This window comes from Phalacrocorax aristotelis, unplaced genomic scaffold (assembly GCF_949628215.1).
Source record: "Phalacrocorax aristotelis unplaced genomic scaffold, bGulAri2.1 scaffold_102, whole genome shotgun sequence".
Classification (NCBI taxonomy): domain Eukaryota; kingdom Metazoa; phylum Chordata; class Aves; order Suliformes; family Phalacrocoracidae; genus Phalacrocorax; species Phalacrocorax aristotelis.
Genome location: NW_027441239.1, coordinates 67,972 through 212,150, shown reverse-complemented (window position 1 = coordinate 212,150; position 144,179 = coordinate 67,972). Strand labels below are relative to the sequence as shown.

At 53.8% G+C, this 144,179-nt stretch overlaps 1 long non-coding RNA gene across 1 annotated transcript; it reads right to left on the bottom strand.

The window, feature by feature from the left end:
• Positions 1–45,822: 45,822 nt before the first annotated feature.
• On the bottom strand, positions 45,823–128,716 carry LOC142051161 (uncharacterized). Its single transcript, XR_012658324.1, has 4 exons — positions 128,420–128,716; positions 127,020–127,211; positions 116,417–116,526; positions 45,823–46,418 (listed from the first exon to the last, which is right to left on the bottom strand). It is a non-coding gene; the product is annotated as an uncharacterized LOC142051161 (long non-coding RNA).
• Between the last annotated feature and the right edge of the window lie 15,463 nt (positions 128,717–144,179).

Genomic DNA, 144,179 nt, shown 5'->3' with positions numbered 1-144,179 from the left:
ACATAACACTTCCCTCCCAGTACATACCAGTACATCCCAGTGTCCTCACGGTACGTCCCAGTTCCCTCCCAGTACATCCCAGTTCCCTACCAGTACATCCCAGTTACCTCCCTGTTCCTTCCCAGTACATAACAGTTACCTCCCAGTACATCCCAGTAGATCCTGGTACATCCCAAATCCCTGCCAGTTCCACCCGGTACAACCCAGTACAAGCCTGTACATCCTAGTTCCTCCACAGTACATTCCAGGGCATCCCCGCACATTGTAGTGCCTCCCAGTACATCCCAGTTCCCTCCCAGTATGTCCCACTACATCCCAGTTCCCTCCCAGTCCATCCCAGTTCCCTCCCACTAAATCCCAATTCCCAACACTTTCCACCCAGTACATCCCAGTTCCCTCCCAGTACATCCCAGTTCCCTCTAAGTACATCCCAGTACATCCCAGTTCCCTCCCAGTATATCCCAGTTCCCTCTAAGTACATCCCAGTACTTCACAGTTCCCTCCCAGTTCACTCCCAGTTCCCTCCCAGTACATCCCAGTTCCCTCTAAGTACGTCCCAATACTTCATAGTTCCCTCCCAGCACGTCCCAGTACGTCCCAGTTCCCCTCAGTACATAACACTTCCCTCCCAGTACATACCAGTACATCCCAGTGTCCTCACAGTACATCCCAGTTCCCTCCCAGTACATCCCAGTTCCCTCCCAGTTCACTCCCAGTACACAACAGTTACCTCCCAGTACATCCCAGTACATCCTAGTAGATCCTAGGACATTTCAAATCCCTGCCAGTTCCACCCGGTACAACCCAGTACAAGCCTGTACATCCTAGTTCCTCCACAGTACATCCCAGGGCATCCCCGCACATTGTAGTGCCTCCCAGAACATCCCAGTTCCCTCCCAGTACTGGGAGGGACCTGGGACGTACTGGGAGGGAACTGGGACGTACTGGGAGGGAACTGGGATGTACTGGGATGTAATGGGACGGAACTGGGATGTATTGGGAGGCACTGGGAAAGAAGTGGTAGTGAACCGGGAGGGAAATGGGATGTACGGGGATGAACTGGTAGGAAACTGGGATGTACTGGCATGGAACGGGGATGTATTGGGATGTACAGGAACGGAACTGGAATGTACGGCGATGTATTGGGATGTACTGGGAGCGAACTGGGATTTACTGGGATGTACTGGGAGGAAACTGGGATATACTGGGAGGAAACTGGGATATACTGGGAGGCATTGGGAGGGAAGTGGGTGTCAACTGGGACATTCCAGTTTCCTCCCAGTACATCCCAGTTCCCTACCAGTGCAGCCCAGTACATCCCAGTTCCCTCCCAGTCCGTCCCAATCCCCTCCCAGTACATCCCAGTTCCCTCCCAGTACATCCCAGTTCCCTCTCACTACATCCCAGTACATCCCAGTTCCCTCCCAGTACATACCAGTTCCCTCCCAGTACATCCCAGTTCCCACCCAGTACATCCTACTACATACCAGTTCCCTCCTAGTTCACTCCCAGTACATCCCAGTACTTCACAGTTCCATCCCAGTACATCCCAGTACGTCCCAGTTCCCCTCAGTACATAACACTTCCCTCCCAGTACATACCAGTACATCCCAGTTCCCTCCCAGTACATCCCAGTTCCCTCCCTGTTCCTTCCCAGTACATAACAGTTACCTCCCAGTACATCCCAGTAGATCCTGGTACATCCCAAATCCCTGCCAGTTCCACCCGGTACAACCCAGTACAAGCCTGTACATCCTAGTTCCTCCACAGTACATCCCAGGGCATCCCCGCACATTGTAGTGCCTCCCAGTACATCCCAGTTCCCTCCCAGTACTGGGAGGGACCTGGGATGTACTGGGAGGGAACTGGGACGTACTGGGAGGGAACTGGGATGTACTGGGATGTAATGGGACGGAACTGGGATGTATTGGGAGGCACTGGGAAAGAAGTGGTAGTGAACCGGGAGGGAATTGGGATGTACGGGGATGAACTGGTAGGGAACTGGGATGTACTGGCATGGAACGGGGATGTATTGGGATGTACAGGCACGGAACTGGAATGTACTGCGATGTACTGGGATGTACTGGGAGCAAACTGGGATTTACTGGGATGTACTGGGAGGAAACTGGGATATACTGGGAGGCACTGGGAGGGAAGTGGGTGTCAACTGGGACATTCCAGTTTCCTCCCAGTACATCCCAGTTCCCTACCAGTGCAGCCCAGTACATCCCAGATCCCTCCCAGTACATCCCAGATCCCTCCCAGTCTGTCCCAGTACATCCCAGTTCCCTCACAGTACATCCCAGTTCACACACAGTTCACACACAGTTCACTCCCAGTTCCATTCCAGTACAGCCCAGTACAAGCCACTTTCCTCCAAGTAAATCCCAGTTCTCTCCCACTACATCCAAGTTCCCTCCCACTTCCCGATAACTACATCCCAGTACTTCACAGTTCACTCCCAGTACATACCAGTTCCCCCTCGGTACATAACAATTCCCTCCCAGTACACCCCGGTACATCCCAGTTCCCACCCAGTACATCCTACTACATCCCAGTTCCCTCCCAGTACCTCCCAGTTCCCTCTAAGTACATCCCAGTACATCCCAGTTCCCTCCCAGTACATCCCAGTTCCCTCTAAGTACATCCCAGTACTTCACAGTTCCCTCCCAGTTCACTCCCAGTTCCCTCCCAGTACATCCCAGTTCCCTCTAAGTACATCCCAATACTTCATAGTTCCCTCCCAGCACGTCCCAGTACGTCCCAGTTCCCCTCAGTACATAACACTTCCCTCCCAGTACATACCAGTACATCCCAGTGTCCTCACAGTACATCCCAGTTCCCTCCCAGTACATCCCAGTTCCCTCCCAGTTCACTCCCAGTACACAACAGTTCCCTCCCAGTACACCCCAGTACATCCTAGTAGATCCTAGGACATTTCAAATCCCTGCCAGTTCCACCCGGTACAACCCAGTACAAGCCTGTACATCCTAGTTCCTCCACGGTACATCCCAGGGCATCCCCGCACATTTTAGTGCCTCCCAGTACGTCCCAGGTCCCTCCCAGTACTGGGAGGGAACTGGGACGTACTGGGAGGGAACTGGGACGTACTGGGAGGGAACTGGGATGTACTGGGATGTAATGGGACGGAACTGGGATGTATTGGGAGGCACTGGGAAAGAAGTGGTAGTGAACCGGGAGGGAATTGGGATGTACGGGGATGAACTGGTAGGAAACTGGGATGTACTGGCATGGAACGGGGATGTATTGGGATGTACAGGAACGGAACTGGAATGTACAGCGATGTATTGGCATGTACTGGCAGCGAGCTGGGATTTACTGGGATGTACTGGGAGGAAACTGGGATATACTGGGAGGCACTGGGAGGGAAGTGGGTGTCAACTGGGACATTCCAGTTTCCTCCCAGTACATCCCAGTTCCCTACCAGTGCAGCCCAGTACATCCCAGTTCCCTCCCAGTCCGTCCCAATCCCCTCCCAGTACATCCCAGTTCCCTGCCAGTATGTCCCAGTACATCCCAGTTCCCTCCCAGTACATCCCAGTTCCATCCCACTACATCCCAGTTCCCTCCCAGTTCCCTCCCACTACATACCAGTTCCCTCCCAGTACATCCCAGTACATCCTGGTACATCCCAGTTCCCACCCAGTACATCCTACTACATACCAGTTCCCTCCCAGTTCACTCCCAGCACATCCCCGTACTTCACAGTTCCATCCCAGTACATCCCAGTACGCACCAGTTCCCCTCAGTACATAACACTTCCCTCCCAGTACATAACAGTACATCCCAGTGTCCTCACAGTACGTCCCAGTTCCCTCCCAGTTCCCTCCCACTACATCCCAGTACATCCCAGTTCCCTCCCAGTACATCCCAGTTCCCTCTAAGTACATCCCAGTTCCCTCCCACTACATCCCAGTACATCCCAGTTCCCTCCCAGTTCACTCCCAGTACATCCCAGTACTTCACAGTTCCCTCCCAGTACATCCCAGTACGTCCCAGTTCCCCTCAGTACATAACACTTCCCTCCCAGTACATACCAGTACATCCCAGTGTCCTCACAGTACGTCCCAGTTCCCTCCCAGTACATCCCAGTTCCCTCCCTGTTCCTTCCCAGTACATAACAGTTACCTCCCAGTACATCCCAGTAGATCCTGGTACATCCCAAATCCCTGCTAGTTCCACCCGGTACAACCCAGTACAAGCCTGTACATCCTAGTTCCTCCACAGTACATCCCAGGGCATCCCCGCACATTGTAGTGCCTCCCAGTACATCCCAGTTCCCTCCCAGTACTGGGAGGGAACTGGGATGTACTGGGAGGGTCCTGGGATGTACTGGGAGGGAACTGGGATGTACTGGGATGTAATGGGACGGAACTGGGATGTATTGGGAGGCACTGGGAAAGAAGTGGTAGTGAACCGGGAGGGAATTGGGATGTACGGGGATGAACTGGTAGGGAACTGGGATGTACTGGCATGGAACGGGGATGTATTGGGATGTACAGGCACGGAACTGGAATGTACTGCGATGTACTGGGATGTACTGGGAGCAAACTGGGATTTACTGGGATGTACTGGGAGGAAACTGGGATATACTGGGAGGCACTGGGAGGGAAGTGGGTGTCAACTGGGACATTCCAGTTTCCTCCCAGTACATCCCAGTTCCCTACCAGTGCAGCCCAGTACATCCCAGATCCCTCCCAGTACATCCCAGATCCCTCCCAGTCTGTCCCAGTACATCCCAGTTCCCTCACAGTACATCCCAGTTCACACACAGTTCACACACAGTTCACTCCCAGTTCCATTCCAGTACAGCCCAGTACATGCCACTTTCCTCCAAGTAAATCCCAGTTCTCTCCCACTACATCCAAGTTCCCTCCCACTTCCCGATAAGTACATCCCAGTACTTCACAGTTCACTCCCAGTACATCCCAGTTCCCCCTCGGTACATAACAGTTCCCTCCCAGTACACCCCAGTACATCCCAGTTCCCTCCCAGTATGTCCCACTACATCCCAGTTCCCTCCCAGTACCTCCCAGTTCCCTCTAAGTACATCCCAGTACATCCCAGTTCCCTCCCAGTACATCCCAGTTCCCTCTAAGTACATCCCAGTACTTCACAGTTCCCTCCCAGTTCACTCCCAGTTCCCTCCCAGTACATCCCAGTTCCCTCTAAGTACGTCCCAATACTTCATAGTTCCCTCCCAGCACGTCCCAGTACGTCCCAGTTCCCCTCAGTACATAACACTTCCCTCCCAGTACATACCAGTACATCCCAGTGTCCTCACGGTACGTCCCAGTTCCCTCCCAATTCACTCCCAGTACATAACAGTTACCTCCCAGTACATCCTAGTAGATCCTAGGACATTTCAAATCCCTGCCAGTTCCACCCGGTACAACCCAGTACAAGCCTGTACATCCTAGTTCCTCCACGGTACATCCCAGGGCATCCCCGCACATTGTAGTGCCTCCCAGTACATCCCAGTTCCCTCCCAGTACTGGGAGGGACCTGGGATGTACTGGGAGGGAACTGGGACGTACTGGGAGGGAACTGGGATGTACTGGGATGTAATGGGACGGAACTGGGATGTATTGGGAGGCACTGGGAAAGAAGTGGTAGTGAACCGGGAGGGAATTGGGATGTACGGGGATGAACTGGTAGGAAACTGGGATGTACTGGCATGGAACGGGGATGTATTGGGATGTACAGGAACAGAACTGGAATGTACAGCGATGTATTGGCATGTACTGGCAGCGAGCTGGGATTTACTGGGATGTACTGGGAGGAAACTGGGATATACTGGGAGGAAACTGGGATATACTGGGAGGAAACTGGGATATACTGGGAGGCATTGGGAGGGAAGTGGGTGTCAACTGGGACATTCCAGTTTCCTCCCAGTACATCCCAGTTCCCTACCAGTGCAGCCCAGTACATCCCAGTTCCCTCCCAGTCCGTCCCAATCCCCTCCCAGTACATCCCAGTTCCCTGCCAGTATGTCCCAGTACATCCCAGTTCCCTCCCAGTACATACCAGTTCCCTCCCAGTACATCCCAGTTTCCTCCCAGTTCCCTCCCACTACATCCCAGTACATCCCAGTTCCCTCCCAGTACATCCCAGTTCCCTACCAGTACATCCCTGTTCCCACCCAGTACATCCTACTACATACCAGTTCCCTCCCAGTTCACTCCCAGTACATCCCAGTACTTCACAGTTCCCTCCCAGTACATCCCAGTACGTCCCAGTTCCCCTCAGTACATAACACTTCCCTCCCAGTACATAACAGTACATCCCAGTGTCCTCACAGTACGTCCCAGTTCCCTCGCAGTACTGGGAGGGAACTGGGATGTACTGGGAGGGAACTGGGATGTACTGGGATGTAATGGGACGGAACTGGGATGTATTGGGAGGCACTGGGAAAGAAGTGGTAGTGAACCGGGAGGGAATCGGGATGTACGGGGATGAACTGGTAGGAAACTGGGATGTACTGGCATGGAACGGGGATGTATTGGGATGGACAGGAACGGAACTGGAATGTACGGCGATGTATTGGGATGTACTGGGAGCGAACTGGGATTTATTGGGATGTACTGGGAGGAAACTGGGATATACTGGGAGGAAACTGGGATATACTGGGAGGAAACTGGGAGGGAAGTGGGTGTCAACTGGGACATTCCAGTTTCCTCCCAGTACATCCCAGTTCCCTACCAGTGCAGCCCAGTACATCCCAGATCCCTCCCAGTCCCTCCCAGTACATCCCAGTACATCCCAGTTCCCTCCCAGTACATCCCAGTTCCCTCCCAGTTCACACACAGTTCACTCCCAGTTCCATTCCAGTATATCCCAGTACATGCCAGTTGCCTCCCAGTTTCCTCTAAGTACATCCCAGTACTTTAAAGTTCCCTCCCAGTACATCCCAGTTCCCTCACAGTACATCCCAGTACTTCACAGTTCACTCCCACTACATCCCAGTACGTCCCAGTTCCCCCTTGGTACATAACACTTCCCTCCCAATACATCCAAGTTCCCTCCCAGTACATCCCAATCCCCTCCCAGTACATCCCAGTTCCCTGCCAGTATGTCCCAGTACATCCCAGTTCCCTCCCAGTACATACCAGTTCCCTCCCACTACATCCCAGTTCCCTCCCACTACATCCCAGTTCCCTCCCAGTACATACCAGTTCCCTCCCAGTACATCCCAGTACATCCTGGTACATCCCAGTTCCCACCCAGTACATCCTACTACATACCAGTTCCCTCCCAGTTCACTCCCAGTACATCCCAGTACTTCACAGTTCCATCCCAGTACATCCCAGTACGCACCAGTTCCCCTCAGTACATAACACTTCCCTCCCAGTACATAACAGTACATCCCAGTGTCCTCACAGTACGTCCCAGTTCCCTCACAGTACATCCCAGTTCCCTACCAGTACGTCCCAGTTCCCTCCCAGTTCACTCCCAGTACGTAACAGTTACCTCCCAGTACATCCCAGTAGATCCTGGTACATCCCAAATCCCTGCTAGTTCCACCCGGTACAACCCAGTACAAGCCTGTACATCCTAGTTCCTCCACAGTACATCCCAGGGCATCCCCGCACATTGTAGTGCCTCCCAGTACATCCCAGTTCCCTCCCAGTACTGGGAGGGACCTGGGATGTACTGGGAGGGAACTGGGACGTACTGGGAGGGAACTGGGATGTACTGGGATGTAATGGGACGGAACTGGGATGTATTGGGAGGCACTGGGAAAGAAGTGGTAGTGAACCGGGAGGGAATTGGGATGTACGGGGATGAACTGGTAGGAAACTGGGATGTACTGGCATGGAACGGGGATGTATTGGGATGTACAGGAACGGAACTGGAATGTACTGCGATGTACTGGGATGTACTGGGAGCGAACTGGGATTTACTGGGATGTACTGGGAGGAAACTGGGATATACTGGGAGGAAACTGGGATATACTGGGAGGCATTGGGAGGGAAGTGGGTGTCAACTGGGACATTCCAGTTTCCTCCCAGTACATCCCAGTTCCCTACCAGTGCAGCCCAGTACATCCCAGTTCCCTCCAGTCCGTCCCAATCCCCTCCCAGTACATCCCAGTTCCCTGCCAGTATGTCCCAGTACATCCCAGTTCCCTCCCAGTACATACCAGTTCCCTCCCACTACATCCCAGTACATCCTGGTACATCCCAGTTCCCACCCAGTACATCCTACTACATACCAGTTCCCTCCCAGTTCACTCCCAGTACATCCCAGTACTTCACAGTTCCCACCCAGTACATCCCAGTACGTCCCAGTTCCCCTCAGTACATAACACTTCCCTCCCAGTACATACCAGTACATCCCAGTGTCCTCACGGTACGTCCCAGTTCCCTCCCAGTACATCCCAGTTCCCTCCCAGTACATCCCAGTTCCCTCCCTGTTCCTTCCCAGTACATAACAGTTACCTCCCAGTACATCCCAGTAGATCCTGGTACATCCCAAATCCCTGCTAGTTCCACCCGGTACAACCGAGTACAAGCCTGTACATCCTAGTTCCTCCACAGTACATCCCAGGGCATCCCCGCACATTGTAGTGCCTCCCAGTACATCCCAGTTCCCTCCCAGTACTGGGAGGGAACTGGGATGTACTGGGAGGGACCTGGGATGTACTGGGAGGGAACTGGGATGTACTGGGATGTAATGGGACGGAACTGGGATGTATTGGGAGGCACTGGGAAAGAAGTGGTAGTGAACCGGGAGGGAATTGGGATGTACGGGGATGAACTGGTAGGGAACTGGGATGTACTGGCATGGAACGGGGATGTATTGGGATGTACAGGAACGGAACTGGAATGTACTGCGATGTACTGGGATGTATGGGAGCAAACTGGGATTTACTGGGATGTACTGGGAGGCACTGGGAGGGAAGTGGGTGTCAACTGGGACATTCCAGTTTCCTCCCAGTACATCCCAGTTCCCTACCAGTGCAGCCCAGTACATCCCAGATCCCTCCCAGTACATCCCAGATCCCTCCCAGTCTGTCCCAGTACATCCCAGTTCCCTCACAGTACATCCCAGTTCACACACAGTTCACACACAGTTCACTCCCAGTTCCATTCCAGTACAGCCCAGTACATGCCACTTTCCTCCAAGTAAATCCCAGTTCTCTCCCACTACATCCAAGTTCCCTCCCACTTCCCGATAAGTACATCCCAGTACTTCACAGTTCACTCCCAGTACATCCCAGTTCCCCCTCGGTACATAACAATTCCCTCCCAATACACCCCGGTACATCCCAGTTCCCACCCAGTACATCCTACTACATACCAGTTCCCTCCCAGTTCACTCCCAGTACATCCCAGTACTTCACAGTTCCCTCTAAGTACATCCCAGTATGTCCCAGTTCCCCTCAGTACATAACACTTCTCTCCCAGTACATACCAGTACATCCCAGTGTCCTCACAGTACGTCCCAGTTCCCTCACAGTACATCCCAGTTCCCTCCCTGTTCCTTCCCAGTACATAATAGTTACCTCCCAGTACATCCCAGTAGATCCTGGTACATCCCAAATCCCTGCTAGTTCCACCCGGTACAACCGAGTACAAGCCTGTACATCCTAGTTCCTCCACAGTACATCCCAGGGCATCCCCGCACATTGTAGTGCCTCCCAGTACATCCCAGTTCCCTCCCAGTACTGGGAGGGACCTGGGATGTACTGGGAGGGAACTGGGATGTACTGGTAGGGAACTGGGATGTACTGGGAGGCACTGGGAAAGAAGTGGTAGTGAACCGGGAGGGAATTGGGATGTACGGGGATGAACTGGTAGGAAACTGGGATGTACTGGCATGGAACAGGGATGTATTGGGATGTACAGGCACGGAACTGGAATGTACTGCGATGTACTGGGATGTACTGGGAGCAAACTGGGATTTACTGGGATGTACTGGGAGGAAACTGGGATATACTGGGAGGCACTGGGAGGGAAGTGGGTGTCAACTGGGACATTCCAGTTTCCTCCCAGTACATCCCAGTTCCCTACCAGTGCAGCCCAGTACATCCCAGATCCCTCCCAGTACATCCCAGATCCCTCCCAGTCTGTCCCAGTACATCCCAGTTCCCTCACAGTACATCCCAGTTCACACACAGTTCACACACAGTTCACTCCCAGTTCCATTCCAGTACAGCCCAGTACATGCCACTTTCCTCCAAGTAAATCCCAGTTCTCTCCCACTACATCCAAGTTCCCTCCCACTTCCCGATAAGTACATCCCAGTACTTCACAGTTCACTCCCAGTACATCCCAGTTCCCCCTCGGTACATAACAATTCCCTCCCAATACACCCCGGTACATCCCAGTTCCCACCCAGTACATCCTACTACATACCAGTTCCCTCCCAGTTCACTCCCAGTACATCCCAGTACTTCACAGTTCCCTCTAAGTACATCCCAGTATGTCCCAGTTCCCCTCAGTACATAACACTTCTCTCCCAGTACATACCAGTACATCCCAGTGTCCTCACAGTACGTCCCAGTTCCCTCACAGTACATCCCAGTTCCCTCCCTGTTCCTTCCCAGTACATAATAGTTACCTCCCAGTACATCCCAGTAGATCCTGGTACATCCCAAATCCCTGCCAGTTCCACCCGGTACAACCCAGTACAAGCCTGTACATCCTAGTTCCTCCACAGTACATCCCAGGGCATCCCCGCACATTGTAGTGCCTCCCAGTACATCCCAGTTCCCTCCCAGTACTGGGAGGGCACTGGGATGTACTGGGATGTAATGGGACGGAACTGGGATGTATTGGGAGGCACTGGGAAAGAAGTGGTAGTGAACCGGGAGGGAATTGGGATGTACGGGGATGAACTGGTAGGAAACTGGGATGTACTGGCATGGAACGGGGATGTATTGGGATGTACATGAACGGAACCGGAATGTACTGCGATGTACTGGGATGTACTGGGAGCGAACTGGGATTTACTGGGATGTACTGGGAGGAAACTGGGATATACTGGGAGGAAACTGGGATATACTGGGAGGCATTGGGAGGGAAGTGGGTGTCAACTGGGACATTCCAGTTTCCTCCCAGTACATCCCAGTTCCCTACCAGTGCAGCCCAGTACATCCCAGTTCCCTCCCAGTCCGTCCCAATCCCCTCCCAGTACATCCCAGTTCCCTGCCAGTATGTCCCAGTACATCCCAGTTCCCTCCCAGTACATACCAGTTCCCTCCCAGTACATCCCAGTACATCCTGGTACATCCCAGTTCCCACCCAGTACATCCTACTACATACCAGTTCCCTCCCAGTTCACTCCCAGTACATCCCAGTACTTCACAGTTCCCTCCCAGTACATCCCAGTACGTCCCAGTTCCCCTCAGTACATAACACTTCCCTCCCAGTACATACCAGTACATCCCAGTGTCCTCACGGTACGTCCCAGTTCCCTCCCAGTACATCCCAGTTCCCTCCCAGTACATCCCAGTTCCCTCCCTGTTCCTTCCCAGTACATAACAGTTACCTCCCAGTACATCCCAGTACATCCCAGTAGATCCTGGTACATCCCAAATCCCTGCCAGTTCCACCCGGTACAACCCAGTACAAGCCTGTACATCCTAGTTCCTCCAGAGTACATCCCAGGGCATCCCCGCACATTGTAGTGCCTCCCAGTACATCCCAGTTCCCTCCCAGTATGTCCCACTACATCCCAGTTCCCTCCCAGTCCATCCCAGTTCCCTCCCACTAAATCCCAATTCCCAACACTTTCCACCCAGTACATCCCAGTTCCGTCCCAGTACATCCCAGTTCCCTCTAAGTACATCCCAGTACATCCCAGTTCCCTCCCAGTATATCCCAGTTCCCTCTAAGTACATCCCAGTACTTCACAGTTCCCTCCCAGTTCCCTCCCAGTACATCCCAGTTCCCTCTAAGTACATCCCAATACTTCATAGTTCCCTCCCAGCACGTCCCAGTACGTCCCAGTTCCCCTCAGTACATAACACTTCCCTCCCAGTACATACCAGTACATCCCAGTGTCGTCACAGTACATCCCAGTTCCCTCCCAGTACATCCCAGTTCTCTCCCAGTTCACTCCCAGTACACAACAGTTACCTCCCAGTACATCCCAGTACATCCTAGTAGATCCTAGGACATTTCAAATCCCTGCCAGTTCCACCCGGTACAACCCAGTACAAGCCTGTACATCCTAGTTCCTCCACAGTACATCCCAGGGCATCCCCGCACATTGTAGTGCCTCCCAGAACATCCCAGTTCCCTCCCAGTACTGGGAGGGACCTGGGACGTACTGGGAGGGAACTGGGACGTACTGGGAGGGAACTGGGATGTACTGGGATGTAATGGGACGGAACTGGGATGTATTGGGAGGCACTGGGAAAGAAGTGGTAGTGAACCGGGAGGGAATTGGGATGTACGGGGATGAACTGGTAGGAAACTGGGATGTACTGGCATGGAACGGGGATGTATTGGGATGTACAGGAACGGAACTGGAATGTACGGCGATGTATTGGGATGTACTGGGAGCGAACTGGGATTTACTGGGATGTACTGGGAGGAAACTGGGATATACTGGGAGGAAACTGGGATATACTGGGAGGCATTGGGAGGGAAGTGGGTGTCAACTGGGACATTCCAGTGTCCTCCCAGTACATCCCAGTTCCCTACCAGTGCAGCCCAGTACATCCCAGTTCCCTCCCAGTCCGTCCCAATCCCCTCCCAGTACATCCCAGTTCCCTCCCACTAAATCCCAGTTCCCTCCCACTACATCCCAGTACATCCCAGTTCCCTCCCAGTACATACCAGTTCCCTCCCAGTACATCCCAGTTCCCACCCAGTACATCCTACTACATACCAGTTCCCTCCCAGTTCACTCCCAGTACATCCCAGTACTTCACAGTTCCCTCCCAGTACATCCCAGTACGTCCCAGTTCCCCTCAATACATAACACTTCCCTCCCAGTACATACCAGTACATCCCAGTGTCCTCACGGTACGTCCCAGTTCCCTCCCAGTACATCCCAGTTCCCTCCCAGTACATCCCAGTTCCCTCCCTGTTCCTTCCCAGTACATAACAGTTACCTCCCAGTACATCCCAGTAGATCCTGGTACATCCCAAATCCCTGCTAGTTCCACCCGGTACAACCGAGTACAAGCCTGTACATCCTAGTTCCTCCACAGTACATCCCAGGGCATCCCCGCACATTGTAGTGCCTCCCAGTACATCCCAGTTCCCTCCCAGTACTGGGAGGGACCTGGGATGTACTGGGAGGGAACTGGGACGTACTGGGAGGGAACTGGGATGTACTGGGATGTAATGGGACGGAACTGGGATGTATTGGGAGGCACTGGGAAAGAAGTGGTAGTGAACCGGGAGGGAATTGGGATGTACGGGGATGAACTGGTAGGAAACTGGGATGTACTGGCATGGAACGGGGATGTATTGGGATGTACAGGCACGGAACTGGAATGTACTGCGATGTACTGGGATGTACTGGGAGCAAACTGGGATTTACTGGGATGTACTGGGAGGAAACTGGGATATACTGGGAGGCATTGGGAGGGAAGTGGGTGTCAACTGGGACATTCCAGTTTCCTCCCAGTACATCCCAGTTCCCTACCAGTGCAGCCCAGTACATCCCAGATCCCTCCCAGTACATCCCAGATCCCTCCCAGTCTGTCCCAGTACATCCCAGTTCCCTCACAGTACATCCCAGTTCACACACAGTTCACACACAGTTCACTCCCAGTTCCATTCCAGTACAGCCCAGTACATGCCACTTTCCTCCAAGTAAATCCCAGTTCTCTCCCACTACATCCAAGTTCCCTCCCACTTCCCGATAAGTACATCCCAGTACTTCACAGTTCACTCCCAGTACATCCCAGTTCCCCCTCGGTACATAACAATTCCCTCCCAGTACACCCCGGTACATCCCAGTTCCCACCCAGTACATCCTACTACATCCCAGTTCCCTCCCAGTACCTCCCAGTTCCCTCTAAGTACATCCCAGTACATCCCAGTTCCCTCCCAGTACATCCCAGTTCCCTCTAAGTACATCCCAGTACTTCACAGTTCCCTCCCAGTTCACTCCCAGTTCCCTCTAAGTACATCCCAATACTTCATAGTTCCCTCCCAGCACGTCCCAGTACGTCCCAGTTCCCCTCAGTACATAACACTTCCCTCCCAGTACATACCAGTACATCCCAGTGTCCTCACAGTACATCCCAGTTCCCTCCCAGTACATCCCAGTTCCCTCCCAGTACACAACAGTTCCCTCCCAGTACATCCCAGTACATCCTAGTAGATCCTAGGACATTTCAAATCCCTGCCAGTTCCACCCGGTACAACCCAGTACAAGCCTGTACATCCTAGTTCCTCCACGGTACATCCCAGGGCATCCCCGCACATTTTAGTGCCTCCCAGTACGTCCCAGGTCCCTCCCAGTACTGGGAGGGAACTGGGACGTACTGGGAGGGAACTGGGACGTACTGGGAGGGAACTGGGATGTACTGGGATGTAAAGGGACGGAACTGGGATGTATTGGGAGGCACTGGGAAAGAAGTGGTAGTGAACCGGGAGGGAATTGGGATGTACGGGGATGAACTGGTAGGAAACTGGGATGTACTGGCATGGAACGGGGATGTATTGGGATGTACAGGAACGGAACTGGAATGTACAGCGATGTATTGGCATGTACTGGCAGCGAGCTGGGATTTACTGGGATGTACTGGGAGGAAACTGGGATATACTGGGAGGCACTGGGAGGGAAGTGGGTGTCAACTGGGACATTCCAGTTTCCTCCCAGTACATCCCAGTTCCCTACCAGTGCAGCCCAGTACATCCCAGATCCCTCCCAGTACATCCCAGTTCCCTCCCAGTCTGTCCCAGTACATCCCAGTTCACACACAGTTCACACACAGTTCACTCCCAGTTCCATTCCAGTACAGCCCAGTACATGCCACTTTCCTCCAAGTAAATCCCAGTTCTCTCCCACTACATCCAAGTTCCCTCCCACTTCCCGATAAGTACATCCCAGTACTTCACAGTTCACTCCCAGTACATCCCAGTTCCCCCTCGGTACATAACAATTCCCTCCCAGTACACCCCGGTACATCCCAGTTCCCACCCAGTACATCCTACTACATCCCAGTTCCCTCCCAGTACCTCCCAGTTCCCTCTAAGTACATCCCAGTACATCCCAGTTCCCTCCCAGTACATCCCAGTTCCCTCTAAGTACATCCCAGTACTTCACAGTTCCCTCCCAGTTCACTCCCAGTTCCCTCCCAGTACATCCCAGTCCCCTCTAAGTACATCCCAATACTTCATAGTTCCCTCCCAGCACGTCCCAGTTCCCCTCAGTACATAACACTTCCCTCCCAGTACATACCAGTACATCCCAGTGTCCTCACAGTACATCCCAGTTCCCTCCCAGTACATCCCAGTTCCCTCCCAGTTCACTCCCAGTACACAACAGTTCCCTCCCAGTACATCCCAGTACATCCTAGTAGATCCTAGGACATTTCAAATCCCTGCCAGTTCCACCCGGTACAACCCAGTACAAGCCTGTACATCCTAGTTCCTCCACGGTACATCCCAGGGCATCCCCGCACATTTTAGTGCCTCCCAGTACGTCCCAGTTCCCTCCCAGTACTGGGAGGGAACTGGGACGTACTGGGAGGAACTGGGACGTACTCGGAGGGAACTGGGATGTACTGGGATGTAATGGGACGGAACTGGGATGTATTGGGAGGCACTGGGAAAGAAGTGGTAGTGAACCGGGAGGGAATTGGGATGTATGGGGATGAACTGGTAGGAAACTGGGATGTACTGGCATGGAACGGGGATGTATTGGGATGTACAGGAACGGAACTGGAATGTACAGCGATGTATTGGCATGTACTGGCAGCGAGCTGGGATTTACTGGGATGTACTGGGAGGAAACTGGGATATACTGGGAGGCACTGGGAGGGAAGTGGGTGTCAACTGGGACATTCCAGTTTCCTCCCAGTACATCCCAGTTCCCTACCAGTGCAGCCCAGTACATCCCAGTTCCCTCCCAGTCCGTCCCAATCCCCTCCCAGTACATCCCAGTTCCCTGCCAGTATGTCCCAGTACATCCCAGTTCCCTCCCAGTACATCCCAGTTCCATCCCACTACATCCCAATTCCCTCCCACTACATACCAGTTCCCTCCCAGTTCACTCCCAGCACATCCCCGTACTTCACAGTTCCATCCCAGTACATCCCAGTACGCACCAGTTCCCCTCAGTACATAACACTTCCCTCCCAGTACATAACAGTACATCCCAGTGTCCTCACAGTACGTCCCAGTTCCCTCCCAGTTCCCTCCCACTACATCCCAGTACATCCCAGTTCCCTCCCAGTACATCCCAGTTCCCTCGAAGTACATCCCAGTTCCCTCCCACTACATCCCAGTACATCCCAGTTCCCTCCCAGTTCACTCCCAGTACATCCCAGTACTTCACAGTTCCCTCCCAGTACATCCCAGTACGTCCCAGTTCCCCTCAGTACATAACACTTCCCTCCCAGTACATACCAGTACATCCCAGTTTCCTCACAGTACGTCCCAGTTCCCTCCCAGTACATCCCAGTTCCCTACCAGTACATCCCAGTTCCCTACCAGTGCAGCCCAGTACATCCCAGATCCCTCCCAGTACATCCCAGATCCCTCCCAGTCTGTCCCAGTACATCCCAGTTCCCTCACAGTACATCCCAGTTCACACACAGTTCACACACAGTTCACTCCCAGTTCCATTCCAGTACAGCCCAGTACATGCCACCTTCCTCCAAGTAAATCCCAGTTCTCTCCCACTACATCCAAGTTCCCTCCCACTTCCCGATAAGTACATCCCAGTACTTCACAGTTCACTCCCAGTACATCCCAGTTCCCCCTTCGGTACATAACAGTTCCCTCCCAGTACACCCCAGTACATCCCAGTTCCCTCCCAGTATGTCCCACTACATCCCAGTTCCCTCCCAGTACATCCCAGTTCCCTCCCACTAAATCCCAATTCCCAACACTTTCCACCCAGTACATCCCAGTTCCCTCCCAGTACCTCCCAGTTCCCTCTAAGTACATCCCAGTACATCCCAGTTCCCTCCCAGTACATCCCAGTTCCCTCTAAGTACATCCCTGTACTTCACAGTTCCCTCCCAGTTCACTGCCAGTTCCCTCCCAGTACATCCCAGTTCCCTCTAAGTACATCCCAATACTTCATAGTTCCCTCCCAGCACGTCCCAGTACGTCCCAGTTCCCCTCAGTACATAACACTTCCCTCCCAGTACATACCAGTACATCCCAGTGTCCTCACAGTACATCCCAGTTCCCTCCCAGTACATCCCAGTTCCCTCCCAGTACATCCCAGTTCCCTCCCAGTTCACTCCCAGTACACAACAGTTACCTCCCAGTACATCCCAGTACATCCTAGTAGATCCTAGGACATTTCAAATCCCTGCCAGTTCCACCCGGTACAACCCAGTACAAGCCTGTACATCCTAGTTCCTCCACAGTACATCCCAGGGCATCCCCGCACATTGTAGTGCCTCCCAGAACATCCCAGTTCCCTCCCAGTACTGGGAGGGACCTGGGACGTACTGGGAGGGAACTGGGACGTACTGGGAGGGAACTGGGACGTACTGGGAGGGAACTGGGATGTACTGGGATGTAATGGGACGGAACTGGGATGTATTGGGAGGCACTGGGAAAGAAGTGGTAGTGAACCGGGAGGGAATTGGGATGTACGGGGATGAACTGGTAGGAAACTGGGATGTACTGGCATGGAACGGGGATGTATTGGGATGTACAGGAACGGAACTGGAATGTACGGCGATGTATTGGGATGTACTGGGAGCGAACTGGGATTTACTGGGATGTACTGGGTGGAAACTGGGATATACTGGTAGGAAACTGGGATATACTGGGAGGCATTGGGAGGGAAGTGGGTGTCAACTGGGACATTCCAGTTTCCTCCCAGTACATCCCAGTTCCCTCCCAGTCCGTCCCAATCCCCTCCCAGTACATCCCAGTTCCCTGCCAGTATGTCCCAGTACATCCCAGTTCCCTCCCAGTACATCCCAGTTCCCTCCCACTACATACCAGTTCCCTCCCAGTACATACCAGTTCCCTCCCAGTACATACCAGTTCCCACCCAGTACATCCCAGTTCCCACCCAGTACATCCTACTACATACCAGTTCCCTCCCAGTACATCCCAGTACTTCACAGTTCCCTCCCAGTACATCCCAGTACGTCCCAGTTCCCCTCTGTACATAACACTTCCCTCCCAGTACATACCAGTACATCCCAGTGTCCTCACAGTACGTCCCAGTTCCCTCCCAGTACATCCCAGTTCCATACCAGTACATCCCAGTTCCCTCCCAGTTCACTCCCAGTACATAACAGTTACCTCCCAGTACATCCCAGTAGATCCTGGTACATCCCAAATCCCGGCCAGTTCCACCCGGTACAACCCAGGACAAGCCTGTACATCCTAGTTCCTCCACAGTACATCCCAGGGCATCCCCGCACATTGTAGTGCCTCCCAGTACATCCCAGGTCCCTCCCAGTACTGGGAGGGACCTGGGATGTACTGGGAGGGACCTGGGATGTACTGGGATGTAATGGGACGGAACTGGGATGTATTGGGAGGCACTGGGAAAGAAGTGGTAGTGAACCGGGAGGGAATTGGGATGTACGGGGATGAACTGGTAGGGAACTGGGATGTACTGGCATGGAACGGGGATGTATTGGGATGTACAGGCACGGAACTGGAATGTACTGCGATGTACTGGGATGTACTGGGAGCAAACTGGGATTTACTGGGATGTACTGGGAGGAAACTGGGATATACTGGGAGGCACTGGGAGGGAAGTGGGTGTCAACTGGGACATTCCAGTTTCCTCCCAGTACATCCCAGTTCCCTACCAGTGCAGCCCAGTACATCCCAGATCCCTCCCAGTATATCCCAGATCCCTCCCAGTCTGTCCCAGTACGTCCCAGTTCCCTCACAGTACATCCCAGTTCACACACAGTTCACACACAGTTCACTCCCAGTTCCATTCCAGTACAGCCCAGTACATGCCACTTTCCTCCAAGTAAATCCCAGTTCTCTCCCACTACATCCAAGTTCCCTCCCACTTCCCTCTAAGTACATCCCAGTACTTCACAGTTCACTCCCAGTACATCCCAGTTCCCCCTCGGTACATAACAGTTCCCTCCCAGTACACCCCAGTACATCCCAGTTCCCTCCCAGTATGTCCCACTACATCCCAGTTCCCTCCCAGTACCTCCCAGTTCCCTCTAAGTACATCCCAGTACATCCCAGTTCCCTCCCAGTACATCCCAGTTCCCTCTAAGTACATCCCAGTACTTCACAGTTCCCTCCCAGTTCACTCCCAGTTCCCTCCCAGTACATCCCAGTTCCCTCTAAGTACATCCCAATACTTCATAGTTCCCTCCCAGCACGTCCCAGTACGTCCCAGTTCCCCTCAGTACATAACACTTCCCTCCCAGTACATACCAGTACATCCCAGTGTCCTCACAGTACGTCCCAGTTCCCTCCCAGTACATCCCAGTTCCCTCCCAGTTCACTCCCAGTACACAACAGTTACCTCCCAGTACATCCCAGTACATCCTAGTAGATCCTAGGACATTTCAAATCCCTGCCAGTTCCACCCGGTACAACCCAGTACAAGCCTGTACATACTAGTTCCTCCACGGTACATCCCAGGGCATCCCCGCACATTTTAGTGCCTCCCAGTACATCCCAGTTCCCTCCCAGTACTGGGAGGGACCTGGGACGTACTGGGAGGGAACTGGGATGTACTGGGAGGGAACTGGGATGTACTGGGATGTAATGGGACGGAACTGGAATGTACTGCGATGTACTGGGATGTACTGGGAGCAAACTGGGATTTACTGTGATGTACTGGGAGGAAACTGGGATATACTGGGAGGCACTGGGAGGGAAGTGGGTGTCAACTGGGACATTCCAGTTTCCTCCCAGTACATCCCAGTTCCCTACCAGTGCAGCCCAGTACATCCCAGTTCCCTCCCAGTCCGTCCCAATCCCCTCCCAGTACATCCCAGTTCCCTCCCAGTACATCCCAGTTCCCCCTCGGTACATAACAGTTCCCTCCCAGTACACCCCAGTACATCCCAGTTCCCTCCCAGTCCATCCCAGTTCCCTCTAAGTACATCCCAGTACATCCCAGTTCCCTCCCAGTACATCCCAGTTCCCTCTAAGTACATCCCAGTACTTCACAGTTCCCTCCCAGTTCACTCCCAGTTCCCTCCCAGTACATCCCAGTTCCCTCTAAGTACATCCCAATACTTCATAGTTCCCTCCCAGCACGTCCCAGTACGTCCCAGTTCCCCTCCGTACATAACACTTCCCTCCCAGTACATACCAGTACATCCCAGTGTCCTCACAGTACATCCCAGTTCCCTCCCAGTACATCCCAGTTCCCTCCCAGTTCACACACAGTTCACTCCCAGTTCCATTCCAGTACATACCAGTTCCCTCCCAGTTGCCTCCCAGTTCCCTCACAGTACATCCCAGTACTTCACAGTTCACTCCCACTACATCCCAGTACGTCCCAGTTCCCCCTTGGTACATAACACTTCCCTCCCAATACATCCAAGTTCCCTCCCAGTACATCCCAATCCCCTCCCAGTACATCCCAGTTCCCTGCCAGTATGTCCCAGTTCCCTCCCAGTTCCCTCCTAGTACATACCAGTTCCCTCCCAGTACATCCCAGTTCCCTCCCAGTTCCCTTCCACTACATCCCAGTTCCCTCCCAGTACATCCCAGTACATCCTGGTACATCCCAGTTCCCACCCAGTACATCCTACTACATACCAGTTCCCTCCCAGTTCACTCCCAGCACATCCCAGTACTTCACAGTTCCCTCCCAGTACATCCCAGTACGCACCAGTTCCCCTCAGTACATAACACTTCCCTCCCAGTACATAACAGTACATCCCAGTGTCCTCACAGTACGTCCCAGTTCCCTCCCAGTACATCCCAGTTCCCTACCAGTACGTCCCAGTTCCCTCCCAGTTACCTCCCAGTACATCCCAGTAGATCCTGGTACATCCCAAATCCCTGCCAGTTCCACCCGGTACAACCCAGTACAAGCCTGTACATCCTAGTTCCTCCACAGAACATCCCAGGGCATCCCCGCACATTGTAGTGCCTCCCAGTACATCCCAGTTCCCTCCCAGTACTGGGAGGGACCTGGGATGTACTGGGAGGGAACTGGGATGTACTGGGAGGGAACTGGGATGTACTGGGATGTAATGGGACGGAACTGGGATGTATTGGGAGGCACTGGGAAAGAAGTGGTAGTGAACCGGGAGGGAATTGGGATGTACGGGGATGAACTGGTAGGAAACTGGGATGTACTGGCATGGAACGGGGATGTATTGGGATGTACAGGAACAGAACTGGAATGTACAGCAATGTATTGGCATGTACTGGCAGCGAGCTGGGATTTACTGGGATGTACTGGGAGGAAACTGGGATATACTGGAGGAAACTGGGATATACTGGAGGAAACTGGGATATACTGGGAGGCATTGGGAGGGAAGTGGGTGTCAACTGGGACATTCCAGTTTCCTCCCAGTACATCCCAGTTCCCTACCAGTGCAGCCCAGTACATCCCAGTTCCCTCCCAGTCCGTCCCAATCCCCTCCCAGTCCGTCCCAATCCCCTCCCAGTCCGTCCCAGTTCCCTCCCAGTACATCCCAGTTCCCTCCCAGTACATACCAGTTCCCTCCCAGTACATACCAGTTCCCTCCCAGTACATCCTACTACATACCAGTTCCCTCCCAGTTCACTCCCAGTACATCCCAGTACTTCACAGTTCCCTCCCAGTACATCCCAGTACGTCCCAGTTCCCCTCAGTACATAACACTTCCCTCCCAGTACATACCAGTACATCCCAGTGTCCTCACGGTACGTCCCAGTTCCCTCCCAGTACATCCCAGTTCCCTCCCAGTACATCCCAGTTCCCTCCCTGTTCCTTCCCAGTACATAACAGTTACCTCCCAGTACATCCTGGTACATCCCAAATCCCTGCTAGTTCCACCCGGTACAACCCAGTACAAGCCTGTACATCCTAGTTCCTCCACAGTACATCCCAGGGCATCCCCGCACATTGTAGTGCCTCCCAGTACATCCCAGTTCCCTCCCAGTACTGGGGGGGAACTGGGATGTACTGGGAGGGACCTGGGATGTACTGGGAGGGAACTGGGATGTACTGGGATGTAATGGGACGGAACTGGGATGTATTGGGAGGCACTGGGAAAGAAGTGGTAGTGAACCGGGAGGGAATTGGGATGTACGGGGATGAACTGGTAGGAAACTGGGATGTACAGGCACGGAACTGGAATGTACTGCGATGTACTGGGATGTACTGGGAGCAAACTGGGATTTACTGGGATGTACTGGGAGGAAACTGGGATATACTGGGAGGCACTGGGAGGGAAGTGGGTGTCAACTGGGACATTCCAGTTTCCTCCCAGTACATCCCAGTTCCCTACCAGTGCAGCCCAGTACATCCCAGATCCCTCCCAGTACATCCCAGATCCCTCCCAGTCTGTCCCAGTACATCCCAGTTCCCTCACAGTACATCCCAGTTCACACACAGTTCACACACAGTTCACTCCCAGTTCCATTCCAGTACAGCCCAGTACATGCCACTTTCCTCCAAGTAAATCCCAGTTCTCTCCCACTACATCCAAGTTCCCTCCCACTTCCCGATAAGTACATCCCAGTACTTCACAGTTCACTCCCAGTACATCCCAGTTCCCCCTCGGTACATAACAGTTCCCTCCCAGTACACCCCAGTACATCCCAGTTCCCACCCAGTACATCCCAGTTCCCTCTAAGTACATCCCAGTACATCCCAGTTCCCTCCCAGTACATCCCAGTTCCCTCTAAGTACATCCCAGTACTTCACAGTTCCCTCCCAGTTCACTCCCAGTTCCCTCCCAGTACATCCCAGTTCCCTCTAAGTACATCCCAATACTTCATAGTTCCCTCCCAGCACGTCCCAGTACGTCCCAGTTCCTCTCAGTACATAACACTTCCCTCCCAGTACATACCAGTACATCCCAGTGTCCTCACAGTACATCCCAGTTCCCTCCCAGTACACAACAGTTACCTCCCAGTACATCTCAGTACATCCTAGTAGATCCTAGGACATTTCAAATCCCTGCCAGTTCCACCCGGTACAACCCAGTACAAGCCTGTACATCCTAGTTCCTCCACAGTACATCCCAGGGCATCCCCGCACATTGTAGTGCCTCCCAGTACATCCCAGTTCCCTCCCAGTACTGGGAGGGACCTGGGACGTACTGGGAGGGAACTGGGATGTACTGGGATGTAATGGGACGGAACTGGGATGTATTGGGAGGCACTGGGAAAGAAGTGGTAGTGAACCGGGAGGGAATTGGGATGTACGGGGATGAACTGGTAGGAAACTGGGATGTACTGGCATGGAACGGGGATGTATTGGGATGTACAGGAACGGAACTGGAATGTACGGCGATGTATTGGGATGTACTGGGAGCGAACTGGGATTTACTGGGATGTACTGGGAGGAAACTGGGATATACTGGGAGGAAACTGGGATATACTGGGAGGCATTGGGAGGGAAGTGGGTGTCAACTGGGACATTCCAGTTTCCTCCCAGTACATCCCAGTTCCCTACCAGTGCAGCCCAGTACATCCCAGTTCCCTCCCAGTCCGTCCCAATCCCCTCCCAGTACATCCCAGTTCCCTGCCAGTATGTCCCAGTACATCCCAGTTCCCTCCCAGTACATCCCAGTTCCCTCCCAGTACATCCCAGTTCCCTCCCAGTTCCCTCCCACTACATCCCAGTACATCCCAGTTCCCTCCCAGTACATACCAGTTCCCTCCCAGTACATCCTGGTACATCCCACTACATACCAGTTCCCTCCCAGTTCCCTCCCAGTACATCCCAGTACTTCACAGTTCCCTCCCAGTACATCCCAGTACGTCCCAGTTCCCCTCAGTACATAACACTTCCCTCCCAGTACATAACAGTACATCCCAGTGTCCTCACAGTACGTCCCAGTTCCCTCCCAGTACATCCCAGTTCCCTCCCAGTTCACTCCCAGTACATAACAGTTACCTCCCAGTACATCCTAGTAGATCCTGGTACATCCCAAATCCCTGCCAGTTCCACCCGGTACAACCCCGTACAAGCCTGTACATCCTAGTTCCTCCACAGTACATCCCAGGGCATCCCCGCACATTGTAGCGCCTCCCAGTACATCCCAGTTCCCTCCCAGTACAGGGAGGGACCTAGGATTAAGGGGGAGGGACCTGGGATGTACTGGGAGGGACCTGGGATGTACTGGGATGTAATGGGACGGAACTGGGATGTATTGGGAGGCACTGGGAAAGAAGTGGTAGTGAACCGGGAGGGAATTGGGATGTACGGGGATGAACTGGTAGGAAACTGGGATGTACTGGCATGGAACGGGGATGTATTGGGATGTACAGGAACAGAACTGGAATGTACTGCGATGTACTGGGAGCAAACTGGGATTTACTGGGATGTACTGGGAGGAAACTGGGATGTAATGGGACGGAACTGGGAAAGAAGTGGTAGTGAACCGGGAGGGAATTGGGATGTACGGGGATGAACTGGTAGGGAACTGGGATGTAATGGCATGGAACGGGGATGTATTGGGATGTACAGGCACGGAACTGGAATGTACTGCGATGTACTGGGATGTACTGGGAGCAAACTGGGATTTACTGGGATGTACTGGGAGGAAACTGGGATATACTGGGAGGCACTGGGAGGGAAGTGGGTGTCAACTGGGACATTCCAGTTTCCTCCCAGTAGATCCCAGTTCCCAACCAGTGCAGCCCAGTACATCCCAGATCCCTCCCAGTACATCCCAGTTCCCTCCCAGTCCGTCCCAGTACATCCCAGTACATCCCAGTTCCCTCACAGTACATCCCAGTTCCCTCACAGTTCACACACAGTTCACTCCCAGTTCCATTCCAGTACATCCCAGTACATGCCACTTTCCTCCAAGTAAATCCCAGTTCCCTCCCACTACATCCAAGTTCCCTCCCACTTCCCTCTAAGTACATCCCAGTACTTCACAGTTCACTCCCAGTACATCCCAGTTCGCCCTCGGTACATAACAGTTCCCTCCCAGTACACCCCACTACATCCCAGTTCCCTCCCAGTCCATCCCAGTTCCCTCCCAGTAAATCCCAATTCCCAACACTTTCCACCCAGTACATCCCAGTTCCCTCCCAGTACATCCCAGTTCCCTCCCAGTACATCCCAGTACTTCACAGTTCCCTCCCAGTTCACTCCCAGTTCCCTCCCAGTACATCCCAGTTCCCTCCCAGTACATCCCAGTTCCCTCCCTGTTCACTCCCAGTACATAACAGTTACCTCCCAGTACATCCCAGTAGATCCTGGTACATCCCAAATCCCTGCCAGTTCTACCCGGTACAACCGAGTACAAGCCTGTACATCCTAGTTCCTCCACAGTACATCCCAGGGCATCCCCGCACATTGTAGTGCCTCCCAGTACATCCCAGGTCCCTCCCAGTACTGGGAGGGAACTGGGATGTACTGGGAGGGAACTGGGACGTACTGGGAGGGAACTGGGATGTAATGGGATGTAATGGGACGGAACTGGGATGTATTGGGAGGCACTGGGAAAGAAGTGGTAGTGAACCGGGAGGGAATTGGGATGTACGGGGATGAACTGGCAGGAAACTGGGATGTACTGGCATGGAACGGGGATGTATTGGGATGTACAGGAACAGAACTGGAATGTACAGCGATGTATTGGCATGTACTGGCAGCGAGCTGGGATTTACTGGGATGTACTGGGAGGAAACTGGGATATACTGGGAGGCATTGGGAGGGAAGTGGGTGTCAACTGGGACATTCCAGTTTCCTCCCAGTACATCCCAGTTCCCTACCAGTGCAGCCCAGTACATCCCAGTTCCCTCCCAGTCCGTCCCAATCCCCTCCCAGTACATCCCAGTTCCCTGCCAGTATGTCCCAGTACATCCCAGTTCCCTCCCAGTACATCCCAGTTCCCTCCCAGTACATCCCAGTTCCCTCCCAGTACATCCCAGTTCCCTCCCAGTACATCCCAGTTCCCTCCCAGTACATCCTGGTACATCCCAGTTCCCACCCAGTACATCCTACTACATACCAGTTCCCTCCCAGTTCACTCCCAGTACATCCCAGTACTTCACAGTTCCCTCCCAGAACATCCCAGTACGTCCCAGTTCCCCTCAGTACATAACACTTCCCTCCCAGTACGTAACAGTACATCCCAGTGTCCTCACAGTACGTCCCAGTTCCCTCACAGTACACCCCAGTTCCCTACCAGTACATCCCAGTTCCCTCCCTGTTCCTTCCCAGTACATAACAGTTACCTCCCAGTACATCCCAGTAGATCCTGGTACATCCCAAATCCCTGCCAGTTCCACCCGGTACAACCCAGTACAAGCCTGTACATCCTAGTTCCTCCACGGTACATCCCAGGACATCCCCGCACATTGTAGTGCCTCCCAGTACATCCCAGTTCCCTCCCAGTACTGGGAGGGACCTGGGATGTACTGGGAGGGAACTGGGATGTACTGGGATGTAATGGGACGGAACTGGGATGTATTGGGAGGCACTGGGAAAGAAGTGGTAGTGAACCGGGAGGGAATTGGGATGTACGGGGATGAACTGGTAGGAAACTGGGATGTACTGGCATGGAACGGGGATGTATTGGGATGTACAGGAACGGAACTGGAATGTACTGCGATGTACTGGGATGTACTGGGAGCGAGCTGGGATTTACTGGGATGTACTGGGAGGAAACTGGGATATACTGGGAGGAAACTGGGATATACTGGGAGGAAACTGGGATATACTGGGAGGCACTGGGAGGGAAGTGGGTGTCAACTGGGACATTCCCGTTTCCTCCCAGTACATCCCAGTTCCCTACCAGTGCAGCCCAGTACATCCCAGATCCCTCCCAGTACATCCCAGATCCCTCCCAGTCTGTCCCAGTACATCCCAGTACATCCCAGTTCCCTCACAGTTCACACACAGTTCACTCCCAGTTCCATTCCAGTACAGCCCAGTACATGCCACTTTCCTCCAAGTAAATCCCAGTACCCTCCCACTACATTCAAGTTCCCTCCCACTTCCCTCTAAGTACATCCCAGTACTTCACAGTTCACTCCCAGTACGTCCCAGTTCCCCCTCGGTACATAACAATTCCCTCCCAGTACACCCCAGTACATCCCAGTTCCCTCCCAGTATGTCCCACTACATCCCAGTTCCCTCCCAGTCCATCCCAGTTCCCTCCCAGTAAATCCCAATTCCCAACACTTTCCACCCAGTACATCCCAGTTCCCTCCCAGTACATCCCAGTTCCCTCTAAGTACATCCCAGTACTTCACAGTTCCCTCCCAGTTCACTCCCAGTACACAACAGTTACCTCCCAGTACATCCCAGTACATCCTAGTAGATACTAGGACATTTCAAATCCCTGCCAGTTCCACCTGGTACAACCGAGTACAAGCCTGTACATCCTAGTTCCTCCACGGTACATCCCAGGACATCCCCGCACATTGTAGTGCCTCCCAGTACATCCCAGCTCCCTCGCAGTACTGGGAGGGAACTGGGATGTACTGGGAGGGAACTGGGATGTACTGGGATGTAATGGGACGGAACTGGGATGTATTGGGAGGCATTGGGAAAGAAGTGGTAGTGAACCGGGAGGGAATTGGGATGTACGGGGATGTACTGGCATGGAACGGGGATGTATTGGGATGTACTGGGAGCGAACTGGGATTTACTGGGATGTACTGGGAGGAAACTGGGATGTACTGGGAGGAAACTGGGATGTACTGGGAGGAAACTGGGATTTACTGGGAGGAAACTGGGATTTACTGGGAGGAAACTGGGATTTACTGGGAGGAAACTGGGATTTACTGGGAGGAAACTGGGATTTACTGGGAGGAAACTGGGATTTACTGGGAGGAAACTGGGATTTACTGGGAGGAAACTGGGATTTACTGGGAGGAAACTGGGATTTACTGGGAGGAAACTGGGATTTACTGGGAGGAAACTGGGATTTACTGGGAGGAAACTGGGATTTACTGGGAGGAAACTGGGATTTACTGGGAGGAAACTGTGATTTACTGGGAGGAAACTGTGATTTACTGGGAGGAAACTGTGATTTACTGGGAGGAAACTGTGATTTACTGGGAGGAAACTGTGATTTACTGGGAGGAAACTGTGATTTACTGGGAGGAAACTGTGATTTACTGGGAGGAAACTGGGATATACTGGGAGGAAACTGGGAGGGAAGTGGGTGTCAACTGGGACATTCCAGTGTCCTCCCAGTACATCCCAGTTCCCTACCAGTGCAGCCCAGTACATCCCAGATCCCTCCCAGTCCCTCCCAGTACCCTCACAGTACATCCCAGTTCCCTCCCAGTTCACACACAGTTCACTCCCAGTTCCATTCCACTACGTCCCACTACATCCCAGTTGCCTCCCAGTTTCCTCTAAGTACATCCCAGTACTTCAAAGTTCCCTCCCAGTACATCCCAGTTCCCTCACAGTACATCCCAGTACTTCACAGTTCACTCCCACTACATCCCAGTACGTCCCAGTTCCCCCTTGGTACATAACACTTCCCTCCCAATACATCCAAGTTCCCTCCCAGTACATCCCAATCCCCTCCCAGTACAACCCAGTTCCCTGCCAGTATGTCCCCAGTACATCCCAGTTCCCTCCCAGTACATCCCAGTTCCCTCCCAGTACATCCCAGTTCCCTCCCAGTACATACCAGTACATCCTGGTACATCCCAGTTCCCACCCAGTACATCCTACTACATACCAGTTCCCTCCCAGTTGACTCCCAGTACATCCCAGTACTTCACAGTTCCCTCTCAGTACATCCCAGTACATCCCTGTTCCCCTCAGTACATAACACTTCCCTCCCAGTACATAACAGTACATCCCAGTGTCCTCACAGTACGTCCCAGTTCCCTACCAGTACATCCCAGTTCCCTACCAGTACATCCCAGTTCCCTCCCTGTTCCTTCCCAGTACATAACAGTTACCTCCCAGTACATCCCAGTACATCCTGGTACATCCCAAATCCCTGCCAGTTCCACCCGGTACAACCCAGTACAAGCCTGTACATCCTAGTTCCTCCACAGTACATCCCAGGGCATCCCCGCACATTGTAGTGCCTCCCAGTACATCCCAGTTCCCTCCCAGTACTGGGAGGGAACTGGGATGTACTGGGAGGGACCTGGGATGTACTGGGAGGGACCTGGGATATACTGGGATGTAATGGGACGGAACTGGGATGTATTGGGAGGCACTGGGAAAGAAGTGGTAGTGAACCGGGAGGGAATTGGGATGTACGGGGATGAACTGGTAGGGAACTGGGATGTACTGGCATGGAACAGGGATGTATTGGGATGTACAGGCACGGAACTGGAATGTACTGCGATGTACTGGGATGTACTGGGAGCAAACTGGGATTTACTGGGATGTACTGGGAGGAGACTGGGATATACTGGGAGGCACTGGGAGGGAAGTGGGTGTCAACTGGGACATTCCAGATTCCTCCCAGTACATCCCAGTTCCCTACCAGTGCAGCCCAGTACATCCCAGATCCCTCCCAGTCTGTCCCAGTACATCCCAGTACATCCCAGTTCCCTCACAGTACATCCCAGTTCCCTCACAGTTCACACACAGTTCACTCCCAGTTCCATTCCAGTACAGCCCAGTACATGCCACTTTCCTCCAAGTAAATCCCAGTTCTCTCCCACTACATCCAAGTTCCCTCCCACTTCCCTCTAAGTACATCCCAGTACTTCACAGTTCACTCCCAGTACATCCCAGTTCCCCCTTGGTACATAACAGTCCCCTCCCAGTACACCCCAGTACATCCCAGTTCCCTCCCAGTATGTCCCACTACATCCCAGTTCCCTCCCAGTCCATCCCAGTTCCCTCCCAGTAAATCCCAATTCCCAACACTTTCCTCCCAGTACATCCCAGTTCCCTCCCAGTACATCCCAGTTCTTCACAGTTCCCTCCCAGCACATCCCAGTACGTCCCAGTTACCCTCAGTACATAACACTTCCCTCCCAGTACATACCAGTACATCCCAGTTCCCTACCAGTTCCTTCCCAGTACATAACAGTTACCTCCCAGTACATCCCAGTACATCCTGGTACATCCCAAATTCCTGCCAGTTCCACCCGGTACAACCCAGTACAAGGCTGTACATCCTAATTCCTCCACACTACATCCCAGGACATCCCAGGACATTGTAGAGCCTCCCAGTACGTCCCAGTTCCCTCCCAGTACAACCCAGTAGATCCTGGTACGTCCCCGTTCCCCGCACTGTACGTCCCCGTTCCCCGCACTGTACGTCCCCGTTCCCCGCACTGTACTGGGAGGACAACCGAGCCTGCGCAGTGACTGACATAGGGAACGAGCAAGTTTGTACCCATCACTAGACAAGACAATAATGACTATGTATGAGTATGTGAAATTTTCATCTATAAATTGTACGGGAAAGGTGCGTGAGGTACGCACGCCAGGAGGAGCGATCCCCCGTGCATCCGGCGCCGTGAATATAGAATGCCTGCTCTTTAATACTAAATTGGTGTTGAGGAGTCGTTTCCGATTTTAACGCGTTTTTCGGTAACACAGGGAGTCAGATCAAGAGAGCCAGAGAACAACAAAACACCGACAGGCTACAGGACAGAGCAGGAGGAATAAAAAAAAAAAAAAAAACGGAGCCAGAGCCAGGCAGAGAGAGGCGGAGAAAGAAAAAGGAGCCACAGGCTACAGGACAGAGAGAGGGAGGACTGAAAAGACGGGGAGGCAGGGAGCCACTCAGAGCGAGACGGAGAAAGAAGGTGCGAGGGGGGCGCAAAAAAAAATAATTTTGCAGCAGGTAAGGAAAGAGAGGGGGCCGGGGGAGAGACAGGGAGGGCCCAGGACGTACAAGAGAGGCAACGGGGCCCCAGTGGCCCAGGACTCACCGCGACTCTCGCTCTCAGCGCTGCTGGCACAATTTAGCCGTTCAGATGCTTCTTTCCCCTCCTCTCCTCCCTGCCTCTTCTGCAGCTCCAGACTCTAGGCCGACCTCCACCTGAAGAGAATACGTGGGTGTCTTACAGCTCTTACCAGATGAGGCTTCCTAGGCACGTAGCCTAGCTCGCTCGTGCACTACACGCCCGTACCCAACTCCGGGTTACGCGTACAGACCCTACGGTGCACGTTGGTGGCCCGGCCCGCTGCGGGCTATGAAGGGGGATCCTTCCTCCCCCACCTGCATGGACAGGCTCTCTCTTGCCTGCGGCAGGAAGGCAGCTGGCAGCCAGAGCACCTTCAGTTTCTTCTTCTTTACCTTTCGTTGGCGTCTCCAGCTTCAGCCGAGGCAGCTCCTGTCCGCAGCCGGGAAGGGCTTTGTCTATCCCTTTTCGGCCCTGCGCTGCGAGGACGGCGAGGACGGGCAGAGAGAAGCCACGCGAGCCTGAGACGGCCGCAGGCAACGGCATCCCCGGGGGAAGGACAGACAACCACGTCCTCAGCACGGTCTCTGGGAGAGGGAAAGAAGAAACAGCGACCGTCATTACCGTCGATCGACCCTGGCCAAAGCCTCTCCTTCCGCAGGGGCTTCTGGACACACCGCTCCCTCCCCACGCTACTGCTAAGGGCCCCTGCGCCAAGGGGGAATCCAGTGCGCTTGAGGGACGGCTTGCTGCCTTCACGACAGGGCCTGGGGGCGGCCTAAGGCTATGCAGCACGCTTATGGGGAGGTGCCGGAGCTGGGGGCAGGCGCACGGGGCAAGGGGGGCCCGGGGAGGCTGAGCGGGACCTCCGGTGGGCCGGGGACGCGGCCATCATCTGCGCCCTGGGCACGGGGAAAAGGTCATCGTCCTCCTCCTTTCCCTCTTCCCTTCTGTCAGCTCCCGGGGAACTCACCGCTTCTCGGGAAGCGGCCGCACCCGCAAGCCCCCAGTAATCAACACGAATCCAACCCCAAAAATACACCTCGCGTACCGTACGCGCCACGGCCGCCCGGCACCCGAGCGCCGGAAGACCGCGCCTCCCGCCATGCCCGGCGAACCACGTGACAGGGCCGGCAGCCACTGCGCCAGGAATACAGCTCCCGGCATGCTCTGCGGCACAACCCGGCCGCCCGGCGGCAGGTTTGATGCGGAGCCACCCAGCATCCCTGCGAGCACAGCTGCAGGCGCAACAGCAGTTACGCAGCCACAACTAGGCACTAAACAAAGGCTTTCCAACACTGGAGGTCTAGAACAGGTAGACATTAGCACAGAAGCACAAGGGGCTCCGTCACCCTGCACAAATCTCCCCGTGCCTACACACGCACACGTTCAGAAGTTAGTTATCAGAAAACGCCCGACTCAGCCATTTGCCACAGTCACGAGACTCACGACATGATAACACGACATGACACACGAGGTGGGCTCAGAGTTTTAAGGCAAGAAATACCTCCCACGCCCCCCACCCGAGATCTTTCAGGGTCCACACCTGCCATCGCCCCGCACCAAACCTACCCGGCCAAAGGCTTTCAGGTGGCCCGAAACACTGTACACAGAAAATAACCAGGGACAGACCTGCATTGTTCGGAAGCGAACGATGCCCGACCGGGGCTCCTCTGCGGGGCACGGAGCCCCCCGGCCCCGCCCGGAGACACACACCCGCCCCCCGCTGCCCGAACTCACCCACCAGCGCTCTCCGGCCCCCGGACACGGCCGCGCTGCTCTCTCAGGCGGCTGCCGCAGGCGAGGCTCGGGCACCGCCAGGCCTCCAGGCGTCCCGAGGGGCTGCCGGCCACCGCAGGGGATGGCTGCCGGCGGCCGGACCGCCGCGGCGCTCCCCGCCCAGCTCCGAGCAGGCTCCGCCGGCCGCGGGCTTCCCACGCCGGGCCGCAGAGGGGCCCCGGCACCGCACAGGGACGCCTCGCGACCCGGCCGCCACACGCACCGGCCCTTCGGCCTCCACACGCACCGCTCCCGCCCCCGCTCCGACGCGCCGCGCACGCGCCACCGGAAGCCCGAGCCCCGCGGGGCGGCCCTTAAAGGGCGGCCGGAAGGAACGGCCCCCACCGGCCCCGCCACCGCGCCCAGCCGGTGAGCGCCAGCGCCCCCTGCTGGCCGGGCCGCGCTCAGCTCGCGAGGGCGCCGAGGGCCGGGCGGGGCGGGACGCGCCGGCTCGGGGCCAGCGCCTTCTCGGGGCGAGCGGGAAACCCCTGCGGGCCCCGGTCACGGCCGGGCACAGCCGCGCGCCCTCCGAGAGCTGCTGAACGCGGCTGCCGCTCGTGACACATACCGAGCCGTCCGCGACGGGAGCGGGCAGAGGAGGAAGGGGCCGGCGGCCGCGGGGCCCTGGCCCCAGGCGGGGGGGAGGGGCTGGGGCCCGGGGGGCCGCCCCCCTACTCACAGTTCCCTCACAGTTCCCTCACAGTTCCCTCACAGTTCCCTCACAGTTCCCTCACAGTTCCCTCACAGTTCCCTCACAGTTCCCTCACAGTTCCCTCACAGTTCCCTCACAGTTCCCTCACAGTTCCCTCACAGTTCCCTCACAGTTCCCTCACAGTTCCCTCACAGTTCCCTCACAGTTCCCTCACAGTTCCCTCACAGTTCCCTCACAGTTCCCTCACAGTTCCCTCACAGTTCCCTCACAGTTCCCTCACAGTTCCCTCACAGTTCCCTCACAGTTCCCTCACAGTTCCCTCACAGTTCCCTCACAGTTCCCTCACAGTTCCCTCACAGTTCCCTCACAGTTCATCCCATGGACGGAACCGGGACCTACTGTGAGGCACTGGGAAAGAAGTGGGAGGAAGCCGGGACAGACCAATATAGCCCAGTATGGACTAGACCAATATAGCCCAGTATGGACTAGACCAATATAGCCCAGTATGGACTAGACCAATATAGCCCAGTATGGACTGGAGGGAACTGCGAGGGAACCGCGAGAGAACCCCACAGAACAAACCATGGGGCACGAGAAGGCAGAGAATTAAGAATTAGGGACAGGGAGCCAGAAAAAAAAAAAGAAAAAAACCAAAGGGAGACAGAGAGCAAAAGGAATCGCAATGCGTACGGAGAGAAGAGAGAAACAATTCTAGCATAGGGTCACGCGGGAGCCAGGGACAGCAAGATGGAGAAAGGACAGAAGCTACAGGCTACAGGGCAGAGAGGGAAGAATTAATGAATAGACACAGAGAGCTGGGCAGAAAGAGATGGAGAAAGGCTAAAGATCACACGGCCTACAGGGAAGAGAGAAGAGAGGGAGGAATTTTAAAAACAGGGGCAAGAAGCCAGAGAGAGGGAGAGAGAAGCAACAATAAAATGGGGACAAGCCACAGGGCAGCGAGGAGGGAATCAATGAATAAGAACACGAGACCAAAGAGAACACAATGTAGAATGGAAAAAAGGAACAGCGGCCTACAGGGAAGGAGGAATTAAAGATCAGGGACTGGGAGGCAGACAGAGACACATGAAGAAACAAGTGAAAAAAAAGAAAAAAACAAACCAACAGCAATGGGCTACAAAGACAGAGAGGGAGGAAATGAGGAAATAAAACGTCGCAGCAAGGAGCTGGACAGAGAGAGATGAGGACAAACAAATAGCACGGGTCCACGTGACAGAGAACGTGGAATTAGAACACAGAGAGAGGGAGCCGGACAGAGAGAGAGGCCGAGAGAAACATCTAGACAGGCTACAGCGGGCAGAGGCAGGAATTAAAACCTAGGGACAGGGAGCTGGACAGAGAGAGATGGAGGTCACAGGGAACAGCGGTGGCTGCAGGAAGAACAGGAATTCATGAATAGGGAAAGGGAGCTGGACAGAGAAGAACTCAGAAAGGCAAGAACAGTAGCAGGGTACAGAGCAGAGCAGACAAATTAAAAAGCACGGGGGGAGCGTTGAGGCAGACAGAGAGAGATTAAGAAAAAAGTCACGGGCTACGTGGCAAAGCAGGAGGAATTCAGAAACGAGGATGGGAACCAAGGGAGAGTGTGCTGGTGAAGGATAACGGGCATTAAAAGTGAGGGACGGGGAGCTGGGAAAAGCGAGGCAGAGAAAAACAGAATCACAGAGAGAATCACACAAAGCCAAAAAAGAAGAAACTGAACAACAGGAACAGGTGTAACCAAAGCGATGAAATCAACCAACCAGAGACGGTGTTCCATTACGGGAACATGGAGCGTACCAATCAGCGCACCTGTCGATCTGCATTTTAGTGCCTAGGCGATCGTTAATGTCAGCAGAACAACAGACAACATGCTTCTGTCAGAAAAGGATGACAAAACGCGGTTTCGCTTAGCGGACTGAGAAAACTAGCCAAGACTGCCAAGAGTAAGAGCCGAGAAGCTAAAAGGTAATTCCGGCAGGGGGAGATCGCGACCACCGACTCACAGACCACCACCGACCCAAGTAACACCACCTACTCAGAAGAGAACAACGGAAGAGGACAACCGAGCCTGCGCAGTGATTGACATACGGAACGAGCAAGTTTGTACCCATCGCTAGACAAGACAATAACGACTATGTATGAGTATGTAAAATTTTCATCTACAAATTGTACAGGAAAGGTGCGTGAGGTACGCACGCCAGGAGGAGCGATCCCCCGTGCATCCGGCGCCGTGAATATAGAATGCCTGCTCTTTAATACTAAATTGGTGTTGAGGAGTCGTTTCCGATTTTAACGCGTTTTTCGGTAACAGTTTTGGCACCCCAGGTGGGAACCTGCTTTTGAATCTCGACGGATCCGTGGGATCGTGGGACCTGCAGCCGGCCCCGAGGAATTCTCCGGGAGAGCTTCCGATCCCCGGGCCAGAGAATTCTGAGCAAGATCCCCTGGATTGAGGTAAACAAGGCATTCTTTGAAGAAGAAACTTAGGTAGAATAATACGTGGGGTTAGTTTCCCACATAGGATAGGATAGCGGGTTTGAGTCCCACAGGCCTGCCCGTAAGGCGCGGCGAAAGCCACGCAGGGTCGGGGCCAAGAGGTGCCTCGGTTGGTAAGTCTCTGCTAGGCGAAAGCCTGTGGAGCGGGACCCGAGGGTAGGGGAGTCTTCAACAGGGGGTTGAAGTCTCCAGGGATATCTAGCAGGGGGCTACAGATCCCAGTGGCAGATTTCCAGTGAGACCTCTAACGGGGGTTGGAGTCCCTCTGACTAGTATTTGTGATAGTGCACTATCACAACTACTAGTCGACTGGGAGACGGGAGCATTACTGAGTAGGAAACCTATCCCACAGAGAACACCTTTGCGATGTATTTTGAAGCACTGGAAAGACGTCGGGGGCGGTGACCCACTAACTCGGAAACCATTAATTGAATATTGCAATCATTGGTGGCCAACGTATCAATTGGAAGGTGGGCACAAATGGCGAGAACACGAGACATTGCAATATCGTACCATCTTGCAATTAATGTTGTTTTGTAAAAAGGGAAGGCAAACGGGAAGAAGTGGCATATGTTGATTTGTTCTTTACACCGTGGAATCATCCCGAGCAGCAGAAACAGCGTGAGGTATGTCCACAAGATTCTACGGCAATGTTTCTGAAAAGAGGAAAACGTGGTGAGAACTTGAAAGAGTGTTGCTCTACTTGTGATACTGGATACTTCGCTTGATGAAACTGACAAGAAAATAGTATGGAATACAGCCAGAAGGCAGGTGCAGGGAGCACATGCTAACAGGAATTTACAGAGAACAATGAATAAGAATTTTCCATCTACAAATCCCGAGTGGGACCCTAATCAGCCAGGACCCAGGGGAATGTTGACTAGATGTCAGAGAGAGATTTTATTTGGAGTAAGACAAGCAATGCCAAAAGCAATAAATTGGTCAAAATTTATGAAGTGAGACAAGAATTAAGTGAGTCCCCTTCAGCCTTTATGGAAAGACTGAAGGTGACCACCAGAAAATATACTCATTTGAACCCAGAAAAACCAGAAAAAGCAATTCAGCTGGTCTCTATATTCATAAGACAATCAGCCCCAGATGGGGGCGGGGGGAGAGAAAACAACCTTCAGAAACTAGAACAACCTGAATCCAGAGATCTGGGTTAAATGCTTGAAGTAGCTTGGCATGAAGGAGACCAGGGGAATCAACCCTAGCTGAACACCTGGTTACACTGAAGCTACGGAATGAAGAAATAGAATTTTTGGTAGATACGGGAGCCACTTATTTGGTATTGAATACACGTGAAGAGAAATTTGATCATAAATCAGTAGATGTTGCTAGCGCAACAGGGCAAAGAAAAATTAGCCCCTCTCAGAGCCATTAAAGTTTAAATTGGAGAAGCAATGGGCAACTCACCAGTTTCTGCATATGCCTGAATGTCCACTGCCTCTGTTATGACGAGATCTATTAGGTCAATTAGATGCTCAAGTAACTTTTAAAGATGGAGAGATTAAATCACTAATACCAGAATCAAAAGCCACAGAGGCGAGAGCGTTTATGTTACAGGATTCCTCCAGGGAGGAACGGGTTCCCGAGGAAGTGGAAAACGTAGTAATTCCTTTGGTTTGAGCGAGCGGAGCTCCGGAGCGATCTAAGTGGGCAGAGCCGGTAAAAGTAACCTTAAAGCTTGGAGCCAAGCCCGTAAGACAAAAACAATACCCTATTAAGCGAGAGGCTCGAAAAGGATTACAGAAGTTAATTATAAAATTTTTCAGAATATGAGCTTTTAGTGGAATGTGAATCAGAATATAGTACTCCTGTGTCACCAGTAAAGAAATCTAGAGGCAAAGAGTATTAGCTAGTTCACGATTTAAGGGCTATAAATCAGGTGGTCCAAGATATACATCCGGTAGTAGCTAATCCATACGCTTTACTGACCTCTTTTAAAGGAGGAGCATAAACGGTTTACTGTACTAGATTTGAAGGACGCCTTCTTTTGCATACCTCCAGGCATAAAAAGTCAAAGCCTATTTGCTTTGGAATGGGAAAGCCCCACCACAGAATGAAAGACACAGCTACCATGGACCGTACTTCCACAAGGATTTAAAAATAGTCCTACGATACTTGAGACTCAGCTGGCAAAAAAAAATTAGAGATATAGAAAAAACAGAACCCAGGGAGAGGCATCTTGTTACAGAATGCGGATGACATTCTGATAGCGGCACAAAGTAAAGAAAAATGTTTTGAAATTTTTAAATTTTCTGGGCCAAGGAAGATGCGGAGTTTCCAGAAACAAAACCCAAATAGGAAAAGAAGCAGCCATTTATTTAGGATTTGAAATATCTCAAAGACAAAGACAATTAGAAAGTGAAAAGAAAGAAACTATTTGTCAAATTCCCGAACCTAGCAGCCCGAAGGAACTGAGAGCTTTTCTGAAAACAATGAAATAGCATCAGCTCTGGATTCTGAACTATAGACTGTATGTAAAACCATTATTTGAGGCATTGAAAGACTCAAAAGGATAAATATTTAACCTGGACGCCCGGATGCCAAACGGCATTCAAAGAACTGAAAAGAGCCTCGATGATGGCCCCTGCATTAGGCCTACCTGATTTCGCTAAACCTTTTCAGTTGTTTGTCCACGAAAGACAACATTTAGCCCTTGGAGTGCTGACACAGCGACTGGGAACCTGGAAGAGACCTGTGGGCTACTTCTCCAAACAACCTGACCACGCGAGTAAAAGATGGCCTAGGTGTTTACGGGCAGTAGCAACAACAGCGCTGCCGATCCGGGAAGCCCCAAAGTTAACAATGGGACAGAAGATGACAGTATATGTCCCGCACATAGCGGTGACTGTTTTAGAACAAAAGGGGGGTCGTTGGCTATCCCTTAGCAGAATGTTGAAATATCAAGTTGTTCTGTTAGAACAAGACGATGTGGAATCGAAGACTACTGCTATACTGAATCCTGCTATGTTTTTAACAACAGAAAACCTTACGGACAATTTAGAACACGATCGCTTGCTAACTATTGAACAAGTCTATTCCAGCAGACCAGACCTGAGACACAAACCTCTGGGAAAATCCTGATCTGGAGTTGTTTACAGATGGAAGAAGCTCTGGGCGAGAAGAGAAGCGAATGGCCGGATATGCTGTCGTTATCGCCGCCGAGGGAATGGAGTCAGGGGTGCTGCCTGCAAACACCTCAGCACAGAAAGCAGTATTGGTAGCATTGAAGCGAGCTCTGCGAATGGCAGAAGGACAAAGGATAAATATCTAGACTGATTCCAAACGTGCATTTGGTGTGATCCACGATCATGGAGCTATTGGGAAGGAGAAAGGACTGCCATCAGCCCAAGAATCATCAATACAGCATAAAGAAGAAATTCTCCAACTTCCGGAAGACGTGCAGAAACCAAAAGAAGTGGCGGTAAAGCGTTGCAAAGCTCATCAATTTGGCCAGACGGCTGTAAACATAAGCAAACGACTGACCGATAAAGCTGCAAAGAGGACTGCAGAGCAAGGTATCCTTGCACTAGTACCAGTAAAACAGATCAGAATTCCAAAGTTGAAACCGAGATATAATAAATTGGATGAGCAATTAGCAGAACAATTGGAAGCATCACAAAACACAGAGAGATGGTAGGTAACACCAGAAAAACAAGTAATAACAACAACCACCCCACAAGTTATGACAGAACTTGCAAAAGAAAACCATGAGCAAACACATTAGGCTGTAGGCGCTACGGTTTTGAGTTTAAAAACATCTGTAGCGTGTGTAGGCACGACAAGAATAGTTAAACCCATAGTAGCTAAGTGTCCAATCTGTCCTAGAAATAATCCCCTGAACCAAAGGAAACAACCTTTAGGAGTAACAAAACAAAAAATTCTCCCGGAAATTATTAGCAAATTAAGTTCTCTGAGTTACCCAGACAAAATAGATAGAGCAGTATTTGTCAGTGCTGATTGACAAATTTTCTAGATGGCCAGAAGCTTTCTCGTGCTGCACCGACAAAGCTAGAGTAGTAGTTAAAACGTTGCTGAAGGAAATAATACCAAGATTTAGAGTGCCAACGGGAATGCCCTCTGATAGAGCACCACATTTTTTTGCAGAGGTACTTCAACAACTTAATAAAATTTTGGGTAGAAAATGGGACCTGCATACACCCTGGAGACCACAATCAAGTGAAAAATTTCAGAACATGAAGCAAACACTAAACTGACATAGTGGAATATTATTGATCTAGGATGGAAGTATTGAGAAAATTATTATTTCAGAACTTCCAAACAGGGGAAATGTAACCAAAGTGATGAAATCAACCAGAGACGGTGTTCCATTACGGGAACATGGAGCGTACCAATCAGCGCACCTGTCGATCTGCATTTTAGTCCCTAGGCGATCGTTAATGTCAGCAGAACAACAGACAACATGCTTCTGTCAGAAAAGGATGACAAAACGCGGTTTCGCTTAGCGGACTGAGAAAACTAGCCAAGACTGCCAAGAGTAAGAGCCGAGAAGCTAAAAGGTAATTCCGGCAGGGGGAGATCGCGACCACCGACTCACAGACCACCACCGACCCAAGTAACAGAAGAGAACAACGGAAGAGGACAACCGAGCCTGCGCAGCGATTTACATACGGAACGAGCAAGTTTGTACCAATCAGCAGACAGGACAATAATGAATATGTATGAATACGTAAAACATTGATCTACAAATTGTACGGGAAAGGTGCGTGAGGTACGCACGCCAGGAGGAGCGATCCCCCGTGCATCCGGCGCCGCGAATAAAGAATGCCTGCTCTTTAATACTAAATTGGTGTTGAGGAGTCGTTTCCGATTTTAACGCGTTTTTCGGTAACACAGGGAGTCAGATCAAGAGAGCCAGAGAACAACAAAACACCGACAGGCTACAGGACAGAGCAGGAGGAATAAAAAAAAAAAACGGAGCCAGAGCCAGGCAGAGAGAGGCGGAGAAAGAAAAAGGAGCCACAGGCTACAGGACAGAGAGAGGGAGGACTGAAAAGACGGGGAGGCAGGGAGACACTCAGAGCGAGATGGAGAAAGAAGGTGCGGGGGGGGAGGGCGCAAAAAAAAAAAGTAAATTTTGCAGCAGGTAAGGAAAGAGGGGGCCGGGGGAGAGACAGGGAGGGCCCAGGACGCACAAGAGAGGCAACGGGGCCCCAGTGGCCCAGGACTCACCGCGACTCTCGCTCTCAGCGCTGCTGGCACAATTTAGCCGTTCAGATGCTTCTTTCCCCTCCTCTCCTCCCTGCCTCTTCTGCAGCTCCAGACTCTAGGCCGTCCTCCACCTGAAGAGAATACGTGGGTGTCTTACAGCTCTTACCAGATGAGGCTTCCTAGGCACGTAGCCTAGCTCGCTCGTGCACTACACGCCCGTACCCAACTCCGGGTTACGCGTACAGACCCTACGGTGCACGTTGGTGGCCTGGCCCGCTGCGGGCTATGAAGGGGGATCCTTCCTCCCCCACCTGCATGGACAGGCTCTCTCTTGCCTGCGGCAGGAAGGCAGCTGGCAGCCAGAGCACCTTCAGTTTCTTCTTCTTTACCTTTCGTTGGCGTCTCCAGCTTCAGCCGAGGCAGCTCCTGTCCGCAGCCGGGAAGGGCTTTGTCTATCCCTTTTCGGCCCTGCGCTGCGAGGACGGGCAGAGAGAAGCCACGCGAGCCTGAGACGGCCGCAGGCAACGGCATCCCCGGGGGAAGGACAGACAACCACGTCCTCAGCACAGTCTCTGGGAGAGGGAAAGAAGAAACAGCGACCGTCATTACCGTCGATCGACCCTGGCCAAAGCCTCTCCTTCCGCAGGGGCTTCTGGACACACCGCTCCCTCCCCACGCTACTGCTAAGGGCCCCTGCGCCAAGGGGGAATCCAGTGCGCTTGAGGGACGGCTTGCTGCCTTCACGACAGGGCCTGGGGGCGGCCTAAGGCTATGCAGCACGCTTATGGGGAGGTGCCGGAGCTGGGGGCAGGCGCACGGGGCAAGGGGGGCCAGGGGAGGCTGAGCGGGACCTCCGGTGGGCCGGGGACGCGGCCATCATCTGCACCCTGGGCACGGGGAAAAGGTCATCGTCCTCCTCCTTTCCCTCTTCCCTTCTGTCAGCTCCCGGGGAACTCACCGCTTCTCGGGAAGCGGCCGCACCCGCAAGCCCCCAGTAATCAACACGAAGCCAACCCCAAAAATACACCTCGCGTACCGTACGCGCCACGGCCGCCCGGCACCCGAGCGCCGGAAGACCGCGCCTCCCGCCATGCCCGGCGAACCACGTGACAGGGCCGGCAGCCACTGCGCCAGGAATACAGCTCCCGGCATGCTCTGCGGCACAACCCGGCCGCCCGGCAGCCGCAAGGACTACAGCTCCCGGCATGCTCTGCGGCACAACCCGGCCGCCCGGCGGCCGGTTTGATGCGGAGCCACCCAGCATCCCTGCGAGCACAGCTGCAGGCGCAACAGCAGTTACGCAGCCACAACTAGGCACTAAACAAAGGCTTTCCAACACTGGAGGTCTAGAACAGGTAGACATTAGCACAGAAGCACAAGGGGCTCCGTCACCCTGCACAAATCTCCCCGTGCCTACACACGCACACGTTCAGAAGTTAGTTATCAGAAAACGCCCGACTCAGCCATTTGCCACAGTCACGAGACTCACGACATGATAACACGACATGACACACGAGGTGGGCTCAGAGTTTTAAGGCAAGAAATACCTCCCACGCCCCCCACCCGAGATCTTTCAGGGTCCACACCTGCCATCGCCCCGCACCAAACCTACCCGGCCAAAGGCTTTCAGGTGGCCCGAAACACTGTACACAGAAAATAACCAGGGACAGACCTGCATTGTTCGGAAGCGAACGATGCCCGACCGGGGCTCCTCTGCGGGGCACGGAGCCCCCCGGCCCCGCCCGGAGACACACACCCGCCCCCCGCTGCCCGAACTCACCCACCAGCGCTCTCCGGCCCCCGGACACGGCCGCGCTGCTCTCTCAGGCGGCTGCCGCAGGCGAGGCTCGGGCACCGCCAGGCCTCCAGGCGTCCCGAGGGGCTGCCGGCCACCGCAGGGGATGGCTGCCGGCGGCCGGACCGCCGCGGCGCTCCCCGCCCAGCTCCGAGCAGGCTCCGCCGGCCGCGGGCTTCCCACGCCGGGCCGCAGAGGGGCCCCGGCACCGCACAGGGACGCCTCGCGACCCGGCCGCCACACGCACCGCTCCCGCCCCCGCTCCGACGCGCCGCGCACGCGCCACCGGAAGCCCGAGCCCCGCGGGGCGGCCCTTAAAGGGCGGCCGGAAGGAACGGCCCCCACCGGCCCCGCCACCGCGCCCAGCCGGTGAGCGCCAGCGCCCCCTGCTGGCCGGGCCGCGCTCAGCTCGCGAGGGCGCCGAGGGCCGGGCGGGGCGGGGCGGGACGCGCCGGCTCGGGGCCAGCGCCTTCTCGGGGCGAGCGGGAAACCCCTGCGGGCCCCGGTCACGGCCGGGCACAGCCGCGCGCCCTCCGAGAGCTGCTGAACGCGGCTGCCGCTCGTGACACATACCGAGCCGTCTGCGACGGGAGCGGGCAGAGGAGGAAGGGGCCGGCGGCCGCGGGGCCCTGGCCCCAGGCGGGGGGGGGGGCTGGGGCCCGGGGGGCCGCCCTGCTGGGTCACTGCCCTGCGCCGCACCGCGCTGGGGGCTGGGGCCCGACCGGCGCCGGGGGACCGGGGGCCGCCACGAGCAGGGGGCCTGAGCTTAGCCACGGCCTGCAAAACACCCCGAAGCGTGAGACGCTGCAAGGCCAAGGTGGTCCTTGGCAATGGGGGCGCCTGGGCTCGGCCTCCGCCTTACCTGTCCTGGGTCTGCGTGGCGTTCCAGGGGAATGGTGTTTTCCTTGTGCGGAAGGTGGGCTGGCCGTTCGGCCGTGCCCCGGCCGTTACCGATCCTGCCAAAGGCGCTCGCACGCTCTGGCCCATTACTGCTGCGGTACCGCGCCGTAGCAGAAAGGTGTTGTGTTTTCTCACAAAAAGCCTCCTATGGTCAGTTGAAGAAATAACCTCCTTCCGTGGCACTGACTCTTTTCGTACAGTCCATAGCCGGCTTTCGGCTTTTGTCTTTACAGCATTCAGTTTGCTTTCTGCCTAGCTTTCTACCTGCTGTGAAACATTTGGATGGTTTTTTCTTGTTGGTTTTTTTTCCCCCTACTTGCTCCACAACTCCCACACCAACCACCCAGCGTGGCTCGCCTTTCAGCCCCCAGACCGAGGAGCCTTGCCCTGGGACGGCCCTTACATGTCAGCAGAGTTGTTCCAGCTCTCACCCTGTCCCTACCCAGCTGAGGACGTCTGTGTCCGTGGGAGACACCCAGACACTCCCCCTGCAGCGTGGCAGCCCCCTGCCCCGTCAGTGAAAACTGCGGCAATATCGGCTAAGTTTAAAAGCGTCGGCAGGAGGTGCAGAATACGTAAATAAAGCGGCGGTTGGCTGCCGGGTATGGGTGCGATATAAATACATTTTGTTTATAGGCCTTCGTGCCTATTCAGCGTTGAACGGCACCGCAGCCCACCCACCCCGGGGCTCACGGGGCTCGGAGAAGGGTTTCTCCAAGGGCACAACCTAAGGCAGCGCAGGAAGCCCAGCTGCCACGCTCCCAGTCGCTACGGGACGCTTGCTTACAGCTACACCGACGAGGGTACGGATGAGGCTGGAACTAGCAGAAATGCTGACTCTTCTGGCCTTTTATTTGTGGAAGGTACAGCGCGCGAGCCTCGGCGGCTCACAGGAGAAGCGCGCAGTGCTGCCTAACTCTCATTCTCAGCTCACGTACTACTGCCAAAGCTCCTGCCCTGTGCTGTGCCAGATGCCGGCTGGCGTGAGCACCTGGGCTCCTGAGGGACCCCCTTGTCCTGAGAGCCAGAGGTACTCACTTCCCTTTGCATGAGGCCTGTAGGAGATATACCCTGCAATTTAAAAAATCCGTATCAAATGTGGCAGACTCAAAAGAGGGCATTTTTAAAAAGGCAGGTTTGTTTTCTTTGTTAACTTTACGATCTACAGCCTAGCAAAGAGCTCCCTTTCAGTGTCAGTCGCTTGGCTTTCTCCCCTACTGACGAGGTCCCAGCCTCCCGGTGAGATCTCGCTGGAGATATTCTGAGTTTCCCTCGAGTACGTGGCTGCCCTGGCCCGAGGCCAGCGAAGAAGCTGACTTTGCCCGTGCCTGAATCAGCAACACGTCCAGCAGGCGACTTGCAGAGCCCAGGGAACCCTCGTAAAGAGGTTTGGGGGTGGGGCGCGCCACATCTGCGGCATCGGCCGTGGGAAAGGACCGGCGCAGTAAAACAGGTGGGTGAAACCGCGGTCCGCGCCAATACGTGCTGCTGCCTGGGGCATCGCTTTGCTGCGGGTCAAGTCAGATGCTCTCTGTAAGAGTCAGTCAGGGTAAAGGCAGCAGCAGATTTCTTTTCTGCTCATTTTAACAAAGGCTGGACGGAGCCCATAGAGGAAGGCACTACGCGTCTTGCTGGGTTGGTTTCCCTGCCTTCTCGTAAGCTGTCGCAGAAACTTGCACGAGCAAAGCCTGTGCAAGCTGATGACAGCCACACACGGTTGAAGAGGGAGCAGACGGTGAGAGCAGAGGTGTGCGCTCAGGCTGTGCGCTGGAAGCTAATGCTAATGCTGCAAAATAAAGAGTGGATTTTCTTTTTTGGGTTTAGGTGAGCGCTAAACATGACATGTGCGTATGTGCGTGTGTCTCTCGCAGGTTTTTGTCATACACCCCACCCTCCCACCCCAAAAAAACAACCCACACATGCCACGCGTTAAACAGTGGTTTTCCATTGTACTTAGAAGTGCTTACATAGGTGTGTTGGTTTGTTACTTTTTTATTTTTTAATGCAGAAACAGCAATACGATAGATTTAATACAGCTAGCAATTAGATGGGTGTAGCTTTAGAGCGTCGGCTGTTTACAAAGCAACCGCACACCTTCTTTAACTCACAGTTTAAACAAGTAAACTTGCAGTGCATCACACGTGCTTTGTACAGTCACGTTCCACGCGGCAGGCCAGATGCTTCACCCTGCCTTGTCCTTGTTGCCCCGACTCCAACGGGACCGCCGAGGCCATCCTGGGGACAGCGCCGCTTTCTAGCAGCTGGGTTGCTTGCCTGGACGCCCCACAGACAAAGAGTCATTTCCCCACTGAACCTCTTCTCAAATAATTTCCTAGCCCTGCAGGCCCCACGTCCTTTGGTTCATATTTCCTTTTTTCCGGGCTTGATGCACAGGACCGACGATTTCCAGAAATAGAAACAGAGGCTGATTCAGTCCAGGCTCAACATTCTCTGACCTAAACCAAACTGTCTTCGAAGAGATAGCTGTACCGTAGGCACCACCTCGGGAACAGAAGTTGCCCTGTCATAAAAAAAAAAAAAAAAAAAGAAGGAAAACAAGGCATTTCAGGCTGAGGAGGCTGAGCGGTGTGCTGGGGGCGGTGGGGGTTGGAAAGAAACAGTTCAGACGATTAGAGCGAGCTTAGTGTTGCAAAGCGTGCCATTATTTTTAATTTGGCAGTCAGAAGACAATAGATTCTGACACTGATTTCCTGTGTGCTGCGGGAGTTCTCTCCTCAGCATTCCTGTGCACCATTTTACTTTTGTGTCCCGTCCGCTTCGCTTTTGCGCTGTAGCTCTCCGGTTCTAGCTACGCTTCCCACCACCCCCATTACTCTTTGACAAGCCCAGCTCTCACTGTGCTTCCCTTCCCTTCCCTTCCCTTCCCGTATGCGCGTGCAGGGAAAAGCCCGCGCGTCTGCCACTACAGGACACGCTCTGGGAGGCAGGAGAGATGACGACGCTCCCTGACAGAGGACACAGCTGAGGGGCGGTCCGCCGGGGCTGGGGAGATGGCAGCACCTTCCCTCAGCTGCCCCATCCGAGCACAGGTGCAGGTGAGCACTGAGGAGAGACAAGCAGGCAGGAGCCGCAGAGCGAGAGAGAAAATAAAATTCACGGGTGGGTGCTACTTGCGTCTCATTTTTAGCGCAAGGGATGAATTCTCAGCACATTCTTGGAGCTGCCCCTTTGGGACTCACGGAGAAGAGGGAGGTTGGCCACGCGGTGCAGCCCAGCTCTGCTTCCCCTAAATGGTTTTACTGTTCAGGTGTTGCCCTAATCTGGCCGGTACCCCTGCAAAGAGTTTGGGATTTCTGCTGCCTCTCCGGGCCAGCCGCAGACCCTGACTTCATCGCAGCGAATGACCCTGCGCTCGTCAGAGCGGTTGCCGAGTCACATCCCGCTGCCTTCCCTGCAGAACCGGTGACCCTTTTTCAGCCCTTGCCCCCTCTTCTCTCCGCTCGTTGCCCATCCTTTTATCAGTGCCGGCACCGATCCTGCCTCCAGCTCGCCCTGTCTCCACCTGCGAGCACCCAACAGGAGCTAAATGTCTCCTCAAGGACGCACGGAAGAGACGCGCAGGTAACCCAGCACAGACCCCCTGCAAACATCTTCTTTCCATTTTCTTTCCTCTCCTGACACGAAGAGATGACTTAGGAAAAAGCGTACTGCTCACACTTCACCTGCACTGCTTCTACTTTCACTTTCGCTCTCCTTGGCAGTAATTAATAGCGGTGGCTGGGGGGGCTGGGGCATTCCCCCAAAGCGGCTGCAGTTACATCCGGGCGGTTGTGGCACTCCATTAGCTCTGTAGTTTTTAAATCTAAATCTTCTGGAATTGTTAGTTCTGCTCAGGAATCACCCGTACCTGCAAATTTTCTTAATAGCTACGCTTGACCCCAGCCACTGTTTAACAGCTCACCTTTATTTCTCTTCATTTAAGAACCTAAAGCTTCGTTTACTGCTTGGGTTGGAAGCAGGAGCTGTCGCTGCCTCTGAACTTTCTAACAGCCCTGTTACAATTTCAGTACTACCCGCTCCCAATTTAGCTTTCCGGGTCGATTTTCATTCTAGATTCGAAAATTTCCTTATTTTGTTTCTGATCAGGAGTCATTAATGCCTGCAGTTGATTTAGTAACGGCTGTATTTAGATTGAGCTATTAATGACTCGCAACTCTATTTATGGCATAAAAAAGGACTGCCTTTATTTTTTTTAACTACAGATTAGGAATAATGACTGCCTGGTTTGTTCAGTAATAGGTGTGATTAAATTTAGTCACGACTCCTCCCTAAATAATATGTATTTATTTGCACTCTAACAATTTAACCTTCCCTTTACCGGCCAGGGGCACCGACAAGTGCCCGTGCGTACCTCCGCTCCCCCTGCGCCGGCTCCCCAGGGAACAGCCTCTTACCCTGACCAGAGTCTGCAGCGGCCCGTTGTCATCCCAGCTCCTCGCCCTCGAGAAAGCGGCCGCCTGAAGCGGCGGCAGCTCCGCTGCTGCCCAGAGGGGACGGAAATGGCGCGGGGTAAAGCTCTCCGGGCCGCCTGCGTCCCGCGCGGAGGCGGTGACCTCAGCAGCCTGTACGCTGTTGGGGCCGAGCCAACAACCTGAGGAGGAGTCGCAGGGCGTAGCTGTTTCTGCAACAACCACGCTTTCCCGCCTGGCTGGACAAGAAAGCGGGGCCTGCGGGGGCCTGGAGAGGCAGCATCGCTGCAGGTTGTGCCACGGCTGTTGAGAGGCCAAGGCAACACCTGAAACAGTGAACGGCACAACTAGTGAAAACCCCCAAGGTTCCGGGTTCAGTAAAGACAGGAATTGCAGCAGCACAATAAAATGATCTCACGAGGGGAAAAAAAACAGCAAAGCAAAAACCAAACCCCAAACAGAACACCATACCACTAACCCGTCTCACCGCCCCCTCAGCGCCCAAAACAGCATCCTGGGAGAAAAAAAGCAAAGCAGGCCACAAGGGACCTTTCTAGTACAGATGCCGCCAAAGAGTGCCAAGCTCTGGAATCCTTACCTCAGGCAACGCCTCCGCTTCTCTAAACGCCAGAGCACGCCTGCCCGGGGGGCTGAGACAGCCCCAAAGCTGCGACCGCCCGAGGGAACACGGGAGCACCGACGCCAGAGAAGCCCAGGGCCAGAGCCGGGGCTCTTCCACCCCCGGGCCCCGCCCCCGCCCTTCCCACAGCGCCCCGCGAAAGGGGCGGGCCGAGCCCCCCGGGGGGTGAAGGCCCCGGGAGCCGTACGAGAGCCGCCTGGAGTTCCCGGCACGGGAGGGAGGGGGGAGAGAAAACACCCAAACCGAGCCCCCCGAGCGGAGCAAACACAGGCTCGGGCTGTTGCCGGGGGGCGGGGCCTGTCGCTAAGGGGAGAGAGCCGGCACCGCCCCCCGGGCCGTTGCCGGGGGGTGGGGCCTGTCGCTAAGGGGAGAGAGCCGGCACCGCCCCCCGGGCCGTTGCCGGGGGGTGGGGCCTGTCACTAAGGGGGTGTGTCCAAAGGGACGCTGGCAATGCCCCTGGAGCCATCACCAAGGGCAGGGCCTGTTGCTATGGAGGGTGGGGCCAGGCAGCACCAGCAACACCCCCAGGCTGTCACCAGGGGGTGGGACCTCTTGCTAACTGGGGATGCTGGGGAGCACGCGACCACGGCCCCACCCCACCAGGCCCTCGCCAGGGGGCGGGGCCTGTCGCAAAGATGGGTGGGGCCAGAGGGGTCAGACATCAGCCCGCGCGTATAGACCAGTGCGTCCCAGTAATGACCAACATGCCACACAGTATGGATCCCAGTACATCCCAGCTCCCTCCCAGCGACGCCCAGTACATCCCAGTTCCCTCCCAGTACATCCCAGTTCCCTACCAGTGCAGCCCAGTACATCCCAGATCCCTCCCAGTCCGTCCCAGTTCCTTCCCAGTCCGTCCCAGTACATCCCAGTTCCCTCACAGTACATCCCAGTTCCCTCCCAGTTCACACACAGTTCACTCCCAGTTCCATTCCAGTACATCCCAGTACATGCCAGTTGCCTCCCAGTTTCCTCTAAGTACATCCCAGTACTTCAAAGTTCCCTCCCAGTACATCCCAGTTCCCTCACAGTACATCCCAGTACTTCACAGTTCACTCCCACTACATCCCAGTACGTCCCAGTTCCCCCTTGGTACATAACACTTCCCTCCCAATACATCCCAGTTCCCTCCCATTACATCCCGATTCCCTCCCAGTACATCCCAGTTCCCTCCCAGTACATCCTACTACATACCAGTTCCCTCCCAGTTCCATCCCAGTTCCATCCCAGTTCCCTCTAAGTACATCCCAGTACTTCACGTTCCCTCCCAGCACATCCCAGTACGTCCCAGTTCCCCTCAGTACATAACACTTCCCTCCCCGTACATAACAGTACATCCCAGTGTCCTCACACTACGTCCCAGTTCCCTCCCAGTACATCCCAGTTCCCTACCAGTACATCCCAGTTCCCTCCCAGTTCCTTCCCAGTACATAACAGTTACCTCCCAGTACATCCCAGTACATCCCAGTAGATCCTGGTACATCCCAAATCCCTGCCAGTTCCACCCGGTACAACCCAGTACAAGCCTGTACATCCTAGTTCCTCCACAGTACATCCCAGGGCATCCCCGCACATTGTAGTGCCTCCCAGTACATCCCAGTTCCCTCCCAGTACTGGGAGGGACCTGGGATGTACTGGGAGGGACCTGGGATGTACTGGGAGGGAACTGGGATGTACTGGGATGTAATGGGACGGAACTGGGATGTATTGGGAGGCACTGGGAAAGAAGTGGTAGCGAACCGGGAGGGAATTGGGATGTACGGGGATGAACTGGTCGGAAACTGGGATGTACTGGCATGGAACGGGGATGTATTGGGATGTACAGGAACGGAACTGGAATGTACTGCGATGTACTGGGATGTACTGGGAGCAAATTGGAATTTACTGGGATGTACTGGGAGGAAACTGGGATATACTGGGTGGAAACTGGAATATACTGGGAGGCACTGGGAGGGAAGTGGGTGTCAACTGGGACATTCCAGTTTCCTCCCAGTACATCCCAGTTCCCTACCAGTGCAGCCCAGTACATCCCATTTCCCTCCCAGTCCGTCCCAGTTCCCTCCCAGTCCGTCCCAGTTCCCTCCCAGTACATCCCAGTTCCCTCACAGTTCACACACAGTTCACTCCCAGTTCCATTCCAGTACATCCCAGTACATGCCAGTTGCCTCCCAGTTTCCTCTAAGTACATCCCAGTACTTCAAAGTTCCATCCCAGTACATCCCAGTTCCCTCCCACTCCGTCCCAGTACATCCCAGTTCCCTCACAGTACATCCTACTACATACCAGTTCCCTCCCAGTTCACTCCCAGTACACAACAGTTACCTCCCAGTACGTCCCAGTTCCCTCCCAGTACGTCCCAGTACATCCCAGTTCCGTCCCAGTTCCCTACCAGTGCGTCCTAGTTCCCTCCCAGTACGTCCCAGTTCCCTCTTAGTCCATTCCAGTTCCCTCCAGTATATCCCAGTACATCCCAGTTCCCTCCAGTACATCTCAGTTCCCTCACAGTTCACACACAGTTCACTCCCAGTTCCATTCCAGTACATCCCAGTACATGCCAGTTCCCTCCCAGTACATACCAGTTCCCTCACAGTTCACACACAGTTCACTCCCAGTTCCATTCCAGTACATCCCAGTACATCCCAGTTCCCTCCCAGTTCCTGCTAAGTACACCCCAGTACTTCACAGTTCCCTCCCAGTACATCCCAGTACGTCCGAGTTCCCCTCAGTACATAACACTTCCCTCCCAGTACATAACAGTACATCCCAGTGTCCTCACAGTACGTCCCAGTTCCCTCCCAGTACATACCAGTTCCCTCCCAGTACATCCCAGTACATCCTGGTACATCCCAGTTCCCACCCAGTACATCCTACTACATACCAGTTCACTCCCAGTACATCCCAGTTCCATCCCAGTACATCCCAGTTCCCTCCCAGTTCCTTCCCAGTACATAATAGTTACCTCCCAGTACATCCCAGTACATCCCAGTACATCCTGGTACATCCCAAATCCCTGCCTGTTCCACCCGGTACAACCCAGTACAAGCCTGTACATCCTAGTTCCTCCACGGTACATCCCAGGGCATCCCCGCACATTGTAGTGCCTCCCAGTACATGCCAGATCCCTCCCAGTACATCCCAGATCCCTCCCAGTCTGTCCCAGTACGTCCCAGTACATCCCAGTTCCCTCACAGAACATCCCAGTTCCCTCACAGTTCACACACAGTTCACTCCCAGTTCCATTCCAGTACATCCCAGTACATGCCACTTTCCTCCAAGTAAATCCCAGTACATCCCACTACATTCAAGTTCCCTCCCACTTCCCTCTAAGTACATCCCAGTACTTCACAGTTCACTCCCAGTACATCCCAGTTCCCCCTCGGTACATAACAATTCCCTCCCAGTACACCCCAGTACATCCCAGTTCCCTCCCAGTATGTCCCACTACATCCCAGTTCCCTCCCAGTCCATCCCAGTTCCCTCCCGGTACATCCCAGTTCCCACCCAGTACATCCTACTACATACCAGTTCCCTCCCAGTTCACTCCCAGTACACAACAGTTCCCTCCCAGTACGTCCCAGTACATCCCAGTACGTCCCAGTACATCCCAGTTCCGTCCCTGTTTCCGACCAGTGCGTCCTAGTTCCCTCCCAGTACGTCCCAGTTCCCTCTTATTCCATTCCAGTTCCCTCCAGGATATCCCAGTACATCCCAGTTCCCTCCAGTACATCTCAGTTCTCTCCCATTTCCCTCCAAGTACATCCCAGTTCCCTCCCAGTTCAGTCCCAGTACACAACAGTTACCTCCCAGTACATCTCAGTACATCCTAGTAGATCCTGGTACATCCCAAATCCCTGCCAGTTCCACCCGGTACAACCCAGTACAAGCCTGTACATCCTAGTTCCTCCACAGTACATCCCAGGGCATCCCCGCACATTGTAGTGCCTCCCAGTACATCCCAGTTCCCTCCCAGTACTGGGAGGGACCTGGGATGTACTGGGAGGGACCTGGGATGTACTGGGAGGGACCTGGGATATATTGGGATGTAATGGGACGGAACTGGGATGTATTGGGAGGCACTGGGAAAGAAGTGGTAGTGAACCGGGAAGGAATTGGGATGTACGGGGACGAACCGGTAGGAAACTGGGAGGTACTGGCATGGAACGGGGATGTATTGGGATGTACAGGAACAGAACTGGAATGTACAGCGATGTATTGGCATGTACTGGCAGCGAGCTGGGATTTACTGGGATGTACTGGGAGGAAACTGGGATATACTGGGAGGAAACTGGGAGGGAAGTCGGTGTCAACTGGGACATTCCAGTTTCCTCCCAGTACATCCCAGTTCCCTACCAGTGCAGCCCAGTACATCCCAGATCCCTCCCAGTCCCTCCCAGTCCCTCCCAGTACATCCCAGTTCCCTCACAGTACATCCCAGTTCCCTCCCAGTTCACACACAGTTCACTCCCAGTTCCATTCCAGTACATCCCAGTACATGCCTGTTGCCTCCCAGTTTCCTCTAAGTACATCCCAGTACTTCAAAGTTCCCTCCCAGTACATCCCAGTTCCCTCACAGTACATCCCAGTACTTCACAGTTCACTCCCACTACATCACAGTACGTCCCAGTTCCCCCTTGGTACATAACACTTCCCTCCCAATACATCCAAGTTCCCTCCCAGTCCGTCCCAATCCCCTCCCAGTACATCCCAGTTCCCTGCCAGTATGTCCCAGTACATCCCAGTTCCCTCCCAGTACATACCAGTTCCCTCCCAGTACATCCCAGTTCCCTCCCAGTTCCCTCCCAGTACATACCAGTTCCCTCCCAGTACATACCAGTTCCCTCCCAGTACATCCGGGTACAACCTGGTACATCCCAGTTCCCACCCAGTACATCCTACTACATACCAGTTCCCTCCCAGTTCACTCCCAGTACATCCCAGTACTTCACAGTTCCATCCCAGTACATCCCAGTACGTCCCAGTTCCCCTCAGTACATAACACTTCCCTCCCAGTACATACCAGTACATCCCAGTGTCCTCACAGTACGTCCCAGTTCCCTCCCAGTACATCCCAGTTCCCTACCAGTACGTCCCAGTTCCCTCCCAGTTCCTTCCCAGTACACAACAGTTACCTCCCAGTACATCCCAGTACATCCCAGTAGATCCTGGTACATCCCAAATCCCTGCTAGTTCCACCCGGTACAACCCAGTACAAGCCTGTACATCCTAGTTCCTCCACAGTACATCACAGGGCATCCCCGCACATTGTAGTGCCTCCCAGTACATCCCAGGTCCCTCCCAGTACTGGGAGGGACCTGGGATGTACTGGGAGGGAACTGGGACGTACTGGGAGGGAACTGGGATGTACTGGGATGTAATGGGACGGAACTGGGATGTATTGGGAGGCACTGGGAAAGAAGTGGTAGTGAACCGGGAGGGAATTGGGATGTACGGGGATGAACTGGTAGGAAACTGGGATGTACTGGCATGGAACGGGGATGTATTGGGATGTACAGGAACAGAACTGGAATGTACAGCGATGTATTGGCATGTACTGGCAGCGAGCTGGGATTTACTGGGATGTACTGGGAGGAAACTGGGATATACTGGGAGGAAACTGGGATATACTGGGAGGCATTGGGAGGGAAGTGGGTGTCAACTGGGACATTCCAGTTTCCTCCCAGTACATCCCAGTTCCCTACCAGTGCAGCCCAGTACATCCCAGTTCCCTCCCAGTCCGTCCCAATCCCCTCCCAGTACATCCCAGTTCCCTGCCAGTATGTCCCAGTACATCCCAGTTCCCTCCCAGTACATACCAGTTCCCTCCCACTACATCCCAGTTCCCTCCCAGTTCCCTCCCACTACATCCCAGTACATCCCAGTTCCCTCCCAGTACATACCAGTTCCCTCCCAGTACATCCCAGTTCCCTCCCGGTACATCCCAGTTCCCACCCAGTACATCCTACTACATACCAGTTCCCTCCCAGTTCACTCCCAGTACATCCCAGTACTTCACAGTTCCCTCCCAGTACATCCCAGTACGTCCCAGTTCCCCTCAGTACATAACACTTCCCTCCCAGTACATACCAGTACATCCCAGTGTCCTCACAGTACGTCCCAGTTCCCTCCCAGTACGTCCCAGTTCCCTACCAGTACATCCCAGTTACCTCCCTGTTCCTTCCCAGTACATAACAGTTACCTCCTAGTACATCCCAGTAGATCCTGGTACATCCCAAATCCCTGCCAGTTCCACCCGGTACAACCCAGTACAAGCCTGTACATCCTAGTTCCTCCACGGTACATCCCAGGACATCCCCGCACATTGTAGTGCCTCCCAGTACATCCCAGCTCCCTCCCAGTACTGGGAGGGAACTGGGACGTACTGGGAGGGAACTGGGATGTACTGGGATGTAATGGGACGGAACTGGGATGTATTGGGAGGCACTGGGAAAGAAGTGGTAGTGAACCGGGAGGGAATTGGGATGTACTAGGATGAACTGGTAGGAAACTGGGATGTACTGGCATGGAACGGGGATGTATTGGGATGTACAGGAACGGAACTGGAATGTACTGCGATGTACTGGGATGTACTGGGAGCGAACTGGGATTTACTGGGATGTACTGGGAGGAAACTGGGATATACTGGGAGGAAACTGGGATATACTGGGAGGCATTGGGAGGGAAGTGGGTGTCAACTGGGACATTCCAGTTTCCTCCCAGTACATCCCAGTTCCCTACCAGTGCAGCCCAGTACATCCCAGTTCCCTCCCAGTCCGTCCCAATCCCCTCCCAGTACATCCCAGTTCCCTGCCAGTATGTCCCAGTACATCCCACTTCCCTCCCAGTACATACCAGTTCCCTCCCACTACATCCCAGTTCCCTCCCAGTTCCCTCCCACTACATCCCAGTACATCCCAGTTCCCTCCCAGTACATACCAGTTCCCTCCCAGTACATCCCAGTTCCCTCCCGGTACATCCCAGTTCCCACCCAGTACATCCTACTACATACCAGTTCCCTCCCAGTTCACTCCCAGTACATCCCAGTACTTCACAGTTCCCTCCCAGTACATCCCAGTACGTCCCAGTTCCCCTCAGTACATAACACTTCCCTCCCAGTACATACCAGTACATCCCAGTTCCCTCCCAGTACGTCCCAGTTCCCTACCAGTACATCCCAGTTACCTCCCTGTTCCTTCCCAGTACATAACAGTTACCTCCCAGTACATCCCAGTAGATCCTGGTACATCCCAAATCCCTGCCAGTTCCACCCGGTACAACCCAGTACAAGCCTGTACATCCTAGTTCCTCCACGGTACATCCCAGGGCATCCCCGCACATTGTAGTGCCTCCCAGTACATCCCAGGTCCCTCCCAGTACTGGGAGGGACCTGGGATGTACTGGGAGGGACCTGGGATGTACTGGGAGGGACCTGGGATGTACTGGGATGTAATGGGACGGAACTGGGATGTAATGGGACGGAACTGGGAAAGAAGTGGTAGTGAACCGGGAGGGAATTGGGATGTACGGGGATGAACTGGTAGGGAACTGGGATGTACTGGCATGGAACGGGGATGTATTGGGATGTACAGGAACAGAACTGGAATGTACAGCGATGTATTGGCATGTACTGGCAGCGAGCTGGGATTTACTGGGATGTACTGGGAGGAAACTGGGATATACTGGGAGGAAACTGGGATATACTGGGAGGCATTGGGAGGGAAGTGGGTGTCAACTGGGACATTCCAGTTTCCTCCCAGTACATCCCAGTTCCCTACCAGTGCAGCCCAGTACATCCCAGTTCCCTCCCAGTCCGTCCCAATCCCCTCCCAGTACATCCCAGTTCCCTGCCAGTATGTCCCAGTACATCCCAGTTCCCTCCCAGTACATACCAGTTCCCTCCCAGTACATCCCAGTTCCCTGCCAGTATGTCCCAGTACATCCCAGTTCCCTCCCAGTACATACCAGTTCCCTCCCAGTACATCCCAGTTCCCTCCCAGTTCCCTCCCACTACATCCCAGTACATCCCAGTTCCCTCCCAGTACATACCAGTTCCCTCCCAGTACATCCCAGTACATCCTGGTACATCCCAGTTCCCACCCAGTACATCCTACTACATACCAGTTCCCTCCCAGTTCACTCCCAGTACATCCCAGTACTTAACAGTTCCCTCCCAGTACATCCCAGTACGTCCCAGTTCCCCTCAGTACATAACACTTCCCTCCCAGTACATACCAGTACATCCCAGTTCCCTCCCAGTACGTCCCAGTTCCCTACCAGTACATCCCAGTTCCCTCCCAGTTCCCTCCCAGTACATAACAGTTACCTCCCAGTACATCCCAGTACATCCCAGTAGATCCTGGTACATCCCAAATCCCTGCCAGTTCCACCCGGTACAACCCAGTACAAGCCTGTACATCCTAGTTCCTCCACAGTACATCCCAGGGCATCCCCGCACATTGTAGTGCCTCCCAGTACATCCCAGTTCCCTCCCAGTACTGGGAGGGACCTGGGATGTACTGGGAGGGAACTGGGACGTACTGGGAGGGAACTGGGATGTACTGGGATGTAATGGGACGGAACTGGGATGTATTGGGAGGCACTGGGAAAGAAGTGGTAGTGAACCGGGAGGGAATTGGGATGTACGGGGATGAACTGGTAGGAAACTGGGATGTACTGGCATGGAACGGGGATGTATTGGGATGTACAGGAACGGAACTGGAATGTACTGCGATGTACTGGGATGTACTGGGAGCGAACTGGGATTTACTGGGATGTACTGGGAGGAAACTGGGATATACTGGGAGGAAACTGGGATATACTGGGAGGCATTGGGAGGGAAGTGGGTGTCAACTGGGACATTCCAGTTTCCTCCCAGTACATCCCAGTTCCCTACCAGTGCAGCCCAGTACATCCCAGTTCCCTCCCAGTCCGTCCCAATCCCCTCCCAGTACATCCCAGTTCCCTGCCAGTATGTCCCAGTACATCCCAGTTCCCTCCCAGTACATACCAGTTCCCTCCCAGTACATCCCAGTTCCCTCCCGGTACATCCCAGTTCCCACCCAGTACATCCTACTACATACCAGTTCCCTCCCAGTTCACTCCCAGTACATCCCAGTACTTCACAGTTCCCTCCCAGTACATCCCAGTACGTCCCAGTTCCCCTCAGTACATAACACTTCCCTCCCAGTACATACCAGTACATCCCAGTGTCCTCACAGTACGTCCCAGTTCCCTCACAGTACATCCCAGTTCCCTACCAGTACATCCCAGTTACCTCCCTGTTCCTTCCCAGTACATAACAGTTACCTCCCAGTACATCCCAGTAGATCCTGGTACATCCCAAATCCCTGCCAGTTCAACCCGGTACAACCCAGTACAAGCCTGTACATCCTAGTTCCTCCACAGTACATCCCAGGGCATCCCCGCACATTGTAGTGCCTCCCAGTACATCCCAGTTCCCTCCCAGTACTTGGAGGGACCTGGGATGTACTGGGAGGGACCTGGGATGTACTGGGAGGGAACTGGGACGTACTGGGAGGGAACTGGGATGTACTGGGATGTAATGGGACGGAACTGGGATGTAATGGGACGGAACTGGGAAAGAAGTGGTAGTGAACCGGGAGGGAATTGGGATGTACGGGGATGAACTGGTAGGGAACTGGGATGTACTGGCATGGAACGGGGATGTATTGGGATGTACAGGAACAGAACTGGAATGTACAGCGATGTATTGGCATGTACTGGCAGCGAGCTGGGATTTACTGGGATGTACTGGGAGGAAACTGGGATATACTGGGAGGAAACTGGGATATACTGGGAGGCATTGGGAGGGAAGTGGGTGTCAACTGGGACATTCCAGTTTCCTCCCAGTACATCTCAGTTCCCTACCAGTGCAGCCCAGTACATCCCAGTTCCCTCCCAGTCCGTCCCAATCCCCTCCCAGTACATCCCAGTTCCCTGCCAGTATGTCCCAGTACATCCCAGTTCCCTCCCAGTACATACCTGTTCCCTCCCAGTACATCCCAGTTCCCTCCCAGTTCCCTCCCACTACATCCCAGTACATCCCAGTTCCCTCCCAGTACATCCCAGTTCCCTCCCAGTACATCCCAGTTCCCTCCCGGTACATCCCAGTTCCCACCCAGTACATCCTACTACATACCAGTTCCCTCCCAGTTCACTCCCAGTACATCCCAGTACTTCACAGTTCCCTCCCAGTACATCCCAGTACGTCCCAGTTCCCCTCAGTACATAACACTTCCCTCCCAGTACATAACAGTACATCCCAGTGTCCTCACAGTACGTCCCAGTTCCCTCACAGTACATCCCAGTTTCCTCCCAGTACATCCCAGTTCCCTCCCTGTTCCTTCCCAGTACATAACAGTTACCTCCCAGTACATCCCATTACATCCCAGTAGATCCTGGTACATCCCAAATCCCTGCCAGTTCCACCCGGTACAACCCAGTACAAGCCTGTACATCCTAGTTCCTCCACGGTACATCCCAGGGCATCCCCGCACATTGTAGTACCTCCCAGTACATAACAGTTCCCTCCCAGTACTGGGAGGGACCTGGGATGCACTGGGAGGGAACTGGGATGTACTGGGATGTAATGGGACGGAACTGGGATGTATTGGGAGGCACTGGGAAAGAAGTGGTAGTGAACCGGGAGGGAATTGGGATGTACGGGGATGAACTGGTAGGAAACTGGGATGTACTGGCATGGAACGGGGATGTATTGGGATGGACAGGAACGGAACTGGAATGTACGGCGATGTATTGGGATGTACTGGGAGCGAACTGGGATTTACTGGGATGTACTGGGAGGAAACTGGGATATACTGGGAGGAAACTGGGATATACTGGGAGGAACCTGGGAGGGAAGTGGGTGTCAACTGGGACATTCCAGTTTCCTCCCAGTACATCCCAGTTCCCTACCAGTGCAGCCCAGTACATCCCAGATCCCTCCCAGTCCCTCCCAGTACATCCCAGTACATCCCAGTTCCCTCACAGTACATCCCAGTTCCCTCCCAGTTCACACACAGTTCACTCCCAGTTCCATTCCAGTACATCCCAGTACATGCCAGTTGCCTCCCAGTTTCCTCTAAGTACATCCCAGTACTTTAAAGTTCCCTCCCAGTACATCCCAGTTCCCTCACAGTACATCCCAGTACTTCACAGTTCACTCCCACTACATCCCAGTACGTCCCAATTCCAACTTGGTACATAACACTTCCCTCCTAATACATCCAAGTTCCCTCCCAGTACATCCCAATCCCCTCCCAGTACATCCCAGTTCCCTGCCAGTATGTCCCAGTACATCCCAGTTCCCTCCCAGTAAATCCCAGTTCCCTCCCAGTTCCCTCCCACTACATCCCAGTTCCCTCCCAGTACATACCAGTTCCCTCCCAGTACATCCCAGTACATCCTGGTACATCCCAGTTCCCACCCAGTACATCCTACTACATACCAGTTCCCTCCCAGTTCACTCCCACTACATCCCAGTACTTCACAGTTCCATCCCAGTACATCCCAGTACGCACCAGTTCCCCTCAGTACATAACACTTCCCTCCCAGTACATACCAGTACATCCCAGTGTCCTCACAGTACGTCCCAGTTCCCTCACAGTACATCCCAGTTCCCTACCAGTACATCCCAGTTCCCTCCCAGTTCACTCCCAGTACATAACAGTTACCTCCCAGTACATCCCAGTAGATCCTGGTACATCCCAAATCCCTGCCAGTTCCACCCGGTACAACCCAGGACAAGCCTGTACATCCTAGTTCCTCCACAGTACATCCCAGGGCATCCCCGCACATTGTAGTGCCTCCCAGTACATCCCAGGTCCCTCCCAGTACATCCCAGTTCCCTCCCAGTTCCCTCCCACTACATCCCAGTTCCCTCCCAGTACATACCAGTTCCCTCCCAGTACATACCAGTTCCCACCCAGTACATCCTACTACATACCAGTTCCCTCCCAGTTCACTCCCAGTACATCCCAGTACTTCACAGTTCCCTCCCAGTACATCCCAGTATGTCCCAGTTCCCCTCAGTACATAACACTTCCCTCCCAGTACATAACAGTACATCCCAGTGTCCTCACGGTACGTCCCAGTTCCCTCCCAGTACATCCCAGTTCCCTACCAGTACATCCCAGTTACCTCCCTGTTCCTTCCCAGTACATAACAGTTACCTCCCAGTACATCCCAGTAGATCCTGGTACATCCCAAATCCCTGCCAGTTCCACCCGGTACAACCCAGTACAAGCCTGTACATCCTAGTTCCTCCACAGTACATCCCAGGGCATCCCCGCACATTGTAGTGCCTCCCAGTACATCCCAGTTCCCTCCCAGTACTGGGAGGGACCTGGGATGTACTGGGAGGGAACTGGGACGTACTGGGAGGGACCTGGGATGTACTGGGATGTAATGGGACGGAACTGGGATGTAATGGGACGGAACTGGTATGTAATGGGACGGAACTGGGAAAGAAGTGGTAGTGAACCGGGAGGGAATTGGGATGTACGGGGATGAACTGGTAGGGAACTGGGATGTACTGGCATGGAACGGGGATGTATTGGGATGTACAGGAACGGAACTGGAATGTACTGCGATGTACTGGCATGTACTGGGAGCAAACTGGGATTTACTGGGATGTACTGGGAGGAAACTGGGATATACTGGGAGGCACTGGGAGGGAAGTGGGTGTCAACTGGGACATTCCAGTTTCCTCCCAGTACATCCCAGTTCCCTACCAGTGCAGCCCAGTACATCCCAGATCCCTCCCAGTACATCCCAGTTCCCTCCCAGTCCGTCCCAGTACATCCCAGTACATCCCAGTTCCCTCACAGTACATCCCAGTTCCCTCACAGTTCACACACAGTTCACTCCCAGTTCCATTCCAGTACATCCCAGTACATGCCACTTTCCTCCAAGTAAACCCCAGTTCCCTCCCACTACATCCAAGTTCCCTCCCACTTCCCGATAAGTACATCCCAGTACTTCACAGTTCACTCCCAGTACATCCCAGTTCCCCCTCGGTACATAACAGTTCCCTCCCAGTACACCCCAGTACATCCCAGTTCCCTCCCAGTATGTCCCACTACATCCCAGTTCCCTCCCAGTCCATCCCAGTTCCCTCCCAGTAAATCCCAATTCCCAACACTTTCCACCCAGTACATCCCAGTTCCCTCCCAGTACATCCCAGTTCCCTCCCAGTACATCCCAGTACTTCACAGTTCCCTCCCAGTTCACTCCCAGTTCCCTCCCAGTACATCCCAGTTCCCTCTAAGTACATCCCAATACTTCATAGTTCCCTCCCAGCACGTCCCAGTACATCCCAGTTCCCCTCAGTACATAACACTTCCCTCCCAGTACATACCAGTACATCCCAGTGTCCTCACAGTACATCCCAGTTCCCTCCCAGTACATCCCAGTTCTCTCCCAGTTCACTCCCAGTACACAACAGTTACCTCCCAGTACATCCCAGTACATCCCAGTAGATCCTGGTACATCCCAAATCCCTGCCAGTTCCACCCGGTACAACCCAGTACAAGCCTGTACATCCTAGTTCCTCCACAGTACATCCCAGGGCATCCCCGCACATTGTAGTGCCTCCCAGTACATCCCAGTTCCCTCCCAGTACTGGGAGGGACCTGGGATGTACTGGGAGGGAACTGGGACGTACTGGGATGTAATGGGACGGAACTGGGATGTATTGGGAGGCACTGGGAAAGAAGTGGTAGTGAACCGGGAGGGAACTGGGATGTACGGGGATGAACTGGTAGGAAACTGGGATGTACTGGCATGGAACGGGGATGTATTGGGATGTACAGGAACAGAACTGGAATGTACAGCGATGTATTGGCATGTACTGGCAGCGAGCTGGGATTTACTGGGATGTACTGGGAGGAAACTGGGATATACTGGGAGGAAACTGGGATATACTGGGAGGCATTGGGAGGGAAGTGGGTTTCAACTGGGACATTCCAGTTTCCTCCCAGTACATCCCAGTTCCCTACCAGTGCAGCCCAGTACATCCCAGTTCCCTCCCAGTCCGTCCCAATCCCCTCCCAGTACATCCCAGTTCCCTGCCAGTATGTCCCAGTACATCCCAGTTCCCTCCCAGTACATACCAGTTCCCTCCCAGTACATCCCAGTACATCCTGGTACATCCCAGTTCCCACCCAGTACATCCTACTACATACCAGTTCCCTCCCAGTTCACTCCCAGTACATCCCAGTACTTCACAGTTCCCTCCCAGTACATCCCAGTACGTCCCCGTTCCCCTCAGTACATAACACTTCCCTCCCAGTACATACCAGTACATCCCAGTGTCCTCACAGTACGTCCCAGTTCCCTCACAGTACATCCCAGTTCCCTCCCTGTTCCTTCCCAGTACATAACAGTTACCTCCCAGTACATCCCAGTGGATCCTGGTACATCCCAAATCCCTGCCAGTTCCACCCGGTACAACCCAGTACAAGCCTGTACATCCTAGTTCCTCCACAGTACATCCCAGGGCATCCCCGCACATTGTAGTGCCTCCCAGTACATCCCAGGTCCCTCCCAGTACTGGGAGGGAACTGGGATGTACTGGGAGGGACCTGGGATGTACTGGGAGGGAACTGGGATGTACTGGGATGTAATGGGACGGAATTGGGATGTAATGGGACGGAACTGGGAAAGAAGTGGTAGTGAACCGGGAGGGAATTGGGATGTACGGGGATGAACTGGTAGGAAACTGGGATGTACTGGCATGGAACGGGGATGTATTGGGATGTACAGGAACAGAACTGGAATGTACAGCGATGTATTGGCATGTACTGGCAGCGAGCTGGGATTTACTGGGATGTACTGGGAGGAAACTGGGATATACTGGGAGGAAACTGGGATATACTGGGAGGAACCTGGGAGGGAAGTGGGTGTCAACTGGGACATTCCAGTTTCCTCCCAGTACATCCCAGTTCCCTACCAGTGCAGCCCAGTACATCCCAGATCCCTCCCAGTCCCTCCCAGTACATCCCAGTACATCCCAGTTCCCTCACAGTACATCCCAGTTCCCTCCCAGTTCACACACAGTTCACTCCCAGTTCCATTCCAGTACATCCCAGTACATGCCAGTTGCCTCCCAGTTTCCTTTAAGTACATCCCAGTACTTTAAAGTTCCCTCCCAGTACATCCCAGTTCCCTCACAGTACATCCCAGTACTTCACAGTTCACTCCCACTACATCCCAGTACGTCCCAGTTCCCCCTTGGTACATAACACTTCCCTCCCAATACATCCAAGTTCCCTCCCAGTACACCCCAATCCCCTCCCAGTACATCCCAGTTCCTTGCCAGTATGTCCCAGTACATCCCAGTTCCCTCCCAGTACATACCAGTTCCCTCCCAGTACATCCCAGTTCCCTCCCAGTTCCCTCCCACTACATCCCAGTTCCCTCCCAGTACATACCAGTTCCCTCCCAGTACATTCCAGTACATCCTGGTACATCCCAGTTCCCACCCAGTACATCCTACTACATACCAGTTCCCTCCCAGTTCACTCCCAGTACATCCCAGTACTTCACAGTTCCATCCCAGTACATCCCAGTACGCACCAGTTCCCCTCAGTACATAACACTTCCCTCCCAGTACATAACAGTACATCCCAGTGTCCTCACACTACGTCCCAGTTCCCTCCCAGTACATCCCAGTTCCCTACCAGTACATCCCAGTTACCTCCCTGTTCCTTCCCAGTACATAACAGTTACCTCCCAGTACATCCCAGTACATCCCAGTAGATCCTGGTACATCCCAAATCCCTGCCAGTTCCACCCGGTACAACCCAGTACAAGCCTGTACATCCTAGTTCCTCCACAGTACATCCCAGGGCATCCCCGCACATTGTAGTGCCTCCCAGTACATCCCAGGTCCCTCCCAGTACTGGGAGGGAACTGGGATGTACTGGGAGGGAACTGGGACGTACTGGGAGGGAACTGGGATGTACTGGGATGTAATGGGACGGAACTGGGATGTAATGGGACGGAACTGGGAAAGAAGTGGTAGTGAACCGGGAGGGAATTGGGATGTACGGGGATGAACTGGTAGGAAACTGGGATGTACTGGCATGGAACGGGGATGTATTGGGATGTACAGGAACGGAACTGGAATGTACTGCGATGTACTGGGAGCAAACTGGGATTTACTGGGATGTACTGGGAGGAAACTGGGATATACTGGGAGGAAACTGGGAGGAAAGTGGGTGTCAACTGGGACATACCAGTTTCCTCCCAGTACATCCCAATCCCCTCCCAGTACATCCCAGTTCCCTGCCAGTATGTCCCAGTACATCCCAGTTCCCTCCCAGTACATACCAGTTCCCTCCCAGTACATCCCAGTACATCCTGGTACATCCCAGTTCCCACCCAGTACATCCTACTACATACCAGTTCCCTCCCAGTTCACTCCCGGTACATCCCAGTACTTCACAGTTCCCTCCCAGTACATCCCAGTACGTCCCAGTTCCCCTCAGTACATAACACTTCCCTCCCAGTACATACCAGTACATCCCAGTGTCCTCACAGTACGTCCCAGTTCCCTCACAGTACATCCCAGTTCCCTACCAGTACATCCCAGTTACCTCCCTGTTCCTTCCCAGTACATAACAGTTCCCTCCCAGTACATCCCAGTAGATCCTGGTACATCCCAAATCCCTGCCAGTTCCACCCGGTACAGCCCAGTACAAGCCTGTACATCCTAGTTCCTCCACAGTACATCCCAGGGCATCCCCGCACATTGTAGTGCCTCCCAGTACATCCCAGTTCCCTCCCAGTACTGGGAGGGACCTGGGATGTACTGGGAGGGACCTGGGATGTACTGGGAGGGAACTGGGATGTACTGGGATGTAATGGGACGGAACTGGGATGTAATGGGACGGAACTGGGAAAGAAGTGGTAGTGAACCGGGAGGGAATTGGGATGTACGGGGATGAACTGGTAGGGAACTGGGATGTACTGGCATGGAACGGGGATGTATTGGGATGTACAGGAACAGAACTGGAATGTACAGCGATGTATTGGCATGTACTGGCAGCGAGCTGGGATTTACTGGGATGTACTGGGAGGAAACTGGGATATACTGGGAGGAAACTGGGATATACTGGGAGGCATTGGGAGGGAAGTGGGTGTCAACTGGGACATTCCAGTTTCCTCCCAGTACATCCCAGTTCCCTACCAGTGCAGCCCAGTACATCCCAGTTCCCTCCCAGTCCGTCCCAATCCCCTCCCAGTACATCCCAGTTCCCTGCCAGTATGTCCCAGTACATCCCAGTTCCCTCCCAGTACATACCAGTTCCCTCCCAGTACATACCAGTTCCCTCCCAGTACATCCCAGTACATCCTGGTACATCCCAGTTCCCACCCAGTACATCCTACCACATACCAGTTCCCTCCCAGTTCACTCCCAGTACATCCCAGTACTTCACAGTTCCATCCCAGTACATCCCAGTACGCACCGGTTCCCCTCTGTACGTAACACTTCCCTCCCAGTACATAACAGTACATCCCAGTGTCCTCACAGTACGTCCCAGTTCCCTCCCAGTACATCCCAGTTCCCTACCAGTACGTCCCAGTTCCCTCCCAGTTCACTCCCAGTACATAACAGTTACCTCCCAGTACATCCCAGTACATCCCAGTAGATCCTGGTACATCCCAAATCCATGCCAGTTCCACCCGGTACAACCCAGTACAAGCCTGTACATCCTAGTTCCTCCACAGTACATCCCAGGGCATCCCCGCACATTGTAGTGCCTCCCAGTACATCCCAGTTCCCTCCCAGTACTGGGAGGTACCTGGGATTAACTGGGAGGGACCTGGGATGTACTGGGAGGGACCTGGGATGTACTGGGAGGGACCTGGGATGTACTGGGATGTAATGGGACGGAACTGGGATGTATTGGGAGGCACTGGGAAAGAAGTGGTAGCGAACCGGGAGGGAATTGGGATGTACGGGGATGAACTGGTAGGAAACTGGGATGTACTGGCATGGAACGGGGATGTATTGGGATGTACAGGAATGGAACTGGAATGTACTGCGATGTACTGGGAGCAAACTGGGATTTACTGGGATGTACTGGGAGGAAACTGGGATATACTGGGAGGAAACTGGGAGGAAAGTGGGTGTCAACTGGGACATTCCAGTTTCCTCCCAGTACATCCCAGTTCCCTACCAGTGCATCCCAGTCCGTCCCAGTTCCCTCCCAGTCCGTCCCAGTACATCCCAGTTCCCTCCCAGTTCACTCCCAGTACATAACAGATACTTCCCAGTACATCCCAGTACATCCCAAATCCCTGCCAGTTCCACCCGGTACAACCCAGTACAAGCCTGTACATCCTAGTTCCTCCACAGTACATCCCAGGGCATCCCCGCACATTGTAGTGCCTCCCAGTACATCCCAGTTCCCTCCCAGTACTGGGAGGGACCTGGGATGTACTGGGAGGGAACTGGGACGTACTGGGAGGGAACTGGGATGTACTGGGAGGAAACTGGGATATACTGGGAGGCATTGGGAGGGAAGTGGGTGTCAACTGGGACATTCCAGTTTCCTCCCAGTACATCCCAGTTCCCTCCCAGTACTGGGAGGGAACTGGGATGTACTGGGAGGGAACTGTGACGTACTGGGAGGGACCTGGGATGTACTGGGATGTAATGGGACGGAACTGGGATGTAATGGGACGGAACTGGGAAAGAAGTGGTAGTGAACCGGGAGGGAATTGGGATGTACGGGGATGAACTGGTAGGGAACTGGGATGTACTGGCATGGAACGGGGATGTATTGGGATGTACAGGAACAGAACTGGAATGTACAGCGATGTATTGGCATGTACTGGCAGCGAGCTGGGATTTACTGGGATGTACTGGGAGGAAACTGGGATATACTGGGAGGAAACTGGGATATACTGGGAGGAAACTGGGAGGGAAGTGGGTGTCAACTGGGACATTCCAGTTTCCTCCCAGTACATCCCAGTTCCCTACCAGTGCAGCCCAGTACATCCCAGTTCCCTCCCAGTCCGTCCCAATCCCCTCCCAGTACATCCCAGTTCCCTGCCAGTATGTCCCAGTACATCCCAGTTCCCTCCCAGTACATAGCAGTTCCCTCCCAGTACATCCCAGTTCCCTGCCAGTATGTCCCAGTACATCCCAGTTCCCTCCCAGTACATACCAGTTCCCTCCCAGTACATCCCAGTTCCCTCCCAGTTCCCTCCCACTACATCCCAGTACATCCCAGTTCCCTCCCAGTACATACCAGTTCCCTCCCAGTACATCCCAGTACATCCTGGTACATCCCAGTTCCCACCCAGTACATCCTACTACATACCAGTTCCCTCCCAGTTCACTCCCAGTACATCCCAGTACTTCACAGTTCCCTCCCAGTACATCCCAGTACGTCCCAGTTCCCCTCAGTACATAACACTTCCCTCCCAGTACATACCAGTACATCCCAGTTCCCTCCCAGTACGTCCCAGTTCCCTCCCAGTACATCCCAGTTACCTCCCAGTTCACTCCCAGTACATAACAGTTACCTCCCAGTACATCCCAGTAGATCCTGGTACATCCCAAATCCCTGCCAGTTCCACCCGGTACAACCCAGTACAAGCCTGTACATCCTAGTTCCTCCACGGCACATCCCAGGGCATCCCCGCACATTGTAGTGCCTCCCAGTACATCCCAGTTCCCTCCCAGTACTGGGAGGGAACTGGGACGTACTGGGAGGGAACTGGGATGTACTGGGATGTAATGGGACGGAACTGGGATGTATTGGGAGGCACTGGGAAAGAAGTGGTAGTGAACCGGGAGGGAATTGGGATGTACGGGGATGAACTGGTAGGAAACTGGGATGTACTGGCATGGAACGGGGATGTATTGGGATGTACAGGAACAGAACTGGAATGTACAGCGATGTATTGGCATGTACTGGCAGCGAGCTGGGATTTACTGGGATGTACTGGGAGGAAACTGGGATATACTGGGAGGAAACTGGGATATACTGGGAGGCATTGGGAGGGAAGTGGGTGTCAACTGGGACATTCCAGTTTCCTCCCAGTACATCCCAGTTCCCTACCAGTGCAGCCCAGTACATCCCAGTTCCCTCCCAGTCCGTCCCAATCCCCTCCCAGTACATCCCAGTTCCCTGCCAGTATGTCCCAGTACATCCCAGTTCCCTCCCAGTACATACCTGTTCCCTCCCAGTACATCCCAGTTCCCTCCCAGTTCCCTCCCACTACATCCCAGTACATCCCAGTTCCCTCCCAGTACATCCCAGTTCCCTCCCAGTACATCCCAGTTCCCTCCCGGTACATCCCAGTTCCCACCCAGTACATCCTACTACATACCAGTTCCCTCCCAGTTCACTCCCAGTACATCCCAGTACTTCACAGTTCCCTCCCAGTACATCCCAGTACGTCCCAGTTCCCCTCAGTACATAACACTTCCCTCCCAGTACATACCAGTACATCCCAGTGTCCTCACAGTACGTCCCAGTTCCCTCCCAGTACATCCCAGTTCCCTACCAGTACATCCCAGTTACCTCCCTGTTCCTTCCCAGTACATAACAGTTACCTCCCAGTACATCCCAGTAGATCCTGGTACATCCCAAATCCCTGCCAGTTCCACCCGGTACAACCCAGTACAAGCCTGTACATCCTAGTTCCTCCACGGTACATCCCAGGGCATCCCCGCACATTGTAGTGCCTCCCAGTACATCCCAGTTCCCTCCCAGTACTGGGAGGGAACTGGGACGTACTGGGAGGGAACTGGGATGTACTGGGATGTAATGGGACGGAACTGGGATGTATTGGGAGGCACTGGGAAAGAAGTGGTAGTGAACCGGGAGGGAATTGGGATGTACGGGGATGAACTGGTAGGGAACTGGGATGTACTGGCATGGAACGGGGATGTATTGGGATGTACAGGAACAGAACTGGAATGTACAGCGATGTATTGGCATGTACTGGCAGCGAGCTGGGATTTACTGGGATGTACTGGGAGGAAACTGGGATATACTGGGAGGAAACTGGGATATACTGGGAGGCATTGGGAGGGAAGTGGGTGTCAACTGGGACATTCCAGTTTCCTCCCAGTACATCCCAGTTCCCTACCAGTGCAGCCCAGTACATCCCAGTTCCCTCCCAGTCCGTCCCAATCCCCTCCCAGTACATCCCAGTTCCCTGCCAGTATGTCCCAGTACATCCCAGTTCCCTCCCAGTACATAGCAGTTCCCTCCCAGTACATCCCAGTTCCCTGCCAGTATGTCCCAGTACATCCCAGTTCCCTCCCAGTACATACCAGTTCCCTCCCAGTACATCCCAGTTCCCTCCCAGTTCCCTCCCACTACATCCCAGTACATCCCAGTTCCCTCCCAGTACATACCAGTTCCCTCCCAGTACATCCCAGTTCCCTCCCGGTACATCCCAGTTCCCACCCAGTACATCCTACTACATACCAGTTCCCTCCCAGTTCACTCCCAGTACATCCCAGTACTTCACAGTTCCCTCCCAGTACATCCCAGTACGTCCCAGTTCCCCTCAGTACATAACACTTCCCTCCCAGTACATAACAGTACGTCCCAGTGTCCTCACAGTACGTCCCAGTTCCCTCACAGTACATCCCAGTTTCCTCCCAGTACATCCCAGTTCCCTCCCTGTTCCTTCCCAGTACATAACAGTTACCTCCCAGTACATCCCAGTACATCCCAGTAGATCCTGGTACATCCCAAATCCTGCCAGTTCCACCCGGTACAACCCAGTACAAGCCTGTACATCCTAGTTCCTCCACGGTACATCCCAGGACATCCCCGCACATTGTAGTGCCTCCCAGTACATCCCAGTTCCCTCCCAGTACTGGGAGGGAACTGCGATGTACTGGGAGGGAACTGGGATGTACTGGGATGTAATGGGACGGAACTGGGATGTATTGGGAGGCACTGGGAAAGAAGTGGTAGTGAACCGGGAGGGAATTGGGATGTACGGGGATGAACTGGTAGGAAACTGGGATGTACTGGCATGGAACGGGGATGTATTGGGATGTACAGGAACAGAACTGGAATGTACGGCGATGTATTGGGATGTACTGGGAGCGAACTGGGATTTACTGGGATGTACTGGGAGGAAACTGGGATATACTGGGAGGAAACTGGGATATACTGGGAGGAACCTGGGAGGGAAGTGGGTGTCAACTGGGACATTCCAGTTTCCTCCCAGTACATCCCAGTTCCCTACCAGTGCAGCCCAGTACATCCCAGATCCCTCCCAGTCCCTCCCAGTACATCCCAGTACATCCCAGTTCCCTCACAGTACATCCCAGTTCCCTCCCAGTTCACACACAGTTCACTCCCAGTTCCATTCCAGTACATCCCAGTACATGCCAGTTGCCTCCCAGTTTCCTCTAAGTACATCCCAGTACTTTAAAGTTCCCTCCCAGTACATCCCAGTTCCCTCACAGTACATCCCAGTACTTCACAGTTCACTCCCACTACATCCCAGTACGTCCCAGTTCCCCCTTGGTAGATAACACTTCCCTCCCAATACATCCAAGTTCCCTCCCAGTACATCCCAATCCCCTCCCAGTACATCCCAGTTCCCTGCCAGTATGTCCCAGTACAGCCCAGTTCCCTCCCAGTACATACCAGTTCCCTCCCAGTTCCCTCCCACTACATCCCAGTTCCCTCCCAGTACATACCAGTTCCCTCCCAGTACATCCCAGTACGTCCTGGTACATCCCAGTTCCCACCCAGTACATCCTACTACATACCAGTTCCCTCCCAGTTCACTCCCAGTACATCCCAGTACTTCACAGTTCCATCCCAGTACATCCCAGTACGCACCAGTTCCCCTCAGTACATAACACTTCCCTCCCAGTACATAACAGTACATCCCAGTGTCCTCACAGTACGTCCCAGTTCCCTCACAGTACATCCCAGTTCCCTACCAGTACATCCCAGTTCCCTACCAGTTCACTCCCAGTACATAACAGTTACCTCCCAGTACATCCCAGTACATCCCAGTAGATCCTGGTACATCCCAAATCCCTGCCAGTTCCACCCGGTACAACCCAGTACAAGCCTGTACATCCTAGTTCCTCCACAGTACATCCCAGGGCATCCCCGCACATTGTAGTGCCTCCCAGTACATCCCAGTTCCCTCCCAGTACTGGGAGGGACCTGGGATGTACTGGGAGGGACCTGGGATGTACTGGGAGGGAACTGGGACGTACTGGGAGGGAACTGGGATGTACTGGGATGTAATGGGACGGAACTGGGATGTAATGGGACGGAACTGGGAAAGAAGTGGTAGTGAACCGGGAGGGAATTGGGATGTACGGGGATGAACTGGTAGGGAACTGGGATGTACTGGCATGGAACGGGGATGTATTGGGATGTACAGGAACAGATTGGAATGTACAGCGATGTATTGGCATGTACTGGCAGCGAGCTGGGATTTACTGGGATGTACTGGGAAAAAACTGGGATATACTGGGAGGAAACTGGGATATACTGGGAGGCATTGGGAGGGAAGTGGGTGTCAACTGGGACATTCCAGTTTCCTCCCAGTACATCTCAGTTCCCTACCAGTGCAGCCCAGTACATCCCAGTTCCCTCCCAGTACATACCAGTTCCCTCCCAGTACATCCCAGTTCCCTCCCAGTTCCCTCCCACTACATCCCAGTACATCCCAGTTCCCTCCCAGTACATACCAGTTCCCTCCCAGTACATCCCAGTACATCCTGGTACATCCCAGTTCCCACCCAGTACTTCCTACTACATACCAGTTCCCTCCCAGTTCACTCCCAGTACATCCCAGTACTTCACAGTTCCCTCCCAGTACATCCCAGTACGTCCCAGTTCCCCTCAGTACATAACACTTCCCTCCCAGTACATAACAGTACATCCCAGTGTCCTCACAGTACGTCCCAGTTCCCTCCCAGTACATCCCAGTTCCCTACCAGTACATCCCAGTTACCTCCCTGTTCCTTCCCAGTACATAACAGTTACCTCCCAGTACATCCCAGTAGATCCTGGTACATCCCAAATCCCTGCCAGTTCCACCCGATACAACCCAGTACAAGCCTGTACATCCTAGTTCCTCCACAGTACATCCCAGGGCATCCCCGCACATTGTAGTGCCTCCCAGTACATCCCAGTTCCCTCCCAGTACTGGGAGGGACCTGGGATTAACTGGGAGGGACCTGGGATGTACTGGGAGGGACCTGGGATGTACTGGGATGTAATGGGACGGAACTGGGATGTATTGGGAGGCACTGGGAAAGAAGTGGTAGCGAACCGGGAGGGAATTGGGATGTACGGGGATGAACTGGTAGGAAACTGGGATGTACTGGCATGGAACGGGGATGTATTGGGATGGACAGGAACGGAACTGGAATGTACTGCGATGTACTGGGAGCAAACTGGGATTTACTGGGATGTACTGGGAGGAAACTGGGATATACTGGGAGGAAACTGGGAGGAAAGTGGGTGTCAACTGGGACATTCCAGTTTCCTCCCAGTACATCCCAGTTCCCTACCAGTGCATCCCAGTCCGTCCCAGTTCCCTCCCAGTCCGTCCCAATACATCCCAGTTCCCTCCCAGTTCACTCCCAGTACATAACAGATACCTCCCAGTACATCCCAGTACATCCCAAATCCCTGCCAGTTCCACCCGGTACAACCCAGTACAAGCCTGTACATCCTAGTTCCTCCACAGTACATCCCAGGGCATCCCCGCACATTGTAGTGCCTCCCAGTACATCCCAGTTCCCTCCCAGTCCCTCCCAGTACATCCCAGTACATCCCAGTTCCCTCACAGTACATCCCAGTTCCCTCCCAGTTCACACACAGTTCACTCCCAGTTCCATTCCAGTACATCCCAGTACATGCCAGTTGCCTCCCAGTTTCCTCTAAGTACATCCCAGTACTTTAAAGTTCCCTCCCAGTACATCCCAGTTCCCTCACAGTACATCCCAGTACTTCACAGTTCACTCCCACTACATCCCAGTACGTCCCAGTTCCCCCTTGGTACATAACACTTCCCTCCTAATACATCCAAGTTCCCTCACAGTACATCCCAATCCCCTCCCAGTACATCCCAGTTCCCTGCCAGTATGTCCCAGTACATCCCAGTTCCCTCCCAGTAAATCCCAGTTCCCTCCCAGTTCCCTCCCACTACATCCCAGTTCCCTCCCAGTACATACCAGTTCCCTCCCAGTACATCCCAGTACATCCTGGTACATCCCAGTTCCCACCCAGTACATCCTACTACATACCAGTTCCCTCCCAGTTCACTCCCACTACATCCCAGTACTTCACAGTTCCATCCCAGTACATCCCAGTACGCACCAGTTCCCCTCAGTACATAACACTTCCCTCCCAGTACATACCAGTACATCCCAGTGTCCTCACAGTACGTCCCAGTTCCCTCACAGTACATCCCAGTTCCCTACCAGTACATCCCAGTTCCCTCCCTGTTCCTTCCCAGTACATAACAGTTACCTCCCAGTACATCCCAGTAGATCCTGGTACATCCCAAATCCCTGCCAGTTCCACCCGGTACAACCCAGGACAAGCCTGTACATCCTAGTTCCTCCACAGTACATCCCAGGGCATCCCCGCACATTGTAGTGCCTCCCAGTACATCCCAGGTCCCTCCCAGTACATCCCAGTTCCCTCCCAGTTCCCTCCCACTACATCCCAGTTCCCTCCCAGTACATACCAGTTCCCTCCCAGTACATCCCAGTTCCCACCCAGTACATCCTACTACATACCAGTTCCCTCCCAGTTCACTCCCAGTACATCCCAGTACTTCACAGTTCCCTCCCAGTACATCCCAGTATGTCCCAGTTCCCCTCAGTACATAACACTTCCCTCCCAGTACATAACAGTACATCCCAGTGTCCTCACGGTACGTCCCAGTTCCCTCCCAGTACATCCCAGTTCCCTACCAGTACATCCCAGTTACCTCCCTGTTCCTTCCCAGTACATAACAGTTACCTCCCAGTACATCCCAGTACATCCTGGTACATCCCAAATCCCTGCCAGTTCCACCCGGTACAACCCAGTACAAGCCTGTACATCCTAGTTCCTCCACAGTACATCCCAGGGCATCCCCGCACATTGTAGTGCCTCCCAGTACATCCCAGTTCCCTCCCAGTACTGGGAGGGACCTGGGATGTACTGGGAGGGAACTGGGACGTACTGGGAGGGACCTGGGATGTACTGGGATGTAATGGGACGGAACTGGGATGTAATGGGACGGAACTGGGATGTAATGGGACGGAACTGGGAAAGAAGTGGTAGTGAACCGGGAGGGAATTGGGATGTACGGGGATGAACTGGTAGGGAACTGGGATGTACTGGCATGGAACGGGGATGTATTGGGATGTACAGGAACGGAACTGGAATGTACTGCGATGTACTGGCATGTACTGGGAGCAAACTGGGATTTACTGGGATGTACTGGGAGGAAACTGGGATATACTGGGAGGCACTGGGAGGGAAGTGGGTGTCAACTGGGACATTCCAGTTTCCTCCCAGTACATCCCAGTTCCCTACCAGTGCAGCCCAGTACATCCCAGATCCCTCCCAGTACATCCCAGTTCCCTCCCAGTCCGTCCCAGTACATCCCAGTACATCCCAGTTCCCTCACAGTACATCCCAGTTCCCTCACAGTTCACACACAGTTCACTCCCAGTTCCATTCCAGTACATGCCACTTTCCTCCAAGTAAACCCCAGTTCCCTCCCACTACATCCAAGTTCCCTCCCACTTCCCGATAAGTACATCCCAGTACTTCACAGTTCACTCCCAGTACATCCCAGTTCCCCCTCGGTACATAACAATTCCCTCCCAGTACACCCCAGTACATCCCAGTTCCCTCCCAGTATGTCCCACTACATCCCAGTTCCCTCCCAGTCCATCCCAGTTCCCTCCCAGTAAATCCCAATTCCCAACACTTTCCACCCAGTACATCCCAGTTCCCTCCCAGTACATCCCAGTTCCCTCCCAGTACATCCCAGTACTTCACAGTTCCCTCCCAGTTCACTCCCAGTTCCCTCCCAGTACATCCCAGTTCCCTCTAAGTACATCCCAATACTTCATAGTTCCCTCCCAGCACGTCCCAGTACGTCCCAGTTCCCCTCAGTACATAACACTTCCCTCCCAGTACATACCAGTACATCCCAGTGTCCTCACAGTACATCCCAGTTCCCTCCCAGTACATCCCAGTTCTCTCCCAGTTCACTCCCAGTACACAACAGTTACCTCCCAGTACATCCCAGTACATCCCAGTAGATCCTGGTACATCCCAAATCCCTGCCAGTTCCACCCGGTACAACCGAGTACAAGCCTGTACATCCTAGTTCCTCCACAGTACATCCCAGGGCATCCCCGCACATTGTAGTGCCTCCCAGTACATCCCAGTTCCCTCCCAGTACTGGGAGGGACCTGGGATGTACTGGGAGGGAACTGGGACGTACTGGGATGTAATGGGACGGAACTGGGATGTATTGGGAGGCACTGGGAAAGAAGTGGTAGTGAACCGGGAGGGAACTGGGATGTACGGGGATGAACTGGTAGGAAACTGGGATGTACTGGCATGGAACGGGGATGTATTGGGATGTACAGGAACAGAACTGGAATGTACAGCGATGTATTGGCATGTACTGGCAGCGAGCTGGGATTTACTGGGATGTACTGGGAGGAAACTGGGATATACTGGGAGGAAACTGGGATATACTGGGAGGCATTGGGAGGGAAGTGGGTTTCAACTGGGACATTCCAGTTTCCTCCCAGTACATCCCAATCCCCTCCCAGTACATCCCAGTTCCCTGCCAGTATGTCCCAGTACATCCCAGTTCCCTCCCAGTACATACCAGTTCCCTCCCAGTACATCCCAGTACATCCTGGTACATCCCAGTTCCCACCCAGTACATCCTACTACATACCAGTTCCCTCCCAGTTCACTCCCAGTACATCCCAGTACTTCACAGTTCCCTCCCAGTACATCCCAGTACGTCCCAGTTCCCCTCAGTACATAACACTTCCCTCCCAGTACATACCAGTACATCCCAGTGTCCTCACGGTACGTCCCAGTTCCCTCCCAGTACATCCCAGTTCCCTGCCAGTATGTCCCAGTACATCCCAGTTCCCTCCCAGTACATACCAGTTCCCTCCCAGTACATCCCAGTACATCCTGGTACATCCCAGTTCCCACCCAGTACATCCTACTACATACCAGTTCCCTCCCAGTTCACTCCCAGTACATCCCAGTACTTCACAGTTCCCTCCCAGTACATCCCAGTACGTCCCAGTTCCCCTCAGTACATAACACTTCCCTCCCAGTACATACCAGTACATCCCAGTGTCCTCACAGTACGTCCCAGTTCCCTCACAGTACATCCCAGTTCCCTCCCTGTTCCTTCCCAGTACATAACAGTTACCTCCCAGTACATCCCAGTAGATCCTGGTACATCCCAAATCCCTGCCAGTTCCACCCGGTACAACCCAGTACAAGCCTGTACATCCTAGTTCCTCCACGGTACATCCCAGGGCATCCCCGCACATTGTAGTGCCTCCCAGTACATCCCAGGTCCCTCCCAGTACTGGGAGGGAACTGGGATGTACTGGGAGGGACCTGGGATGTACTGGGAGGGAACTGGGATGTACTGGGATGTAATGGGACGGAATTGGGATGTAATGGGACGGAACTGGGAAAGAAGTGGTAGTGAACCGGGAGGGAATTGGGATGTACGGGGATGAACTGGTAGGAAACTGGGATGTACTGGCATGGAACGGGGATGTATTGGGATGTACAGGAACGGAACTGGAATGTACTGCGATGTACTGGGAGCAAACTGGGATTTACTGGGATGTACTGGGATGTACTGGGAGGAAACTGGGATATACTGGGAGGAAACTGGGATATACTGGGAGGAACCTGGGAGGGAAGTGGGTGTCAACTGGGACATTCCAGTTTCCTCCCAGTACATCCCAGTTCCCTACCAGTGCAGCCCAGTACATCCCAGATCCCTCCCAGTCCCTCCCAGTACATCCCAGTACATCCCAGTTCCCTCACAGTACATCCCAGTTCCCTCCCAGTTCACACACAGTTCACTCCCAGTTCCATTCCAGTACATCCCAGTACATGCCAGTTGCCTCCCAGTTTCCTCTAAGTTCATCCCAGTACTTTAAAGTTCCCTCCCAGTACATCCCAGTTCCCTCACAGTACATCCCAGTACTTCACAGTTCACTCCCACTACATCCCAGTACTTCACAGTTCCATCCCAGTACATCCCAGTACGCACCAGTTCCCCTCAGTACATAACACTTCCCTCCCAGTACATAACAGTACATCCCAGTGTCCTCACAGTACGTCCCAGTTCCCTCACAGTACATCCCAGTTCCCTACCAGTACATCCCAGTTCCCTCCCTGTTCCTTCCCAGTACATAACAGTTACCTCCCAGTACATCCCAGTACATCCCAGTAGATCCTGGTACATCCCAAATCCCTGCCAGTTCCACCCGGTACAACCCAGTACAAGCCTGTACATCCTAGTTCCTCCACAGTACATCCCAGGGCATCCCCGCACATTGTAGTGCCTCCCAGTACATCCCAGGTCCCTCCCAGTACTGGGAGGGAACTGGGATGTACTGGGAGGGAACTGGGACGTACTGGGAGGGAACTGGGATGTACTGGGATGTAATGGGACGGAACTGGGATGTAATGGGACGGAACTGGGAAAGAAGTGGTAGTGAACCGGGAGGGAATTGGGATGTACGGGGATGAACTGGTAGGAAACTGGGATGTACTGGCATGGAACGGGGATGTATTGGGATGTACAGGAACGGAACTGGAATGTACTGCGATGTACTGGGAGCAAACTGGGATTTACTGGGATGTACTGGGAGGAAACTGGGATATACTGGGAGGAAACTGGGAGGAAAGTGGGTGTCAACTGGGACATACCAGTTTCCTCCCAGTACATCCCAATCCCCTCCCAGTACATCCCAGTTCCCTGCCAGTATGTCCCAGTACATCCCAGTTCCCTCCCAGTACATACCAGTTCCCTCCCAGTACATCCCAGTACATCCTGGTACATCCCAGTTCCCACCCAGTACATCCTACTACATACCAGTTCCCTCCCAGTTCACTCCCAGTACATCCCAGTACTTCACAGTTCCCTCCCAGTACATCCCAGTACGTCCCAGTTCCCCTCAGTACATAACACTTCCCTCCCAGTACATACCAGTACATCCCAGTGTCCTCACAGTACGTCCCAGTTCCCTCACAGTACATCCCAGTTCCCTACCAGTACATCCCAGTTACCTCCCTGTTCCTTCCCAGTACATAACAGTTACCTCCCAGTACATCCCAGTAGATCCTGGTACATCCCAAATCCCTGCCAGTTCCACCCGGTACAGCCCAGTACAAGCCTGTACATCCTAGTTCCTCCACAGTACATCCCAGGGCATCCCCGCACATTGTAGTGCCTCCCAGTACATCCCAGTTCCCTCCCAGTACTGGGAGGGACCTGGGATGTACTGGGAGGGACCTGGGATGTACTGGGAGGGAACTGGGATGTACTGGGATGTAATGGGACGGAACTGGGATGTAATGGGACGGAACTGGGAAAGAAGTGGTAGTGAACCGGGAGGGAATTGGGATGTACGGGGATGAACTGGTAGGGAACTGGGATGTACTGGCATGGAACGGGGATGTATTGGGATGTACAGGAACAGAACTGGAATGTACAGCGATGTATTGGCATGTACTGGCAGCGAGCTGGGATTTACTGGGATGTACTGGGAGGAAACTGGGATATACTGGGAGGAAACTGGGATATACTGGGAGGCATTGGGAGGGAAGTGGGTGTCAACTGGGACATTCCAGTTTCCTCCCAGTACATCCCAGTTCCCTACCAGTGCAGCCCAGTACATCCCAGTTCCCTCCCAGTCCGTCCCAATCCCCTCCCAGTACATCCCAGTTCCCTGCCAGTATGTCCCAGTACATCCCAGTTCCCTCCCAGTACATACCAGTTCCCTCCCAGTACATACCAGTTCCCTCCCAGTACATCCCAGTACATCCTGGTACATCCCAGTTCCCACCCAGTACATCCTACCACATACCAGTTCCCTCCCAGTTCACTCCCAGTACATCCCAGTACTTCACAGTTCCATCCCAGTACATCCCAGTACGCACCGGTTCCCCTCTGTACATAACACTTCCCTCCCAGTACATAACAGTACATCCCAGTGTCCTCACAGTACGTCCCAGTTCCCTCCCAGTACATCCCAGTTCCCTACCAGTACGTCCCAGTTCCCTCCCAGTTCACTCCCAGTACATAACAGTTACCTCCCAGTACATCCCAGTACATCCCAGTACATCCTGGTACATCCCAAATCCCTGCCAGTTCCACCCGGTACAACCCAGTACAAGCCTGTACATCCTAGTTCCTCCACAGTACATCCCAGGGCATCCCCGCACATTGTAGTGCCTCCCAGTACATCCCAGTTCCCTCCCAGTACTGGGAGGTACCTGGGATTAACTGGGAGGGACCTGGGATGTACTGGGAGGGACCTGGGATGTACTGGGAGGGACCTGGGATGTACTGGGATGTAATGGGACGGAACTGGGATGTATTGGGAGGCACTGGGAAAGAAGTGGTAGCGAACCGGGAGGGAATTGGGATGTACGGGGATGAACTGGTAGGAAACTGGGATGTACTGGCATGGAACGGGGATGTATTGGGATGTACAGGAACGGAACTGGAATGTACTGCGATGTACTGGGAGCAAACTGGGATTTACTGGGATGTACTGGGAGGAAACTGGGATATACTGGGAGGAAACTGGGAGGAAAGTGGGTGTCAACTGGGACATTCCAGTTTCCTCCCAGTACATCCCAGTTCCCTACCAGTGCATCCCAGTCCGTCCCAGTTCCCTCCCAGTCCGTCCCAGTACATCCCAGTTCCCTCCCAGTTCACTCCCAGTACATAACAGATACTTCCCAGTACATCCCAGTACATCCCAAATCCCTGCCAGTTCCACCCGGTACAACCCAGTACATGCCTGTACATCCTAGTTCCTCCACAGTACATCCCAGGGCATCCCCGCACATTGTAGTGCCTCCCAGTACATCCCAGTTCCCTCCCAGTACTGGGATTTACTGGGATGTACTGGGAGGAAACTGGGATATACTGGGAGGAAACTGGGATATACTGGGAGGCATTGGGAGGGAAGTGGGTGTCAACTGGGACATTCCAGTTTCCTCCCAGTACATCCCAGTTCCCTACCAGTGCAGCCCAGTACATCCCAGTTCCCTCCCAGTCCGTCCCAATCCCCTCCCAGTACATCCCAGTTCCCTGCCAGTATGTCCCAGTACATCCCAGTTCCCTCCCAGTACATACCAGTTCCCTCCCAGTTCCCTCCGACTACATCCCAGTACATCCCAGTTCCCTCCCAGTACATACCAGTTCCCTCCCAGTACATCCCAGTTCCCTCCCAGTACATCCTACTACATACCAGTTCCCTCCCAGTTCACTCCCAGTACATCCCAGTACTTCACAGTTCCCTCCCAGTACATCCCAGTACGTCCCAGTTCCCCTCAGTACATAACACTTCCCTCCCAGTACATAACAGTACATCCCAGTGTCCTCACAGTACGTCCCAGTTCCCTCACAGTACATCCCAGTTCCCTCCCAGTTCACTCCCAGTACATAACAGTTACCTCCCAGTACATCCTAGTAGATCCTAGTACATTTCAAATCCCTGCCAGATCCACCCGGTACAACTCAGTACAAGCCTGTACATCCTAGTTCCTCCACAGTACATCCCAGGGCATCCCCGCACATTGTAGTGCCTCCCAGTACATCCCAGTTCCCTCCCAGTACTGGGAGGGACCTGGGATGTACTGGGAGGGACCTGGGATGTACTGGGAGGGACCTGGGATGTACTGGGATGTAATGGGACGGAACTGGGATGTATTGGGAGGCACTGGGAAAGAAGTGGTAGCGAACCGGGAGGGAATTGGGATGTACGGGGATGAACTGGTAGGAAACTGGGATGTACTGGCATGGAACGGGGATGTATTGGGATGGACAGGAACGGAACTGGAATGTACTGCGATGTACTGGGAGCAAACTGGGATTTACTGGGATGTACTGGGAGGAAACTGGGATATACTGGGAGGAAACTGGGAGGAAAATGGGTGTCAACTGGGACATACCAGTTTCCTCCCAGTACATCCCAGTTCCCTACCAGTGCATCCCAGTCCGTCCCAGTTCCCTCCCAGTCCGTCCCAGTACATCCCAGTTCCCTCCCAGTTCACTCCCAGTACATAACAGATACCTCCCAGTACATCCCAGTACATCCCAAATCCCTGCCAGTTCCACCCGGTACAACCCAGTACAAGCCTGTACATCCTTGTTCCTCCACAGTACATCCCAGGGCATCCCCGCACATTGTAGTGCCTCCCAGTACATCCCAGTTCCCTCCCAGTACTGGGAGGGACCTGGGATGTACTGGGAGGGAACTGGGACGTACTGGGAGGGAACTGGGATGTACTGGGAGGAAACTGGGATATACTGGGAGGCATTGGGAGGGAAGTGGGTGTCAACTGGGACATTCCAGTTTCCTCCCAGTACATCCCAGTTCCCTCCCAGTACTGGGAGGGAACTGGGATGTACTGGGAGGGAACTGGGACGTACTGGGAGGGACCTGGGATGTACTGGGATGTAATGGGACGGAACTGGGATGTAATGGGACGGAACTGGGAAAGAAGTGGTAGTGAACCGGGAGGGAATTGGGATGTACGGGGATGAACTGGTAGGGAACTGGGATGTACTGGCATGGAACGGGGATGTATTGGGATGTACAGGAACAGAACTGGAATGTACAGCGATGTATTGGCATGTACTGGCAGCGAGCTGGGATTTACTGGGATGTACTGGGAGGGAATTGGGATATACTGGGAGGAAACTGGGATATACTGGGAGGCATTGGGAGGGAAGTGGGTGTCAACTGGGACATTCCAGTTTCCTCCCAGTACATCCCAGTTCCCTACCAGTGCAGCCCAGTACATCCCAGTTCCCTCCCAGTCCGTCCCAATCCCCTCCCAGTACATCCCAGTTCCCTGCCAGTATGTCCCAGTACATCCCAGTTCCCTCCCAGTACATAGCAGTTCCCTCCCAGTACATCCCAGTTCCCTGCCAGTATGTCCCAGTACATCCCAGTTCCCTCCCAGTACATACCAGTTCCCTCCCAGTACATCCCAGTTCCCTCCCAGTTCCCTCCCACTACATCCCAGTACATCCCAGTTCCCTCCCAGTACATACCAGTTCCCTCCCAGTACATCCCAGTACATCCTGGTACATCCCAGTTCCCACCCAGTACATCCTACTACATACCAGTTCCCTCCCAGTTCACTCCCAGTACATCCCAGTACTTCACAGTTCCCTCCCAGTACATCCCAGTACGTCCCAGTTCCCCTCAGTACATAACACTTCCCTCCCAGTACATACCAGTACATCCCAGTGTCCTCACAGTACGTCCCAGTTCCCTCCCAGTACATCCCAGTTCCCTACCAGTACATCCCAGTTACCTCCCTGTTCCTTCCCAGTACATAACAGTTACCTCCCAGTACATCCCAGTAGATCCTGGTACATCCCAAATCCCTGCCAGTTCCACCCGGTACAACCCAGTACAAGCCTGTACATCCTAGTTCCTCCACAGTACATCCCAGGGCATCCCCGCACATTGTAGTGCCTCCCAGTACATCCCAGTTCCCTCCCAGTACTGGGAGGGAACTGGGATGTACTGGGAGGGAACTGGGATGTACTGGGATGTAATGGGACGGAACTGGGATGTATTGGGAGGCACTGGGAAAGAAGTGGTAGTGAACCGGGAGGGAATTGGGATGTACGGGGATGAACTGGTAGTGAACTGGGATGTACTGGCATGGAACGGGGATGTATTGGGATGTACAGGAACAGAACTGGAATGTACAGCGATGTATTGGCATGTACTGGCAGCGAGCTGGGATTTACTGGGATGTACTGGGAGGAAACTGGGATATACTGGGAGGAAACTGGGATATACTGGGAGGCATTGGGAGGGAAGTGGGTGTCAACTGGGACATTCCAGTTTCCTCCCAGTACATCCCAGTTCCCTACCAGTGCAGCCCAGTACATCCCAGTTCCCTCCCAGTCCGTCCCAATCCCCTCCCAGTACATCCCAGTTCCCTGCCAGTATGTCCCAGTACATCCCAGTTCCCTCCCAGTACATAGCAGTTCCCTCCCAGTACATCCCAGTTCCCTCCCACTACATCCCAGTACATCCCAGTTCCCTCCCAGTACATACCAGTTCCCTCCCAGTACATCCCAGTACATCCTGGTACATCGCAGTTCCCACCCAGTACATCCTACTACATACCAGTTCCCTCCCAGTTCACTCCCAGTACATACCAGTACATCCCAGTTCCCTCCCAGTACGTCCCAGTTCCCTACCAGTACATCCCAGTTCCCTCCCTGTTCCTTCCCAGTACATAACAGTTACCTCCCAGTACATCCCAGTAGATCCTGGTACATCCCAAATCCCTGCTAGTTCCACCCGGTACAACCCAGTACAAGCCTGTACATCCTAGTTCCTCCACAGTACATCCCAGGGCATCCCCGCACATTGTAGTGCCTCCCAGTACATCCCAGTTCCCTCCCAGTACTGGGAGGGACCTGGGATGTACTGGGAGGGACCTGGGACGTACTGGGAGGGAACTGGGATGTACTGGGATGTAATGGGACGGAACTGGGATGTACTGGGAGGCACTGGGAAAGAAGTGGTAGTGAACCGGGAGGGAATTGGGATGTACGGGGATGAACTGGTAGGAAACTGGGATGTACTGGCATGGAACGGGGATGTATTGGGATGTACAGGAACAGAACTGGAATGTACAGCGATGTATTGGCATGTACTGGCAGCGAGCTGGGATTTACTGGGATGTACTGGGAGGAAACTGGGATATACTGGGAGGAAACTGGGATATACTGGGAGGCATTGGGAGGGAAGTGGGTGTCAACTGGGACATTCCAGTTTCCTCCCAGTACATCCCAGTTCCCTACCAGTGCAGCCCAGTACATCCCAGTTCCCTCCCAGTCCGTCCCAATCCCCTCCCAGTACATCCCAGTTCCCTGCCAGTATGTCCCAGTACATCCCAGTTCCCTCCCAGTACATACCAGTTCCCTCCCAGTACATCCCAGTTCCCTCCCAGTTCCCTCCCACTACATCCCAGTACATCCCAGTTCCCTCCCAGTACATACCAGTTCCCTCCCAGTACATCCCAGTTCCCTCCCGGTACATCCCAGTTCCCACCCAGTACATCCTACTACATACCAGTTCCCTCCCAGTTCACTCCCAGTACATCCCAGTACTTCACAGTTCCCTCCCAGTACATCCCAGTATGTCCCAGTTCCCCTCAGTACATAACACTTCCCTCCCAGTACATAACAGTACATCCCAGTGTCCTCACAGTACGTCCCAGTTCCCTCACAGTACATCCCAGTTTCCTCCCAGTACATCCCAGTTCCCTCCCTGTTCCTTCCCAGTACATAACAGTTACCTCCCAGTACATCCCAGTACATCCCAGTAGATCCTGGTACATCCCAAATCCCTGCCAGTTCCACCCGGTACAACCCAGTACAAGCCTGTACATCCTAGTTCCTCCACGGTACATCCCAGGACATCCCCGCACATTGTAGTGCCTCCCAGTACATCCCAGTTCCCTCCCAGTACTGGGAGGGAACTGGGATGTACTGGGAGGGAACTGGGATGTACTGGGATGTAATGGGACGGAACTGGGATGTATTGGGAGGCACTGGGAAAGAAGTGGTAGTGAACCGGGAGGGAATTGGGATGTACGGGGATGAACTGGTAGGAAACTGGGATGTACTGGCATGGAACGGGGATGTATTGGGATGTACAGGAACAGAACTGGAATGTACGGCGATGTATTGGGATGTACTGGGAGCGAACTGGGATTTACTGGGATGTACTGGGAGGAAACTGGGATATACTGGGAGGAAACTGGGATATACTGGGAGGAACCTGGGAGGGAAGTGGGTGTCAACTGGGACATTCCAGTTTCCTCCCAGTACATCCCAGTTCCCTACCAGTGCAGCCCAGTACATCCCAGATCCCTCCCAGTACATCCCAGTACATCCCAGTACATCCCAGTTCCCTCACAGTACATCCCAGTTCCCTCCCAGTTCACACACAGTTCACTCCCAGTTCCATTCCAGTACATCCCAGTACATGCCAGTTGCCTCCCAGTTTCCTCTAAGTACATCCCAGTACTTTAAAGTTCCCTCCCAGTACATCCCAGTTCCCTCACAGTACATCCCAGTACTTCACAGTTCACTCCCACTACATCCCAGTACGTCCCAGTTCCCCCTTGGTAGATAACACTTCCCTCCCAATACATCCAAGTTCCCTCCCAGTACATCCCAATCCCCTCCCAGTACATCCCAGTTCCCTGCCAGTATGTCCCAGTACATCCCAGTTCCCTCCCAGTACATCCCAGTTCCCTCCCAGTTCCCTCCCACTACATCCCAGTTCCCTCCCAGTACATACCAGTTCCCTCCCAGTACATCCCAGTACGTCCTGGTACATCCCAGTTCCCACCCAGTACATCCTACTACATACCAGTTCCCTCCCAGTTCACTCCCAGTACATCCCAGTACTTCACAGTTCCATCCCAGTACATCCCAGTACGCACCAGTTCCCCTCAGTACATAACACTTCCCTCCCAGTACATAACAGTACATCCCAGTGTCCTCACAGTACGTCCCAGTTCCCTCACAGTACATCCCAGTTTCCTCCCAGTACGTCCCAGTTCCCTACCAGTTCACTCCCAGTACATAACAGTTACCTCCCAGTACATCCCAGTACATCCCAGTAGATCCTGGTACATCCCAAATCCCTGCCAGTTCCACCCGGTACAACCCAGTACAAGCCTGTACATCCTAGTTCCTCCACAGTACATCCCAGGGCATCCCCGCACATTGTAGTGCCTCCCAGTACATCCCAGTTCCCTCCCAGTACTGGGAGGGACCTGGGATGTACTGGGAGGGACCTGGGATGTACTGGGAGGGAACTGGGATGTACTGGGAGGGAACTGGGATGTACTGGGATGTAATGGGACGGAACTGGGATGTAATGGGACGGAACTGGGAAAGAAGTGGTAGTGAACCGGGAGGGAATTGGGATGTACGGGGATGAACTGGTAGGGAACTGGGATGTACTGGCATGGAACGGGGATGTATTGGGATGTACAGGAACAGAACTGGAATGTACAGCGATGTATTGGCATGTACTGGCAGCGAGCTGGGATTTACTGGGATGTACTGGGAGGAAACTGGGATATACTGGGAGGAAACTGGGAGGGAAGTGGGTGTAAACTGGGACATTCCAGTTTCCTCCCAGTACATCCCAGTTCCCTACCAGTGCATCCCAGTCCGTCCCAGTTCCCTCCCAGTCCGTCCCAGTACATCCCAGTTCCCTCCCAGTTCACTCCCAGTACATAACAGATACCTCCCAGTACATCCCAGTACATCCCAAATCCCTGCCAGTTCCACCCGGTACAACCCAGTACAAGCCTGTACATCCTAGTTCCTCCACAGTACATCCCAGGGCATCCCCGCACATTGTAGTGCCTCCCAGTACATCCCAGGTCCCTCCCAGTACTGGGAGGGACCTGGGATGTACTGGGAGGGAACTGGGACGTACTGGGAGGGAACTGGGATGTACTGGGAGGAAACTGGGATATACTGGGAGGCATTGGGAGGGAAGTGGGTGTCAACTGGGACATTCCAGTTTCCTCCCAGTACATCCCAGTTCCCTCCCAGTGCAGCCCAGTACATCCCAGTTCCCTCCCAGTCCGTCCCAATCCCCTCCCAGTACATCCCAGTTCCCTGCCAGTATGTCCCAGTACATGCCACTTCCCTCCCAGTACATACCAGTTCGCTCCCACTACATCCCAGTTCCCTCCCAGTTCCCTCCCACTACATCCCAGTACATCCCAGTTCCCTCCCAGTACATCCCAGTTCCCACCCAGTACATCCTACTACATACCAGTTCCCTCCCAGTTCACTCCCAGTACATCCCAGTACTTCACAGTTCCCTCCCAGTACATCCCAGTACGTCCCAGTACCCCTCAGTACATAACACTTCCCTCCCAGTACATAACAGTACATCCCAGTGTCCTCACAGTACGTCCCAGTTCCCTCACAGTACATCCCAGTTTCCTCCCAGTACATCCCAGTTCCCTCCCTGTTCCTTCCCAGTACATAACAGTTACCTCCCAGTACATCCCAGTTCCCTCCCAGTTCCCTCCCACTACATCCCAGTTCCCTCCCAGTACATACCAGTTCCCTCCCAGTACATCCCAGTACGTCCTGGTACATCCCAGTTCCCACCCAGTACATCCTACTACATACCAGTTCCCTCCCAGTTCACTCCCAGTACATCCCAGTACTTCACAGTTCCATCCCAGTACATCCCAGTACGCACCAGTTCCCCTCAGTACATAACACTTCCCTCCCAGTACATACCAGTACATCCCAGTGTCCTCACAGTACGTCCCAGTTCCCTCACAGTACATCCCAGTTCCCTACCAGTACATCCCAGTTCCCTCCCAGTTCACTCCCAGTACATAACAGTTACCTCCCAGTACATCCCAGTAGATCCTGGTACATCCCAAATCCCTGCCAGTTCCACCCGGTACAACCCAGGACAAGCCTGTACATCCTAGTTCCTCCACAGTACATCCCAGGGCATCCCCGCACATTGTAGTGCCTCCCAGTACATCCCAGGTCCCTCCCAGTACTGGGAGGGACCTGGGATGTACTGGGAGGGAACTGGGACGTACTGGGAGGGAACTGTGATGTACTGGGATGTAATGGGACGGAACTGGGATGTATTGGGAGGCACTGGGAAAGAAGTGGTAGTGAACCGGGAGGGAATTGGGATGTACGGGGATGAACTGGTAGGAAACTGGGATGTACTGGCATGGAACGGGGATGTATTGGGATGGACAGGAACGGAACTGGAATGTACTGCGATGTACTGGGATGTACTGGGAGCGAACTGGGATTTACTGGGATGTACTGGGAGGAAACTGGGATATACTGGGAGGAAACTGGGATATACTGGGAGGCATTGGGAGGGAAGTGGGTGTCAACTGGGACATTCCAGTTTCCTCCCAGTACATCCCAGTTCCCTACCAGTGCAGCCCAGTACATCCCAGATCCCTCCCAGTACATCCCAGTTCCCTCCCAGTCCGTCCCAGTACATCCCAGTACATCCCAGTTCCCTCACAGTACATCCCAGTTCCCTCACAGTTCACACACAGTTCACTCCCAGTTCCATTCCAGTACATCCCAGTACATGCCACTTTCCTCCAAGTAAACCCCAGTTCCCTCCCACTACATCCAAGTTCCCTCCCACTTCCCGATAAGTACATCCTAGTACTTCACAGTTCACTCCCAGTACATCCCAGTTCCCCCTCGGTACATAACAGTTCCCTCCCAGTACACCCCAGTACATCCCAGTTCCCTCCCAGTATGTCCCACTACATCCCAGTTCCCTCCCAGTCCATCCCAGTTCCCTCCCAGTAAATCCCAATTCCCAACACTTTCCACCCAGTACATCCCAGTTCCCTCCCAGTACATACCAGTTCCCTCCCAGTACATCCCAGTACTTCACAGTTCCCTCCCAGTTCACTCCCAGTTCCCTCCCAGTACATCCCAGTTCCCTCTAAGTACATCCCAATACTTCATAGTTCCCTCCCAGCACGTCCCAGTACGTCCCAGTTCCCCTCAGTACATAACACTTCCCTCCCAGTACATACCAGTACATCCCAGTGTCCTCACAGTACATCCCAGTTCCCTCCCAGTACATCCCAGTTCTCTCCCAGTTCACTCCCAGTACACAACAGTTACCTCCCAGTACATCCCAGTACATCCCAGTAGATCCTGGTACATCCCAAATCCCTGCCAGTTCCACCCGGTACAACCGAGTACAAGCCTGTACATCCTAGTTCCTCCACAGTACATCCCAGGGCATCCCCGCACATTGTAGTGCCTCCCAGTACATCCCAGTTCCCTCCCAGTACTGGGAGGGACCTGGGATGTACTGGGAGGGACCTGGGATGTACTGGGAGGGAACTGGGACGTACTGGGAGGGAACTGGGATGTACTGGGATGTAATGGGACGGAACTGGGATGTATTGGGAGGCACTGGGAAAGAAGTGGTAGTGAACCGGGAGGGAATTGGGATGTACGGGGATGAACTGGTAGGAAACTGGGATGTACTGGCATGGAACGGGGATGTATTGGGATGTACAGGAACAGAACTGGAATGTACAGCGATGTATTGGCATGTACTGGCAGCGAGCTGGGATTTACTAGGATGTACTGGGAGGAAACTGGGATATACTGGGAGGAAACTGGGATATACTGGGAGGAACCTGGGAGGGAAGTGGGTGTCAACTGGGACATTCCAGTTTCCTCCCAGTACATCCCAGTTCCCTACCAGTGCAGCCCAGTACATCCCAGATCCCTCCCAGTCCCTCCCAGTACATCCCAGTACATCCCAGTTCCCTCACAGTACATCCCAGTTCCCTCCCAGTTCACACACAGTTCACTCCCAGTTCCATTCCAGTACATCCCAGTACATGCCAGTTGCCTCCCAGTTTCCTCTAAGTACATCCCAGTACTTTAAAGTTCCCTCCCAGTACATCCCAGTTCCCTCACAGTACATCCCAGTACTTCACAGTTCACTCCCACTACATCCCAGTACGTCCCAGTTCCCCCTTGGTACATAACACTTCCCTCCCAATACATCCAAGTTCCCTCCCAGTACATCCCAATCCCCTCCCAGTACATCCCAGTTCCCTGCCAGTATGTCCCAGTACATCCCAGTTCCCTCCCAGTACATACCAGTTCCCTCCCACTACATCCCAGTTCCCTCCCAGTTCCCCTCCCAGTACATCCCAGTTCCCTCCCAGTACATACCAGTTCCCTCCCAGTACATCCCAGTACATCCTGGTACATCCCAGTTCCCACCCAGTACATCCTACTACATACCAGTTCCCTCCCAGTTCACTCCCAGTACATCCCAGTACTTCACAGTTCCCTCCCAGTACATCCCAGTACGTCCCAGTTCCCCTCAGTACATAACACTTCCCTCCCAGTACATAACAGTACATCCCAGTGTCCTCACAGTACGTCCCAGTTCCCTCACAGTACATCCCAGTTTCCTCCCAGTACGTCCCAGTTCCCTCCCAGTTCACTCCCAGTACATAACAGTTACCTCCCAGTACATCCCAGTACATCCCAGTAGATCCTGGTACATCCCAAATCCCTGCCAGTTCCACCCGGTACAACCCAGTACAAGCCTGTACATCCTAGTTGCTCCACAGTACATCCCAGGGCATCCCCGCACGTTGTAGTGCCTCCCAGTACATCCCAGTTCCCTCCCAGTACTGGGAGGGACCTGGGATGTACTGGGAGGGAACTGGGACGTACTGGGAGGGAACTTGGACGTACTGGGAGGGAACTGGGATGTACTGGGATGTACTGGGATGTACTGGGAGCGAACTGGGATTTACTGGGATGTACTGGGAGGAAACTGGGATATACTGGGAGGAAACTGGGATATACTGGGAGGCATTGGGAGGGAAGTGGGTGTCAACTGGGACATTCCAGTTTCCTCCCAGTACATCCCAGTTCCCTCCCTGTTCCTTCCCAGTACATAACAGTTACCTCCCAGTACATCCCAGTAGATCCTGGTACATCCCAAATCCCTGCCAGTTCCACCCGGTACAACCCAGTACAAGCCTGTACATCCTAGTTCCTCCACAGTACATCCCAGGGCATCCCCGCACATTGTAGTGCCTCCCAGTACATCCCAGTTCCCTCCCAGTACTGGGAGGGACCTGGGATGTACTGGGAGGGACCTGGGATGTACTGGGAGGGAACTGGGATGTACTGGGATGTAATGGGACGGAACTGGGATGTAATGGGACGGAACTGGGAAAGAAGTGGTAGTGAACCGGGAGGGAATTGGGATGTACGGGGATGAACTGGTAGGGAACTGGGATGTACTGGCATGGAACGGGGATGTATTGGGATGTACAGGAACAGAACTGGAATGTACAGCGATGTATTGGCATGTACTGGCAGCGAGCTGGGATTTACTGGGATGTACTGGGAAAAAACTGGGATATACTGGGAGGAAACTGGGATATACTGGGAGGCATTGGGAGGGAAGTGGGTGTCAACTGGGACATTCCAGTTTCCTCCCAGTACATCCCAGTTCCCTACCAGTGCAGCCCAGTACATCCCAGTTCCCTCCCAGTCCGTCCCAATCCCCTCCCAGTACATCCCAGTTCCCTGCCAGTATGTCCCAGTACATCCCAGTTCCCTCCCAGTACATACCAGTTCCCTCCCAGTACATCCCAGTTCCCTCCCAGTTCCCTCCCACTACATCCCAGTACATCCCAGTTCCCTCCCAGTACATACCAGTTCCCTCCCACTACATCCCAGTACATCCTGGTACATCCCAGTTCCCACCCAGTACATCCTACTACATACCAGTTCCCTCCCAGTTCACTCCCAGCACATCCCAGTACTTCACAGTTCCCTCCCAGTACATCCCAGTACGTCCCAGTTCCCCTCAGTACATAACACTTCCCTCCCAGTACATACCAGTACATCCCAGTGTCCTCACAGTACGTCCCAGTTCCCTCCCAGTACATCCCAGTTCCCTACCAGTACATCCCAGTTACCTCCCTGTTCCTTCCCAGTACATAACAGTTACCTCCCAGTACATCCCAGTAGATCCTGGTACATCCCAAATCCCTGCCAGTTCCACCCGGTACAACCCAGTACAAGCCTGTACATCCTTGTTCCTCCACAGTACATCCCAGGGCATCCCCGCACATTGTAGTGCCTCCCAGTACATCCCAGTTCCCTCCCAGTACTGGGAGGGACCTGGGATGTACTGGGAGGGACCTGGGATGTACTGGGAGGGAACTGGGATGTACTGGGATGTAATGGGACGGAACTGGGATGTAATGGGACGGAACTGGGAAAGAAGTGGTAGTGAACCGGGAGGGAATTGGGATGTACGGGGATGAACTGGTAGGGAACTGGGATGTACTGGCATGGAACGGGGATGTATTGGGATGTACAGGAACAGAACTGGAATGTACAGCGATGTATTGGCATGTACTGGCAGCGAGCTGGGATTTACTGGGATGTACTGGGAGGAAACTGGGATATACTGGGAGGAAACTGGGATATACTGGGAGGCATTGGGAGGGAAGTGGGTGTCAACTGGGACATTCCAGTTTCCTCCCAGTACATCCCAGTTCCCTACCAGTGCAGCCCAGTACATCCCAGTTCCCTCCCAGTCCGTCCCAATCCCCTCCCAGTACATCCCAGTTCCCTGCCAGTATGTCCCAGTACATCCCAGTTCCCTCCCAGTACATACCAGTTCCCTCCCAGTACATACCAGTTCCCTCCCAGTACATGCCAGTACATCCTGGTACATCCCAGTTCCCACCCAGTACATCCTACCACATACCAGTTCCCTCCCAGTTCACTCCCAGTACATCCCAGTACTTCACAGTTCCATCCCAGTACATCCCAGTACGCACCGGTTCCCCTCAGTACATAACACTTCCCTCCCAGTACATAACAGTACATCCCAGTGTCCTCACAGTACGTCCCAGTTCCCTCCCAGTACATCCCAGTTCCCTACCAGTACGTCCCAGTTCCCTCCCAGTTCACTCCCAGTACATAACAGTTACCTCCCAGTACATCCCAGTACATCCCAGTAGATCCTGGTACATCCCAAATCCCTGCCAGTTCCACCCGGTACAACCCAGTACAAGCCTGTACATCCTAGTTCCTCCACAGTACATCCCAGGGCATCCCCGCACATTGTAGTGCCTCCCAGTACATCCCAGTTCCCTCCCAGTACTGGGAGGGACCTGGGATGTACTGGGAGGGACCTGGGATGTACTGGGAGGGACCTGGGATGTACTGGGATGTAATGGGACGGAACTGGGATGTATTGGGAGGCACTGGGAATGAAGTGGTAGTGAACCGGGAGGGAATTGGGATGTACGGGGATGAACTGGTAGGAAACTGGGATGTACTGGCATGGAACGGGGATGTATTGGGATGTACAGGAACGGAACTGGAATGTACTGCGATGTACTGGGAGCAAACTGGGATTTACTGGGATGTACTGGGAGGAAACTGGGATATACTGGGAGGAAACTGGGAGGAAAGTGGGTGTCAACTGGGACATACCAGTTTCCTCCCAGTACATCCCAGTTCCCTACCAGTGCATCCCAGTCCGTCCCAGTTCCCTCCCAGTCCGTCCCAGTACATCCCAGTTCTCTCCCAGTTCACTCCCAGTACATAACAGATACCTCCCAGTACATCCCAGTACATCCCAAATCCCTGCCAGTTCCACCCGGTACAACCCAGTACAAGCCTGTACATCCTAGTTCCTCCACGGTACATCCCAGGACATCCCCGCACATTGTAGTACCTCCCAGTACATAACAGTTCCCTCCCAGTACTGGGAGGGAACTGGGATGTACTGGGAGGGAACTGGGATGTACTGGGATGTAATGGGACGGAACTGGGATGTATTGGGAGGCACTGGGAAAGAAGTGGTAGTGAACCGGGAGGGAATTGGGATGTACGGGGATGAACTGGTAGGAAACTGGGATGTACTGGCATGGAACGGGGATGTATTGGGATGTACAGGAACGGAACTGGAATGTACTGCGATGTACTGGGATGTACTGGGAGCGAACTGGGATTTACTGGGATGTACTGGGAGGAAACTGGGATATACTGGGAGGAAACTGGGATATACTGGGAGGCATTGGGAGGGAAGCGGGTGTCAACTGGGACATTCCAGTTTCCTCCCAGTACATCCCAGTTCCCTACCAGTGCAGCCCAGTACATCCCAGATCCCTCCCAGTCCCTCCCAGTACATCCCAGTACATCCCAGTTCCCTCACAGTACATCCCAGTTCCCTCCCAGTTCACACACAGTTCACTCCCAGTTCCATTCCAGTACATCCCAGTACATGCCAGTTGCCTCCCAGTTTCCTCTAAGTACATCCCAGTACTTTAAAGTTCCCTCCCAGTACATCCCAGTTCCCTCTAAGTACATCCCCGTACTTCACAGTTCACTCCCACTACATCCCAGTACGTCCCAGTTCCCCCTTGGTACATAACACTTCCCTCCCAATACATCCAAGTTCCCTCCCAGTACATCCCAATCCCCTCCCAGTACATCCCAGTTCCCTGCCAGTATGTCCCAGTACATCCCAGTTCCCTCCCAGTACATACCAGTTCCCTCCCACTACATCCCAGTTCCCTCCCAGTTCCCTCCCACTACATCCCAGTTCCCTCCCAGTACATACCAGTTCCCTCCCAGTACATCCCAGTACATCCTGGTACATCCCAGTTCCCACCCAGTATATCCTACTACATACCAGTTCCCTCCCAGTTCACTCCCAGTACATCCCAGTACTTCACAGTTCCATCCCAGCACATCCCAGTACGCACCAGTTCCCCTCAGTACATAACACTTCCCTCCCAGTACATACCAGTACATCCCAGTGTCCTCACAGTACGTCCCAGTTCCCTCCCAGTACATCCCAGTTCCCTACCAGTACATCCCAGTTCCCTCCCAGTTCACTCCCAGTACATAACAGTTACCTCCCAGTACATCCCAGTAGATCCTGGTACATCCCAAATCCCTGCCAGTTCCACCCGGTACAACCCAGGACAAGCCTGTACATCCTAGTTCCTCCACGGTACATCCCAGGACATCCCCGCACATTGTAGTGCCTCCCAGTACATCCCAGCTCCCTCCCAGTACAGGGAGGGAACTGGGACGTACTGGGAGGGAACTGGGATGTACTGGGATGTAATGGGACGGAACTGGGATGTATTGGGAGGCACTGGGAAAGAAGTGGTAGTGAACCGGGAGGGAATTGGGATGTACGGGGATGAACTGGTAGGAAACTGGGATGTACTGGCATGGAACGGGGATGTATTGGGATGGACAGGAACGGAACTGGAATGTACTGCGATGTACTGGGATGTACTGGGAGCGAACTGGGATTTACTGGGATGTACTGGGAGGAAACTGGGATATACTGGGAGGAAACTGGGATATACTGGGAGGAAACTGGGAGGGAAGTGGGTGTCAACTGGGACATTCCAGTTTCCTCCCAGTACATCCCAGTTCCCTACCAGTGCAGCCCAGTACATCCCAGTTCCCTCCCAGTCCGTCCCAATCCCCTCCCAGTACATCCCAGTTCCCTGCCAGTATGTCCCAGTACATCCCAGTTCCCTCCCAGTACATACCAGTTCCCTCCCAGTTCCCTCCCACTACATCCCAGTTCCCTCCCAGTACATCCCAGTTCCCACCCAGTACATCCTACTACATACCAGTTCCCTCCCAGTTCACTCCCAGTACATCCCAGTACTTCACAGTTCCCTCCCAGTACATCCCAGTATGTCCCAGTTCCCCTCAGTACATAACACTTCCCTCCCAGTACATAACAGTACATCCCAGTGTCCTCACAGTACGTCCCAGTTCCCTCCCAGTACATCCCAGTTCCCTACCAGTACGTCCCAGTTCCCTCCCTGTTCCTTCCCAGTACATAACAGTTACCTCCCAGTACATCCCAGTAGATCCTGGTACATCCCAAATCCCTGCCAGTTCCACCCGGTACAACCCAGTACAAGGCTGTACATCCTAGTTCCTCCACAGTACATCCCAGGGCATCCCCGCACATTGTAGTGCCTCCCAGTACATCCCAGTTCCCTCCCAGTACTGGGAGGGACCTGGGATGTACTGGGAGGGAACTGGGACGTACTGGGAGGGAACTGGGATGTACTGGGATGTAATGGGACGGAACTGGGATGTAATGGGACGGAACTGGTATGTAATGGGACGGAACTGGGAAAGAAGTGGTAGTGAACCGGGAGGGAATTGGGATGTACGGGGATGAACTGGTAGGGAACTGGGATGTACTGGCATGGAACGGGGATGTATTGGGATGTACAGGAACGGAACTGGAATGTACTGCGATGTACTGGCATGTACTGGGAGCAAACTGGGATTTACTGGGATGTACTGGGAGGAAACTGGGATATACTGGGAGGCATTGGGAGGGAAGTGGGTGTCAACTGGGACATTCCAGTTTCCTCCCAGTACATCCCAGTTCCCTACCAGTGCAGCCCAGTACATCCCAGATCCCTCCCAGTACATCCCAGTTCCCTCCCAGTCCGTCCCAGTACATCCCAGTACATCCCAGTTCCCTCACAGTACATCCCAGTTCCCTCACAGTTCACACACAGTTCACTCCCAGTTCCATTCCAGTACATCCCAGTACATGCCACTTTCCTCCAAGTAAATCCCAGTTCCCTCCCACTACATCCAAGTTCCCTCCCACTTCCCGATAAGTACATCCCAGTACTTCACAGTTCACTCCCAGTACATCCCAGTTCCCCCTCGGTACATAACAGTTCCCTCCCAGTACACCCCAGTACATCCCAGTTCCCTCCCAGTATGTCCCACTACATCCCAGTTCCCTCCCAGTCCATCCCAGTTCCCTCCCAGTAAATCCCAATTCCCAACACTTTCCACCCAGTACATCCCAGTTCCCTCCCAGTACATCCCAGTTCCCTCCCAGTACATCCCAGTACTTCACAGTTCCCTCCCAGTTCACTCCCAGTTCCCTCCCAGTACATCCCAGTTCCCTCTAAGTACATCCCAATACTTCATAGTTCCCTCCCAGCACGTCCCAGTACGTCCCAGTTCCCCTCAGTACATAACACTTCCCTCCCAGTACATACCAGTACATCCCAGTGTCCTCACAGTACATCCCAGTTCCCTCCCAGTACATCCCAGTTCTCTCCCAGTTCACTCCCAGTACACAACAGTTACCTCCCAGTACATCCCAGTACATCCCAGTAGATCCTGGTACATCCCAAATCCCTGCCAGTTCCACCCGGTACAACCCAGTACAAGCCTGTACATCCTAGTTCCTCCACAGTACATCCCAGGGCATCCCCGCGCATTGTAGTGCCTCCCAGTACATCCCAGTTCCCTCCGAGTACTGGGAGGGACCTGGGATGTACTGGGAGGGAACTGGGACGTACTGGGATGTAATGGGACGGAACTGGGATGTATTGGGAGGCACTGGGAAAGAAGTGGTAGTGAACCGGGAGGGAACTGGGATGTACGGGGATGAACTGGTAGGAAACTGGGATGTACTGGCATGGAACGGGGATGTATTGGGATGTACAGGAACAGAACTGGAATGTACAGCGATGTATTGGCATGTACTGGCAGCGAGCTGGGATTTACTGGGATGTACTGGGAGGAAACTGGGATATACTGGGAGGAAACTGGGATATACTGGGAGGCATTGGGAGGGAAGTGGGTGTCAACTGGGACATTCCAGTTTCCTCCCAGTACATCCCAGTTCCCTACCAGTGCAGCCCAGTACATCCCAGTTCCCTCCCAGTCCGTCCCAATCCCCTCCCAGTACATCCCAGTTCCCTGCCAGTATGTCCCAGTACATCCCAGTTCCCTCCCAGTACATACCAGTTCCCTCCCAGTACATCCCAGTACATCCTGGTACATCCCAGTTCCCACCCAGTACATCCTACTACATACCAGTTCCCTCCCAGTTCACTCCCAGTACATCCCAGTACTTCACAGTTCCATCCCAGTACATCCCAGTACGTCCCAGTTCCCCTCAGTACATAACACTTCCCTCCCAGTACATACCAGTACATCCCAGTGTCCTCACAGTACGTCCCAGTTCCCTCCCAGTACATCCCAGTTCCCTACCAGTACATCCCAGTTACCTCCCTGTTCCTTCCCAGTACATAACAGTTACCTCCCAGTACATCCCAGTAGATCCTGGTACATCCCAAATCCCTGCCAGTTCCACCCGGTACAACCCAGTACAAGCCTGTACATCCTTGTTCCTCCACAGTACATCCCAGGGCATCCCCGCACATTGTAGTGCCTCCCAGTACATCCCAGTTCCCTCCCAGTACTGGGAGGGACCTGGGATGTACTGGGAGGGACCTGGGATGTACTGGGAGGGAACTGGGATGTACTGGGATGTAATGGGACGGAACTGGGATGTAATGGGACGGAACTGGGAAAGAAGTGGTAGTGAACCGGGAGGGAATTGGGATGTACGGGGATGAACTGGTAGGGAACTGGGATGTACTGGCATGGAACGGGGATGTATTGGGATGTACAGGAACAGAACTGGAATGTACAGCGATGTATTGGCATGTACTGGCAGCGAGCTGGGATTTACTGGGATGTACTGGGAGGAAACTGGGATATACTGGGAGGAAACTGGGATATACTGGGAGGCATTGGGAGGGAAGTGGGTGTCAACTGGGACATTCCAGTTTCCTCCCAGTACATCCCAGTTCCCTACCAGTGCAGCCCAGTACATCCCAGTTCCCTCCCAGTCCGTCCCAATCCCCTCCCAGTACATCCCAGTTCCCTGCCAGTATGTCCCAGTACATCCCAGTTCCCTCCCAGTACATCCCAGTACATCCTGGTACATCCCAGTTCCCACCCAGTACATCCTACTACATACCAGTTCCCTCCCAGTTCACTCCCAGTACATCCCAGTACTTCACAGTTCCCTCCCAGTACATCCCAGTACGTCCCAGTTCCCCTCAGTACATAACACTTCCCTCCCAGTACATACCAGTACATCCCAGTGTCCTCACAGTACGTCCCAGTTCCCTCACAGTACATCCCAGTTCCCTCCCTGTTCCTTCCCAGTACATAACAGTTACCTCCCAGTACATCCCAGTATATCCTGGTACATCCCAAATCCCTGCCAGTTCCACCCGGTACAACCCAGTACAAGCCTGTACATCCTAGTTCCTCCACAGTACATCCCAGGGCATCCCCGCACATTGTAGTGCCTCCCAGTACATCCCAGGTCCCTCCCAGTACTGGGAGGGAACTGGGATGTACTGGGAGGGACCTGGGATGTACTGGGAGGGAACTGGGATGTACTGGGATGTAATGGGACGGAACTGGGATGTAATGGGACGGAACTGGGAAAGAAGTGGTAGTGAACCGGGAGGGAATTGGGATGTACGGGGATGAACTGGTAGGGAACTGGGATGTACTGGCATGGAACGGGGATGTATTGGGATGTACAGGAACAGAACTGGAATGTACAGCGATGTATTGGCATGTACTGGCAGCGAGCTGGGATTTACTGGGATGTACTGGGAGGAAACTGGGATATACTGGGAGGAAACTGGGATATACTGGGAGGCATTGGGAGGGAAGTGGGTGTCAACTGGGACATTCCAGTTTCCTCCCAGTACATCCCAATTCCCTACCAGTGCAGCCCAGTACATCCCAGTTCCCTCCCAGTCCGTTCCAATCCCCTCCCAGTACATCCCAGTTCCCTCCCAGTACGTCCCAGTTCCCTCCCAGTTCCCTCCCAGTACATACCAGTTCCCTCCCAGTACATACCAGTTCCCTCCCAGTTCCCTCCCACTACATCCCAGTACATCCCAGTTCCCTCCCAGTACATACCAGTTCCCTCCCACTACATCCCAGTACATCCTGGTACATCCCAGTTCCCACCCAGTACATCCTACTACATACCAGTTCCCTCCCAGTTCACTCCCAGTACATCCCAGTACTTCACAGTTCCCTCCCAGTACATCCCAGTACGTCCCAGTTCCCCTCAGTACATAACACTTCCCTCCCAGTACATACCAGTACATCCCAGTGTCCTCACAGTACGTCCCAGTTCCCTCCCAGTACATCCCAGTTCCCTACCAGTACATCCCAGTTACCTCCCTGTTCCTTCCCAGTACATAACAGTTACCTCCCAGTACATCCCAGTACATCCCAAATCCCTGCCAGTTCCACCCGGTACAACCCAGTACAAGCCTGTACATCCTAGTTCCTCCACAGTACATCCCAGGGCATCCCCGCACATTGTAGTGCCTCCCAGTACATCCCAGATCCCTCCCAGTACATCCCAGATCCCTCCCAGTCTGTCCCAGTACGTCCCAGTACATCCCAGTTCCCTCACAGTACATCCCAGTTCCCTCACAGTTCACACACAGTTCACTCCCAGTTCCATTCCAGTACATCCCAGTACATGCCACTTTCCTCCAAGTAAATCCCAGTTCCCTCCCACTACATCCAAGTTCCCTCCCACTTCCCGATAAGTACATCCCAGTACTTCACAGTTCACTCCCAGTACATCCCAGTTCCCTCTCGGTACATAACAATTCCCTCCCAGTACACCCCAGTACATCCCAGTTCCCTCCCAGTATGTCCCACTACATCCCAGTTCCCTCCCAGTCCATCCCAGTTCCCTCCCAGTAAATCCCAATTCCCAACACTTTCCACCCAGTACATCCCAGTTCCCTCCCAGTACATACCAGTTCCCTCTAAGTACGTCCCAGTACTTCACAGTTCCCTCCCAGTTCACTCCCAGTACACAACAGTTACCTCCCAGTACATCCCAGTACATCCCAGTAGATCCTGGTACATCCCAAATCCCTGCCAGCTCCACCCGGTACAACCGAGTACAAGCCTGTACATCCTAGTTCCTCCACGGTACATCCCAGGGCATCCCCGCACATTGTAGTGCCTTCCAGTACATCCCAGGTCCCTCCCAGTTCACTCCCAGTACACAACAGTTACCTCCCAGTACATCCCAGTACATCCCAGTACATCCCAAATCCCTGCCAGTTCCACCTGGTACAACCCAGTACAAGCCTGTACATCCTAGTTCCTCCACGGTACATCCCAGGACATCCCCGCACATTGTAGTGCCTCCCAGTACATCCCAGCTCCCTCGCAGTACTGGGAGGGAACTGGGATGTACTGGGAGGGAACTGGGATGTACTGGGATGTAATGGGACGGAACTGGGATGTAATGGGACGGAACTGGGAAAGAAGTGGTAGTGAACCGGGAGGGAATTGGGATGTACGGGGATGAACTGGTAGGAAACTGGGATGTACTGGCATGGAACGGGGATGTATTGGGATGTACAGGAACAGAACTGGAATGTACGGCGATGTATTGGCATGTACTGGCAGCGAGCTGGGATTTACTGGGATGTGCTGGGAGGAAACTGGGATATACTGGGAGGCATTGGGAGGGAAGTGGGTGTCAACTGGGACATTCCAGTTTCCTCCCAGTACATCCCAGTTCCCTACCAGTGCAGCCCAGTACATCCCAGTTCCCTCCCAGTCCGTCCCAATCCCCTCCCAGTACATCCCAGTTCCCTGCCAGTATGTCCCAGTACATCCCAGTTCCCTCCCAGTACATCCCAGTTCCCTCCCAGTACATCCCAGTTCCCTCCCAGTTCCCTCCCACTACATCCCAGTACATCCCAGTTCCCTCCCAGTACATACCAGTTCCCTCCCAGTACATCCTGGTACATCCCACTACATACCAGTTCCCTCCCAGTTCACTCCCAGTACATCCCAGTACTTCACAGTTCCCTCCCAGTACATCCCAGTACGTCCCAGTTCCCCTCAGTACATAACACTTCCCTCCCAGTACATACCAGTACATCCCAGTGTCCTCACGGTACGTCCCAGTTCCCTCCCAGTACATCCCAGTTCCCTGCCAGTTCACTCCCAGTACATAACAGTTACCTCCCAGTACATCCCAGTAGATCCTGGTACATCCCAAATCCCTGCCAGTTCCACCCGGTACAACCCAGTACAAGCCTGTACATCCTAGTTCCTCCACAGTACATCCCAGGGCATCCCCGCACATTGTAGTGCCTCCCAGTACATCCCAGTTCCCTCCCAGTACTGGGAGGGACCTGGGATGTACTGGGAGGGAACTGGGACGTACTGGGAGGGAACTGGGATGTACTGGGATGTAATGGGACGGAACTGGGATGTATTGGGAGGCACTGGGAAAGAAGTGGTAGTGAACCGGGAGGGAATTGGGATGTACGGGGATGAACTGGTAGGGAACTGGGATGTACTGGCATGGAATGGGGATGTATTGGGATGTACAGGAACAGAACTGGAATGTACTGCGATGTACTGGGATGTACTGGGAGCGAACTGGGATTTACTGGGATGTACTGGGAGGAAACTGGGATATACTGGGAGGAAACTGGGATATACTGGGAGGAAACTGGGAGGGAAGTGGGTGTCAACTGGGACATTCCAGTTTCCTCCCAGTACATCCCAGTTCCCTACCAGTGCAGCCCAGTACATCCCAGATCCTTCCCAGTACATCCCAGTACATCCCAGTTCCCTCACAGTACATCCCAGTTCCCTCCCAGTTCACACACAGTTCACTCCCAGTTCCATTCCAGTACATCCCAGTACATGCCAGTTGCCTCCCAGTTTCCTCTAAGTACATCCCAGTACTTTAAAGTTCCCTCCCAGTACATCCCAGTTCCCTCACAGTACATCCCAGTACTTCACAGTTCACTCCCACTACATCCCAGTACGTCCCAGTTCCCCCTTGGTACATAACACTTCCCTCCCAATACATCCAAGTTCCCTCCCAGTACATCCCAATCCCCTCCCAGTACATCCCAGTTCCCTGCCAGTATGTCCCAGTACATCCCAGTTCCCTCCCAGTACATCCCAGTTCCCTCCCAGTTCCCTCCCAGTACATACCAGTTCCCTCCCACTACATCCCAGTACATCCTGGTACATCCCAGTTCCCACCCAGTACATCCTACTACATACCAGTTCCCTCCCAGTTCACTCCCAGTACATCCCAGTACTTCACAGTTCCCTCCCAGTACATCCCAGTACACACCAGTTCCCCTCAGTACATAACACTTCCCTCCCAGTACATAACAGTACATCCCAGTGTCCTCACAGTACGTCCCAGTTCCCTCACAGTACATCCCAGTTCCCTACCAGTACATCCCAGTTCCCTCCCAGTTCACTCCCAGTACATAACAGTTACCTCCCAGTACATCCCAGTAGATCCTGGTACATCCCAAATCCCTGCCAGTTCCACCCGGTACAACCCAGTACAAGCCTGTACATCCTAGTTCCTCCACAGTACATCCCAGGGCATCCCCGCACATTGTAGTGCCTCCCAGTACATCCCAGATCTCTCCCAGTACATCCCAGATCCGTCCCAGTCTGTCCCAGTACGTCCCAGTACATCCCAGTTCCCTCACAGTACATCCCAGTTCCCTCACAGTTCACACACAGTTCCCTCACAGTTCCATTCCAGTACAGCCCAGTACATGCCACTTTCCTCCAAGTAAATCCCAGTACCCTCCCACTACATGCAAGTTCCCTCCCACTTCCCTCTAAGTACATCCCAGTACTTCACAGTTCACTCCCAGTACATCCCAGTTCCCCCTCGGTACATAACAGTTCCCTCCCAGTACACCCCAGTACATCCCAGTTCCCTCCCAGTATGTCCCACTACATCCCAGTTCCCTCCCAGTCCATCCCAGTTCCCTCCCAGTAAATCCCAATTCCCAACACTTTCCACCCAGTACATCCCAGTTCCCTCCCAGTACATCCCAGTTCCCTCTAGAGTACATCCCAGTACTTCACAGTTCCCTCCCAGTTCACTCCCAGTACACAACAGTTACCTCCCAGTACATCCCAGTACATCCTAGTAGATACTAGGACATTTCAAATCCCTGCCAGTTCCACCCGGTACAACCGAGTACAAGCCTGTACATCCTAGTTCCTCCACAGTACATCCCAGGGCATCCCCGCACATTGTAGTGCCTCCCAGTACATCCCAGCTCCCTCCCAGTTCACTCCCAGTACACAACAGTTACCTCCCAGTACATCCCAGTACATCCCAGTAGATCCTGGTACATCCCAAATCCCTGCCAGTTCCACCCGGTACAACCCAGTAAAAGCCTGTACATCCTAGTTCCTCCACGGTACATCCCAGGACATCCCCGCACATTGTAGTGCCTCCCAGTACATCCCAGTTCCCTCCCAGTACATACCAGTTCCCTCCCGGTACATCCCAGTTCCCACCCAGTACATCCTACTACATACCAGTTCCCTCCCAGTTCACTCCCAGTACATCCCAGTACTTCACAGTTCCCTCCCAGTACATCCCAGTACGTCCCAGTTCCCCTCAGTACATAACACTTCCCTCCCAGTACATACCAGTACATCCCAGTGTCCTCACAGTACGTCCCAGTTCCCTCCCAGTACATCCCAGTTCCCTCCCAGTACATCCCAGTTCCCTCCCTGTTCCTTCCCAGTACATAACAGTTACCTCCTAGTACATCCCAGTAGATCCTGGTACATCCCAAATCCCTGCCAGTTCCACCCGGTACAACCCAGTACAAGCCTGTACATCCTAGTTCCTCCACAGTACATCCCAGGGCATCCCCGCACATTGTAGTGCCTCCCAGTACATCCCAGTTCCCTCCCAGTAAGGGAGGGACCTGGGATGTACTGGGAGGGACCTGGGATGTACTGGGAGGGAACTGGGATGTACTGGGATGTAATGGGACGGAACTGGGATGTAATGGGACGGAACTGGGAAAGAAGTGGTAGTGAACCGGGAGGGAATTGGGATGTACGGGGATGAACTGGTAGGGAACTGGGATGTACTGGCATGGAACGGGGATGTATTGGGATGTACAGGAACGGAACTGGAATGTACTGCGATGTACTGGGATGTACTGGGAGCAAACTGGGATTTACTGGGATGTACTGGGAGGAAACTGGGATATACTGGGAGGCACTGGGAGGGAAGTGGGTGTCAACTGGGACATTCCAGTTTCCTCCCAGTACATCCCAGTTCCCTACCAGTGCAGCCCAGTACATCCCAGATCCCTGCCAGTACATCCCAGTTCCCTCCCAGTCCGTCCCAATCCCCTCCCAGTACATCCCAGTTCCCAGCCAGTATGTCCCAGTACATCCCAGTTCCCTCCCAGTAAATCCCAGTTCCCTCCCAGTACATCCTACTACATACCAGTTCCCTCCCAGTTCACTCCCAATACATCCCAGTACTTCACAGTTCCCTCCCAGTACATCCCAGTACGTCCCAGTTCCCCTCAGTACATAACACTTCCCTCCCAGTACATAACAGTACATCCCAGTTCCCTCACAGTACTGGGAGGGAACTGGGATGTACTGGGAGGGAACTGGGATGTACTGGGATGTAATGGGACGGAACTGGGATGTAATGGGACGGAACTGGGAAAGAAGTGGTAGTGAACCGGGAGGGAATTGGGATGTACGGGGATGAACTGGTAGGGAACTGGGATGTACTGGCATGGAACGGGGATGTATTGGGATGTACAGGAACAGAACTGGAATGTACAGCGATGTATTGGCATGTACTGGCAGCGAGCTGGGATTTACTGGGATGTACTGGGAGGAAACTGGGATATACTGGGAGGAAACTGGGATATACTGGGAGGCATTGGGAGGGAAGTGGGTGTCAACTGGGACATTCCAGTTTCCTCCCAGTACATCCCAGTTCCCTACCAGTGCAGCCCAGTACATCCCAGTTCCCTCCCAGTCCGTCCCAATCCCCTCCCAGTACATCCCAGTTCCCTGCCAGTATGTCCCAGTACATCCCAGTTCCCTCCCAGTACATACCAGTTCCCTCCCAGTTCCCTCCCACTACATCCCAGTACATCCCAGTTCCCTCCCAGTACATACCAGTTCCCTCCCAGTACATCCCAGTACATCCTGGTACATCCCAGTTCCCACCCAGTACATCCTACTACATACCAGTTCCCTCCCAGTTCACTCCCAGTACATCCCAGTACTTCACAGTTCCCTCCCAGTACATCCCAGTACGTCCCAGTTCCCCTCAGTACATAACACTTCCCTCCCAGTACATACCAGTACATCCCAGTGTCCTCACAGTACGTCCCAGTTCCCTCACAGTACATCCCAGTTCCCTCCCAGTTCACTCCCAGTACATAACAGTTACCTCCCAGTACATCCTAGTAGATCCTAGTACATTTCAAATCCCTGCCAGATCCTCCACGGTACAACTCAGTACAAGCCTGTACATCCTAGTTCCTCCACAGTACATCCCAGGGCATCCCCGCACATTGTAGTGCCTCCCAGTACATCCCAGGTCCCTCCCAGTACTGGGAGGGACCTGGGATGTACTGGGAGGGACCTGGGATGTACTGGGAGGGAACTGGGATGTACTGGGATGTAATGGGACGGAACTGGGATGTATTGGGAGGCACTGGGAAAGAAGTGGTAGCGAACCGGGAGGGAATTGGGATGTACGGGGATCAACTGGTAGGAAACTGGGATGTACTGGCATGGAACGGGGATGTATTGGGATGGACAGGAACGGAACTGGAATGTACTGCGATGTACTGGGAGCAAACTGGGATTTACTGGGATGTACTGGGAGGAAACTGGGATATACTAGGAGGAAACTGGGAGGAAAGTGGGTGTCAACTGGGACATTCCAGTTTCCTCCCAGTACATCCCAGTTCCCTACCAGTGCATCCCAGTCCGTCCCAGTTCCCTCCCAGTCCGTCCCAGTACATCCCAGTTCCCTCCCAGTTCACTCCCAGTACATAACAGATACCTCCCAGTACATCCCAGTACATCCCAAATCCCTGCCAGTTCCACCCGGTACAACCCAGTACAGGCCTGTACATCCTAGTTCCTCCACAGTACATCCCAGGGCATCCCCGCACATTGTAGTGCCTCCCAGTACATCCCAGTTCCCTCCCAGTACTGGGAGGGAACTGGGACGTACTGGGAGGGAACTGGGATGTACTGGGATGTAATGGGACGGAACTGGGTTGTATTGGGAGGCACTGGGAAAGAAGTGGTAGTGAACTGGGAGGGAATTGGGATGTAAGGGGATGAACTGGTAGGAAACTGGGATGTACTGGCATGGAACGGGGATGTATTGGGATGGACAGGAACGGAACTGGAATGTACGGCGATGTATTGGGATGTACTGGGAGCGAACTGGGATTTACTGGGATGTACTGGGAGGAAACAGGGATATACTGGGAGGAAACTGGGATATACTGGGAGGAACCTGGGAGGGAAGTGGGTGTCAACTGGGACATTCCAGTTTCCTCCCAGTACATCCCAGTTCCCTACCAGTGCAGCCCAGTACATCCCAGATCCCTCCCAGTCCCTCCCAGTACATCCCAGTACATCCCAGTTCCCTCACAGTACACCCCAGTTCCCTCCCAGTTCAAAAACAGTTCACTCCCAGTTCCATTCCAGTACATCCCAGTACATGCCAGTTGCCTCCCAGTTCCCTCACAGTACATCCCAGTACTTTAAAGTTCTCCCCCAGTACATCCCAGTTCCCTCACAGTACATCCCAGTACTTCACAGTTCACTCCCACTACATCCCAGTACGTCCCAGTTCCCCCTTGGTACATAACACTTCCCTCCCAATACATCCAAGTTCCCTCCCAGTACATCCCAATCCCCTCCCAGTACATCCCAGTTCCCTGCCAGTACATCCCAGTTCCCTGCCAGTACATCCCAGTTCCCTCCCAGTTCCCTCCCACTACATCCCAGTTCCCTCCCAGTACATCCCAGTACATCCTGGTACATCCCAGTTCCCACCCAGTACATCCTACTACATACCAGTTCCCTCCCAGTTCACTCCCAGTACATCCCAGTACTTCACAGTTCCATCGCAGTACATCCCAGTACGTCCCAGTTCCCCTCAGTACATAACACTTCCCTCCCAGTACATAACAGTACATCCCAGTGTCCTCACAGTACGTCCCAGTTCCCTCACAGTACATCCCAGTTCCCTACCAGTACGTACCAGTTCCCTCCCAGTTCACTCCCAGTACATAACAGTTACCTCCCAGTACATCCCAGTAGATCCTGGTACATCCCAAATCCCTGCCAGTTCCACCCGGTACAACCCAGTACAAGCCTGTACATCCTAGTTCCTCCACAGTACATCCCAGGGCATCCCCGCACATTGTAGTGCCTCCCAGTACATCCCAGTTCCCTCCCAGTACTGGGAGGGACCTGGGATGTACTGGGAGGGAACTGGGATGTACTGGGATGTAATGGGACGGAACTGGGATGTATTGGGAGGCACTGGGAAAGAAGTGGTAGTGAACCGGGAGGGAATTGGGATGTACGGGGATGAACTGGTAGGAAACTGGGATGTACTGGCATGGAACGGGGATGTATTGGGATGTACAGGAACGGAACAGGAATGTACTGCGATGTACTGGGATGTACTGGGAGCGAGCTGGGATTTACTGGGATGTACTGGGAGGAAACTGGGATATACTGGGAGGAAACTGGGATATACTGGGAGGCATTGGGAGGGAAGTGGGTGTCAACTGGGACATTCCAGTTTCCTCCCAGTACATCCCAGTTCCCTACCAGTGCAGCCCAGTACATCCCAGTTCCCTCCCAGTCCGTCCCAATCCCCTCCCAGTACATCCCAGTTCCCTGCCAGTATGTCCCAGTACATCCCAGTTCCCTCCCAGTACATCCCAGTTCCCTCCCAGTACATCCCAGTACATCCTGGTACATCCCAGTTCCCACCCAGTACATCCTACTACATACCAGTTCCCTCCCAGTTCACTCCCAGTACATCCCAGTACTTCACAGTTCCATCCCAGTACATCCCAGTACGTCCCAGTTCCCCTCAGTACATAACACTTCCCTCCCAGTACATCCCAGTACATCCCAGTGTCCTCACGGTACATCCCAGTTCCCTCCCAGTACATCCCAGTTCCCTCCCAGTTCACTCCCAGTACATAACAGTTACCTCCCAGTACATCCCAGTAGATCCTAGGACATTTCAAATCCCTGCCAGGTCCACCCGGTACAACCCAGTGCAAGCCTGTACATCCTAGTTCCTCCACGGTACATCCCAGGGCATCCCCGCACATTGTAGTGCCTCCCAGTACATCCCAGATCCCTCCCAGTACTGGGAGGGACCTGGGATGTACTGGGAGGGAACTGGGACGTACTGGGAGGGAACTGGGATGTACTGGGATCTAATGGGACGGAACTGGGATGTATTGGGAGGCACTGGGAAAGAAGTGGTAGTGAACCGGGAGGGAATTGGGATGTACGGGGATGAACTGGTAGGAAACTGGGATGTACTGGCATGGAACGGGGATGTATTGGGATGTACAGGAACAGAACTGGAATGTACAGCAATGTATTGGCATGTACTGGCAGCGAGCTGGGATTTACTGGGATGTACTGGGAGGAAACTGGGATATACTGGGAGGAAACTGGGATATACTGGGAGGCATTGGGAGGGAAGTGGGTGTCAACTGGGACATTCCAGTTTCCTCCCAGTACATCCCAGTTCCCTACCAGTGCAGCCCAGTACATCCCAGTTCCCTCCCAGTCCGTCCCAATCCCCTCCCAGTACATCCCAGTTCCCTGCCAGTATGTCCCAGTACATCCCAGTTCCCTCCCAGTACATACCAGTTCCATCCCAGTTCCCTCCCACTACATCCCAGTTCCCTCCCAGTACATACCAGTTCCCTCCCAGTACATCCCAGTTCCCACCCAGTACATCCTACTACATACCAGTTCCCTCCCAGTTCACTCCCAGTACATCCCAGTACTTCACAGTTCCCTCCCAGTACATCCCAGTACGTCCCAGTTCCCCTCAGTACATAACACTTCCCTCCCAGTACATACCAGTACATCCCAGTGTCCTCACGGTACGTCCCAGTTCCCTCCCAGTACATCCCAGTTCCCTACCAATACATCCCAGTTCCCTCCCTGTTCCTTCCCAGTACATAACAGTTACCTCCCAGTACATCCCAGTAGATCCTGGTACATCCCAAATCCCTGCTAGTTCCACCCGGTACAACCCAGTAAAAGCCTGTACATCCTAGTTCCTCCACAGTACATCCCAGGGCATCCCCGCACATTGTAGTGCCTCCCAGTACATCCCAGTTCCCTCCCAGTACTGGGAGGGAACTGGGATGTACTGGGAGGCAACTGGGACGTACTGGGAGGGACCTGGGATGTACTGGGATGTAATGGGACGGAACTGGGATGTAATGGGACGGAACTGGGATGTAATGGGACGGAACTGGTATGTAATGGGACGGAACTGGGAAAGAAGTGGTAGTGAACCGGGAGGGAATTGGGATGTACGGGGATGAACTGGTAGGGAACTGGGATGTACTGGCATGGAACGGGGATGTATTGGGATGTACAGGAACAGAACTGGAATGTACTGCGATGTACTGGCATGTACTGGGAGCAAACTGGGATTTACTGGGATGTACTGGGAGGAAACTGGGATATACTGGGAGGCACTGGGAGGGAAGTGGGTGTCAACTGGGACATTCCAGTTTCCTCCCAGTACATCCCAGTTCCCTACCAGTGCAGCCCAGTACATCCCAGATCCCTCCCAGTACATCCCAGTTCCCTCCCAGTCCGTCCCAGTACATCCCAGTTCCCTCACAGTACATCCCAGTTCCCTCACAGTTCACACACAGTTCACTCCCAGTTCCATTCCAGTACATCCCAGTACATGCCACTTTCCTCCAAGTAAATCCCAGTTCCCTCCCACTACATCCAAGTTCCCTCCCACTTCCCTCTAAGTACATCCCAGTACTTCACAGTTCACTCCCAGTACATCCCAGTTCCCCCTCGGTACATAACAGTTCCCTCCCAGTACACCCCAGTACATCCCAGTTCCCTCCCAGTATGTCCCACTACATCCCAGTTCCCTCCCAGTACATCCCAGTTCCCTCCCAGTACATCCCAATTCCCAACTTTCCACCCAGTACATCCCAGTTCCCTCCCAGTACATCCCAGTACTTCACAGTTCCCTCCCAGTTCACTCCCAGTTCCCTCCCAGTACATCCCAGTTCCCTCTAAGTACATCCCAATACTTCATAGTTCCCTCCCAGCACGTCCCAGTACGTCCCAGTTCCCCTCAGTACATAACACTTCCCTCCCAGTACATACCAGTACATCCCAGTGTCCTCACAGTACATCCCAGTTCCCTACCAGTACATCCCAGTTCTCTCCCAGTTCACTCCCAGTACACAACAGTTACCTCCCAGTACATCCCAGTACATCCCAAATCCCTGCCAGTTCCACCCGGTACAACCGAGTACAAGCCTGTACATCCTAGTTCCTCCACAGTACATCCCAGGGCATCCCCGCACATTGTAGTGCCTCCCAGTACATCCCAGGTCCCTCCCAGTACTGGGAGGGAACTGGGATGTACTGGGAGGGAACTGGGATGTACTGGGAGGGACCTGGGATGTACTGGGAGGGACCTGGGACGGAACTGGGATGTAATGGGACGGAACTGGGAAAGAAGTGGTAGTGAACCGGGAGGGAATTGGGATGTACGGGGATGAACTGGTAGGGAACTGGGATGTACTGGCATGGAACGGGGATGTATTGGGATGTACAGGAACAGAACTGGAATGTACAGCGATGTATTGGCATGTACTGGCAGCGAGCTGGGATTTACTGGGATGTACTGGGAGGAAACTGGGATATACTGGGAGGCATTGGGAGGGAAGTGGGTGTCAACTGGGACATCCCAGTTTCCTCCCAGTACATCCCAGTTCCCTACCAGTGCAGCCCAGTACATCCCAGTTCCCTCCCAGTCCGTCCCAATCCCCTCCCAGTACATCCCAGTTCCCTGCCAGTATGCCCCAGTACATCCCAGTTCCCTCCCAGTACATACCAGTTCCCTCCCAGTACATACCAGTTCCCTCCCAGTTCCCTCCCACTACATCCCAGTACATCCCAGTTCCCTCCCAGTACATACCAGTTCCCTCCCAGTACATCCTGGTACATCCCACTACATACCAGTTCCCTCCCAGTTCACTCGAGTACATCCCAGTACTTCACAGTTCCCTCCCAGTACATCCCAGTACGTCCCAGTTCCCCTCAGTACATAACACTTCCCTCCCAGTACATACCAGTACATCCCAGTGTCCTCACGGTACGTCCCAGTTCCCTCCCAGTACATCCCAGTTCCCTCCCAGTTCACTCCCAGTACATAACAGTTACCTCCCAGTACATCCTAGTAGATCCTGGTACATCCCAAATCCCTGCCAGTTCCACCCGGTACAACCCAGTACAAGCCTGTACATCCTAGTTCCTCCACGGTACATCCCAGGGCATCCCCGCACATTGTAGTGCCTCCCAGTACATCCCAGGTCCCTCCCAGTACTGGGAGGGACCTAGAATTAACGGGGAGGGACCTGGGATGTACTGGGAGGGACCTGGGATGTACTGGGATGTAATGGGACGGATCTGGGATGTATTGGGAGGCACTGGGAAAGAAGGGGTAGTGAACCGGGAGGGAATTGGGATGTACGGGGATGAACTGGTAGGGAACTGGGATGTACTGGCATGGAACGGGGATGTATTGGGATGTACAGGAACGGAACAGGAATGTACGGCGATGTATTGGGATGTACTGGGAGCGAACTGGGATTTACTGGGATGTACTGGGAGGAAACTGGGATTTACTGGGAGGAAACTGGGATTTACTGGGAGGAAACTGGGATATACTGGGAGGAAACTGGGAGGGAAGTGGGTGTCAACTGGGACATTCCAGTGTCCTCCCAGTACATCCCAGTTCCCTACCAGTGCAGCCCAGTACATCCCAGATCCCTCCCAGTCCCTCCCAGTACATCCCAGTACCCTCACAGTACATCCCAGTTCCCTCCCAGTTCACACACAGTTCACTCCCAGTTCCATTCCAGTACGTCCCACTACATCCCAGTTGCCTCCCAGTTCCCTCTAAGTACATCCCAGTACTTCACAGTTCACTCCCACTACATTCCAGTACGTCCCAGTTCCCCCTTGGTACATAACACTTCCCTCCCAATACATCCAAGTTCCCTCCCAGTACATCCCAATCCCCTCCCAGTACATCCCAGTTCCCTGCCAGTATGTCCCCAGTACATCCCAGTTCCCTCCCAGTACATACCAGTTCCCTCCCAGTACATCCCAGTACATCCCAGTTCCCTCCCAGTACATACCAGTTCCCTCCTAGTACATCCCAGTACACCCTGGTACATCCCAGTTCCCACCCAGTACATCCTACTACATACCAGTTCCCTCCCAGTTGACTCCCAGTACATCCCAGTACTTCACAGTTCCCTCCCAGTACATCCCAGTACGTCCCAGTTCCCCTCAGTACATAACACTTCCCTCCCAGTACATAACAGTACATCCCAGTGTCCTCACAGTACGTCCCAGTTCCCTCACAGTACATCCCAGTTCCCTACCAGTACATCCCAGTTCCCTCCCTGTTCCTTCCCAGTACGTAACAGTTACCTCCCAGTACATCCTGGTACATCACAAATCCCTGCCAGTTCCACCCGGTACAACCCAGTACAAGCCTGTACATCCTAGTTCCTCCACAGTACATCCCAGGGCATCCCCGCACATTGTAGTGCCTCCCAGTACATCCCAGTTCCCTCCCAGTACTGGGAGGGACCTGGGATGTACTGGGATGTAATGGGACGGAACTGGGATGTATTGGGAGGCAATGGGAAAGAAGTGGTAGCGAACCGGGAGGGAATTGGGATGTACGGGGATGAACTGGTAGGAAACTGGGATGTACTGGCATGGAACGGGGATGTATTGGGATGTACAGGAACGGAACTGGAATGTACGGCGATGTATTGGGATGTACTGGGAGCGAACTGGGATTTACTGGGAGGAAACTGGGATATACTGGGAGGAAACTGGGAGGGAAGTGGGTGTCAACTGGGACATTCCAGTGTCCTCCCAGTACATCCCAGTTCCCTACCAGTGCAGCCCAGTACATCCCAGATCCCTCCCAGTCCCTCCCAGTACATCCCAGTACCCTCACAGTACATCACAGTTCCCTCCCAGTTCACACACAGTTCACTCCCAGTTCCATTCCAGTACGTCCCAGTACATCCCAGTTGCCTCCCAGTTTCCTCTAAGTACATCCCAGTACTTCAAAGTTCCCTCCCAGTACATCCCAGTTCCCTCTAAGTACATCCCAGTACTTCACAGTTCACTCCCACTACATCCCAGTACGTCCCAGTTCCCCCTTGGTACATAACACTTCCCTCCCAATACATCCAAGTTCCCTCCCAGTACATCCCAATCCCCTCCCACTACATCCCAGTTCCCTGCCAGTATGTCCCCAGTACATCCCAGTTCCCTCCCAGTACATACCAGTTCCCTCCCAGTACATCCCAGTTCCCTCCCAGTTCCCTCCTAGTACATCCCAGTACATCCTGGTACATCCCAGTTCCCACCCAGTACATGCTACTACATACCAGTTCCCTCCCAGTTTACTCCCAGTACATCCCAGTACTTCACAGTTCCCTCCCAGTACATCCCAGTACGTCCCAGTTCCCCTCAGTACATAACACTTCCCTCCCAGTACATAACTGTACATCCCAGTTTCCTCACAGTACGTCCCAGTTCCCTCACAGTACATCCCAGTTCCCTACCAGTACATCCCAGTTCCCTCCCTGTTCCTTCCCAGTACATAACAGTTACCTCCCAGTACATCCCAGTACATCCTGGTACATCCCAAATCCCTGCCAGTTCCACCCGGTACAACCCAGTACAAGCCTGTACATCCTAGTTCCTCCACACTACATCCCAGGACATCCCAGGACATTGTAGAGCCTCCCAGTACGTCCCAGTTCCCTCCCAGTACAACCCAGTAGATCCTGGTACGTCCCCGTTCCCCGCACTGTACGTCCCCGTTCCCCGCACTGTACGTCCCCGTTCCCCGCACTGTACTGGGAGGACAACCGAGCCTGCGCAGTGACTGACATAGGGAACGAGCAAGTTTGTACCCATCACTAGACAAGACAATAATGACTATGTATGAGTATGTGAAATTTTCATCTATAAATTGTACGGGAAAGGTGCGTGAGGTACGCACGCCAGGAGGAGCGATCCCCCGTGCATCCGGCGCCGCGAATAAAGAATGCCTGCTCTTTAATACTAAATTGGTGTTGAGGAGTCGTTTCCGATTTTAACGCGTTTTTCGGTAACACAGGGAGTCAGATCAAGAGAGCCAGAGAACAACAAAACACCGACAGGCTACAGGACAGAGCAGGAGGAATAAAAAAAAAAAAAAAAACGGAGCCAGAGCCAGGCAGAGAGAGGCGGAGAAAGAAAAAGGAGCCACAGGCTACAGGACAGAGAGAGGGAGGACTGAAAAGACGGGGAGGCAGGGAGCCACTCAGAGCGAGACGGAGAAAGAAGGTGCGGGGGGGGCGCAAAAAAAAATAATTTTGCAGCAGGTAAGGAAAGAGAGGGGGCCGGGGGAGAGACAGGGAGGGCCCAGGACGTACAAGAGAGGCAACGGGGCCCCAGTGGCCCAGGACTCACCGCGACTCTCGCTCTCAGCGCTGCTGGCACAATTTAGCCGTTCAGATGCTTCTTTCCCCTCCTCTCCTCCCTGCCTCTTCTGCAGCTCCAGACTCTAGGCCGTCCTCCACCTGAAGAGAATACGTGGGTGTCTTACAGCTCTTACCAGATGAGGCTTCCTAGGCACGTAGCCTAGCTCGCTCGTGCACTACACGCCCGTACCCAACTCCGGGTTACGCGTACAGACCCTACGGTGCACGTTGGTGGCCTGGCCCGCTGCGGGCTATGAAGGGGGATCCTTCCTCCCCCACCTGCATGGACAGGCTCTCTCTTGCCTGCGGCAGGAAGGCAGCTGGCAGCCAGAGCACCTTCAGTTTCTTCTTCTTTACCTTTCGTTGGCGTCTCCAGCTTCAGCCGAGGCAGCTCCTGTCCGCAGCCGGGAAGGGCTTTGTCTATCCCTTTTCGGCCCTGCGCTGCGAGGACGGCGAGGACGGGCAGAGAGAAGCCACGCGAGCCTGAGACGGCCGCAGGCAACGGCATCCCCGGGGGAAGGACAGACAACCACGTCCTCAGCACGGTCTCTGGGAGAGGGAAAGAAGAAACAGCGACCGTCATTACCGTCGATCGACCCTGGCCAAAGCCTCTCCTTCCGCAGGGGCTTCTGGACACACCGCTCCCTCCCCACGCTACTGCTAAGGGCCCCTGCGCCAAGGGGGAATCCAGTGCGCTTGAGGGACGGCTTGCTGCCTTCACGACAGGGCCTGGGGGCGGCCTAAGGCTATGCAGCACACTTATGGGGAGGTGCCGGAGCTGGGGGCAGGCGCACGGGGCAAGGGGGGCCGGGGAGGCTGAGCGGGACCTCCGGTGGGCCGGGGAGGCGGCCATCATCTGCGCCCTGGGCACGGGGAAAAGGTCATCGTCCTCCTCCTTTCCCTCTTCCCTTCTGTCAGCTCCCGGGGAACTCACCGCTTCTCGGGAAGCGGCCGCACCCGCAAGCCCCCAGTAATCAACACGAAGCCAACCCCAAAAATACACCTCGCGTACCGTACGCGCCACGGCCGCCCGGCACCCGAGCGCCGGAAGACCGCGCCTCCCGCCATGCCCGGCGAACCACGTGACAGGGCCGGCAGCCACTGCGCCAGGACTACAGCTCCCGGCATGCTCTGCGGCACAACCCGGCCGCCCGGCAGCCGCAAGGACTACAGCTCCCGGCATGCTCTGCGGCACAACCCGGCCGCCCGGCGGCCGGTTTGATGCGGAGCCACCCAGCATCCCTGCGAGCACAGCTGCAGGCGCAACAGCAGTTACGCAGCCACAACTAGGCACTAAACAAAGGCTTTCCAACACTGGAGGTCTAGAACAGGTAGACATTAGCACAGAAGCACAAGGGGCTCCGTCACCCTGCACAAATCTCCCCGTGCCTACACACGCACACGTTCAGAAGTTAGTTATCAGAAAACGCCCGACTCAGCCATTTGCCACAGTCACGAGACTCACGACATGATAACACGACATGACACGCGAGGTGGGCTCAGAGTTTTAAGGCAAGAAATACCTCCCACGCCCCCCACCCGAGATCTTTCAGGGTCCACACCTGCCATCGCCCCGCACCAAACCTACCCGGCCAAAGGCTTTCAGGTGGCCCGAAACACTGTACACAGAAAATAACCAGGGACAGACCTGCATTGTTCGGAAGCGAACGATGCCCGACCGGGGCTCCTCTGCGGGGCACGGAGCCCCCCGGCCCCGCCCGGAGACACACACCCGCCCCCCGCTGCCCGAACTCACCCACCAGCGCTCTCCGGCCCCCGGACACGGCCGCGCTGCTCTCTCAGGCGGCTGCCGCAGGCGAGGCTCGGGCACCGCCAGGCCTCCAGGCGTCCCGAGGGGCTGCCGGCCACCGCAGGGGATGGCTGCCGGCGGCCGGACCGCCGCGGCGCTCCCCGCCCAGCTCCGAGCAGGCTCCGCCGGCCGCGGGCTTCCCACGCCGGGCCGCAGAGGGGCCCCGGCACCGCACAGGGACGCCTCGCGACCCGGCCGCCACACGCACCGGCCCTTCGGCCTCCACACGCACCGCTCCCGCCCCCGCTCCGACGCGCCGCGCACGCGCCACCGGAAGCCCGAGCCCCGCGGGGCGGCCCTTAAAGGGCGGCCGGAAGGAACGGCCCCCACCGGCCCCGCCACCGCGCCCAGCCGGTGAGCGCCAGCGCCCCCTGCTGGCCGGGCCGCGCTCAGCTCGCGAGGGCGCCGAGGGCCGGGCGGGGCGGGACGCGCCGGCTCGGGGCCAGCGCCTTCTCGGAGCGAGCGGGAAACCCCTGCGGGCCCCGGTCACGGCCGGGCAGAGCCGCGCGCCCTCCGAGAGCTGCTGAACGCGGCTGCCGCTCGTGACACATACCGAGCCGTCCGCGACGGGAGCGGGCAGAGGAGGAAGGGGCCGGCGGCCGCGGGGCCTGGCCCCAGGCGGGGGGGAGGGGCTGGGGCCCGGGGGGCCGCCCCCCTCCTCACAGTTCCCTCACAGTTCCCTCACAGTTCCCTCACAGTTCCCTCACAGTTCCCTCACAGTTCCCTCACAGTTCCCTCACAGTTCCCTCACAGTTCCCTCACAGTTCCCTCACAGTTCCCTCACAGTTCCCTCACAGTTCCCTCACAGTTCCCTCACAGTTCCCTCACAGTTCCCTCACAGTTCCCTCACAGTTCCCTCACAGTTCCCTCACAGTTCCCTCACAGTTCCCTCACAGTTCCCTCACAGTTCCCTCACAGTTCCCTCACAGTTCCCTCACAGTTCCCTCACAGTTCCCTCACAGTTCCCTCACAGTTCCCTCACAGTTCCCTCACAGTTCCCTCACAGTTCCCTCACAGTTCCCTCACAGTTCCCTCACAGTTCCCTCACAGTTCCCTCACAGTTCCCTCACAGTTCCCTCACAGTTCCCTCACAGTTCCCTCACAGTTCCCTCACAGTTCCCTCACAGTTCATCCCATGGACGGAACCGGGACCTACTGTGAGGCACTGGGAAAGAAGTGGGAGGAAGCCGGGACAGACCAATATAGCCCAGTATGGACTAGACCAATATAGCCCAGTATGGACTGGAGGGAACTGCGAGGGAACCGCGAGAGAACCCCACAGAACAAACCATGGGGCACGAGAAGGCAGAGAATTAAGAATTAGGGACAGGGAGCCAGAAAAAAAAAAGAAAAAAACCAAAGGGAGACAGAGAGCAAAAGGAATCGCAATGCGTACGGAGAGAAGAGAGAAACAATTCTAGCATAGGGTCACGGGGGAGCCAGGGACAGCAAGATGGAGAAAGGACAGAAGCTACAGGCTACAGGGCAGAGAGGGAAGAATTAATGAATAGACACAGAGAGATGGGCAGAAAGACATGGAGAAAGGCTAAAGATCACACGGCCTACAGGGAAGAGAGAAGAGAGGGAGGAATTTTAAAAACAGGGGCAAGAAGCCAGAGAGAGGGAGAGAGAAGCAACAATAAAATGGGGACAAGCCACAGGGCAGCGAGGAGGGAATCAATGAATAAGAACACGAGACCAAAGAGAACACAATGTAGAATGGAAAAAAGGAACAGCGGCCTACAGGGAAGGAGGAATTAAAGATCAGGGACTGGGAGGCAGACAGAGACACATGAAGAAACAAGTGGAAAAAAAAAAAAACCACAAACCAACAGCAATGGGCTACAAAGACAGAGAGGGAGGAAATGAGGAAATAAAACATCGCAGCAAGGAGCTGGACAGAGAGAAATGAGGACAAACAAATAGCACGGGTCCACGTGACAGAGAACGTGGAATTAGAACACAGAGAGAGGGAGCCGGACAGAGAGAGAGGCCGAGAGAAACATCTAGACAGGCTACAGCGGGCAGAGGCAGGAATTAAAACCTAGGGACAGGGAGCTGGACAGAGAGAGATGGAGGTCACAGGGAACAGCGGTGGCTGCAGGAAGAACAGGAATTCATGAATAGGGCAAGGGAGCTGGACAGAGAAGAACTCAGAAAGGCAAGAACAGTAGCAGGGTACAGAGCAGAGAAGACGAATTAAAAAGCACGGGGGGAGCGTTGAGGCAGACAGAGAGAGATTAAGAAAAAAGTCACGGGCTACGTGGCAAAGCAGGAGGAATTCAGAAACGAGGATGGGAACCAAGGGAGAGTGTGCTGGTGAAGGATAACGGGCATTAAAAGTGAGGGACGGGGAGCTGGGAAAAGCGAGGCAGAGAAAAACAGAATCACAGAGAGAATCACACAAAGCCAAAAAAGAAGAAACTGAACAACAGGAACAGGTGTAACCAAAGCGATGAAATCAACCAACCAGAGACGGTGTTCCATTACGGGAACATGGAGCGTACCAATCAGCGCACCTGTCGATCTGCATTTTAGTGCCTAGGTGATCGTTAATGTCAGCAGAACAACAGACAACATGCTTCTGTCAGAAAAGGATGACAAAACGCGGTTTCGCTTAGCGGACTGAGAAAACTAGCCAAGACTGCCAAGAGTAAGAGCCGAGAAGCTAAAAGGTAATTCCGGCAGGGGGAGATCGCGACCACCGACTCACAGACCACCACCGACCCAAGTAACACCACCTACTCAGAAGAGAACAACGGAAGAGGACAACCGAGCCTGCGCAGTGATTGACATACGGAACGAGCAAGTTTGTACCCATCGCTAGACAAGACAATAATGACTATGTATGAGTATGTAAAATTTTCATCTACAAATTGTACAGGAAAGGTGCGTGAGGTACGCACGCCAGGAGGAGCGATCCCCCGTGCATCCGGCGCCGTGAATATAGAATGCCTGCTCTTTAATACTAAATTGGTGTTGAGGAGTCGTTTCCGATTTTAACGCGTTTTTCGGTAACAGTTTTGGCACCCCAGGTGGGAACCTGCTTTTGAATCTCGACGGATCCGTGGGATCGTGGGACCTGCAGCCGGCCCCGAGGAATTCTCCGGGAGAGCTTCCGATCCCCGGGCCAGAGAATTCTGAGCAAGATCCCCTGGATTGAGGTAAACAAGGCATTCTTTGAAGAAGAAACTTAGGTAGAATAATACGTGGGGTTAGTTTCCCACATAGGATAGGATAGCGGGTTTGAGTCCCACAGGCCTGCCCGTAAGGCGCGGCGAAAGCCACGCAGGGTCGGGGCCAAGAGGTGCCTCGGTTGGTAAGTCTCTGCTAGGCGAAAGCCTGTGGAGCGGGACCCGAGGGTAGGGGAGTCTTCAACAGGGGGTTGAAGTCTCCAGGGATATCTAGCAGGGGGCTACAGATCCCAGTGGCAGATTTCCAGTGAGACCTCTAACGGGGGTTGGAGTCCCTCTGACTAGTATTTGTGATAGTGCACTATCACAACTACTAGTCGACTGGGAGACGGGAGCATTACTGAGTAGGAAACCTATCCCACAGAGAACACCTTTGCGATGTATTTTGAAGCACTGGAAAGACGTCGGGGGCGGTGACCCACTAACTCGGAAACCATTAATTGAATATTGCAATCATTGGTGGCCAACGTATCAATTGGAAGGTGGGCACAAATGGCCAGAACACGAGACATTGCAATATCGTACCATCTTGCAATTAATGTTGTTTTGTAAAAAGGGAAGGCAAACGGGAAGAAGTGGCATATGTTGATTTGTTCTTTACACCGTGGAATCATCCCGAGCAGCAGAAACAGCGTGAGGTATGTCCACAAGATTCTACGGCAATGTTTCTGAAAAGAGGAAAACGTGGTGAGAACTTGAAAGAGTGTTGCTCTACTTGTGATACTGGATACTTCGCTTGATGAAACTGACAAGAAAATAGTATGGAATACAGCCAGAAGGCAGGTGCAGGGAGCACATGCTAACAGGAATTTACAGAGAACAATGAATAAGAATTTTCCATCTACAAATCCCGAGTGGGACCCTAATCAGCCAGGACCCAGGGGAATGTTGACTAGATGTCAGAGAGAGATTTTATTTGGAGTAAGACAAGCAATGCCAAAAGCAATAAATTGGTCAAAATTTATGAAGTGAGACAAGAATTAAGTGAGTCCCCTTCAGCCTTTATGGAAAGACTGAAGGTGACCACCAGAAAATATACTCATTTGAACCCAGAAAAACCAGAAAAAGCAATTCAGCTGGTCTCTATATTCATAAGACAATCAGCCCCAGATGGGGGCGGGGGGAGAGAAAACAACCTTCAGAAACTAGAACAACCTGAATCCAGAGATCTGGGTTAAATGCTTGAAGTAGCTTGGCATGAAGGAGACCAGGGGAATCAACCCTAGCTGAACACCTGGTTACACTGAAGCTACGGAATGAAGAAATAGAATTTTTGGTAGATACGGGAGCCACTTATTTGGTATTGAATACACGTGAAGAGAAATTTGATCATAAATCAGTAGATGTTGCTAGCGCAACAGGGCAAAGAAAAATTAGCCCCTCTCAGAGCCATTAAAGTTTAAATTGGAGAAGCAATGGGCAACTCACCAGTTTCTGCATATGCCTGAATGTCCACTGCCTCTGTTATGACGAGATCTATTAGGTCAATTAGATGCTCAAGTAACTTTTAAAGATGGAGAGATTAAATCACTAATACCAGAATCAAAAGCCACAGAGGCGAGAGCGTTTATGTTACAGGATTCCTCCAGGGAGGAACGGGTTCCCGAGGAAGTGGAAAACGTAGTAATTCCTTTGGTTTGAGCGAGCGGAGCTCCGGAGCGATCTAAGTGGGCAGAGCCGGTAAAAGTAACCTTAAAGCTTGGAGCCAAGCCCGTAAGACAAAAACAATACCCTATTAAGCGAGAGGCTCGAAAAGGATTACAGAAGTTAATTATAAAATTTTTCAGAATATGAGCTTTTAGTGGAATGTGAATCAGAATATAGTACTCCTGTGTCGCCAGTAAAGAAATCTAGAGGCAAAGAGTATTAGCTAGTTCACGATTTAAGGGCTATAAATCAGGTGGTCCAAGATATACATCCGGTAGTAGCTAATCCATACACTTTACTGACCTCTTTTAAAGGAGGAGCATAAATGGTTTACTGTACTAGATTTGAAGGACGCCTTCTTTTGCATACCTCCAGGCATAAAAAGTCAAAGCCTATTTGCTTTGCAATGGGAAAGCCCCACCACAGAATGAAAGACACAGCTACCATGGACCGTACTTCCACAAGGATTTAAAAATAGTCCTACGATACTTGAGACTCAGCTGGCAAAAAAAAATTAGAGATATAGAAAAAACAGAACCCAGGGAGAGGCATCTTGTTACAGAATGCGGATGACATTCTGATAGCGGCACAAAGTAAAGAAAAATGTTTTGAAATTTTTAAATTTTCTGGGCCAAGGAAGATGCGGAGTTTCCAGAAACAAAACCCAAATAGGAAAAGAAGCAGCCATTTATTTAGGATTTGAAATATCTCAAAGACAAAGACAATTAGAAAGTGAAAAGAAAGAAACTATTTGTCAAATTCCCGAACCTAGCAGCCCGAAGGAACTGAGAGCTTTTCTGAAAACAATGAAATAGCATCAGCTCTGGATTCTGAACTATAGACTGTATGTAAAACCATTATTTGAGGCATTGAAAGACTCAAAAGGATAAATATTTAACCTGGACGCCCGGATGCCAAACGGCATTCAAAGAACTGAAAAGAGCCTCGATGATGGCCCCTGCATTAGGCCTACCTGATTTCGCTAAACCTTTTCAGTTGTTTGTCCACGAAAGACAACATTTAGCCCTTGGAGTGCTGACACAGCGACTGGGAACCTGGAAGAGACCTGTGGGCTACTTCTCCAAACAACCTGACCACGCGAGTAAAAGATGGCCTAGGTGTTTACGGGCAGTAGCAACAACAGCGCTGCCGATCCGGGAAGCCCCAAAGTTAACAATGGGACAGAAGATGACAGTATATGTCCCGCACATAGCGGTGACTGTTTTAGAACAAAAGGGGGGTCGTTGGCTATCCCTTAGCAGAATGTTGAAATATCAAGTTGTTCTGTTAGAACAAGACGATGTGGAATCGAAGACTACTGCTATACTGAATCCTGCTATGTTTTTAACAACAGAAAACCTTACGGACAATTTAGAACACGATCGCTTGCTAACTATTGAACAAGTCTATTCCAGCAGACCAGACCTGAGACACAAACCTCTGGGAAAATCCTGATCTGGAGTTGTTTACAGATGGAAGAAGCTCTGGGCGAGAAGAGAAGCGAATGGCCGGATATGCTGTCGTTATCGCCGCCGAGGGAATGGAGTCAGGGGTGCTGCCTGCAAACACCTCAGCACAGAAAGCAGTATTGGTAGCATTGAAGCGAGCTCTGCGAATGGCAGAAGGACAAAGGATAAATATCTAGACTGATTCCAAACGTGCATTTGGTGTGATCCACGATCATGGAGCTATTGGGAAGGAGAAAGGACTGCCATCAGCCCAAGAATCATCAATACAGCATAAAGAAGAAATTCTCCAACTTCCGGAAGACGTGCAGAAACCAAAAGAAGTGGCGGTAAAGTGTTGCAAAGCTCATCAATTTGGCCAGACGGCTGTAAACATAAGCAAACGACTGACCGATAAAGCTGCAAAGAGGACTGCAGAGCAAGGTATCCTTGCGCTAGTACCAGTAAAACAGATCAGAATTCCAAAGTTGAAACCGAGATATAATAAATTGGATGAGCAATTAGCAGAACAATTGGAAGCATCACAAAACACAGAGAGATGGTAGGTAACACCAGAAAAACAAGTAATAACAACAACCACCCCACAAGTTATGACAGAACTTGCAAAAGAAAACCATGAGCAAACACATTAGGGTGTAGGCGCTACGGTTTTGAGTTTAAAAACATCTGTAGCGTGTGTAGGCATGACAAGAATAGTTAAACCCATAGTAGCTAAGTGTCCAATCTGTCCTAGAAATAATCCCCTGAACCAAAGGAAACAACCTTTAGGAGTAACAAAACAAAAAATTCTCCCGGAAATTATTAGCAAATTAAGTTCTCTGAGTTACCCAGACAAAATAGATATAGCAGTATTTGTCAGTGCTGATTGACAAATTTTCTAGATGGCCAGAAGCTTTCTCGTGCTGCACCGACAAAGCTAGAGTAGTAGTTAAAACGTTGCTGAAAGAAATAATACCAAGATTTAGAGTGCCAACGGGAATGTCCTCTGATAGAGCACCACATTTTTTTGCAGAGGTACTTCAACAAATTAATAAAATTTTGGGTAGAAAATGGGACCTGCATACACCCTGGAGACCACAATCAAGTGAAAAATTTCAGAACATGAAGCAAACACTAAACTGACATAGTGGAATATTATTGATCTAGGATGGAAGTATTGAGAAAATTATTATTTCAGAACTTCCAAACAGGGGAAATGTAACCAAAGTGATGAAATCAACCAGAGACGGTGTTCCATTACGGGAACATGGAGCGTACCAATCAGCGTATCTGTCGATCTGCATTTTAGTCCGTAGGCGATCATTAATGCGAACAGAACAACAGACAACGTGCTTCTGTCAGAAAAGGATGAAAAAACGCTGTTTCGCTTAGCGGACTGAGAAAACTAGCCAAGACTGCCAAGAGTAAGAGCCGAGAAGCTAAAAGGTAATTCCGGCAGGGGGAGATCGCGACCACCGACTCACAGACCACCACCGACCCAAGTAACAGAAGAGAACAACGGAAGAGGACAACCGAGCCTGCGCAGCGATTTACATACGGAACGAGCAAGTTTGTACCAATCAGCAGACAGGACAATAATGACTATGTATGAATACGTAAAACATTGATCTACAAATTGTACGGGAAAGGTGCGTGAGGTACGCACACCAGGAGGAGCGATCCCCCGTGCATCCGGCGCCGCGAATAAAGAATGCCTGCTCTTTAATACTAAATTGGCGTTGAGGAGTCGTTTCCGATTTTACCGCGTTTTTCGGTAACACAGGGAGTCAGATCAAGAGAGCCAGAGAACAACAAAACACCGACAGGCTACAGGACAGAGCAGGAGGAATAAAAAAAAAAAAACGGAGCCAGAGCCAGGCAGAGAGAGGCGGAGAAAGAAAAAGGAGCCACAGGCTACAGGACAGAGAGAGGGAGGACTGAAAAGACGGGGAGGCAGGGAGACACTCAGAGCGAGATGGAGAAAGAAGGTGCGGGGGGGGGGGGGGAGGGCGCAAAAAAAAAAAGTAAATTTTGCAGCAGGTAAGGAAAGACAGGGGGCCGGGGGAGAGACAGGGAGGGCCCAGGACGCACAAGAGAGGCAACGGGGCCCCAGTGGCCCAGGACTCACCGCGACTCTCGCTCTCAGCGCTGCTGGCACAATTTAGCCGTTCAGATGCTTCTTTCCCCTCCTCTCCTCCCTGCCTCTTCTGCAGCTCCAGACTCTAGGCCGTCCTCCACCTGAAGAGAATACGTGGGTGTCTTACAGCTCTTACCAGATGAGGCTTCCTAGGCACGTAGCCTAGCTCGCTCGTGCACTACACGCCCGTACCCAACTCCGGGTTACGCGTACAAACCCTACGGTGCACGTTGGTGGCCTGGCCCGCTGCGGGCTATGAAGGGGGATCCTTCCTCCCCCACCTGCATGGACAGGCTCTCTCTTGCCTGCGGCAGGAAGGCAGCTGGCAGCCAGAGCACCTTCAGTTTCTTCTTCTTTACCTTTCGTTGGCGTCTCCAGCTTCAGCTGAGGCAGCTCCTGTCCGCAGCCGGGAAGGGCTTTGTCTATCCCTTTTCGGCCCTGCGCTGCGAGGACGGCGAGGACGGGCAGAGAGAAGCCACGCGAGCCTGAGACGGCCACAGGCAACGGCATCCCCGGGGGAAGGACAGACAACCACGTCCTCAGCACGGTCTCTGGGAGAGGGAAAGAAGAAACAGCGACCGTCATTACCGTCGATCGACCCTGGCCAAAGCCTCTCCTTCCGCAGGGGCTTCTGGACACACCGCTCCCTCCCCACGCTACTGCTAAGGGCCCCTGCACCAAGGGGGAATCCAGTGCGCTTGAGGGACGGCTTGCTGCCTTCACGACAGGGCCTGGGGGCGGCCTAAGGCTATGCAGCACGCTTATGGGGAGGTGCCGGAGCTGGGGGCAGGCGCACGGGGCAAGGGGGGCCCGGGGAGGCTGAGCGGGACCTCCGGTGGGCCGGGGAGGCGGCCATCATCTGCGCCCTGGGCACGGGGAAAAGGTCATCGTCCTCCTCCTTTCCCTCTTCCCTTCTGTCAGCTCCCGGGGAACTCACCGCTTCTCGGGAAGCGGCCGCACCCGCAAGCCCCCAGTAATCAACACGAAGCCAACCCCAAAAATACACCTCGCGTACCGTACGCGCCACGGCCGCCCGGCACCCGAGCGCCGGAAGACCGCGCCTCCCGCCATGCCCGGCGAACCACGTGACAGGGCCGGCAGCCACTGCGCCAGGAATACAGCTCCCGGCATGCTCTGCGGCACAACCCGGCCGCCCGGCAGCCGCAAGGACTACAGCTCCCGGCATGCTCTGCGGCACAACCCGGCCGCCCGGCGGCCGGTTTGATGCGGAGCCACCCAGCATCCCTGCGAGCACAGCTGCAGGCGCAACAGCAGTTACGCAGCCACAACTAGGCACTAAACAAAGGCTTTCCAACACTGGAGGTCTAGAACAGGTAGACATTAGCACAGAAGCACAAGGGGCTCCGTCACCCTGCACAAATCTCCCCGTGCCTACACACGCACACGTTCAGAAGTTAGTTATCAGAAAACGCCCGACTCAGCCATTTGCCACAGTCACGAGACTCACGACATGATAACACGACATGACACACGAGGTGGGCTCAGAGTTTTAAGGCAAGAAATACCTCCCACGCCCCCCACCCGAGATCTTTCAGGGTCCACACCTGCCATCGCCCCGCACCAAACCTACCCGGCCAAAGGCTTTCAGGTGGCCCGAAACACTGTACACAGAAAATAACCAGGGACAGACCTGCATTGTTCGGAAGCGAACGATGCCCGACCGGGGCTCCTCTGCGGGGCACGGAGCCCCCCGGCCCCGCCCGGAGACACACACCCGCCCCCCGCTGCCCGAACTCACCCACCAGCGCTCTCCGGCCCCCGGACACGGCCGCGCTGCTCTCTCAGGCGGCTGCCGCAGGCGAGGCTCGGGCACCGCCAGGCCTCCAGGCGTCCCGAGGGGCTGCCGGCCACCGCAGGGGATGGCTGCCGGCGGCCGGACCGCCGCGGCGCTCCCCGCCCAGCTCCGAGCAGGCTCCGCCGGCCGCGGGCTTCCCACGCCGGGCCGCAGAGGGGCCCCGGCACCGCACAGGGACGCCTCGCGACCCGGCCGCCACACGCACCGGCCCTTCGGCCTCCACACGCACCGCTCCCGCCCCCGCTCCGACGCGCCGCGCACGCGCCACCGGAAGCCCGAGCCCCGCGGGGCGGCCCTTAAAGGGCGGCCGGAAGGAACGGCCCCCACCGGCCCCGCCACCGCGCCCAGCCGGTGAGCGCCAGCGCCCCCTGCTGGCCGGGCCGCGCTCAGCTCGCGAGGGCGCCGAGGGCCGGGCGGGGCGGGACGCGCCGGCTCGGGGCCAGCGCCTTCTCGGAGCGAGCGGGAAACCCCTGCGGGCCCCGGTCACGGCCGGGCAGAGCCGCGCGCCCTCCGAGAGCTGCTGAACGCGGCTGCCGCTCGTGACACATACCGAGCCGTCCGCGACGGGAGCGGGCAGAGGAGGAAGGGGCCGGCGGCCGCGGCGCCCTGGCCCCAGGCGGGGGGGGGGGGGCTGGGGCCCGGGGGGCCGCCCCCCTACTCACAGGTCCCTCACAGTTCCCTCACAGTTCATCCCATGGACGGAACCGGGACCTACTGTGAGGCACTGGGAAAGAAGTGGGAGGAAGCCGGGACAGACCAATATAGCCCAGTATGGACTAGACCAATATAGCCCAGTATGGACTAGACCAATATAGCCCAGTATGGACTAGACCAATATAGCCCAGTATGGACTGGAGGGAACTGCGAGGGAACCGCGAGAGAACCCCACAGAACAAACCATGGGGCACGAGAAGGCAGAGAATTAAGAATTAGGGACAGGGAGCCAGAAAAAAAAAAAAGAAAAAAAACAAAGGGAGACAGAGAGCAAAAGGAATCGCAATGCGTACGGAGAGAAGAGAGAAACAATTCTAGCATAGGGTCACGGGGGAGCCAGGGACAGCAAGATGGAGAAAGGACAGAAGCTACAGGCTACAGGGCAGAGAGGGAAGAATTAATGAATAGACACAGAGAGATGGGCAGAAAGACATGGAGAAAGGCTAAAGATCACACGGCCAACAGGGAAGAGAGAAGAGAGGGAGGAATTTTAAAAACAGGGGCAAGAAGCCAGAGAGAGGGAGAGAGAAGCAACAATAAAATGGGGACAAGCCACAGGGCAGCGAGGAGAGAATCAATGAATAAGAACACGAGACCAAAGAGAACACAATGTAGAATGGAAAAAAGGAACAGCGGCCTACAGGGAAGGAGGAATTAAAGATCAGGGACTGGGAGGCAGACAGAGACACATGAAGAAACAAGTGGAAAAAAAAGAAAAAAAACAAACCAACAGCAATGGGCTACAAAGACAGAGAGGGAGGAAATGAGGAAATAAAACATCGCAGCAAGGAGCTGGACAGAGAGAGATGAGGACAAACAAATAGCACGGGTCCACGTGACAGAGAACGTGGAATTAGAACACAGAGAGAGGGAGCCGGACAGAGAGAGAGGCCGAGAGAAACATCTAGACAGGCTACAGCGGGCAGAGGCAGGAATTAAAACCTAGGGACAGGGAGCTGGACAGAGAGAGATGGAGGTCACAGGGAACAGCGGTGGCTGCAGGAAGAACAGGAATTCATGAATAGGGAAAGGGAGCTGGACAGAGAAGAACTCAGAAAGGCAAGAACAGTAGCAGGGTACAGAGCAGAGAAGACGAATTAAAAAGCGCGGGGGGAGCGTTGAGGCAGACAGAGAGAGATTAAGAAAAAAGTCACGGGCTACGTGGCAAAGCAGGAGGAATTCAGAAACGAGGATGGGAACCAAGGGAGAGTGTGCTGGTGAAGGATAACGGGCATTAAAAGTGAGGGACGGGGAGCTGGGAAAAGCGAGGCAGAGAAAAACAGAATCACAGAGAGAATCACACAAAGCCAAAAAAGAAGAAACTGAACAACAGGAACAGGTGTAACCAAAGCGATGAAATCAACCAACCAGAGACGGTGTTCCATTACGGGAACATGGAGCGTACCAATCAGCGCACCTGTCGATCTGCATTTTAGTGCCTAGGCGATCGTTAATGTCAGCAGAACAACAGACAACATGCTTCTGTCAGAAAAGGATGACAAAACGCGGTTTCGCTTAGCGGACTGAGAAAACTAGCCAAGACTGCCAAGAGTAAGAGCCGAGAAGCTAAAAGGTAATTCCGGCAGGGGGAGATCGCGACCACCGACTCACAGACCACCACCGACCCAAGTAACACCACCTACTCAGAAGAGAACAACGGAAGAGGACAACCGAGCCTGCGCAGTGATTGACATACGGAACGAGCAAGTTTGTACCCATCGCTAGACAAGACAATAATGACTATGTATGAGTATGTAAAATTTTCATCTACAAATTGTACAGGAAAGGTGCGTGAGGTACGCACGCCAGGAGGAGCGATCCCCCGTGCATCCGGCGCCGTGAATATAGAATGCCTGCTCTTTAATACTAAATTGGTGTTGAGGAGTCGTTTCCGATTTTAACGCGTTTTTTGGTAACAGTTTTGGCACCCCAGGTGGGAACCTGCTTTTGAATCTCGACGGATCCGTGGGATCGTGGGACCTGCAGCCGGCCCCGAGGAATTCTCCGGGAGAGCTTCCGATCCCCGGGCCAGAGAATTCTGAGCAAGATCCCCTGGATTGAGGTAAACAAGGCATTCTTTGAAGAAGAAACTTAGGTAGAATAATACGTGGGGTTAGTTTCCCACATAGGATAGGATAGCGGGTTTGAGTCCCACAGGCCTGCCCGTAAGGCGCGGCGAAAGCCACGCAGGGTCGGGGCCAAGAGGTGCCTCGGTTGGTAAGTCTCTGCTAGGCGAAAGCCTGTGGAGCGGGACCCGAGGGTAGGGGAGTCTTCAACAGGGGGTTGAAGTCTCCAGGGATATCTAGCAGGGGGCTACAGATCCCAGTGGCAGATTTCCAGTGAGACCTCCAACGGGGGTTGGAGTCCCTCTGACTAGTATTTGTGATAGTGCACTATCACAACTACTAGTCGACTGGGAGACGGGAGCATTACTGAGTAGGAAACCTATCCCACAGAGAACACCTTTGCGATGTATTTTGAAGCACTGGAAAGACGTCGGGGGCGGTGACCCACTAACTCGGAAACCATTAATTGAATATTGCAATCATTGGTGGCCAACGTATCAATTGGAAGGTGGGCACAAATGGCCAGAACACGAGACATTGCAATATCGTACCATCTTGCAATTAATGTTGTTTTGTAAAAAGGGAAGGCAAACGGGAAGAAGTGGCATATGTTGATTTGTTCTTTACACCGTGGAATCATCCCGAGCAGCAGAAACAGCGTGAGGTATGTCCACAAGATTCTACGGCAATGTTTCTGAAAAGAGGAAAACGTGGTGAGAACTTGAAAGAGTGTTGCTCTACTTGTGATACTGGATACTTCGCTTGATGAAACTGACAAGAAAATAGTATGGAATACAGCCAGAAGGCAGGTGCAGGGAGCACATGCTAACGGGAATTTACAGAGAACAATGAATAAGAATTTTCCATCTACAAATCCCGAGTGGGACCCTAATCAGCCAGGACCCAGGGGAATGTTGACTAGATGTCAGAGAGAGATTTTATTTGGAGTAAGACAAGCAATGCCAAAAGCAATAAATTGGTCAAAATTTATGAAGTGAGACAAGAATTAAGTGAGTCCCCTTCAGCCTTTATGGAAAGACTGAAGGTGACCACCAGAAAATATACTCATTTGAACCCAGAAAAACCAGAAAAAGCAATTCAGCTGGTCTCTATATTCATAAGACAATCAGCCCCAGATGGGGGCGGGGGGAGAGAAAACAACCTTCAGAAACTAGAACAACCTGAATCCAGAGATCTGGGTTAAATGCTTGAAGTAGCTTGGCATGAAGGAGACCAGGGGAATCAACCCTAGCTGAACACCTGGTTACACTGAAGCTACGGAATGAAGAAATAGAATTTTTGGTAGATACGGGAGCCACTTATTTGGTATTGAATACACGTGAAGAGAAATTTGATCATAAATCAGTAGATGTTGCTAGCGCAACAGGGCAAAGAAAAATTAGCCCCTCTCAGAGCCATTAAAGTTTAAATTGGAGAAGCAATGGGCAACTCACCAGTTTCTGCATATGCCTGAATGTCCACTGCCTCTGTTATGACGAGATCTATTAGGTCAATTAGATGCTCAAGTAACTTTTAAAGATGGAGAGATTAAATCACTAATACCAGAATCAAAAGCCACAGAGGCGAGAGCGTTTATGTTACAGGATTCCTCCAGGGAGGAACGGGTTCCCGAGGAAGTGGAAAACGTAGTAATTCCTTTGGTTTGAGCGAGCGGAGCTCCGGAGCGATCTAAGTGGGCAGAGCCGGTAAAAGTAACCTTAAAGCTTGGAGCCAAGCCCGTAAGACAAAAACAATACCCTATTAAGCGAGAGGCTCGAAAAGGATTACAGAAGTTAATTATAAAATTTTTCAGAATATGAGCTTTTAGTGGAATGTGAATCAGAATATAGTACTCCTGTGTCGCCAGTAAAGAAATCTAGAGGCAAAGAGTATTAGCTAGTTCACGATTTAAGGGCTATAAATCAGGTGGTCCAAGATATACATCCGGTAGTAGCTAATCCATACACTTTACTGACCTCTTTTAAAGGAGGAGCATAAATGGTTTACTGTACTAGATTTGAAGGACGCCTTCTTTTGCATACCTCCAGGCATAAAAAGTCAAAGCCTATTTGCTTTGCAATGGGAAAGCCCCACCACAGAATGAAAGACACAGCTACCATGGACCGTACTTCCACAAGGATTTAAAAATAGTCCTACGATACTTGAGACTCAGCTGGCAAAAAAAAATTAGAGATATAGAAAAAACAGAACCCAGGGAGAGGCATCTTGTTACAGAATGCGGATGACATTCTGATAGCAGCACAAAGTAAAGAAAAATGTTTTGAAATTTTTAAATTTTCTGGGCCAAGGAAGATGCGGAGTTTCCAGAAACAAAACCCAAATAGGAAAAGAAGCAGCCATTTATTTAGGATTTGAAATATCTCAAAGACAAAGACAATTAGAAAGTGAAAAGAAAGAAACTATTTGTCAAATTCCCGAACCTAGCAGCCCGAAGGAACTGAGAGCTTTTCTGAAAACAATGAAATAGCATCAGCTCTGGATTCTGAACTATAGACTGTATGTAAAACCATTATTTGAGGCATTGAAAGACTCAAAAGGATAAATATTTAACCTGGACGCCCGGATGCCAAACGGCATTCAAAGAACTGAAAAGAGCCTCGATGATGGCCCCTGCATTAGGCCTACCTGATTTCGCTAAACCTTTTGAGTTGTTTGTCCACGAAAGACAACATTTAGCCCTTGGAGTGCTGACACAGCGACTGGGAACCTGGAAGAGACCTGTGGGCTACTTCTCCAAACAACTCGACCACGCGAGTAAAAGATGGCCTAGGTGTTTACGGGCAGTAGCAACAACAGCGCTGCCGATCCGGGAAGCCCCAAAGTTAACAATGGGACAGAAGATGACAGTATATGTCCCGCACATAGCGGTGACTGTTTTAGAACAAAAGGGGGGTCGTTGGCTATCCCTTAGCAGAATGTTGAAATATCAAGTTGTTCTGTTAGAACAAGACGATGTGGAATCGAAGACTACTGCTATACTGAATCCTGCTATGTTTTTAACAACAGAAAACCTTACGGACAATTTAGAACACGATCGCTTGCTAACTATTGAACAAGTCTATTCCAGCAGACCAGACCTGAGACACAAACCTCTGGGAAAATCCTGATCTGGAGTTGTTTACAGATGGAAGAAGCTCTGGGCGAGAAGAGAAGCGAATGGCCGGATATGCTGTCGTTATCGCCGCCGAGGGAACGGAGTCAGGGGTGCTGCCTGCAAACACCTCAGCACAGAAAGCAGTATTGGTAGCATTGAAGCGAGCTCTGCGAATGGCAGAAGGACAAAGGATAAATATCTAGACTGATTCCAAACGTGCATTTGGTGTGATCCACGATCATGGAGCTATTGGGAAGGAGAAAGGACTGCCATCAGCCCAAGAATCATCAATACAGCATAAAGAAGAAATTCTCCAACTTCCGGAAGACGTGCAGAAACCAAAAGAAGTGGCGGTAAAGCGTTGCAAAGCTCATCAATTTGGCCAGATGGCTGTAAACATAAGCAAACGACTGACCGATAAAGCTGCAAAGAGGACTGCAGAGCAAGGTATCCTTGCACTAGTACCAGTAAAACAGATCAGAATTCCAAAGTTGAAACCGAGATATAATAAATTGGATGAGCAATTAGCAGAACAATTGGAAGCATCACAAAACACAGAGAGATGGTAGGTAACACCAGAAAAACAAGTAATAACAACAACCACCCCACAAGTTATGACAGAACTTGCAAAAGAAAACCATGAGCAAACACATTAGGCTGTAGGCGCTACGGTTTTGAGTTTAAAAACATCTGTAGCGTGTGTAGGCATGACAAGAATAGTTAAACCCATAGTAGCTAAGTGTCCAATCTGTCCTAGAAATAATCCCCTGAACCAAAGGAAACAACCTTTAGGAGTAACAAAACAAAAAATTCTCCCGGAAATTATTAGCAAATTAAGTTCTCTGAGTTACCCAGACAAAATAGATATAGCAGTATTTGTCAGTGCTGATTGACAAATTTTCTAGATGGCCAGAAGCTTTCTCGTGCTGCACCAACAAAGCTAGAGTAGTAGTTAAAACGTTGCTGAAAGAAATAATACCAAGATTTAGAGTGCCAACGGGAACGTCCTCTGATAGAGCACCACATTTTTTTGCAGAGGTACTTCAACAAATTAATAAAATTTTGGGTAGAAAATGGGACCTGCATACACCCTGGAGACCACAATCAAGTGAAAAATTTCAGAACATGAAGCAAACACTAAACTGACATAGTGGAATGTTATTGATCTAGGATGGAAGTATTGAGAAAATTATTATTTCAGAACTTCCAAACAGGGGAAATGTAACCAAAGTGATGAAATCAACCAGAGACGGTGTTCCATTACGGGAACATGGAGCGTACCAATCAGCGCACCTGTCGATCTGCATTTTAGTCCGTAGGCGATCATTAATGCGAACAGAACAACAGACAACGTGCTTCTGTCAGAAAAGGATGACAAAACGCGGTTTCGCTTAGCGGACTGAGAAAACTAGCCAAGACTGCCAAGATTAAGAGCCAAGAAGGTAAAAGGTAATTCCGGCAGGGGGAGATCGCGACCACCGACTCACAGACCACCACCGACCCAAGTAACAGAAGAGAACAACGGAAGAGGACAACCGAGCCTGCGCAGCGATTTACATACGGAACGAGCAAGTTTGTACCAATCAGCAGACAGGACAATAATGAATATGTATGAATACGTAAAACATTGATCTACAAATTGTACGGGAAAGGTGCATGAGGTACGCACGCCAGGAGGAGCGATCCCCCGTGCATCCGGCGCCGCGAATAAAGAATGCCTGCTCTTTAATACTAAATTGGTGTTGAGGAGTCGTTTCCGATTTTAACGCGTTTTTCGGTAACACAGGGAGTCAGATCAAGAGAGCCAGAGAACAACAAAACACCGACAGGCTACAGGACAGAGCAGGAGGAATAAAAAAAAAAAAAACGGAGCCAGAGCCAGGCAGAGAGAGGCGGAGAAAGAAAAAGGAGCCACAGGCTACAGGACAGAGAGAGGGAGGACTGAAAAGACGGGGAGGCAGGGAGACACTCAGAGCGAGATGGAGAAAGAAGGTGCGGGGGGGGGGGGCGCAAAAAAAAAAGTAAATTTTGCAGCAGGTAAGGAAAGAGAGGGGGCCGGGGGAGAGACAGGGAGGGCCCAGGACGCACAAGAGAGGCAACGGGGCCCCACTGGCCCAGGACTCACCGCGACTCTCGCTCTCAGCGCTGCTGGCACAATTTAGCCGTTCAGATGCTTCTTTCCCCTCCTCTCCTCCCTGCCTCTTCTGCAGCTCCAGACTCTAGGCCGTCCTCCACCTGAAGAGAATACGTGGGTGTCTTACAGCTCTTACCAGATGAGGCTTCCTAGGCACGTAGCCTAGCTCGCCCGTGCTGGAGCTGGGGGCAGGCGCACGGGGCAAGGGGGGCCAGGGGAGGCTGAGGGGGAGCTCTGGTGAGCTGGGGAGTCGGCCATCTTCTGCACCCAGAAGCTGCAGGGGGAAAAGGTCATCATCCTCCTCCTCCTTTCCCTCTTCCCTTCTATCAGCTCCCGGGTAACTCCTAGGGCTGCCCTCACCCGCTCGCCTTTAGCATACCAGAAGCCTGCCTCGGCGGGTCATTTGAAGCTTCCCATCCCACCAGCCCCAGTAGTACAGGCACACAAGGAGATACCCCTGCACCCACCAAAGGGGCTCGCTCACCTCGCCGGCAGCCCTAGGCCTCACCCGACACAGGGAATCGTGTCCGACACACCACCACGCTGCAGCAAGAGCAGAGGAGGCCTTTCCTTACCAGGAAGCAGCAACGAGCACGGCGGCATCACCTCGCAGGCACTGCAGCATCGCAGGGCCGTTACCTGCGGAGAGAGCAATGGGGATCACAGGGACGCCACCGCGCGTGCACGGCTCCCGGGCTCAGTACCCAATTCTGGTCGCTGGGCAGCAGCATTATCTGAATTACTCTTCTCGATTAATACCATCCAGAAACCGTAACTTGGCTGCATCCACAGAGCTTCTATTCCTCTGCACCTTTCCCCCTCGCAGCCCCAGCAGCGCCATTCATTGCCTCTGCACCAAACAGCAAAGTGTCTCGAGGGAGGAGAAGCAGCACAGCAAACCTGGGGAACAAGGTTGGGTTCCCACCCCCGCAGAATAAGCCCCAGGAACTGCTTGTAGGCATGTGGCATCAGGGTTGTGATCGGGTTTTGGTTTGGTTTTCTTTTTTTTTCCCCCGCCTTCTTTACATAATGTAATAATTGGGGTTGCTTTTCCAAACTACTGAGTTCTGTGGGGATTTTTTGTGCTTTTGCCCTACAAAAAATGGTCATTTTCACTTTCGGTTTTGTGCATGAGAATGGTTGGTGGGTGCTTTTAGGTTGTTGTTCCTTCCCCCCACCCCCTTTTTTTTTTCCTTTCCAGCCGCACAAATCCAGCTGGAGTTGGCTTTCCCAGAAGCCCCAAGTTGTTTTCTTTCCACCAGAATTCTTCCTGTATTTTCACCCCTCATTGCAGGCCCAGAGTCAAGGGGTTTGAGGTATTTTTGTGCCCAGGCAGCAGCTCCCAGGCTGCATAAGCAGCCCCACAGGGGGAAGTCCCCGTTTGAGGGAATCGGCCCCAAATTGGGATGGGAAAGTGAAGAGAAGGAGAAAAAACCCTGAATAACCTGAAAAAGAACACCTACTCCAGCCCACCAAGCACCGGTCACCTTGCCTGACTCACCTCCAGGGCCCACATCACGCTCGGCTCATCGCTTAGCACCCTCAGATCACAAAAAAAAAAAAAAGAGTAAAACCCATAATGGAGCCCTATAGCCATCAGTCACATCTTCCCTCCAGTACTACACACAGACTCACCTTCTTACAGCGCTCCCCTGGGCTCTCCTCCGTTGCCCTGCACGACTCATCCATCTGCACCTGGAAAAACAGTGTTACTGAACAAGTCACCTGGAGGCACAGCAACAGCTTAACCATTCCACAGCTCTTGTGCCCACGTAGGAATACCGTCTAGAGCCCAACTACAGCCTGCCGTTAAAGGAAATGCATTAAATCAAACGTTAAGCCCTCGCACCTACAAGCCGGAACAGCAAAAACACGGCACGCTCGCGCACCCAGGGCGCAGCCCGACGGAGGTCCACGCGCACCTCGCCGGTTTGATGCGGAGCCACCCAGCATCCCTGCGAGCACAGCTGCAGGCGCAACAGCAGTTTCACCTACACCCATCTCGGCGCGCAGCGCTTCTGAAGCTTTAAGCTGAAAGCCCTACCTTGACGCTTGGCCACACTAGAAGCGAGCCGTAGCTAGGACTCCACAGAAACACAGCAACACAAATTGCACACCCACAGCGGCGACAGCCTTGCAACTACTTAGACCAGGAACAACAGAGGAAAGTAAAACGGCTTCATCACCCGCACAGGAAAAGCGGCAGACGGAGGCAAAGGGTCAGCATTCATAGCCCTTACAGAACACAGGCGTTCTCTCTCCTTCCATTCCTAAACCCATCCCTTAGGTCTAAATATCGCAGCCCTGCTGTGGCAATAGCGAGAGCGGGGAACGAGAGCCCTGCCGCCGGCCGTTTGTGCGGCAGGACACAAAAACAGAGGGACATGTTTTGCCACACACAACCCTGAATCTCCTGAAAAGTTATGTTTACCAAAAATAGGCATTTGGAACATATTGCCAAAAACAAAACATTCGGCAATAAAACTTTTATGTGTTTGACACCCGCACATTTTTTGGGAACTTGCTATTTGCTTCCTGGTTTTGCTGGTCTTCCCTCAGAAGTTCTACCTGCAGCCAAGTTATTCCCACCCGCCCGACCGGTTCAAGCATTCACCTTCCTGGTATTACCAGCACATTGAGACACAGGCGAGGAACTTAACTGCTCTTCTAAAACTATCCAAATGACAATTACAGCCCTGAAAGAGGAGTGGAAGAGAAGAACAGGAGAGATCAGGCAGCAAAAATGCTCTGCAGGCTGCTGCCAGCCAACACTGCACTCTTTTGTTAAAGCCACCCCGCCCCCCCAAATGCAAACAAAAAACCCCCCCATGACTTCATGAAGTGCGTGGGTTTTTTTTCTTTTCAGTAGTCCTTTTGGAGCTCATCCCTGTCTCAGCATCTTGTCTTGTCAGAGCATGAAGTGCAGATGATCTGTATCCCGATGACATTTGCATGGGATGAATACATTTTCAGAAATAGACCCGATCCGTGAGACTCCTGTCACCTTTGTGGTTTTAATAATCGTAACTCAATTTTATCGACTGACACACTTGTGAGAAAACTAATTAACTTGAAACGTAGCCTCTCCTCGGGGAAAAAATGTGTTAGACACCAAATGAAACCGATTCAGAGCTCCAAACCACGATGGAGCCGATAGAGCTGTTGTGACTTAGTTTGTATGTTTAATTAATTGGTTAATAACTCTTCTAAGCAGCGCAGAATGAAGAGCTGGACCCAAAGAGGGTGCGCTGCGCTGGATCCAAAAAGCACCCTTCCTCCAGAGACCCGCCTCAGGTGGCGAGTTCGCTCTGGTGCATGCCGGCCTCCCGAACTTCGGGGTCCGATGTGACCGGACCCCCACCTCCGGGGAGGGTCCTCGTACCCTGCCCAACCCTTGCTTTCCCCTGCAGCCCCCGATGCCCCCACGCCACCCCCACAAGCAGCCAAACCGGCTTCTGCTTTTGGCCCCCAAACCAGCTCACTTTGGGACCGGTTCTGAGCCAAAAAGCCCAGCTGCTGAGCCTGTTCTCAAGTCCCAAAAGCGCAGCACTTGACCTCTGCTCCTCAGCCCAAAACCACACCACTTAGTCCCCTCGCTCAGGCCCTCAAAACGCACGACTCGATCTGTTTCAGGGCCCCGGCGTCAGCCACAGGAGCCTGCTCTCAAGGCCCAGGAACAGAAGAGCTGTGCTCTCCACGCTCAGGGACCAAACCAGCTGAACCTGGCTGCGTCCCGGCCCCCTCCGCAGTCCCCACGGGCAACGCTCAGGGCCGCGGAGAGCGCAGCCACCCCGCAGCCCTGCACCCCCACGGCCCACGCGGGCACTGTCGGGGAGGCCTTGGGAACTGAACTGCGCGGGCCCGGCCCCGCACCCCGGCGGGGCAGCCCAGCGCCGGCCCGGCAGCGCTTTCTTCCTGCTCTCGCAGGCCGCGTTTCCCCGGCAGCGCCGGGCCCGCACCCCAACCCCACAGGGGGCCGGGCCCGGCCCGCCTCCAGCAAACCGCGGCGGCAGCAGCCGGGGTCCCTGCCTGCCTCGCGGGCAAGGGGGGACCCGCCCGGCACCGCAGGAGCCCCCGCCGGGGTCGCCGCCGCCGCCGCCCGACCCCGACGAGGAGCAGTCGAGAGCCGGGTGGGGCTGCCCCTACTCCCCGGGGACGGGCACGGGCTCGGCCCCAAAACCCAACCACCGACCCACGACAGCGCTCGGCCCGGGGCCGCTGCTGCCCGCACCCCGCCGCCCCCCCGGGGGCTCCGCGGACCGGGAGACCCCACAGCCCAAACCCGCCGACCCACAGCGCGCCCGGCCATGCGGCTCCTCACCTGCTCTGGCGCGGCTCCGGCTGCCCCACGGCCCGGCACGGAGCCGAACCCGGCCACCGGACCATCCGCCAACCCCCCCAACCCCCGGACGCTCCGGGACGGTTCTCGTCCCTTTTCGCTCTGACGCCTCGAGCCGAGCCGGCCCCGCTCCTCCGAGCTACCGGCGGTGCCCGCTCTGCTGCTCGGGGCCGGGCCCTGTTCTCGCCCGGACGCGAGAAGCCGCTCCGGGGTCTTCTCGGTGCGTCCAGCCCCGTGCCGTGCCGGAGCGGGGAGAGCCGGGTACGAGCGCGGAGCCCTGGGGCAGGGGTTGCCCCAGTGCCGCCGACGGTGTGTGGGGGGGTGTCGTCGTCCCCCGCCCCACGCGGGGGGCGCACACACGGTACACCCGCGGGCAGGGGCATCCCCGGGGAGCCGTGCGGCCGGGCTGCGCCGTAGGAGGGGAAGGTGATGTTGGTTTCCCATTTTCCCCGCAAACTGATCCTCCCCCCCGGCCCCCCTTTCCCGCGCGTTACAGCCCGCGAAAAAGCTTTTAACAACCCGATCGACAACACTCCCTTTATCCCTCTTCCAGCAGCAGCAGCAGCAGCAGCGAGAGATTAAGGCAACTGCAGCAGAGGGGAGGAAGGCAAGGAGAGCCTTTTCAAGCAAGGGCAGGACAAAATGCACGGCGTGGACAGGCACAGGAGAGGCTGCATTATCTGGAAAGCACAACGCCTGCCCAAGGGCAGAAAATAAGGAACGAATTGTTTCCAAGGAGCTGCAGCAGACGAATCACCTTTTTCTTTATTGCACTCCTGCCCTTTGTTATCCAAAGCGATAGGCTTCACCACCGGGCAGAAAATAGCTGCCTAGATTTACACGGACAACCAGAAACAATCAAGCCACCCAGCAAGAAGTTCGCAGCAGAGGTATAACCCATCAGCAGCTAAAACATTTGTTACGCAGGCACAACTAGGCACTAAACAAAGGCTTTCCAACTCTGGAGGTCTAGAACAGGTAGACATTAGCACAGAAGCACAAGGGGCTCCGTCACACTGCACAAATCTCCCCGTGCCTACACACGCACACGTTCAGAAGTTAGTTATCAGAAAACGCCCGACTCAGCCATTTGCCACAGTCACGAGACTCACGAGGTGGGCTCAGAGTTTTAAGGCAAGAAATACCTCCCCCACCCCCCACCAGAGATCTTTCAGGCTCCAGACCTGCCATCTCCCCGCACCAAACGTAACCGGCCAAAGGCTTTCAGGTGACCCAAAACACAGTACACAAAAAATAACCGGGGAGAGCCCTACATTGTGGAAAAGCGAACGATGCCCGACCGGGGCTTCTCTGCGGGGCCCGGCCCCCGCCCCGCCCCCGGCCCGACCCGCACGGAGATACCCCCCGGCCCGCGCCAGGCCTCACCTCACACGGAGACCCACCCGCTGCCCGAACTCACCCACCAGCGCTCTCCGGCCCCCGGACACGGCCGCGCTGCTCTCTCAGGCGGCTGCCGCAGGCGAGGCTCGGGCACCGCCAGGCCTCCAGGCGTCCCGAGGGGCTGCCGGCCACCGCAGGGGATGGCTGCCGGCGGCCGGACCGCCGCGGCGCTCCCCGCCCAGCTCCGAGCAGGCTCCGCCGGCCGCGGGCTTCCCACGCCGGGCCGCAGAGGGGCCCCGGCACCGCACAGGGACGCCTCGCGACCCGGCCGCCACACGCACCGGCCCTTCGGCCTCCACACGCACCGCTCCCGCCCCCGCTCCGACGCGCACGCGCCACCGGAAGCCCGAGCCCCGCGGGGCGGCCCTTAAAGGGCGGCCGGAAGGAACGGCCCCCACCGGCCCCGCCACCGCGCCCAGCCGGTGAGCGCCAGCGCCCCCTGCTGGCCGGGCCGCGCTCAGCTCGCGAGGGCGCCGAGGGCCGGGCGGGGCGGGACGCGCCGGCTCGGGGCCAGCGCCTTCTCGGGGCGAGCGGGAAACCCCTGCGGGCCCCGGTCACGGCCGGGCAGAGCCGCGCGCCCTCCGAGAGCTGCTGAACGCGGCTGCCGCTCGTGACACATACCGAGCCGTCTGCGACGGGAGCGGGCAGAGGAGGAAGGGGCCGGCGGCCGCGGGGCCCTGGCCCCAGGCGGGGGGGGGGGGGGCTGGGGCCCGGGGGGCCGCCCCCCTACTCACAGTTCCCTCACAGTTCCCTCACAGTTCCCTCACAGTTCCTTCCCAGTACATAACAGTTACCTCCCAGTACATCCCAGTACATCCCAGTAGATCCTGGTACATCCCAAATCCCTGCCAGTTCCACCCGGTACAACCCAGTACAAGCCTGTACATCCTAGTTCCTCCACGGTACATCCCAGGGCATCCCCGCACATTGTAGTGCCTCCCAGTACATCCCAGGTCCCTCCCAGTACTGGGAGGGACCTGGGATGTACTGGGAGGGAACTGGGATGTACTGGGAGGGACCTGGGATGTACTGGGAGGGAACTGGGATGTACTGGGATGTAATGGGACGGAACTGGGATGTATTGGGAGGCACTGGGAAAGAAGTGGTAGCGAACCGGGAGGGAATTGGGATGTACGGGGATGAACTGGTAGGAAACTGGGATGTACTGGCATGGAACGGGGATGTATTGGGATGTACAGGAACGGAACTGGAATGTACTGCGATGTACTGGGATGTACTGGGAGCAAATTGGAATTTACTGGGATGTACTGGGAGGAAACTGGGATATACTGGGTGGAAACTGGAATATACTGGGAGGCACTGGGAGGGAAGTGGGTGTCAACTGGGAAATTCCAGTTTCCTCCCAGTACATCCCAGTTCCCTACCAGTGCAGCCCAGTACATCCCATTTCCCGCCCAGTCCGTCCCAGTTACCTCCCAGTCCGTCCCAGTTCCCTCCCAGTACATCCCAGTTCCCTCACAGTTCACACACAGTTCACTCCCAGTTCCATTCCAGTACATCCCAGTACATGCCAGTTGGCTCCCAGTTTCCTCTAAGTACATCCCAGTACTTCAAAGTTCCATCCCAGTACATCCCAGTTCCCTCCCACTCCGTCCCAGTACATCCCAGCTCCCTCCCAGTACATCCTACTACATACCAGTTCCCTCCCAGTTCACTCCCAGTACACAACAGTTACCTCCCAGTACGTCCCAGTTCCCTCCCAGTACGTCCCAGTACATCCCAGTTCCGTCCCAGTTCCCTAGCAGTGCGTCCTAGTTCCCTCCCAGTACGTCCCAGTTCCCTCTTAGTCCATTCCAGTTCCCTCCAGTATATCCCAGTACATCCCAGTTCCCTCCAGTACATCTCAGTTCCCTCACAGTTCACACACAGTTCACTCCCAGTTCCATTCCAGTACATCCCAGTACATGCCAGTT